This window comes from Topomyia yanbarensis, chromosome 3 (assembly GCF_030247195.1).
Source record: "Topomyia yanbarensis strain Yona2022 chromosome 3, ASM3024719v1, whole genome shotgun sequence".
Taxonomy (NCBI): Eukaryota; Metazoa; Arthropoda; class Insecta; order Diptera; family Culicidae; genus Topomyia; species Topomyia yanbarensis.
The window spans coordinates 316,432,621-316,552,376 of record NC_080672.1 but is presented as its reverse complement, the minus strand read 5'-3'; the positions used below and the strand labels follow the sequence as shown (position 1 = coordinate 316,552,376).

Genomic DNA, 119,756 nt, shown 5'->3' with positions numbered 1-119,756 from the left:
ACCCCTCAGTGACTCGGTAACTGTAACTGTCAAATTCGGAATTTGGTAAAAAAAATCATCAAACTAGCAGCACCGATAGGTATGTTATTTTTTTCTAACAAAATTTATGTAGTTACCGGTGCATCTGGTTACTCAAAGAAAAAACAAAACAAACGGATCGGCGATTATTATAATATACATACGCAACATCAGACAGACCACCACTGTCAATTTAGGCTTCTGGGTAAGCAATATTCTTTACTTATGATTGATTCAATAAATTGCATTTTGCCGTTATGTTTTATTCCTGCTGCTGAGCCCGTCCATCAACTGGGAACAAGAAATTTCGGATTGCCATTCGGCTACCCGCGTTTCAAATAAAATGTGAAAATTTCAGTTCATTTTATTTAATATATTCAAGAATTTCCAACCTAAACACATCCGGACGTGGTTATGGAAAAAAGACCCTAGTTCACCCCTCGAGGTACCAGTTTGATCGCTTCAATTATCACGGATGGCAACTTACCCTATCCAGTAAATAAACGTACATGTTCCTCTGATAGAGGAAACTCAGATGTGATCTCGGAACAAATTGACGAATGGTCCCAGTAAATGAACTGATTATTCAATTTCTAGGGAAACGCTGGAATTGTATAACTCACGGTAGTTCGGATCGGTTTATGCATCTCTTCATGTTAGTGTGGCCACAATCCTTCGAATGACGGACTGATCTAACGGCAAAACATTTCCAATACAAGCAATGCCATAATGAGTCCGGCAAAAAGTGCGATGATACGACGTACGACTACTAACCATAGTAATATTAGCCTGGGTAATGCAATCAATTTTCAACCTGCACGTGCAGATGGTGTACAACATGCAAACGTTCTGAAAGATTATTGAAAATAAATACGTTACTGCTATATACTAGCTACACCTACAATGCCACTTAACACTACTGGCCGAATATACTGCCTATTGTCGCATGACCACCCCCCGCCCTGGGGATAGAAATTCCCACAGAATATCGGACAAGCATACGATTATGGGCAATATATCTCATAAAATATCCCCTGCCACGAAAAACTGATTTTATGTCATTTGATACAGCGGAAATATATTCATTACGTTTCATAATTACAATAACACACACATCAAAACACACATAGTCTAATTTTATTTAGTTCCGAATCTGTGTGATTGCAACTGTCGTGATCGGAGCTGATTATGTTGCAAATAGTGTTCACTTAATTTTTATTTCGTATAGCATCATATCTATTTAATCCTATGGACCTATCAGTCAACTATATCACGCGTAACTTGTTTCATCTTTATACATCGGTTCACAGATGTCACGTCCAAAACGACTCCCTAACCCCAACATCCCAAAAACCGTAGAATAATTCACTACAATGGTCACTAATAATTTGGTGTAATTTTTTATTGGTCTGTTCGCCAAGTTCTTAGCACTAATACATTTTAAAAAGAACAATGTAGTTTCCAAATTGCTTTGTGGGCCAGCAGTTATAACCAGGATATACATGGATTCAGATTTTCTTCATTTCAGTATAAGTAACAAGACACATATTTCTGACCCACCATCTTACGTTGGACAACGAATTTCACATAGTAGGGACCAATGTTTAGGCCGCAGGATTATATACTAACGTACGACGACATGCGGGGTCTCTTTTTGTGTTGCGTTCGCTTGCGGACCGCAAACTTTCATCATTCTCTTTAGAACCAGTGTTGCATTCAGGGATTGAAATGCCAAGAGTTCCTATCAAATGCTTGTCTACCATCACCGAAGAAATTCCAAAGCTGTTCGACTATTAGCGTTATTTCGAAGCTCTTCATGAACTGATTTCTTAGTGGTGTTTAATGCTTGTTGAACAGTAACCCAAAGAATAAATTGTTCTCGAGGTTTTCGACTGAGTACGTGGCCGTTCAAATTAACCTGCCATTCCTAGTGTACTCACTGTAGTCTAGCGTATATTCCACGAATACAGTACGACAGTTGTGCACAAAACACTTGACCAACCCCAACAAATCTCTTAGGCTTTTCACCGAATTGTTTTTTTACGAAATGGATTGACTATCAATTTCACAAGCGTAAAGGTCTAGATAGCCGTAAGTGTCGGAAACCACGCCAGACTACTCAATAAACTATCTGGGGCAACCACTTGGAACTATTCCACCAGAATACTCTGGCCTTGCTACTCTTCCACAAGGCAATTTCCTTCAATATTTCCGTAAAATTGCAGTCCATGCTTGGCGTAGTAATGTTTGGTGATCTATCAAAACCAGCTGCGTCGAAACCTAAAAAATACTTTCAAATTACACCAGAAAGATAGTATAACAGAAAAAAACTTACTGATCTGTTTGCCACATTTCCCAATCCGTTGCTGTAAATTTTTCAGAATCACTATGATGTATAAACATGGTTGCTTACAGCAACAGAAAAAAGTAAATAAAGAAGGGTTGCTGGAAAAATAACTTTTTGGACCGCATTGAGGGGTCACTCAATACACCGGTAACTGGCGGTAAATGTTTCGCACACTTTTTCTTAGGGATGTTTCACTGAGTTTCAGGTCGTGTCGTTGGTAACCCTGGTGCTCAAATCTGTCGTACGAGACGCTATAGGCACGATGTGACTTGTCTGGCAAAAGAGCAACAACTGATTCAAACAGGCACGCGGCACATTTATTTATAACTTTTCGTATTCGAGTCACTAAGATGCTCCCTATTGACGGCTCTGCCGGGGATAGATTGACTTATGTATGGGAGTTTTCACGTTTTCCGAGATCTATTCATTTTTGTTTGTTTTTCAATAGTGTACTATTGAAATACAAAAACACTATAGCAATAAAACATAATTTCAGTTAGTTCCCAATTGTATGGTGATTATAAGACGGAAATCCGTTCATAAATAACAAAGTTATCAGCGTTCAAAATAGTGACGCAAAAACGTGACTTTTGATTTTACAATGATACTCTGTCCCAGATAGCGCAGGGCATTTTCAATGTCAAAAAAAACGGATACACAACTTGTGTTTCTGAGCAAATCCCTAGTCAAGCATAATCTTTCTGGATATCACGCCTCTATTTTGAAAACAGCCTCTATTTTGTTTTTGCTCTTTTCCATTCAGTTGTCAAAATGGCATCGAAGTTGTAGGAACAAATCATCAAAGGCCACGGTGCAATCGTCGTGTTTCCGACATGATTAGCACTGGTTCGTGCGAAGGCTGAAAATATAAAAACGGCAAGCCCAACGATATTTTCAACGTGATGATAGAGGAGGCAGGAGTTGTCCATCAAAAAGTCGCCCATTTGATGGGAGAAGAGAAATTCGTACGGAGATTTCACGCCAAAAATCAATAAATAAAAACCCTGTATTTATGCGACCACTCTCGTCAAACATGTGCGCCAGAAAGATGGCTGCGTGGCTGGTGGCTGAAATAGTACCCCGTTACAGATGTAGATAGTATAAAACAGCATAACGTGGTGGAGAAACTGTTAGGGTTTTAGGTAACACGAGGGGAAATTCTGGTATCGTTTGAGATGTGATGGCCTTATTCCCAAACGTACCAGTGGCAGACGTTTTAGATAGTCTTGAACGGAGTCACGTATCGCTCTATCAGGTCAAAGCTTATCTTTCAGTGGCAAAATCTTGGGCTCTATTCTCACAGTCACGTCACCTAGTGACTAGAAGAAAATTTCCTTCTAGTCAACAAGTGACGTGACTGTGAGAATAGGGCCCCTTATATAAACCCCGACTTTTCACATTTAGAGGGAAGTTCTACAAACAAATATTTGGCTTCAACATTGGTAGCAAACTTGCATCTCTCCTGGCAGATATTTCAATATTCTGTATTCAGCTTTGCCGAAGTTGCAAGTGATTATATCAAGCGTTTCTGGTTATAAATCAGGTTGTATGTGAATTTTAGTAAAATTTTGATAATTAACAACCGCAGAACACATAAAATTTTCAATAATTTAATTGACTATTTACATGCCTACTAGTTCAGTTTCTTAATTAAGGCAGGTTTTTAAAATGCAATCGCACCACGGTAGCGCTCACAACCGGCTGTCCATTATAGTTCCCGGACTGGCAAGGGCCTCTTTTCGTTCCTGAATTGCGTTGCATAATCTTCTGTGTGGACCGATCGGCAATCCCAGGGATTTTATATCACCTTCAGTCAGCAGCATTAATGTTTCCATATCAATTTCATTTTTCTGAAATCTGCATACGAAAATTAATGCCATTGTTGTCGGGAATGAATTGAAAACTTACATTGGGTAGTGGTCTTCGAGTTTGAACGCAAACAGGAACCGCAGCACTGCCAACGATTCGTTTTCTTCGTTATCCGAGCTATCATGCTCACTTTCCGAGTCCGAGATGACTAACTGCGAGCGTGGTTTGATCGGACCTAGTTTGGCTTTTGTTTTCATGGATCCATCTGGCGATTCGTTGGCCGAATTTTCATTGGCCAGATTTGCAAGCACTGTTGATACTGATCGGCTAAAAATATTTCATTTTTAATAATTACCCATGATCAAATATTGTGGATACTCACGTCATAGCTAAATTCCCAGACGGTCTATTGAAAATGCTGGGTCGGCTTTGCAATAAAACGTCGTTCGTAAGATCGTCGTTTAGGTTAGCCAAAAAATCTGGTTGACTCACAGACCTTGAAATAGTGTTAAACTTGTTGACATTGGAACAACCGTTTTCACTATCATCGTCATCCACTTCTTCGTAACCATTCGAGTCGACATCGAACACATCTTTAAGCTGTCCTCTTTTACTGTTATCATCTGAGCTGTAAGTACCCACGTACAAAATCTCCGAATCCCTCTGCAGTCCTTGGATGGATCTTACACTGCGTTTTCCCGTTGGTTCCACTTCACCAATTTTGAATCCTTCAAATCAACAATTATTTTGGTTTTGCCTATACAATACTCTGGGATTCAAGCAGTTACCTCCATTTCCTAACTGTTGCTTAAGTTTGGTAGCTTCCGCTCGTTTCTTTACTGCACCTTTAGCTCCAGTCACCGTTCCACCGACTAGTGCACTGAATTTGGTCGAATTCTGATTGGCTTCTTTTTGTGTATTTTTTAAATTACCCTGGCTCCCAGACCATATTTTGTGCTTTAGCAACTGAAGCACGTTAGATGGCCGATGCGGTCGAACTCGGCTGCCATCCTCGATTGCTTGATCAATTTTCTGTTGCCGTATGGCAAATTCACGTGCTTGCTTTTCAGACTTCTTTTTCGCTTGTTCTTTTAGGTTTCGAACTTTTTTCCTAAAATTATAGTGATTCAATGGATAGTTTAGGTTCAAAGTTGTGTTGTATACTTATCAATCACTTCCAGATTGCCTGCAGCCGCATCCAGATAGCGCAGGATATTATCACGATTGTTGATGGCTGCTAAGTCTTTTGCACTGTGCTTATCAATATCAAGCGCATATAAGTTTGCACCAAATTGGACCAGGAAATCCACGCACTGCATGTGCCCTTTGGCGGAAGCTAAATGCAAAGCCGTGTTGCCAAATTGATCTGATTTATCGGGATCCCCTCTGAAATTATCGATATGCTGAAACAATACTGCATAAAATAATAGCAATAATTACCCCCGTCCGACTAGTAGTTTGAGGGCTTCTAAACGTCCTTCGAAAGCTGCCCATAGCACCGGGGTCATACCATCCACATCTTTGGAGTTTGCTTCCGAACGAGTGGCTTCTTTGAGTACATCAAGCAAACCGTCCTTGGCCGCTCTGAAAATAAATCATCGGAGTATTCGGTTAAATCGCAATTGCATTACTTCTCACTTTTACAGACACTTTCATAAGCTCCTTCCGATAACTTTAAGAAGTACGCGACATTAGAAACAATGTAGAGCTTGATAAGAACCAAAATATACGAATATTGGCGCCGGTCCTTCGACGAGTTATCGAGTGAAAAATCGACGAATACACTTTGGGGCACTGTCGCAAGTGTACCAACGAACACGTGGACTATTCCAACAGCTGGATATTTAAAACCTACACCTATAGCGTTCCGTCCCTACAGGATACTGCGAACAAATCACCGTTTTCGATTGTAGAGTTCTCACTTGCTCTCCTGTCATGCAACAGTAATGCCACAGTATTACTTAGACAGAATCAAATTCAGCTTGCTGAAGAATCCATGGTGTATATTTTTTGTGGCGTTTGTCCTGTCGCCTCGTGAGCGAATAGCTTAAGAATGAAAATTTTCAAGCTCACTTAAAATTGCAAAAGGTTTACTTTTCGATAGTTTCCGGTTGAATGAAGTATATCATACGAAAGACCAGTTCTTGCTTGTTGTATTAGTGAAATAAAATCTGCCGAATTTTAAATTCAACAGAATAGATGGAATATTTAAGGTCATTGATCCTTTCTGGTTTGCAGAAAAGGTAGACAACCAGTTATAAGAAGGAATATTTCCTTAATATGCAAAAGGGTTTACAAAATATTTCAATTCGACTTCTTGGACTCTAAAAAATTGGTCGACCTTCTCAAATTTTTCAAAAATTTTAAGTGTAAGTTTCGCCAAACTCGAAATTCCATTGGTGAACTAACTTTCGTTTCTCAAAAGATCTAATGGCGATAACGGGTTCCTAAGAATGCTGTTGCCTCGTGTTTGACCAAGAAAGTCACAAAAAGTGCATCTAAAGCGCTAAAAATTTTGAACAATTTTTCTTCCAGAACTCTTCAATACACTTTTTATTTAGTTGTATGCGTTTTGTTAAAAAAACCTTCCAAATAATTTTCATCAGGTTTGGTGTATTTGGACAATTTTAGACCTACGCCCACTTCGCTTGAAGTTTTTGAAATTGGTATTATGAGAAAATATGAGGGAAAAATATATTAAATGCTACAACTTTTGAAGTAGCACTCAGAAAATAACAATTCATACCTATCAATCTTAGTATTTGATTGAAAATATTTCCGTTTCAAGAAAATTACGGGAAAGGGTGGTACTGGGTCATTTTGTCCCCAAAACCCCCTATTTTTAAGAATTTTTTTCATACAAATTATACAGTTTTTTCTAATGTGAAAAAATCTCAGAAATCGAACGGAATCTTTGCGACCTTTTACTGAATACGATAAGTTGGGATTATAGGGCCACTTGTTATTCATATTAAATTTTATGATTTTCTCGTGCATATACTTCTATTATTCTTCAATCAATTTTAATAAGATGTAGCGTGTTGAACGTTGCAAATCCTTAGAAATAAAATAATAATAGTTTCGTTACCAGTTAAATTCGGAAACATCAGAATTTTTGACATTTAAAGGGCGAACACGAAATTATTGCGACACCGAAAATATCATGCCAATTTTCTTATAATGTTTAAAATCAAACCATAATTTTAGGGTAGTTTTATACAAATATTTACTTCAAAAATCAAAAGAAAAGTTAATCGATGGAGCCTTGAGTGTAAAATTGAAAACATTTTCGCTTGATGCCCTCCATCAAAGTCTTTATAATGTCATCCGGTACCAGTTTCTCAGTTTTTTTTTCCATTTTCTTAACATGTCCTTCTCGTCTTTGACTGTCTTCTTGCTCTTCCGAAGTTACCGCTTCATCATTGCCCAGTACTGCTCCACCGGGCGCAGCTCCAGACAGTTTGGCGGATTCATGTCCTTTGGAACAAAATGGACAGAATTGGCCTCATACCAGTCCAGGACACTTTTAGAATAGTGGCATGATGCCAAATCTGGCCAAAATAGCGGAGCTTCGTCGTGCTGCTGCAAGAACGGCAAAAGGCGATTCTCGAGGAACTCAGATTTGTAGATCTCGCCATTTACTGTGCCCTTTGTCACGAAAGGCTCACTCCTCAGTCCGCGAGAGCAGATGGCCTGCCAAATGATATTTGGAGGCGAACTTCGACACTTTCTTCTTCTTAAATTTGTCGTCCACATAGAACTTGCTCTTGCCGGTGAAAAACTCCAACCCCGGAATTTGCTTAAAATCGGCTTTTATATACGTTTCGTCGTCCATCACACAGCAGCCAGTGCCCGAGTTTTAGCCGTCGATTGTTGCCGCTCATCGCGGTTTGGGAAGTTGTGTACCTTGTATGTATGTAGTCCAGCTCTCTTCTTTGCATTCTGGACGTAGCTCTGCGACATGCCGATCTTTTTAGCCAAATCACGGCTTGAGACGTTGGGATTTGCTTTAATCATTCGCTTCACCTTTCCCTCCGTCTTTTTGTTCTCCGGTCCCGGTTTTCTTCCAGCTCCTTTGCCGTGGTCCAACGTCAACCGCTCCTGGAACCGCTTCAACAGTCTAGACGGTTGAATGGTTAATGTTCAACATTTTTCCCAACTGCCGGTGCGACAGGTCAGGAAATTCCAGGTGTTTGGAAAGAATTTGTTCTCTCGACTCGCGTTGATTCACCTCCATTTTCGTTGAATCGAAAAACACGACTTCGAGTTTGACAGCATGTAAACAATACACATCAATGAGAAAGTGTGCAAAATTTGGTTGATTTTTACCCAATGGTAAAAAATTTATGCCCTGTTGAATGTGTCGCAATAATTTCGTGTTCGCCCTTTAGTGTTATCAGCTCCATTTAACTATAAATTTTTATATAAATTACTATTTCTAGTGTAAAATACGTTTAAGGATCACATGAGAAAAGTTTCATTTCAGGAAAAACACGGGAAGTTTGGGTATTAGAATATTTAATAAAAAAACATGGTTTGCAGAGTTAATATCAAAAAAATTTATGCTTCTGAATTTTACCGGTAACGAATCTATTTTTATTTTGTTTCTAAGATTTTTTTTGCGTTCAGCAAAGTACATTTTTTTTTAAATAGATTGAAAATTAATAGAGATACATGCACCAGAAAATAATAAAATTTCATATGAACGACAAAAGGCCCTATAGTCCCAACTTCTCGTATTCGGACAAATGTCGCGAAAGTTGCATTCGATATCTGAAATTTTTTTACAAGGAGTTTTGAGGACAATATGACCCAGTACCCCACTTTCCCGTATTTTGCGAGAAACAAAAATATCTCAGTGCTTCTTCAAAATTTATAGCATTTAATATATTTTTCCTCCGTATTTTCCTATAGCACTAATTTCAAAAACTTCAAGCGAAGTGGGAGTTGGTCTAAAATTGCTAAAAAGGTGTGAAATTTGGCATCTGAGCTTACTTCGACATTTGTCGCAACATGAAAGGGGGGGGACTTTTAGATTTCAAAATTGAAAGATTTTTACAATGCCCTAATATTCATTTTTTTTTTTTCAAATTTCAATAAAATATATCAAGGGGTGGGGCGAAGGGTGGTTAGTCTCCAACCCCCCTACTACTCCACTGTAGATGGGCATCGAATTATCTGCGGAAAAAGTTTGGGTGATTACACAAAACATGTAACTTTAGGATTTTAGTGTAGTGCTGGCGCCAATTTGGTGCTAGTTTGGACTAATTTAACTAACTCCAATTTGGTGTTAGTTATTACGATGAAAATTTCGAAAAACTATGTTTGTGTATTGCTTTGGGTTGCATGCAGTGGATGCGATAGATTGATTTGCTTGAAGATAACTTAATAAATTTAAATTACAGATTCGAATTTTTCAACAGAAAACTTTTCATTTAATGTATGATGCCCGGTCTGAAGGAAGTCGGACATTAATATAGAAAGAATACACTAAGAATCGTCGGCGTAGGCTATCAAAATATAAGGTCAAGTTTCGCAATGCAATATGCTAAGTATAATCGTATAATATAATGTAACTTCTACCAAGATCTTTCAGGCGGTCGACTCATTTTGTTTCAGTTACAGAAATACTCCAGACTCTTTCCAAGTTTCCATGAGTCTTAAACTTACTAATATTCCAAACTTTAAAACTCACCTGTGTATTCTATCCGATGACATCGTTCCGTTATCTGCTATCTTGCCGTTCCAGAATTCATTGATTCTCAGGGTTCAGTTCTCCACCCGTACACGCTCAGCTATTCATTTCACACTCAGCATTCCGGACCGGACATCACGAGCGGTTTCACGCATTCAGCTTTATCGCCCGCGCAGAATCTTTGTAGGAAAGTAAAAATTGTGATTAAACATTAGTTGTTGTAATAACATCATTGAAGGTGCTTGAGCGCTCTCCAACGTCGAAACAACAGGGTTCCTTCCGATATAACTTTCTTCGCTCTCATGCTTTGGCGCACTCTAACATTCGATGGTTCAGTAATTCACAAACTTGACGATAGGCGGGCGTGTATTCGCAGCTGCGCACGTGTGAAAAAAGCTGGAACGTAACCATAGGCAAATTGAATGCACCGCTAGACGATGTAGGTTTCACTTCGCGAAAATACAGAAAAAGGCGAGGCCGAGAAAAATCAAACAAAAGCCAGCTTTGGTGTTACTGTAAAAAGATTTGTTTGGATACTTGGGAAGTCGTGTACACCTTTCGTAGCTCTTGGATTTAGATGGAAAATCGCATCAGATTTGCCGGTGAAAAAAAACAAATGCAACAAGTTTAATTGTAAGCTATCACGAGACAAAGCTAACAGCTACATTGAGGATTGTCAGGGAATTCATCGGCATCTCTGTGGAGGTCTTTGTTAAAAGATATTATTTGTTTTTTGTTTCTGAAAGGCTTTTTTATTAATTACGAGTAATGTGATTTATGTTAATGATCGGGAACAGGAACTTTGTCATGATTTTCGTGATTTCTATTTACGTTGTCGTGATATTTTAGTCACGAGTAGAGATTTATGTTTTGCATGTTCTTGATTTCAGGATCTTAGTTACGATTTTTGACATTTTTGTCACGAATAGTGTGGTTTATGTTCAAGATTTCAAGATCTTGGTCACAATTTTCGTAATTTCTGTTCACGTTATCCTGATATTTTATTATAGAGCTTATTTCTCAATTTGACAGGTTGCGTAATGGGACTCATGGTCAAGATATCAGCAGTTTTATTCTGTGAACTATATCACCAACTCGATTTGTGGTGCGCAACGCAGGATTTGTTTTCTGGTAAGACATCACACTCGTGAACTATTTCACGAGCATGAATGGTAAGTCGTGACTATTATATGAGGATTCACGAACCGGTTCACGTATACATGAAAAATATTTTATAATTTTGAGATTTATTTCACGGGCACACATGGTCCGTCGTGACCATTATACTAGGAATCATGATTTTGTGAACTATTTCACGAGCACGGATATTAAATCGTGACTAATATATTGGGAATCATGAATTAGTTCACGAGGATTGAAGGGATTCATGAACAAAATTCCGAGTTTCGTGAACTAGTTCACGAGAAAATGTTCAGAATGTTTTGATTTTGTGAACTAACGTTCCTAATTCTATGAACAACATCATGAGTTAACCTTTGTTTTTATGAATAATATTCATAAAGTTGTGAACTAGTTCACATACAGAAAATCGATTTGGTAGTGACATGGTAACTGGAGTTTTCTAAACAAAATCAAATATTTTGTCTACACGTTATAGGCTACACAATGCAGAGAAAACTTGAAGAACACATACTAACGTCTCCATGCTGTCCCGCGTGTGATCTCTTCTACAATGGTAAGAAGTTTATATAGCTCATTCGAACAGCTACCCATCATGTGTCTCTATGGCCTATGGTGTAAGTAGGCGTTCTAACGAGTAGATGTTTGTCGGTTCGGGTTCAGATGCTACCCGTTAGCTTTTTTTTCTAGTAAGGCTTAGTTCCCAGCACAAAAAAAACAAACAGAATAAAACAGCGGGAAAGTGGTACGAAGCAAAAGGCGTCAATGTCGATACTGAAATACCGGCGCAGCGGCGGGGAGCCAAACGATATTATCTTGCTCATCATTAGTGTGAAGCGTATATATGCCATTTTACTACTCAGCGAGTACATGTCGTCATGGTACGGGTTGTAAAGAGGTGTTTTAGCGAATAAATGCTTGTCGGCTTTAATCTAGGAATCTGACGGTCGGATTTTTTTTACTGGAAGTTTCAGGTCATGAGCTATTTAGAGCAGCGGAGAAAAGAATTGCACAAAACAAAATTCAGTGCAGCACAGCAGCACCGACTAGATCGCGTTTGATGAATGGGTGGGTGGGGGGAATGTAAGGTGTAAGGAGGTTAAGAAAGGGAATCTTTTGTGAGATTCGTAAGCGGAAATTTGATGCGAAACCAAATACTAACAAAGTCTCGTTGTGTGTGAGTGTGTTATCGATTTTTTTCATCCCGAACTAGTTCACGAATCCATGAATAATATTTCATAATTTTGTGAACTATTTGACGAGCACGAATTGTCAGACGTATACTAGGAATCATGAACCAATTCACGAATACATGAACAATATTTTATGATTATCCATCCATATTTTATGATTTCGTGAACTATTTCACGATCACGAATGGTAAGTTGTGACTATTATGTTAGGTATCATGAATCAGTTTACGAATACATGAACAATATTTCATGATTTTGTGAACTATTTCACGAGCATGAATGGTAAATCGTGACTATTATACTAGGATTCATGAACCAGTTCACGAATGTATAAAAAATATTTCATAATTTTGTGAACTATTTCACGAGCACGGATATTGGATCGTGACTAATATATTAGGAATAATAAATTAGTTCACGAGGATTGAAAGGATTCATGAATAAAATTCCGAGTTTCGTGAACTAGTTCACGAGAAAATATCCAGAATGTTTTGATTTTGTGAACTAAAGTTCCTTAATCTATGAACAACATCGTGAGTTAACCTTTGGTTTTATGAATAATATTCATAAAGTTGTGAGCTAGTTCACGTACAGAAAATCGATTTAGTAGTGACATGGCGGAAACCGTAACTGAAGTTCACAAAACAAAAACAAATGTTTCCACTAATGAAAGCGTTATGCGGGCGTCACTGAAGGGAAATTGAACATAATTATAAAACACATGATTTTTGTTCATAGTCCTGTTTTCGTAACGTAAAAACGTGATTGTTCCAGAATTCATGGCACATTATTCACGATTTTGGGAACAATTTTTTTCCATATACTTCTCAAGCAGGCATAGAAGCTCTATCATCAAATAGCTAACTCGAAAAATATAATTATGCAAAATTCATATTTTTCATATTCAAGAATACAGCAAGAAAAAATAAAAAAAGATGGGTGGGTAATGTCTGCGACATAACCGGAGAGATGTAGAATACATAAGGAACACGTTCTTCAAATATGTTGATACTCATTAGGATTTTCGGACAAAAGCTGATTTGGGCGAGGAATATTTCAAATTATTCTTTACAAAAATGACGGTGGTCCTGAAAAGGACCGGTTTTGTTGGCGTTGTTGGCCTTGGTGAGGGAGATGGCTAACGATGAAATTAATTGTTAGCATGAGGAAGTCGCGTAGTACTGGCCAATGGAAGAACAGATAATAATTGATTCCTGAAAATCAATTTTTCTTTATTCATGTAAATTATACATACTTACAAATCTAACAGAAGATTCCTGATCATATTTCTGAATCATTAGTGCGAACATTGTGTAATTTGGTTAAGTACAATGAAAGTTACAAACTTTCCAAACTCGACCTTCTGTTCCTTCAGAAATATTGAAATGGGGTGTCTATATTAAACCGTTAGTCGTGGTCACAATAAAAAAAGATGGGTGGGTAATGTCTGTCACATAACCGGAGCGTCGTGATTTCAATTCGAGACGTTAATTTAAATCTAATAATATTCAACAGAATCACGTTTGAATGGGAAATTTTCAAATAATTCTCTATGGTAATAATGGTGGTTCTGAAAAGAACCTTTGGTATCGGCGTTGGTGTTGATGGTGATGCGCTGGATCGTTGGATATTTTTGGCATGATAGTTACGTGCCTGGCGAACTGTTTTGTAGCCTCGAACAAAACGACAAGACTGGCTTCTTCGGGTACCATTACGGCTGAACTTTATAAGCTTAGCTCGACTTTGAAATCCTGCACAATCTCACGAATCAGACACTGGTAGGGCCATTTTGTTTGCTACTAGCACGGAGCTGCACAAAAAAATCATTTAATGCAGTTAGTTCACGGGGGCTGCCAAAAAGCTTGAATAGAAGCATGCGACTTCAACGTTTCTCTTAAACACATGCAACAACACATTCGTTTTGGTAATACTGATAATAACAGTAGAAAGGAATGGAAAAGCAGTGCACGAAACGAGCGAGAGGATAATATAAATTTTTGTTCCGTGTGCAAGCTACTTCTTTCCACCCAACGTATTATGTTGCTTGTTGAAAATTTGCTACACACCTTAAAATGAAAGTTTCAGTTTAACTCTCACTAGAACACAATTGATTGGTCCTGAAAAGAACCGTTGCTTTTATTGTAATTTACGCCCACTCCCACAAACCGACCAAGTAGGCATCACTGGCTTCATTACGGCTGAGTTTTGTAAGCGTAGCTCGACTTTGAAGTAATACACAACCTTACAAACCAGACGCTGGAATGTTAGCCAGCGGATTAGTTGCTCCGTTACCCTTTAGTTGGGGCGAAATACTAGCATGGCGACAGTTCCTGATCGGTAGCTGGTTGCGATGGGCCACCAGCAGCTGGGGCACTTTTGCGGACCGTCATCATCGCCAACTGTTTTCCTCCGGTGGACTGGCTGCTTGCTAGTGCTTGAACGAATACGAATGATGAGAAAAACCGACCGACCAATATTCATATATGAAAACACGAGAAAGCACTACTATCGCTCTCCCGCTCGTTTTCGTGCCATTCCTGTGCCTTTCCTTTCCGTTCGGCTACCGATACTAGCATAACCAAAACGAATATTCTGTCTTTCCATCGCCTTCAATCTAGTGGCCAGTGCTAGCAAACTTGCATGTTCAGTTTTTCAATAACAACATTCCAACAATATTTTCAAAGAATGTTGCAGATTTGAAAAGAAGGAAGGAGAAGATTTTCACAAATTTAAATTCTTTTGTCTTATTTGTTAGCGCTGATAAAGGCTATTTAGTTTGCTACTAGCAAGGAGCTGCACAAACAAATCGATTTATGCAGTTAATCAACGGAGGCTGCCAAAAAGTTCGAATAAAAGCATGCGACTAGTGTACTTTGCATGTTCTATATTTTATCAATACTAGAGAGGATCAATAAAATAATTCAAATTGTTATAGCGACATGCATTTGTGGCAACACTGGCCATGAGATGGTGGGGGAACACGCACATTCGTTTTAGTTATGACGGTAGTAGCAGCAGAAAGGAATGGAAAAGCAGTGCACGAAAACGAGCGAGAGAGGATAATTTAAATTCTCTTTCTTTCTTTCCACACATCGTATTTCTTATATTGCTTTCTGAAAATTATTTGTTATACACCATAAAATGTAAATTTCAGTTTAACTCTTATTAGAACACAATTAATTGGTCCTGTAAAGAACCGTTTATTGTTTTATTGCGGGAGCATAATTCAGACGCACTCCCCGCGGACACGGTGAGCTAGAAAGCACTATTTTGCATTCTCGAACAAACCGACCAAGTAGGCATCGTTGGCTTCTCGGGGCATCATTACGACTGAGCTTTGTAAGCGTAGCTCGACTTTGCAGTCCTGCACAATCTCACGACCCAGACGCTGGAACGATAGCCTACTCTGTTGCCCTTTAGTTGGGGCGAAATTCTTGCAGGGCGAAATTCTTGCAGGGCGACAGTTCCTGATCGGGTTGCGATGAGTCACCAGTAGCTGGGGCACTTTTTCCGCCGTCGTCATTGCCAACTGCTTTTCTTCGATGGACTGGCTGCTTGCTAGTGCTTGAACGAATACGAATGATGAGAAAAACCGACCGACAGATATTTATATAATCGCGCTAATATGCACTACTATCGCTTTCTCGCTCGTTCTCGTGCCGTGCATGAGCCTTTCCTTTCCGTCCGGCTTCTAATGGCCTAACCAAAGGAATATGCCGTCTTTCCCCCACCAAGTGCTCTCGCCAAGCAACCCAATGCGAATAACCATACGAACAAACATGTAGTGGACCTATATATAAACTTTTCATTATTTTATTGTTCGGTTGGTCTACCATAACGACGGCTCTGTGCGGGATGGGCTGAAAATTTTCACTTTTCCGAGTCGTTTTCGAAAGATTTTTCAAAACACTTTTTTTTGTTATTAGTACATGTTATACATACTTCAAATTTTAATACACCATAGAGGAACATATTTGCAACAAATTGGCCTAAAAATCAAATCATTCTGTTAAGTATGATAAAAGTTATTAACGTTCAAAATCTGACGCGGCGCCGCAGCCGATATTTTGAAACGGGACCCCTATATTGAAACCTTAAATGTATTCTACATTAAAAGAAATAGTTAAGTTGATTAAATCTAGATGATGAACATTTGAATTCAAACTACCTCAGCAAATCAGGACAACCAACTTGACCAACGCTAACGAATAACGAATCATCTAGACAGATTACTATTTTAACAAACAAAACCAGTTCGCCCATATTCCATTTACACAAAAATTAAATTAAACCATTTGCAAGGTTGCAGTTTTGCCCACAATGATGTTAATAAATGCTAAAGAGTAAACCATAATAAACATGGGAAACACCTCAACGTGAGCATTCCTACATATCTACAACGGAAAATATGATTAAATCGTGTATAAACGGCGAACCCAATTCCCCTTCCGTAATTTTACATGTTATGCCTTTAGGTGTGAGTGATCCCGCAGAATGCTTTCTCATAGACGGATAGAACAATTAGTTGGTACCGTAAAATAGACTATCTTTGATCAGCGACGTTATTTCGATTTTATGCGACTCGTTTAGAGGGTGTTCCACTATTATTTGTCTGATAATTTTGACATTGAAATGTCCTACTCTACTATCTGGGGCTGGGTGTCATTCTATATTTTGAAAAATTTCCTATAGAACGAAACTATGTAAGAATTGCTCGGTTGTAACTTCGCAATTAGTTGATGGATTTCAATTATTTGTATACCAATCGATTCAGAAACACCTGACTTGAATATTAGTACTAATTAGTTTTATGTACTATATAAGTATTCTAGTGAAAATCGGTTGAATAGAAAAAAGTTACAAAGTAGGAGGAAATGTGCATATACGAGGTAGTTATTCCGGGCAGAGCCATCAATACAGGGAATTTAAGAGGTCAATCAAACAAGGAAAAATTATAAATATATGTGCCGAATTTACTTTTTGTCCTATAATTCGATGCTTAATGATCGACGAGTACTGTACGGAGTGTAGTATGTGTCTAAATGATTCGCATGCAACAAACGGATAATAATTGTAGCTGTTTGGAAATATTCATCACAATTGTGTAACAGATTCCGTAGAAGATACGATTATCGTACATTACGATAGAAATGATATTTTTCCATTTTTATTAACGACTAAGAGGGAGATGATTTTCCTTTTTTTTATGTTTTAACGACTTGTAATTAACAAGGGACTGGAAGGTGTGAAATATTTTTCAATATTAAGAGCTATAGTACTCAAGGGAGAGCAAGGAGTTGAAGGAAGAAAATTTAGAAAAGCGTGCAGTAGGGTCATATGAGCAAGCTTAGAGTTTCCCGTCGACTTAACCATTTGTCTGCTACCGCAGGGATCCGGATATTTTGGCATTTGAAATGCGAATCACCTGAGTCTGCGGCATGTCCTAGACGAGCGTAAAGTAACTTTGAATTGCACACTCTTAAGAAATAAAAAAGAGGTTGAATAAATCAATACATATTTTAAACCTTTCTGGAAACTTTCTAACATTCTTAAGCGTCCTCCCTGGTTTAGCACAACCTCGTAAACATAGAAACATTAAAAATTATGACGAACAGTATTATAAGCAACTACCGCCAAAAATCACCAATTGCAAAGATTATTTCTCTTTATAGTTTTAAGGTTAGTTTATAAGATTTGTATAGTTGTTTATTCACAGTAGGTTTAAAACTTTCTACTTCAAAAATCATTTAACTGCGAAAGCATATTTAATTGAGTCATGTAAATAATAGGAATGAAAAGTCACCACTTGTAACTGAACACCCAATATACTAAATTAGAAATGTAATGCAACCAAAACAATATAATCAAATAACATAAAAATAAAAAAATTGTAAGATTTCATCAGAAAAACCATGCGTTGAATCATAGAAATTGCGAAACAGTGCGTATGACCACAAAACAACATTTTTCAATCAATCCCTCCGCTAATAACTACTACAGCTATTCTCCAAAAGTAGTAGGAAAAAATATGCTCCACCAGATAATAGTAATCTCACAGAAGCATATGTTAAATTGCTCTTTTGGTGGTATTGCATCAATGCACGGTTTACGTTTCACCGCTTCACACTTTAAAAGGTTTACCGATTTTTTTTACTACAGAATACACGCTCGTCCATCATATTCATGTACAGAGTGGCAGAAATTTGATCACTAACTATGTTCTGTCCATTACAACCGTTGTTTTAGCTCATTAAACCAATAATATGTCAAACAAGAATTTCAATTAAACGACTTGTCCGATTTTCGATTACGCTCACTTATTTGTCACTAAAAGCTCCTCAGCCGGTCCAGTTGATGGTATAAATTAATAATTCACGTATTGCCCCTTATCTTGGTTATAGTACACTGATAAGATACCTGTTGAACAATTGATGATTTCACCAATGGAGCCAATAAATATCTTATATCAACAGCCTAAAGAAAGCGATAAATGGCAATTCTAGCAAACAAGGGCTTTTTCTTCGTCAGCAAACCACTTACTATTGGCCTTCGTTTGCTACTTGATTTCCTGTTTGTAGTCCGCGATTTTGGCGCAAGATATTCGAATTACAATCTATGGAATGATCTGTCTTCGCAGCAGGCACTGATTCGGCATACACTCTCCAAATGACCTACAGAAAATTATGTTTTCGCAAGCTGACTTCTACACGCTGCACCTCGAAGAAAATATTTAGCACCAACACCACAACTTTATTAGACCAACAATACAGCAAGACAGACAGACAATTGTTGTAGGTACCGCAAAAGGCAGGTTTAATTCACCACAGCACAAGCGATACCGATAGAAATGAAGAAACACGTCAAAAGTCTGCAATTCCGTGTCTTTATTCCACGCGTCCCGATCTACCACTGAAGCGAGAACCAAACCGCGAAGGGGTGTTTCATATCTACCTTAGCTGTTAGCGCAGTTGTATTGCATGTAGGCGCTCAGGTGTTATAACAATACCAACGTGAAGGCGATCATTAATTGATAGTGGTGCGCGAGAATGTTTAATAGGGAACCAAAAAACGACCGGTGCGGTGCTCACTATCGGGACAAGGTGCAGTACAAATACATGCTTACAGACAAGCTTTTGAATTAAAAAGTCTTCGCAATGCATTGCAAAGCTATAAAGCTCCAACGAATTGTGCTTTATGGCGGCAGTGGGTACATTTATTACCATGAGGTACAGTTAGAACCTGGTCGCGTAAATAAGGCTCTTTTGAGATTCCATGCAATTACGCACAGGCTCGAAGACCGGTTCGAAAGGCCTCTTTCGATTTCTACACAATATCGTGTATTAGTTGGCTACCCAAAATGCCATTTTCATCATCATGTTTTTACATTCTCCGAGTATGTAGGGTAAACAGGTCTAATACGCCCCCTTAAGCAAAAATAGTTATATTTCAACGTATTTCTCCGCACCAACTATTGTATATAAGTTAGAAATTAGTTACTGTTTCATTTTTTATTAAAAATATCCCAATACAAGGATTATTACACATTTTTCAAAGACCTTTTAATTCTAGTATCTTTTTTTCATCCAGGGCAAAATGTTCCAGTTATAGTGTAATATATCTCACAACAAAAGAATTGCATGCCCCACAATGGGATTATATACCACAATCGAAAAATTGAAATTTGTATCATTCTGTAAAAAGATCACACATTCTATGAAACCTCGATTTACCTAAAAAAAGCAATCTAGCATTGCCACACCTTAGAATCCAATACATTGATTGGAACAGCGATTGAAAAGACGACACATAGTGAGGAAAGGTCCGTTATAACCATAATTTATTCTACGACGACGAATGTAGATGTCCGTCCATACGTTGTAGAAGTTCGGAGCTATCGATTCGAGATTGCAGTAAATCGAAAATGAAAACCGAATTTGAAACATCCTGGCGTACATACAGGATCTTGGTGGCTAGGTTCAGTGGGTCTCTCCATGGAAGTCGACGAAGTGCGAAACGAAAAAAATTGCGCTGAATAGCTTCAATGCGTTGGATATCTTTTTGGTTATAAGGTGCCCAGACTACCAAAGCACAATAGAGTGCTTTCAAACAATGTATATTGGCAAAGACTCCATATTAAGAAGACTGATATCTCTTTCCTTCCTCCATACAAACGAAGAGCGACAGAGGTTCCAGCGCCTCTACTGGAGGAAGGTAGGAAGCTTAATGTAAAAGTGTATATGTGTGTGTGCATCACTATGGAAAGTACCACCTTTACCCGCAAGTGGCGTTACTGTTACTGTCTCCAGATTCTGGACAGAGTTGCCAGTCTTCTTGATATGCAGTCTTCGATATTGGTAAGGTTCTTAGTAACTCTAAAAATGCATCCTAACAGCTTAGTACTCAATGTGCTGCTTGAAGTTTAGTTCGGGATCTAAGTAGAAATTGCTTAAGGGATCATCCATAAATGACGTAGCATTTTTTGAGTGATTTTTAACACCCCCTCCTCCTGGTTACGTAGATTGACAGTAATCTTCCCTCCCCCTTGACCACGCAAAAAATTTAAAAAAAAATGAAAAACGATGTTAGATGAAACGGGTAAGGTTGTCCCGACATCCTATACCTCTTTAAAAAAAGCTTCGTAGCATGACATGATCCTCTACCCCCTGTCGTCACACATCATCACAAAATACAAAGCTCCCCCCTCCCCCATATAACGCTACGTCATTTATGGATGGTCCCTAACAGACGATTCCCTTTTGAGAATGATTTAATATGGTAGTCGAAATTAACTTTCGAGTGTTTGCAAATAAAAAATATAACAAAAGACTTGGATGCATACAAAGCTCTACGGAAGGTAAGTACAGCCTTTAATCCCGGATCTTGTGTTGATGTGGCCCCCCTTTTTTTCATAACTTATTTAATCTTTATACATTTATTGGGGGGGAAGGGGAGGAGTTGCTTCTCTAATCTTCCGGTCATCACATCGCATGCTTTGGTATTCTTAATATGTATAACAAACATGAAGATGTGACACAAGGCGCCAAGAGCGCACTAAAATCCTGTCAATCCTTTTTTCATTGGATTGTCTGCTCTAAATATATCACCAGGGGACCATTCATAAATGATGATGGATATTGACAATAGGGGACGAGCGTCACGTTACGAGATAAAAACTAAAAATGAATTTTAGACGTATCAGCGGATCAGGGATAAAAAAGTACAACATTGTTTATGAATGGCCCCCAAACAAAGAATATTCCATAACGAATATCACGTAACATCGGTGACAGAGCATTGGGATCAAGGCCAAGTCCCCCCTTGGTCGTGCAAAACTGAGAAGCAACATCAATTTAGGCACTGATAGCAGACGTCCATTTATTTTCATTTTGTTTTGTTTTGTCTTTTTATTTGTTTCTCCTGCCATGATATGTGCGGATTGATGCGGATCGAGCGTGACGGCCAAGGAAACGGAAAGCCAGTGGTCCAAACAGATCAGGAACAGGAGGGAGGACTACGAACAAGGGAACGGACAACAGAGGAGAAATCGTTTACTTATTTATTATAACTACGACACTAATCACAATTATTTTGCTTTTCTTGTTTCGTTTCAGCAAACCAAAATCTAAACGGACTAGCACATACGAACAGTCAGGCTTTGTAGGTTCTCATCTTGACAGAGTCTAGATGGGCGGATGAACGTCTGCCAGAGGGTGGGCTGAGAAATGACAATGACACTGTACGAGATGGCGCTGGGCCTGTGGCCTTCGACTGGCATGGTCCATTCTCATTGATTCGGAAGTCTTCTTGGCTGGTTGGTAGATATGTGCTCCTACTTGCAAGTTGATCAATTCGCTTGGGTGGGGGACATGTAGATCCTACTAGTTCTCGACTCTTTTGATCGTGAGTATGAGGCTAGTTCAGGAAAGGAGTGTAGGACTGGCACCTAAGAGATAGTTAATTATTCAGGATTTGTTCTTATGATTATTAAACTCGATCAAGCACACCGGCTCTCAGAAATGATAAGCAACCCTTTCGGGTCGGTGTGGTCTGTTCGAGTCGAACCAGGCGGACATTCGTTTCGAGCAAACTTTATGTGGATAAATATTGCTTACGCCTTTATTGGCAGAGATTCTTTTTAACGAAATCCTAAAATACCTTCACTGGTATAGCTACTCAGGATAATAATAATAGAAAAATTAAGGGTTTGCCTGGTCCATAATGTAATGAATATGTATATTGACTAGAACAGGGATAATCGAGTTATGTTATAAGATAGAGAAGAAACAGCACAGTTGTAGGAAAAGTATTCGCGAGTAAGGACTAATAATACTGCTAGTATGTTTACCGTTTCAATTGATAGTCGATTGATCCGCTTCGGACCTAGGAGACAAAAAGGAGATTAGGAAGAGACAGAAGTGGATTCAATGTGAAATTTGCCAATATGATGTTGACCTCAAGGCGATGGTAGGATGATTTTCCATAGGATGACAGACTAGATGACACAACGTTACACGCTCTAAACTTGCGCCAAATAGTTTGTATGTATGTATGAATGAAACCCCGTATGTATGCCTGTATGCATGGTTGTGTATAGGACCAATGTATCCCTGAGCAACATGGAAGGACACCTCTGAGCCGCCAAAACGCTCATGGGAAGCCGGGTGCGCGGTCATAGGTGTGACCATAAAGCACTGCACACACTGTCAAGTGCAATGGATAGACGGTAGGTGTACAGTTAATGCACATAGGTTGCAGAAATAGGTTGTTGAGACAGCCCGATTGCACACTGATAAATAACAATAACAACTTATTTCATCTTTATACATTTATTGTATCTTCTATTGAGAGATAATAGTCTCTTTTAATAAAAAAAATATATTCCATATGTTCGTATTGTATTTATTGTTATTATGAATTGTTTTTTATAACTTTTTTTAAATGGTACGAGTTTTCTAGACGAAATGCGAAAAATTGCAGAAAATTTCACGTTTATTATAATTTATTTATTTATCGCGCACATCAACAGGCCGCACTCGGCCCCAATGATGAAAAATTAAACTAATTACATCTAAAAACTGCAGGAATCGATTTCTTAATGATATCCGAGACAAAGTCGAACAGGTGTGACACACGATTGAAGAGGCGTTGTAGTCCCGTGATAGTGGCATTAGCTGTTTGAATAGTTCGTCGAAACGGCAATCTCAGAAGAACGTTTCCGCGTAACGTTCTGGACCTTGCTTGGATGTTGACTCGCTGTAGTAAATCTGGAGAATCAATGCGTCCTGACAGAAGATCAGAGATGAATAAGGCTTTTGCAGTTTCTCTACGACGCTGAAGGGTATCGAGCTGGATGAGTTGACACCGACTCTCGTAGCTTGGTAGACGAACAGGATCGCGCTAAGGCAGGCGTCGAAGAGATACGTTATGCTTTTCGTTGAACGCCTTCAATTCGATCGCTGCTGTTCATGTAATTCCAGACTGCCGAACAATACTCCAGCGTAGAGCGCACTAAAGAGCAGTAGAGGATTTTGAGACAATAAATGTCTGTAAAGGATTTAGCCGTACGGAAAATGAAGCGCAGGCTTCGCGATGCTTTACCAACAACATACGAAATGTGATTCTTAAATGTATGTTTTGAATCTAACAGCACTCCAAGATCCTTAACGCAGCTCACCCGGGAAACAAAAGCTCCAGACAAGTTATATTCAAACTCAATGGGATCTTTTTTTCTGGAGAACGATATCACAGAACATTTCGCCGGATTCAGAATCATTCGGTTGTTTTCACACCATCTGCTGAAAGTGTCAAATTGCTGCTGCAAATATAGTGCGTCCGTTCGGCTCCTAATTCAATAAGAGGCGTATGATTGTAATTGCACTTAATGATTATTAATTTTGATGAAAGATTTGTTGAATCGAAAGAAAAACCTACCTAATTCACCTTATAGTGATATGAGATATTTCCTGCACATATCACTATCTAATCATTCATTAGTTTTCAGAACTCATGCGAAATAGACACTCAACTCGAGGTTGGATGACGATAGTTTAAGGTCTCATAAAACCTCGAATAAACTGAATAAGTTATAGAAAAACAATAAAACAAATGAAATTAAAAAAGATGGGTGGGTAATGTCAGAGACATCACCGAAGTAAAGCAGAATACATTTATACTATGTTCACACTACAGAGTTAAAACACGTTATAATAATTAGCAACAAGAAAAATGTCATCAAGATAGCTTTAAAATATGTTTTAACTCGTAGTTTGAACGTAGTACTAGGCCGTTATTTCAAATGCTGACGCGTGACATGCATAAATAAAGCAAATGAAGGGTCAAATCGGATATCAAATTCTTTTTGAACCCATTGTAAGTTAAACCCTCTCCACACCAGTTAAGGGGCATTTGCACGTGAAATGTTAGCATAAGAGAGTTAAAGCGAATGTCCTATAAGTAATAACATGGTCAAACCTTAACTAAGCAGGTTTCTTAGAGTGGATTTTTCGCAAGAACTCGTCAGGACATTGTTTTTAATGGAACATTTCAATTGTTGAAACTCGTAAACAAAATAAGTAAAATGAACATTGAGTCATTTAGTCGATCACAAAATAAGCCGGTCTTGATGTGCATGTACAAATTCCGTCATACATCTACCTTTATTACACTTAATCTGGTTCTACGAATCGTTATAAAACTGTTTTATAGCAGCTTATGCGATGATACGTAAAATGTTTTCTTAGTTTTCTCCGAGGATCGAGTAGTTTAAGTTTCCCGGGTAGAGTAACAATACTCTATAAACCTGTAAGCTTTATGAGGTAATTCGTATTAAATCATCAGCATAAACTTATAATATCTGTATCGAATAAGCCAACATAATCTGCTTCACACAACGCAACACCCAGTGCTAATCAAGTCGTCAATCGGACACGTGCTACCGTTTGCCAGAAGAAAACGAACTAAACTGCACACGCCAGTGCACACTCCAACGCATACACCGCGCCGCAGCGCATTCTGGAGAACGCGCTGGTAAATTATCTGAACACGCCCCACATATTTTAAAGATCAAGAGCGAGGTGCTCTCGCTTCAAACCACCTCATCGCTAGCGCATACTTGAAAGCCGTTTATTCAACTCTAAAAGGAAGAGTGATCTGCATTTTCTGTGGTGCGTGTGATCATTGCATTTTCTGTATACGCATGAAACTGGTACGCATCATTGCCACCGAAGCATGGCGCAGATAATTGATGCTTTCACAAAATCCATTACATTCTACGGAATTAGTTACTGCAGATACGTTCAAATCGGGTACAATTCCGGCCGAAAATTTTGAAACCGGAACCCGAAATTGAAACATTAGCAGTATTCTACTTCAGGGTTTCAGCGTAAAAAAACTTTTATTTTTCGAATTTGTTTTAGAAATTTGGGTGAAGAGAATTGATCAAACTTTTGTACATTATAATGTACCATCTCGATAACAATCTGTAATTTTTCCATGCAAAAATTTCGACAAGCGGCTAGGTGACGAAGCTTTTTGTAGAACGTCTCGAATTTATTTATTATTTCAAATAAAAATTGCTATTTTCATGAAACATTCCGCCATTTTATGAGTAAAAACCTGTTTTAATCCGCCTAGAGGTGCAATTGTGCCTTTCTCATTTCTCCAAACTATGATTTAATAGCTGGTTCGTACAATATAACATTATGGAAATGTCTTTCATTCTTATTACACTTGGTAAGTATATATAAGAGCACCTTTTTGCATTCATCGCGGTATCGGTTTGAATCGGAGTTTTCTATGTGATCGCCGTAACTCCGGAGCCGGAATTCGGATGGAGATGGAATTTAATATCAGTTTCCGGGGACGCAACACCTTTCATTTGAGACTAAGTTGATCAAATCGGTCTAGTCATTTTCGAGAAACCAATATAACCGTTATTCTGAATTTGGAGGCTTCCGGATCCATCTATGGTGGCCAGTGTGGCCAAAGAGACTTTGAATGACTGTTGGTGACCTAGATCTACAAATTCATCAGTTGTGTTTACATTTTGGAAAAAATTTCGCCTTTTTACATTCATCATTACATTCAGAATTCGTTAGAATCGGGATTTGCTGCGTGATCGTACGTATCATCCTGTAATTCAGGAACCAGAACTCGGATCCACACAAAATTCAACAGCAGCTAATGGACCTTTCATTTAAAATCATGTTTGTCAAAATCGGTTCAGAAAATTCCGAGAAACCGATGTGATTGTTTTGTAACCATACTCTTCAACTCGTAATTCGAAACAAGATGTCGGTTGAAAATGAAATTCAGTAGCAACCTATGGGAATATTATACCTTTCATTTGAATTTTAGTATGTAAAAATCAGTTCAGACATCTCCGAGAAACCGATGTGGACATTTTGTTAACAAATCCGCACATACACACATACATGCATACATACATACATACATACATACATACATACATACATACATACATACATACATACATACATACATACATACATACATACATACATACATACATACATACATACATACATACATACATACATACATACACCACCGGAATCGCCGAACTGACCTCGACATCTGGTTGGTTGGCTCGGTTTCGGGAGAACTTCTCTCGCCGGGGAATTCTCCGTCGGAGTAGGCTAGGTCCTTCGTCGGGGACTAGACCGAGTAGTTCGCGAACAAGTCTGGTGCTCAAAGAGTAAACGGCGTTGAATGGTGCGAGAAGGGAGTTGCGGTGCTAACCGGCACAAGCGAGCCGCAGGGCTCGGTGAAATAGACAGTCAGAAGTTTGCCGCTCAGACTGTACTCGTAGGGGAGGAGTACTAAGCCTCGACTCACAGCCAGCTTTCCGACTGCCATGCAGAGCTTGCCAGTCTGTGTGGATGGTAGAGAATTGGTGGTGTGTAGAGGAGTGGGGCTGTCACCCTACGGAAGAAACGAACTAGTAAGTAGTTGAATTAGAGTGCGTGCTATGCACATAAAAACCCCTCCCCGAAGTAATGCCGTAAGGTAGTGCCGGGGAGGAATCAGGTTCTGGGCAAGAGCAGTGGTTTTTAGCGGGTCGGGTGATGGCAGCCCAAACCCGTTCCCTGACAATGGGGTTTTTGTACATTTTTCCTCACTCAGGGTTTTTCTGAAATTTTTTTTACTGCTCTCAAAAAAAAAAAAAAAAAAAACATACATACATACATACATACATACATACATACATACATACATACATACATACACACATACATACACACATACATACACGCAGATATCTCGGCGAACTGAGTCGAATGTTATATGAGACTCAGCCCTCCGGGCCTCGGTTAGAAAGTCGGTTTTTGGAGCAATTGCATAACCTTTCTATATGAGAAAGGCAAAAGAATAATATTTAATTAGCTTAATCAGCCTGAGTTCAATGTTATCTTCATGTGATTATATTTTGAAATGTTGGTGGAATGGGTTTGAAAGTGGAGGGAATGGGGGGTTAGTAGAGTGGGAGTGGGGGATACGTCAGAAATCCTTCATCTTATTTCGGTATACGGGGTGGATGAAGGAAATGCGGGCGTGAGGGTGGTCCAAGGGGAGGGGAGTGATGAAGGAGGGAGATGTAAGGGCAAGGGGGGGGGGCGACACAATATAGTACTGCATATTTTGCCTTCCATTTGAGACTTGGTTTGCGAAAATCGGTTCAGTCATCACCGAAGAACCGATGTGACTTTAATTGTAGAATATGCCCGGGATTCCGGACTTCCGGAATCGTCGATAGTGGACAATATATTCAAAGAATGTTTGATTGGCAATCAGTGATCTAGATCTGCGATTAGAAGTAATTTGGTGACCATTTCAATAGTTTTTAGCCTCTGAGGTATTACGATTGTACCGATTTATATGGGAAATTCCAGTGTATCCTTACTAACACCCCTGTAACTCCGGAAGCAAGAGTCAGAACCGAATGAAATTCAGCAGCAGTCAATGGCATTACTGTATCTTTCATTTGAAATTAAGTTTGTAAAAATCGGTAGAGAATTCGTTGGGGAATGGGTGTGATATTAGCTTAGGAACTTGGCGAGTTCCCCGGGGGCGTCATGAATCGTCATAGGTGGCCAATGTGGTCAAAGCTGCTTTGATTGATCATTAGTGATCCAGACCCGCAAACTAGAGTAATGTTACATCAATTTTAATATGTTTTACATCATTTGAACATCATGGTGCTACCAGTTTATATGGGAATTTGCTGTGTGACCGCACTCTTCAACCCGTAACTCCGGAACCGGAAGTCGGATCAACTAAAAATTCAATAGCAGCTTATAGGAGCGTTATACCTTTCAGATGAAACAAAGTTTGCGAAAATCGGTACAGCCATCTCTGAGAAAATTGTGTGAGTTTAAATGACACACACATACACACACATACATACACACAGACATTTGCCGATCTTGACGAACTGAATCGAATGGTGTATGATACTCGGCCCTCCGGGCCTCGGTTAAAAAGTCGATTTTTACAGTGATTGCATAGCCTTTCTTTATATGAGAAAGGCAAAAACCCCGTTTTATGAATAAATATCTAAAAACTCAATGTAGGCGTTGTTTACATAGAATGTGTATGCAAAGTTTGAAATAAATCGGTTAAGTAGTTTTTGAATGGCAGTTAACACGGTAAATTGTGTTTTTTCCAGAGACGTTCTACAAAAATCTTCGTCACCGAGTCGCTTGTCGAAATTTTTGCATGGAGAAATTGCAGAGTGTTATTGAAACGATACGTTATAATGTAGAAAAATTTTGATCAATTCGCTTCACCCAAATTTCGTCGATAATGCTGCCATTCTTGCAACAAATTCAACGTTGTAAGCATCTCGTTCCCCGGGCCTAGATGAGGTTCCCACCAAAAGTGCATCAGCGGGCTTCTTGAACCACTTCCGCGAGTCTTCGTGCTATCACTCACTACTGGAACATTCCCTTCCTGCTGCAAAGCAGCGCACATGTTTTCCGTTCATAAAATCGAACATTGATAATTATCGGGGAATCTCGTGTTTATGTACCGTGTATCAAAACTTTTTGAGCTGGTTGTTTTAGATCCTATCTTCCTTCACTGCAAACACTACATTGCAGACGACCAACACAGTTTTATGCCTAAACGACAATGATCAACCCCTGCTCTCGTTCACAACATATGAACTCGACGGATTTGTTGACGGATTGCAAACCGATACCATGATATCGCAATAGTGAAGCTGAACAAACTCGGTATACATGCATGGTTTTTTTTCTTCGCTCTACATCCGTCATCCCACAAGGAAGCCATTTCGGCCCAGTAATATTCCTCCTCTACTTTAAAGACGTCAGTATCAAATTTCAAAGACCCCGCCTTTTTGCGCTGACGATATGAAAGTTTTTCGACACATGCGAGATAAAACCGATGCCGAGTTTCTTCAGAGCAACCTGCAGAGCTTTAGCAAGTGATGTGATCCAAACGATAAATGCTCAATCGTTACGTTCACGCGGAAACGCTATCCGACTCAGTTTAACTACCATTCGACTTTCGACTCTCACGTCAAGCATCTCTGAATTATCATGGATTCGGCCCTTACGTTCAAGCCACATACTCGTAGATAAGGGATCAAGACAGTTTGGGTTCATGTTCGAATGGCGAAAAAATTTTAGGGACGTACACTGCTTAAAATCACGTCTTGCGCGTTAGTACGCTCAACATTAGAATATTGTTCTGTTGTTTGGAATCCGTACTACCAGAACGGCGTGACAGAATCGAGGCCGTCCAACGCCGCTTTATGCGCTTACACTCCGACATCTTCATTGGCAAAACAGATTTCAGCTGCCAAGCTATGAAAACCCTTTGTCAGTTAATACGGCTCGTCACTCCAGGCACCCGGAGGGACTGCTCTCGAGCCCTGTTCGTCTCAGACTTACTGTCTGCCAGGGTGGATTGCCCTAAAATCCTCGGACGTCTGGATCTTGAAGCCCGCGTTCGAGCTCTACACAATAACTCTCTTTTGCGATTACCGTTCAGGAGAACCAACTATGGTCGCCAGAGCGCTGTTACCGAATTTCAGAGTATTTTCAACAGTGTGGCGACGACTTTTGACCTCAACCTGACGAGGAAATCGATAAAATCTAAAATATTATCTATACTGAAATTTAATTAGTTTAAGCAACCACCATTGAGGCCAAGAGGTCTGTTGGTGAAGATACAACAAATAAACAAATAAACAAATGCATACTAGGATCTACCAGTTGTCATTTACTTTGCTCGTTTGTAGCTATGATTTGGCAGAAATAGAAAGTAGACTGAACGGTTTTCTTTGGTCTTCAGTCAATGCATACAAAATAAAAGTGATTTTTTGTCGTTCACTTTGCGCTGACTCGAGCAATGCATAGTAAAAAGCCCAATGAGTTTTCTGACCGATGCCTTTGGTGGTTGGAATTGGATTGTAATATAAGAAATAATAATAAATATAATAAATTTCATAATTTATATTTAATTGTTTGAAGTGTAAAACTAATCTATTAATTTTTCTCATTACCTACATATTGTTGAAGACAAAACATAATGGGGATTTTCTAAATACCAAATTAAACATGCAAACATTTTCCTTGAAATCAAGCTGAACGGAAGACTCTATTGCTAAAAATCATAAAATGAATTGAGTTGAATGTACATTAGAATATTTTGAATAATCTGATAATATTGCGCAAGTGTGCACCCTCCTTCAAAATTTGATAAAAGTACACATTTGTGTCGAAGCATCTGAGAGACTTCGGTGCCCTTATTTATTCTAAATTGAGGAAGAAATGAACCGAAGACTAAGCAATTCGACGTGGACGAGCCCATTTATAACACTTTCAATATTACATGGGTGATTGGCAATATTTCTTTATACAACGTATGCAGTATATTCATTAATTTTGAACGTTTTCATTATACATAAGTGGTATCTATAACTTGAAGTATTAGTTAATTTAGTAAATTATCATAGCATTTCAACAAATTGTATTGAGGTTTTTGCTTGACGCGAAAATGAGCCAGGTTCTAAGCCAAACTGCTGTCAAAAAGTATCAACTGATAGTGTCTTGGGATTAGAAACTGGGATTAGCGGCATGAAAAGCTATGCTATTATTCAGTTATGCATATATAATGATTGCACTTACAGAAATTATGAATCTATATGAGACTAAAATGTAAATATCACAAACAACCTATGAAAGGCAGTAGTTTTAATCGGATTTCTTCTTGTTACTATTTTTACTTCTCGGCGGTTTGCCAAATAACGTCAAAATTCTTCTTAGCGCCAAAATCATACCACCCAAGGCCAAAACAGCTATTAATACCATCACACCGTACACGTCGAATAGGTTATACTCAATATACGATAGCTCAACTGCAGCCGATCGCAATTGTGGAGCGCCACGATGTCTAATAACGTATTCCACCCAATAGGCTGCAGTCTGTGATGGGCTCATTGGTTTGTCACGATACCGTTCGGAAATCAACTTTGCATTTTCAGTAAAGGTAGGATCGTCCAAAACATTTCTGATACCCTGTCGAATCAATTCTTCGCTTAGATTTTCGAACTCAAGGTGAGTTCCATATCCAGCCTTCTTGGCGCGAGCCATGTTCATCCGTTGGTCTCCGTAAATCGGTACTCCAAGCATAGGTTTTCCATGGTACAAAGCCTCGGTGGATCCGAGCAGACCACCGTGTGTGATAAACAGTTTGACATTTGGATGTGCGAGTATGTCATTTTGAGGCAACCATTTCTTGACTAGAACGTTTTTCGGTTTATTGGGTAAACTAGTGTTTTCGTACTTCCACAGGATATTTTCTTTCAAGCTAGCGAAAGCTTTTATGAATGCATTACGTTTTTCTTCCGGAAAGTTACACCCTTTCAACATTGATCCCATGCTGAAGTAGATAACGCCGTGCTTTGAATTATCGATGAATTTTTGAATATCCTGAGGAAAAATGATTTTTTTTAGAGGAAAATAATTATAAAATAACTGATTACCTCAGGGAGCTTCGTAGGCTCACTGATTTGTATTCCTCCCACTTCAATCATATTTGGTGCATAGGGATGCGGAAAACTCAAGCTAAAATGTTGATTCAGCAGTACCAAACTAGTGTTTTTCATAACCTGGTGTAGAGATAATGTTGCATTTGGAAAATTACGCTTGTACATCGCCTCTTGTCGAGGAAGAAAGACGTTTCGATAGTAAAGTCGATCCACGTTCCACAGCAGCGCATTCACGAATCTTTCTCCGAAGGACATCCGATCGGTGTAGCTTAAAAACGTATGCGGAATTTGTGAAAAAGGATATGGCGTGCCAACAAGGTCATTGGCCCACATAGATGCCCCGAATGGAGAAAATACTATCAACGGTGCATTGAAGTGCTGCGCGAACCCATACAATGCTTCACTTACGAAGCACTCAACAATAACCGCGTCAAACGATTCATTAGATTTCATCAAATCTTTCACTTTTGGATGTGTTAAAATTACTTCTGATAAGCCCGGTCCGATTTCTGTATACAACTGATAAAGCACTTTAACGTATGGGTCGTTGCGATACTGGAAGAGATCAGGTTCAGCACCTAAGCAATATTTTTCTGAATTAGTGGCTGTGCACGAGTTCAAACCATGCTTTAGAATTACCTCCTTTATCAAAAACCAGCTCCTTCAGTAAGATAGTCCGATAATTACTAGGCGCCTGCTTCCATTGATGTGCACCGACCACAGTTACTTCGTGTCCTGCTCGACTTAGCGCTTTCATCAGTCCCTCTCCAATTGCGTAATGAGACCATCCTGCCGAAGGAAGAATTCCCAGAATTTTGGCGCCTTCGATTGGCCCACAAAACGCGAAAATCCCGCTTAGCAGAACAGCAGCACTTAGTCGTCCGTACATTATCACTGCCAAAAATGTACTGAATTATTCAATCAATCTCAAATCATTGCTACTATCTCTGCTAACTGTAGTACACAGAGCAAATAATAAAACACACTTGAACTCGTGCCGTCTGTGCACGGGTTCTCACGTTTGACGACTGTTCGCATCAATTCGACCACGAGGACGTTACTATTGCTGTTGTTATTATTTACTTTCCTTCCTCGTTGGTTTATAAACTCAAGTGGCAGCTTGCTGTCTCAATTTCTGGTTGGTGTGGCTTTTTAGATAAGGTATTAAACCGTAGTGTAGAGATATCAATCGGTACAGTATATTTCAAGTTATGCGGTTTTTCATAACCACATAAAACAACTTCATAGTAATTTAAAGTGACATTAAATGTACGCTCAAGTGTTAAAAGAACTTGTCCTATCCTGCAATTCAACCCGAAATGAACCTTAGCTATAGGTTCCCATAATTGGCTGACTATTAAAGTATAGAACTTATCAGGTAAAAATATATTATTGAACATACCTTGTCATATATCTAATTTCATAGGCTTATCATAGAAATCACGTACGATTGTGAGTTCAGAAATGCTGATGACGCTCACTACGTACAAGTCACACATTCATCGTAGGTAACTCAAAAGTGTAGACCGGCTTTTCCTCACCGAATCTAAGCACTACCCGGCATTTGCGCAAGACACAAGAATGACCACAAGCACTGTTTTTAAATTTATTAAAAGCTACTACACTAGTACAAATTGGCTCAACTCATTCATAACAACAAGTCGATTAATGCTTCAAACTTTCCATAAACATTATCTTTAAAATAGATTCGTATTTCACTGTAGCGTTTGCTATCTATGTTTAAATCATGACTCCGACGATTCCAGTAACGTGAAACCCTAACAATTCCTACCAAATCTTAGGCGCTATTTAAATAAATTGTTATTTACTTCACAGCATGGGTCACATTAGAAACAATCAAACACTTCGTTAAGCGAGCAAAGCCGTGATATAACAATCCTGTTGCGACAGTTTGTTTTTTAAACTCGTCACCGATTCACTGTTTGTTTATTAGAGAGCTTTAACCTCGATGGGTCATTCGCCCTGCACTGTTTGTCTATTTGCTCTCAGTCAGGAAAATCGTGGCTTGAACATATGTCGGCTCATTTGGTGTTTAACGCATTTCCTCGATACAACCCAAAACGTTAGGATACGAGTATAGTTTTATATCATGTAATAAATCCATTTGCGAAACCTGATCAATTATGCGAATTTTAAATCGGATGAAATTCGAAATAAATAGCCATCATCAAAGCATTTAGTATTCTACTTAAACCCGATATTCTACCACAAACCCTATTTAACAAATCGAATTATAGCCTCAACGATAACTACACCGTATATTCGCACATTCTATCATGTCTCTCAATTCTCCGCAATGTAAACAATATTCGCGTCTAGCATAGCATCCAGCCATGCAACGTTAGATTCAATCTACTGCAAGCCGAATAAAGTGTAATCAGTACTGCACCGGTACTCGGCAATGATAAAGCCGATCCAGCTGGACTGGCGACATTTGTTTTGAAAGCTTCTCGAGTGAAAAGCTAGCGAGACGTGTATGTTTACTTGCGTATTTAAAGGTAATCAAACAATGCATTACAACGGGCTGTAAGCACGTGGTATGTGATTGCGAAGGGTTTTGTGTTCGTTATCATCACTCGAAACAGTGTGCGACTGAACATGATTAGCAGAAAGTTATAGCAGACAGCGAGATAACACCGTGCACATTTAAATCCAGCTCTTACCACCAACGCCTGCTATCTGCTGGCTTAAATAGGAGCAAGGGAATCGCCACACCCTACCCACGATAGATTGGAACATTGCATAACATATGTATATAAGTCTAATGTCAAAGTCATCCAATCAGAAGGTCGTGTCCACTTGTGTTACGACGAAGGGTTCAAAAAGCTTTAAATAGTGATGTCCGATTCTTTCAAAGATCGATTACCTGCGAATCGAGTATTTTTCGAGAGCTTAATTAATAATATCGACTAATCAACCAAGTTACTAATCGAATAGTTAGTAAAATTTATTTCGATGAGCAAAAAAGAAAGAGGTCGCTTAGCATTTTTAGTCTTGATTAACGATTTACCTTTCAATATAGAGGCCCTTCAAGATTTAGGAAGAAAAAGCTTTGGGATATTTATATCTTTTGAGGTACTGCATGGAATTTGCATTACAATTTGGAGTATGAATGCCATGGATTAATGACGAAAATAAATTATGCTTTGAAAAATCTTTCGAAAACTACTCGGAAAAGGTGAAAATTTTCAGCTCATCTTGATCAGAGCCACACTATGGTGCCCCAACCAAGCACTAAAAGGATAAAAAGTTGTAAATATAGGTCCGCTACAGATTTGTTTCTCTTATCATTCGCATTGAGCTTTTTGAAGTGAATTGAGTATCTTTTCGGAATGATGTACAATACCGAGAAGGAAATATTTGTAAGCTGTACTAGGCTGGTGGATGAATCAGTTTGTATCGTTACGTGTTACTAGTATAGGCCTTTAGGGATCATTCATAAATTACTTAACGGCAAAATTGCTCAAAGTTGACTCCCCCGCCTCCCATGTAACAAGTGTCACAAATTTCTCTATACATCCTCCCCTATACGTAACAAATTCCTTAAAAAAAATCCTTCAGTAAAAACATGCTACGTAACGTTCTAGATTACTCAATATTTCACAACATGTCACAATTGATCGTACTCCATCCCACTTGAAAGCGTTACGTAATTTGTGAATGGTCCATTATTGTCATATCCGATGATTGGAAACAGAAAAACGAATTTTAAAACACCCGACCGAAGTTAGTTTGTGATGTATTCCCGCTAATTTCATGCACCGAGCCGCAAATCTTGAACAGAAAGTATTGTGATTTCAGTCGGTTCCTACTAGTCAACTTTGCGAATGTCCGGAGAGTATATATAATCACCCGGAGAGAAGTTGATTATTAATATTTAGCCTGCTCCGTAGGCTGACTGCAATAATTAGTGTGCACAGCTCCGTGCTAGTAACCAGGCCTAATTGGAACAGATATATCCCACTCGGAGTAGATTTTCTTTGGCAAGCAAATTAGCCCTTATCAGCGCTATCAAACCAGTCAAAAGAATTAGATTTGCAGAATCTTTACCTTCACCAACTATTACTTTTAATTCCGATGGGTGAAAAGTAGCGTACACTTGGAAAAAGTCGAGAACAACAATTGGTTTATGTTTGACAGTCGCGAGTCACATTAATGAATGTGACAACCCGTATTGTTTAGCTGAGAACAGAGCTAGAATGTTTATGAAATCATCAGTTACCGGCGATTAGTTGCGTATTACTGAATTTCATTGAAAAGGTAGACATTTTAAGCCATCAGGGAAACTTGGTTCAACTATTGTCCTGCTGTGAATATAACACTAGTTTACAGCATTTATGAACTAAATAAGCCAGTGGTCATTTTCAATGTAAAATCGTGTGCTGAATCCGAAAATGAGGTCCAAAAAATTTACAGTAGAACTACATTTTTGATGTTGATCTTCTGATAGGTTGTGTTAAAACTAGTTATTTCGTTATTTCTAATGGAAACACCAACATATCGGTACACGTATATCGAAATCTAAAATATTCGAACATATGTATCCTCATATTGTATCCCTGAAAAGATCATTTAATGAGAGGGAAAAAATTCATTTTGCAACAACAGAAAATCAGATATATGTGCACCATTATTTTGCTTCGGTTATGTCTCTGACATTACCTACCCATCTTTTTAATCTAAAATAGAAAAATTGTTCTGAAAACCTAATAATTGCATAACCTAAGGCGATTTGAAGCTACACTTTTGTGAAATCCCGACAGAAAACAAAATTACGTATTTGTCCAACGAGCTTTCTGTCCCGTTGTTGTAGTGAATTATACCACTTGTTGTGGTGAAGTTTACCCCCGCACAAGTGCGTTTTACCCTGCCCATTTTTTTGGAATTTTCGCAATCACCCTGTAATTGTCACGTATGATAATCGACAACGAATGCAGTACCAGAACATTACTTTTAATCGAACTTTTCACTTGTTGAGGCGCGATATTCGCAAACAAAATAAGTAAAATGTACATTGCGTCATTTAGACGCATAAATAAGCCGGCCCTAATGTGGATGTAAACATCCCGTCATATCTGTTATACAATTATTCTGATTTTGCGTATAACTTTCCCAGTTGGCCCCGAGTATTTTAAGTTTCCCAGGGGAGTGTAAAAATGCTTTATAAACACCTCTAAAGAAGCTTCACGACGTAACTCATCAAATCATCAACAGAAAATCATAATATCAGCATCCAATAAACCACCACCGTCTCCTTTACACAACGAAACAACCAGTGCTTATCATAAAATCCATTATTTCTGTTATTTTTAGTAATTGTGGATTCTACGGATCTGAATACAAAATTGTTGCGCATTATTCCATTCAGGTAGCGCAATAATCTTATTTTTTCAATCAGTACAACGGCAGATATTCACGTACAAAAAATCGAGTAAAACACCTGTAGAAAATTTTGAAACGGGACCCCTAAATTGAAACGTTAGAAGTATTTAACTTCAAAAATTAGATTAAAAACACCCATTGTTTTACATCAAAACCTGAATTTCACCACAAAACCCATCGATATGCATGTTCATATTGGAGGTCAAGATTTTAGGATTAAGGTCTCCTCCATTAAGATCCGTTGAGGTCCTTTGGAGTATTTGAAATAAATAAACAAATAAATAAATAAATAGTCATATTCAGGAAGATAAAGTTATTTATGCCGAAACCAATACCTTTAGATATATTGTGTTGCATTGTTACGATGGTTTTGACGTATTGCATACTGACTTCATCATGATTGATTGATTATCTAATAAGATTTGCTTAAGAAATGTTAAGCAGGAATTCATATCAATCCGACTCATAATAAAAGGTTAACAGCACGATAGTCACTATTGCCGGGCGCCCCCATGCCCATCGTTTGCGGGGAAGGATAAAGGATAAGGTAGACGGGCAGTGTTGATGCTTAATCTACTTAACGAAAGAACGACGACTCACCAGACTCTTCCATAGGCATCTCCGAGTTGGAGGTTTAGAAGGCCTATAATTTGGTTTAGAAGGTCTATAATTTGCTCAAAGCAAGCGATGTGACCTGTAAAGCTTAGTTTATTATGTAGTAGTTTAATACGATCATCCTAAAAGGCCAAGTTTTTTTTTTTTTCTACGAAACGTAAACAGAAAACGTATTGATAATCGCTTTGCTTTTCTTTAGAGAGTGCTGTATATTCCTTAACATCGGTTGTGATGGGTTTATTTATATGTATATTATTTAGAAACATTGCTGATTGCGGATACCAATACGTATTCATTAGCATTGTATGTATCATTCGGAACATTAAGATGCACAAGCCGTATGTCATAAAATCAAATATTGAGTGTGTGTCATAATATCCGAAAAATTAAAGTTTCAACCCAAATTGTTTCCAATTTTTACAACGTACCCCTAGTGCGTCATAAGGTCTCTCTGGCACAACGACGCATATTCGTTATCAGTTTTAATATTAGCAAGCGCCTCAAAACATTTCGTCATAAAATTTCTTTACGAGTACAAGTGGAACCTCCCTTTAAGTACTTAATGCCCTCACGCTTCACGAATCTTCTGATGATTTTCCTAGTCCATTTAACGAGCCAGTTTCTTCCGATCTCGGTGGAATTGCATGATTTAAATATGTTTAGCCACGATCGTAGAAACGAACTTAGCAACGAACAACAAACAATTGCTACCAACTTAACGAGCCTGATGGAAAGTTCGATCATCAAATTTGTTTGTCAAGGTCGCCAAAACTGAAGGAACCGTTTTTTCTTCTTTACTTCAAAAGATCTAGTATACGATGTACCATGGAATTTGGAGTACTTCTTCGTGAGTTGGTAGTCTCGATTAATCTCTGATCGTTAGCTAGTTAGTCTCCGCAGCGCTGTCTTCCTATGTCCCCTCCGTAGTTTCGATATCTGTATATTCCAATGTAGTGAATTGCCGAGAACAACAAACCAGATCGAATCGTGGCATAGCCAGCTGTTGAGACTTGTTGGAGCACTGAATGTGGGAACATGGAAAACGATTGACGAATTTCGTTTGGAACAGAAAGCTAGTAGTGTGTGAGCGAATGTGTTCCTTGTTGGAGGAAGAGCCGCACAGAGGAATTAATACGTTCAGAAAGAATGAACGACTCCGCAAAGTCGTTAAAAATTTTAATACCTATGCAATTAATGATTATATTATTGCTTTTGTAGCAATCATTCCCGAAATAAAATATACGATGTTAACTGCAATCAGATGGAATCCAACGTGGTTCTATAAGTTTTAACTAAACATTCCCTAGAAAATATAATGTCGAAAAGTTTTCCCTAGAAAATACAATTATCAAACAAAACCATTCTGATTATAATATCAATATCCGGAAATAATTTCTCAGAATGTACCATTCACCAGAAAATCAACTCCAAAGTATATCCGGAAGCGGCGGCCTCTCGCAAGCAAACCTGTGATCCACTCGTTTGTCTGGATTACTCAAACATAGGGGTTTAAATTAGTTTAAGTCCGACGGAGCGGAGCGATGTCGGACAGTACTTGACATAAAGCGATGTGGCGTAGCCACATTAGGCGTCGCCTTTATTTATTAGTTCCATTACAGCAACGAGAAAGGTGATGTAAATATTCTAAATATTATTATTGTAAGTTTTTAAAAAAATCGTGAAAAATCACCCTTCATTGAAAGTTTTCAGTGACAACCGTTATACATATTTATCATTCTCCTTGGTCCATTCGGCCTAATGACTCATTCGGCCTAATGACCCGTTCGGCCAAATGGCCTTCGGCCTAATGACCCTTTCGGCCTAATGGCAATCGGCCTAACGGCATTCGGCCGAACGACATTCGGCCTACCGGCTTTCGGCCTAATGACCCAGCACCGGTTTTTTTAACTCTGGGTAACCGGCTACCGAGAGTATCCTATGATTTCTAAATAAAGGCAATTCGAAACCTAAACAGCCAACTGTGGGTGTATTGCCTGGAAAAGCTAAGCTTATCTGCGCAATTGATCGGATCACTATTCATTGAAACAGTATTTAGAGACATTTCGTTATTTCTTTTCAACGTTATATTTATTAGGTTGAAAACTACCGAGTGATCACAAGTAATGCGTTGCGTTGCGTAAGCACGGTATACTTCGTAGATTGCAGACTGATGACTATCATTTCCAGCCAGACTACTTGAGGAGCATTGTTTGGGAATAACAATTGATCCAGTCCAAGTAAGAATTTCGCCTGAGAACCACTATTACGAGCCATGACCATATTTACCGTAGCTTGGGATATGAGAAAGGGAGTGTTGATGTGGTACTTACTTAACGGATGGCCCCGACTCAGTGACACTGCCATAAGTACCACGGATTGCATAGTTGGTGTGTTGTCAGTCAGGATTAGCCTCAAGCAAGCGATGCGACTGAAAATATATTTTCGTACATAAGAAGTTTCAATAGTTTATTAACTGTAGGATACGTAAATATACTACCGAGTGATAATAAGTAATGTAGACAAATAGTGCGAAATGTTATAGATCAAGGGAAATATTTCCTATTCTTCATATCGGATTGATTGCAAAATACGCGTATACGAGCGATAATAACGACCATTGAAGGGAAATACAAGATATATGTATCGACTAATCATCAATAATACTAGTCAGATTAAAGTCGTATTATGACTGATCTCCTATCAACAATCCATTTTTACTGTAGTTTTTTCACACCTAGATCCGTTCGCACTCTCTGATTCTGCTACTATCGGCAGAAGTCTGATAGCATGCAGTCGACGCCGATCTAAGGACCAAATGTCATGAATAGACTTAAATTCGCGCGGAGGAGATTTGTAATTCAGTAAACATACCGTTATGTTTTACTGTGACAAATGATTTATTTTGCAAATTGCAAAATTTAGGGAGCGATTTGTCTTTCTTTTTTTATTTTCACGTCTCTTTTTGACACATTAGAATCTATAAAAATGGATCAAAATGAAATTTGCGAATAGTACACAGGAAAACATAGTGGTATGTTCACTGAATAATTAAAAAAGTTATTGAAATCGGACCAATACTTTAATGAAAAGTCTTTCTCGGCAGCAGTTTCAACCTCAATGTAATCAATGATGTTACAAGGTTGCCAATGTTTTTTCTAGTCTTCAAAATCTAAATTTAAAATTTAAAACATGTAGCTTCAAGATAAAAAATTTGAAATCTATTCAATAGATACTTTGCAATTTATTTTCCAAAAAACAACTCAATTTAAAGCCTCGAGAGTAGATGAAATGCATTCGGTTTCCCTTTGGCAACATACCGAATTTTGTGACATGAAGACTCAACAAGCGGTAAATATCGTATCCATACCGAAAAATGAGTACCAATCCAAAATGAGTTTCATGCATTTAAGGGTTAAGTATTGGCACAGATATCAGCTAGAACAATTTTTTTTCAAAAACCTGCATAAACTTTCAAATTGATAAACGTTGGAAATCCGTGTTTCACTATTGCCATCTGCGCAACTGTTTGCTATACGTGTTTGACAGCTGCACTCTAACTGCATTGTATCGATCACTGCGCCATCTACAAACGTTTGCCAAACGTGTTTCAGACGTCTGATTTATTCGGAATCTCAGTAGCGGGTATTTACACACGATTCAAATCGAGCCTAAACGTCTGTTATCTGTGGTATTGGTGAAATCCAAACACATGGACCATTAGAATTACACATTTTGTTTGTTAAACAAAGTTTCTTCACTGCTGACGGTTTGGGCGTAAACAGTTTAATCTTCTTAAATACGATTTTGGAACCATAGTTGACAATTATATATATCACCGCGAACGACATCTTTGAGCTGTTTGCCGGCCAAATTCCAAAGCAATGTTACGATGATTGTCCGCTTCAGTCTTATGTAGTGCTTTCTGTGCAAAGTAACCCGTCACGATGGTATATAAGCTATATTTACTAACAGTCTAGATTACTAATAGATAAAATGGCCATGAACATTTCTTTCGCCGCTCGCACATGCTTAAAGTAGAAATTGCACACTATGAAACCATTTACCAAAATTTGTCGGTCATGTTAGCATATCTAAAAAATTGCATCGAACTGATTGGACGAATCTATATAATATAAGGAACAGTTATCGCACAGAGGTTACGCCAGTCTGCCGTTCAGTGAAATAGATCCCAAAGAATACGTATACTATTGATCAATAGAAATGAGAATATTTCAATTTGCTTTTTTTCTTGTTACTGTGGTAATTGCTCGATATCCTAATGTTGAAGCAGCAAAAATCTTGGGAGTTTTCCCTACTACTTCCGTATCACATTATATTGTAGGATCAACGTTAATGAAAGAGCTTGCGAAGAAGGGCCACGAGGTAAGTTGTGAAAAAACACATCGTATCAAATCATTACAATCAATTCGTTCACTAATTTACAGGTAACTGTTATCAGCCCATTCCCACAAAAGAAACCATTGGAAAATTATCGCGATATAACAACTACCCAAATATGGAAAGCAGTAGAGCGTTAGTTGAACTGAGCTCAATTTCGTAGTATCCAATCAGCAACATTTATTCCTTCTTTTCCCCAAAGCATTCACATCGAGTTTTCTTAACCACATCGGAAAGGGACCAATCGAAACGATTTTGAGAATATACTATTTCGGGCAGTTAATTACTAACAGCACCTTGAATGATCCTGCGGTGGAAAAATTCATCAATTCCAACGAGAATTTTGATTTAGTCATATTAGAGGCCTTTATGACGGACGCCATGCTTGGTAAGTAGAAAAATACATTACGTGTATTAGAATCAGTGGCGGCGCTAAGGGGGGGCGAAGGGGGCAACCGCCCCGAGCGGCAAAATCAGGGGGCGGCATTTCCTACTCAACAAATTTCTATTTCATTTTTTAGTAATTGTTCAAGTTTTCAAGTTTCATTAATCACGATAAAAATCAAGTGCGGATGAAAAGCTTGAATTTATATTATTTTCGCATCTGTTGACAATTAAAAAGTTAGGGGATCGGGACGACGGATGCGATCGAACAAAACTATATACTTATTGATCAGTCTCAAACGATTCAACGGAGATGAGTTTCCGAATGTCCTTGTAGTAGTGTGAGTATTAGACCCGCAACAATTTTGACTTTTTTCGAAACACTGTTAAATCAAACGGTAATTGGCTTTACATATAATTTGTAAAATATGAGCTTTTTTCGAAAACTCTAGTTCACTCACAAGAATTTTCAAGTTTGTATGTGAAAATATATGAAAAATGGGCAATCGAAACAATAAATTCAGTACAAAATGCCAGCATCATCTTGTGCATCCCAAAATCTGCAGATATATAACTTAAGGTGTAAGGATCAACATTACCGAAGACTGATACGATTTTGCAGTAAAAAGATATTCTCATGTAAAGTTATGTGTTGCCTCTCTTTCTCGCACACGTTTAGAATAGGAAATTTCGAAAAAATTGGTTGGTCTTTAAAGTTAAAAAACTTTTTAGGCGAACCTCCAATCAATATGCGATCTTTACCAAAGCTGTTCGTTATAAGATAAGCTACGCGACCGCAAGTTTTGAGGTATGCAGAGTTACTGTTAATTTTTTATTGGAATTTAAATTGTTATTTCCGAATTTCCATATATATTCCATATATAAACCTCTTGTGGGTGAACTAGAGCTATCATAAAATGCTTATATTTTGCATATGATTACCATTATCAATTACCGTTCGAATTAGCAGTGTTCCGAAAAAATTCAAAATTGTTGCCGGTCTAGCGAGTATGCAGACTAATTTACTGGAATTAAACCAGGCAGCTCTACCATACACAGGGTGTATCAAATCAACTGTTACAAAGTTATTGAACTTTTCTTGTAAACAACTTGTTTGTCTTTAAATGTCTCTACCTCAAAAAGTATATAAATAGAGTGTTTTCAATCTTTTAATTCCATTGGAAAAGTGCTTCCTTTCCTGTTACGTGTAACGGCTGCGTTGGTCCAGCATAGTCGATAAGACAACCGGTCTAAAAAGTGTTCTATCGAAGGTTAGTTTCGTGCGCTAGCGTATGTTATTTGACCGAATATTTTTTTTAGGAATGGGTGGATCCGAGAGTTTAAAAACTATAAGGCTGTTGAGAAGGGCGGAATCCCGGGTGAACTTCTAAAAGTCTAAAAAGTGACCGGCTGTGAGAAGCAATCCACTCCGTGATCGGGATGATCTGCGTGGTAGAAAGAATGCCTTCGGATTGGTTAAATGGCATCATATGTCCTATCTTCAAGAAGGACTACAAACTCGAACATAATGTCTTCCGAGACATAACGATCATCAATGCCGCCTACAAGGTAGTCTCTCATGTTCTTTTGAGGAGACTGTGTCTGTTGGCTGAATCCTTTGTCGATGAATATCAAAGCGGGTTTCGGGAAGCACGATCGACGACGGACCAACTGCGACAAATTCTGGATATATTAAGGGAATACAACTTGCGGACTTACCATCTGTTTGTGGATTTCAAGGCGGCACACGATTCAGCAAAACGAAATGAACGGTGGCAGAAAATCGATTAGCATTGTTTCCCGACAAAACTAATTAAGCTGATTCGGATGATGCTGGATGGGATAAAATGAAGCGATACGAAGATCTGATGTGCAAAGGAACGGAACCATCATCACGAGATCTCACATGCTTCTGGCTTTGCGATCAACATCGACATCATTGGCGTTGATCGCAGAGCAGTGTAAGAGGCATTGATGGGAAGCTGCATGAATCAAGCTGACTAGAAACTCTGACAAGGCAAAGTACATGGCAGCTGGCAGAGAACGTCACAGCCGTGTTGGGTTTGAGGTGGAAAACGATGGGGTACGGTAAACCAATTTATATATCTTAGAGCACTAGTGACATATGATAACGATGTCAGCCGCGAAGGACAAAAGGCATGTTGCTGCTGCGAATATGGTTTACGTAGTCAGCTAGAGTCCCATAGCCTGAGGATGCGCGCAAAACTTGCTCTATTCAATTCGCTAATACTCCTTGTTGCTCTGTACGGCCATGGATGTTGAAGGAAGCAGGGTATCGAGTGGCTCGGCTTGTTTGGGGAACTATACAACCATGCTGACATTGAAAGGCTGATAAAACACGGCAGACTACAGTGAGCTGAGCTTGTAGTGCAGAAAGACGAAAGAGATACCAATTAAAGTTATGACAACATAACAGAGAACCTGGAAGAAGTCGTCAATTGCGAGGCAAACCCCGCTCTCGCTGGCTGTGCACAATTGAGGAAGATGCGCATGCGGTGGGCGTCTATGGAACTGGCGGTCCAAGATCGAGTAACCTGGAAATCTAAAATACATTCAGATATGATTTGAATTATCCGGTCACTAGGTCACTAAGATAATGATGACGATTGATAGTTTGTTAAGGCAAATTTGATATTATGATAGCTGCATTTGGCCCGTACTTTCACCTAGGGACGTTTGACAAGCAATTACATACAAAGCTTAGGCACGAGCTGGAAGCTGGCGAACACGGTGAAGTATTCTCCATTCGGCGACCTTGTTATTAGTATTAAAAAAAACTACAAATACTATTAAGAAATTGTCAACTCTTGTACCATAATAAATAATTACAAAGTGCCGCAAAATAAATAAAAGAATGTACTTTTCAAGTGATCCAGAAAAGGTTACAGGTGTGGTCAAATACAATACAAACCAACGTTCGATTTAAATTAATAGACCCTTAAGAACTTGATTTAGAGCATAGAACTATTTCTCGGCTCTAAAAAATTAGTAGCGTGGTCATTTGTAATGTTCTTTTGTTAAAAGTATTACGCGCTATTTTTCATAACAATCGGTTAATAAATGGCAGTATTATTAATTTTTTCTCTAAATTAGAAACTTGCTCGCATGAACTTTTAAGGGGACGGTTTCACAATTTTTTTTTTCAAAAAATCGAATGGATGGTAACAAATTGAACTCTTTAGAAAATTCATTATAAAAGGGGCGGCAACTTTAATTTTTGGCCCCTAGCGGCAAATCATCTCGCGCCGCCACTGATTAGAATATATGGTGAGACTAGTTGTGTGCTACGCTACCGTATCGAAAAATATCTTGCTCACGATTTAGAAAACTAAATTTCGTCTTTTAGAAATACATTCCCATGCACTGTTCATGTGGCGGGTGGCGAAGAATTAAACAAATCATACCACCTTTGTTAAAAGTAACTATGTTTAGATCTTCATTTAGAGATTTGATTTCGACTTTGATTCTTTTAGCCACAAATACAGTGTGGTGAACGTAACACAAGCAAGTTATAATTTGACATCAAGCACGTAGCTACAAAAATGTTTTGGGAGGGGCCCACGCAGTTGTCAAAACATGCTGGAAATATAATGTTTCGATACACAGTGATTTTTTTTGCATTTTTATGCGACGTTTTATGATGATTTTTCAAGAAATGCTTTTTTATGTGGAACCATGTTTCGATATATGCTATTACAATCATTTGTAGCTATCTGTTTGGGTGTAACAGAATTGTTTCCTCGGGGCTATACAACAAGACCGTTATACTGGGAAGACAGTATTGTGAGCTGTGCCCTGGTTCTATTGTGTCCATACGAGTAGCAGACTGCATTTGTAGGTACATATCGTAGCGTGGTCTTCTGGCACCCTAGGCTGAGTTTCAATTTTGCGCCCCTTTGGCGTTTATTTTTTCAATTCCACCTTCCAAAAATAATTTGTGTACCTGGAGATAGCACACCTACTCCCTATTTAATTCATGTTTGATTGTCTTTCATGTTACGTAAATTCCAACTTAATTAGAGATCAAACGCAACTGATTTGGTCCATTGCACGCATCTGTGGTTAATGTTACGGGGGTTTGAGTACACGGAGTATTCCTGTATAAGGCAAAAAGCGATTCCCAGGGGTACTTAATTAGTCGCCACGGGATTCCTCCCAAAAATTTAATATCAAAAGTGGCGGAATTTGATAAGAAATCAAACGCAACTGGTTTGGTCTACTGCATGCAGTCGTGGTCAGCGTTACGGGGGTTTGAGTACCCGGAGTAATCCTTGTATTAATAATACTTTACAGTTGTAAAACTGCTACAATATCCGCCTTTGTTGGTTCTCATCTCAGTTTCTAGGTGTTAACAATCACGATAGGATAAAGATTTTGCTCGAGAATGCTATTTATGCTCAGTTAGGGGAGTGTGGCAATAGGGGGGTGTAGCGTGTTTGGGTATCTTCGTGGGGAACAAACAAAATTTGGAATAATTTCTTTTCCGATAATGACACTTTGGAAGAACTATACATTCATGCCGGATTGTTACTAGCTTGGCATAAGAGTAAAAACTGATTGAAACAGACACACGGCACCTCTATTTGTAACTTTTCGTGTTTGATTGAGCCACTTCAGTGCTTCGTATTGACGGCTCTGCCCGACATAGTTGCCTCGTTTTCCCTTTTTCGTAAACTGTTCAATTTAGCTATTTTCAATAGACCAACTATTTTTTTTCGAGAGTTGTCCTACCGGAGCTGTAGATCTAGGTTCTCGGAAGGGCTCACCGTCAGAACCACACTAAAACACTACTCAAGCCCAATTGCAGTGGGCCGTGATTCTAAATATGTGCGGGAGTAAGGACTTCGCGATCGCGTATATCATCGTGCAGGACTCGAGCGTTTGTACGTTAATGTGTTCGGTCGCGTGTCCGTATGTATGTCGCGTGTGCTAACGTGTACGTAACTTCGCGTGTATGAATTTTATTTTATAACCGTATGTCTTTCACCTACTCGCGTGTGTTCTTGGAAGATCGCGCGCGTACCTGAATCTAATAATTAATTTTCGGTGTATGTTTCAGATGTTAGAATAAAGTGAGATCTTCCATATCACAAGAGTTCCCGGTAATGTCACCATGAAACGTGTTGTCTAATAGAAATGAGCTTTATTTTTTGATTGGTCCAAGTGAATGTATGGAGCTAAGTTGCTAGGACGGAGGGTAATGATTTCCGGACGCGATCGATTCATGATTCATGTGACACAAACATTGAAGCGGTCAGGCCAACTGTGCAGCGTACAAAATGAAGATGATTCAAAACAATACGGCAATCAAATTATTCATTTAATGAAGAATTTGATCAACGAATCATTTTGAACCTCGGAAAAGGAAGAAACGTGGACAACCGTTTCAACTTGGTAGGGGTTTGATAAATCGTTGGGAGTGACTTGGCTAAGAGGGTTAATGTCACTCCTTTGGCCCAAAGTTCCTGGGATGGGGCAGAGGTTATTATACCTGTCCTGCCTATAGAGCCAGGCAATCAGTTGATTAGTAATATAAAAATGAAAAAAACCTCAAACAGCTTGGAGGCACCTGAACAAATCTGCTAAAAATATTTAAACGCGGCCGTGCGTTCAGCTGAAACAGTGTGTGAAAAAATCGCGAAGTATTCTTAATATTTTGACATCATGTCGAAAAAAAACAATTTAAAACACGTATAGAGACAAAAATCGTAAGCTGTACACAATGTAGGTTGAACTCTCGTTAACCCTCCGGAAGTCACGCTTATACCCTACTGAACGAGCAGCCGCTGATGCCCTAAGACGATTTCGCTAGATTTTCAGAGCAGCGTGCACTCAGTGCACTAGCGCGACTGCCGGAAGGTTAATAATAGCTTCCACTAATAGAAATCATCATGCTACTCCCTGTATGGATAAAAACGGAACAGGCTCACCGGGAAATCCGTGGTGTCTGCATATCCTCCGGTGGAACGCATATCATGCTATTTTGTCCATCAAAACAACAAAAGCCGCTTTCACACGCTTCTATCTTAATGTCCAGCAAGTCTTCGGTAAATCTTCCACTCTCAATAATAAGCTCCATCCCTCCCATGCTGACACTCCCCTACTTCTCCAGGCAGCTGCAGTTTAGTACCAGTACCTGTGCATTTCCTGGCTCCATGTTCCGGTTACAATCACTGACTTCGCGGCGTATTACAGCTTCATATTCCATACGTTATGTTTAATTTCATACTTCAAATTTCGAAATCAATTTAGTAGAAAACTGACGGCAGTGAAAAATTTTCACTTTCATCATCGATGCAGACCGCGTTTGAAACTTCGTAAGTGCTAAAACGTTCACCTTATTACCGGGGTGTTATCAAGTTTGCGCGATCGCGGGCGTAGGTATGCGTTGTTGATCGCGAAGGACTTAAGCGTTTGTATGTTAACGTGTTTGTCGCGAGTGCTCGCGAGGATGCTTGATTCCGCGTTTGTAAGTTTATAGGTGCTACAACGTTAACCTAACAACCGGGGAGTTTTAATGTTGGCAAAATCTCGGACGTAATTATATGTAATGATTGCAATTACATGGTCGCGTTTGTGACCAGGTTTTTGTTATCGCGAAGGCCACGAGCGTTTGTACGTTTGTGCCTATATGAGTATCATAAAGAAAAGAAGATTCAAAGAGATTGATTAGAAGTGTATAAATTGACCGATACTATCTTGGTATACATGAGTAATGGAAAAGCAAACTAATAGAAGTACAAAAGAAACAGACTAATGAAGTAGAATAGAAAACACATGTAACATGCAATAAAACTACATTAACTTGTTTGAATGCAGCAAATGTTGTTTATTTACCATTAACCTTCCGGCAGTCGCGTTAGTGCACTCAGTGCGCGCTGCTCTGAAAATCTAGCGAAATCGTCTTAGAGCACCAGCCACTGCTCGTTCAGTGGGCCATAAGCGCAACATCCGAAAGGTTAACGACAATTGCATTCTGTTAGAATATCATCATGGTATGCTGACCGGGGATGGTTGATTCACGTGCGTCGGTAAATTAATTGTACTTTAATTTATCCAATCCGACTTTCCCGAATGAATAGAATCGAATACACAAACTGAACACCGGAAGTATTAGCCACTTTTCTATCACATACGCCAGTTCTGCATCCATTCCCTGACCCCACTGCACAGTGGTCGGAAACGCCAAAAACGTGAACTTAATTCACTAGAGGCCAAACTATCGAATATATTCACAGGGTGTCTTCGAAGGAATTGTTCGTTCCCCACAATCTGACAACAATTGAAATTAGGCATGGCTTACTATGATCGAACTAAAAAAAATTTTAAACTGGCGAGGTAGAAAGTTGGTGTCTTCGACAAAGTTTTAGAAATGCTCATAGTGAAGAATTTTGTTGAAGAACTTAATCTTGTAGGACGAAACGTTCTCGATTTATAAGGCGATTTCTACGGTAACCCTCTTAAATCTAGTTTTTTTTAATATAACTTTTTTCATTGTGATTTCTCGTGCAAACAATATTCAATACAAATATTTAGGTATCAAAACTACATAATATTGTCGAAGACTGTATGTAAGAATACTCCCTCGTTTCAAAGTTATTTATGATTTTTTCATTTTTTAGACCAACTTCTACTACGTATAAGAAAGAAAGGTGCAAACCAAAATGCACGAGCAGACACTTTTTTCACTGTCTAAACTTTGCACAATAAAGCTAAGAAGGTTTGGTGCGTGGCACTGTAGAACCCTATGAATATGAATATGTTTTTTGACCTTTTCCATACAAAAACAGCAACAAAAAATTTTTTGCCCCTATTTTTGAAATTTTTGGTTTGATATTCAATTACAAGTAGTATTTTCACTTATACCTGAATATTTCAGATTTTCTAAACGTGGGAGCAAAAATGTTTTTAATATCATTAGAGATCCCTAACTAATATATACTCAAATAGACATCTCATAATGAATTTAACGCTTACAAAAGAGTGTCATACCATTAATTACTAAACTTTACGGAACAAATTTTTTTTGTTGATTTTTGAATGAAAAATATAAAAAATATGATAAAGTAAGATTACCCTATTCATAGGGTTCTACAGTGCCACGCAGCAAACCTTCTTAGCTTTATCGTGCATTGTTTAGACAGTGAAAAAAGTGCCTGTTCGTGCATTTTGGTTTGCACCTTTCTTTCTTACACGTAGTTGAAGTTGGCGTAAAAAATGTAAAAATCTTCAATAACTTTGAAACGAATGAGTAATTTTACATACATGCTTCGACAATATTACGTAGTTTTGATACCTACATATTTGTCTTGAATGTAGTTTGCACGAGAAGTCACAATGAAAAAAGTTATATTAAAAAACTTGATTTAAGGGGATTGCCGTAGAAAACGCCTTATAAATCGATAACCTTTAGTCCTACAAGCTCAAGTTCTCACCCTGGATTCTCCCCTGACTGCTTCTTAAAATTAATTAGTATCCTCTATTTGAACTATTCTCTGTTTCTCTCATACCTACACATAATTCATACATACATACATTCATAAATGCTACAGAATTAGGCAAAAAGTGCCAGAGCGCGAGAGATAATGTTCCAGTTCTATTCAAAAACAAGAAATAACCAAATAATCAGTCAACAAGAATTGATCGCCTGCGCTGGACTCAGTTAGTGCTGAAAACTCGAAGAAACATCTCGTGCATCGTTCTCCCGCGGTACCGAAATTTAAAACGTGATTTTACGACCGGTTAAAAAAAATTCAAGGTCAACTATGCGGGTTGCGTGTCTTTTTATATTGGTTTCATTTCTAACGGCATTCAATGATCGTGCTGCAGAGGGTGCCAGAATTCTAGGATCTAAATCGCACTATATAGTAGGATCAGCATTGATGAAAGCCCTAGCAAAAAGGGGCCATGAGGTTAGAAATTGCGTATCTCATGCAGGAAATAACAACTGTTAAACATATCCAATTTACAGGTGACCGTTATAAGTCCGTTTCCCATGAAGAAGCCACTTCCGAACTATCGTGATATCACTACTGATATCTGGGATGCTACGGAACGTAAGAGCATACATAGCCCAAAAGATGAAACATTTTCTGTACTTCGAAGATCATGTTTCGTTCGGGCTAATCGAATTGAAATTTAAAGAACTAATCGGCGGTACTCCGTCATCGTTCTTCTTCCTTTGATTATTATTGTTCAGAACAGCAATCACGTCTAACATGTTGAGTTTTGCCGAGAAGGGAATCTTCGAAAGCATTAAGGAAACGTATAGATATGGACACACGGTCACCAACGAGACGCTGAAACAGCCAGCGGTAGTAAAGCTTCTCACTTCGAACGAAAAGTTCGATCTGATAGTTATGGAAGCGTTTATGAATGATGCAATGTTAGGTAAGCTGTTAGTGATATGAGCAGTTTGATATTAAATGTTTTTAAATAAGAACTACAACATTAATTGTAATCAATATTCCTTATGATTCAAACAACAAACAATATTTTATAACATACAGAAGTATTTTAAAACTTAAATAAATATTATATTTTCTTATTCCACTGTAACTCACTTGATACTATTTTGTAGGTTTTGCCCACCATTTCAACGCACCATGCATCGGCATGTCAACTTTTGGAGCATCTAAATGGACAACTGATTTGGTAGGAACTCCCGCTCCTCCATCCTACGTTCCAAACCCATTCCTAGCATTCACTGATCATATGAGCTTCAAGGAACGGCTGATCAACACTGTTATGGGTGTAACGGAAGCGCTGGTCGTCAGATTCATAGATCAACCGGTCCAAAGCGAGATCTATCAAAAAGCATTCCCAGACCCAAAACCACCACTGAGCGAGTTGAAGAAAACTGCCGTTTCTGCAGTGTTACTAAATAATCACTTCTCAACCAGCTATCCAAGACCATATGTAACCGGAATGATTGAAGTTGGTGGGATGCACATCAACAGGAATCCAAAATCTTTACCAGCTGATATTCAGAGTTTTATGGACAACGCTACAGATGGCGTAATCTACTTCTCAATGGGATCAAATATCAAGAGTAAAGATCTACCGCCAGCCAAACGCGACGCCTTCCTGAATGTGTTTTCAAAGTTGAAACAAAAGGTGTTATGGAAGTGGGAGGACGAAAATCTACCGTCGAAACCAGACAATGTTCGCATTCAAAGTTGGTGGCCTCAGGATGACATCCTGGCCCATCCGAACATGCGTGTCTTTATAACACACGGAGGTCTCCTGAGTACGACCGAAGCACTTTACCATGGAGTGCCAGTCATTGGAATTCCAGTGTTTGGTGATCAATATCTGAACATGGCCAAAGCTGAACGCGGTGGATATGGACTATCGGTGCCCTATTTGGAAATTTCGGAGGAACATCTCTTCACAGCCATCAATGCGATGCTTGGCGACATAAAGTACAAACAAAATGCACAGGTGATCTCGCAACGATATCGGGACCAGCCACAAGCTCCATTGGATTTAGCCGTTTTCTGGGTCGAATACGTCATTCGTCACAATGGGGCGAAGCATATTCGAACCGCTTCGATGGATCTTAGTTTCGTGCAGTACCACAACTTGGATGTACTAGCGATACTGTTGGGCGTGCCTCTTCTGGTCTTTCATCTGTCTGCTCGGTTTCTGTGTAGAAAAAAATCAATCAAACCAAGTCGCAATGATGATCGGAAAAAACGTAACTAAGCTACGCCACAGCAAGGTTCTAGTGTTAATTTTGAAATGGTGTATTGATCATGCAACGTACGTATTGCTCAAATAAAATTTTGACTACTAGTATTTAGGCTCAGGTATCCAGATATTTATATTTTTTATAAGAAAGAATCTTTCCTATATACCAGAAGCATGCAATACCAAATATCTGTTCCTGGAAGCAGAATATTATGGCTTAGAGCTATCCAATATTTTTCGGAGATTTACGATTACGGGACTTTTCGCTCCCGACATATTTAAATTATTATCCTGCCGTTGGAATTATAAGAAAATTTGAGAAGTATAGTTAACGCTTGAAAAATTTTCCTCAAAAATCGCAAATGAACAGATTCGGAATAGAATCGTGAGTAGCCTGTGCCATCGGAAGTTATCGTTTACACCAGCAACAGCAAGAATTCGCCAAATCCAAGAAAATAAAACCTGTTAAACCGTAAGCAAATGCGTGTGTCTTTTGATTACGCTAAACGATAATATTTTATTTAGACACCCGTTTTCGCACCGGTCGTTGGTAAATAGGTTGCCAAAATAATAATCTGTTTTTACACCGGTAGTTGTTATTATAGTTACGTTACACTTTCTTGCAATCTTGCAATAAAATAATCGTTTTTTCAATGATATGGACTTTATTCAGTGAAAAAATATTGCTAGAAAGAAAATACATTTATTTATTGAATTTAATAAAACCATTTCAGTAACAAACATCGTTCTCTTTTCTAAAAATATTTTATTGCAATGATTGTAAAATTATTCAAACTGGAAATGTTTATTGAGATTAAAAGTTAATTATTGTTTCAATGAAAAAAATGCTCATACCATCAATTTTGCCGTTTGGAGCAATAAACATTGTATTATTGAATTGAATAAGACATTTTTTTGTTCAAATATGCTAAAATTCTCTATGTAATAAAAATTCTAAGAAATGTTATGGGTTCGGAACGGACAATGAATTCTAATAACTAATGTTTACCCAGAAGTTATTGTCTGAAACACATACTACGGCCGCTCTGAATCAGGAGTGTAATGAAAAGGATCTCATGCTAGATATTACAAACAAACTTGCGGAGAAGGAACCTTTACGACCATTCAACGATTGTTTTGCGGAAACAGTTTATACGAACGATCAGTTTCGAATACGCTTTTGTTTTTATGTATTTCGAAGCCTTTGAAGAGGAGCTAATACTATATTGAAAAGCCAGAGAAAGTTGGGTTTTACCAAATTATACGGAAGCCATCTGACGTACGTCCTTCAGACGCTGCAGTCAAATATATTCGGATGGGAGAAAAATTGCGCGTTAATGTATGTGAGAATACTGCCATACCCCAGGTAATAGACGTTTACACTGATTTTGACATAAATTTTGTAGCCCAAATGTCCATCAGCTGTGGTCATATTGTAGACAGCATAGCCGGGTAAACATATCTGGGTTTTAAGTAAATTCAAAGGCAATTTTGAATCGCAGAATAGTGGGCTTATTCATGAATACTTGGTACGCTGGACTGTAACCATTCGAAATGAAAACATTACTGTACAACTTGGGCAGAACAGTATACAGTAAAACAAAAATAATTAAGTGATAGTATTTTATGTGTGGCTTCAATAATAGTATTAACTTGCGTAAAATACGTTGTTTTCCTAGGTTGATACACGGAGCACGTTGTTATAGTAATCATATCTCATCTAACTAACCTAAAACTAGAATCAGGAATCAGTAGCGACTGGTTCAAATAGCACGTTCCCCTTGTTGATCGGAGATTTGTGCTTAAAAGACAATTATCAAAATTCACGTTGAGAGGAAGTTCCAAATCAATATTCACCAAACACATCTAGTGCTCGTGACCAAAAGGAGTATCGTCAACTCTTTCGTGACTGCTGTGAATTGCGCTGAACCAACAATAGTTTGTTTTGTTTACTTTGCACGATAGGTAGCCATCTGACTGTTCGATAGGTAGATTTGGGTTCACTCTGTGCGAGCCTTTATAACATAAACAAGGCCTTTGACAACAAGTAGCCGCTAGCTGGCGCTACTATCGGCCAATAGGCTTCCAGTAATCGATATATGAACTTTGCGTGCACCTATGGATAAAGTAAAGTTCAATCGGAAATTCTGGTTGGTTCTAATTCGTATTCATAATTCGTATTCCGGCAGATTTCTCGAAAAAGCTTAACTGTGCAGTATTCCGGCGCCAATAACACAACTAATTCTAATTACAATCGGTTGTATCGCTGGAGCTGAAATACTAACTACATCTATTTCAAGAAATAAACATTAAGTGCGTACCGTGGAGCAAATTGGTACACACGAATTTGTGGCAAGTTAATACAGATATATATTAACTGAATTCAACATTTTGTCGTCGATACGGTAATTCCAAAGATGGAATCAAATAATGAGTTATTGCTCAAAAATTATAAATTTGATTCCAATTTATCAGTATGGCAAATGACATAACACGGAATCTTGCTTTCAAACAACGGTCCTGCGGGGTAGTGCCAAATTTCGCTGCTTACCAAATTGGTCATCAAATCCACATCCATGCATCCACAGTTTGCATAAAATTGTCGGAGTAAGTCAAAAACTATTGCAACGAATTAACAAAAGTGGCTATCCTAGAATTATAGGACATTTCCACATTGTTCGACGCGGAATACTTCTAGCACAGAGAACAGACGTCCATCTTAAGCATTCAACTTGTGTAAAATCTCTAACGGTTTCGAAGGTAGTTTGGATATTTAAACCAGGTGCGCTACTGTCGTCATGTTTTTTTTGTGGTTGAGTGCGACAGAATTGACAGTGGTTATTCCTCTACCCAGTCAAACTAGTCCGGAACCGATTCGGACTTCCAGCATGAATTCCAGCTTAAATGCAACCGATAGAGTCGGAATCGGTTGTTTTCTTTGAGCTAGATTCCATGCTGAATCCATCCAGGATTTCGAACCGGTTCTGGAATCGATTTGACGGATAGTTGGGATAGGTTGGAGTGGCGGCGCTAGTGTTTTTCGTAAATTAATTCAAATGTTTAAACACGTTTTTAAAATATTTTTGTTCGATCATGGATGTCTGTTCTCTGTGCTTCTAGTAAATTTATAATAAACGTCTTGAAACAAGCAATTTCATTGTCCAACAATAAATTATAAAGTTAATTAACATTTCGTGTTACTGTTTCTAAGAACAATATTAGAAATGTTAAAATGTATTAAAAATATCATTTTTATAAGTTAAGTACAATCACCCAACCCCGTCTACTCCCGCCCTCCCCTTATTTACAGACTAAGTGAATTGAATTCCAAGTGCATTCACGTTCATGCATTTCACTATACTGCCTATGATCGCAAGTCAGTCCCATGAAGATAGGAAATCCCATAGAAAACGGGGCAAATAAGCGATCTTGGGTAGTATACAGTCGTGATTCGCTGGTTGGGCCACAGCGTTGTCCAACTAACGAATTTGATTCGCTAGTTGGACCGACTGACAAATGTCAAAAACTCTCCACAGAAGATATTGGCAGTGTAAATGCATCTGTTCTTATCTCTAAATATTGTCAGATTGATTGTCAAAGTAAATTTGGCACGAGATTTTGACGTTCAGATGCTTTTTAGTTGGACAATGGTCCAACTAGCGGAGGTCCAACTAAAAAGCGGTCCAGTTAAAAAGTGTCCAACCAGCGAATCACGACTGTACACCACAACACAATATTATCCCTCGAAAATATGATGAACCACCGGATGAAATGAGATGGTGATGATGTAACAGGTGTGATCTGTGTCCTGCCATGCGTACCTATTAGCAATTAAATCCAGCGTTTTTGAACTAAGCGCTGCAGAGTGTGTGATAAACCATTATCGTTGTGATCTTCTTTTTACTACTGGTCCTGAATTAAAAACTTGGCGCGAGAAAAATACACGCATTTTCTTTCTTCTCGAATCTTAGTTTCCACAGTCCCCACAATCATCACCATTTGTTCGTAGCGATTTTCGATTTTCATTGGACACTATCATTAGCTTTCGTATTGGCCTCCACATATAAAATTTTTCGGGCTTTTACAAGTTTCAAAGCCAATGAAATTCCGCTTCTTGCTAGCATCCCATCAATCGGATCCTGGGACACATCATGCCCAGCTTGACATAATGCTACATCTTCCAGTTCAATCCAAGCTGCTTAGATGCACTAATTTTTACTTCCACGCAGAAAACATACAGCATAATCAAAACTGTGGGTAATTGAATACAAACAAATACTGTTCATTGTATCAAACGACAAAATAATTGGTGTGAATCGAGGTTTGAAAGTATATTTTCATTAAAGTTACAATAAACTTTTAATTTCAATAATTGTTTTAATTTCTGTAAACTTTAAAAAAATGTTATTGAATTCAATCAAATAATTTATTGTCTCACAACCGATAGTTTTATTTATTGAGCTCAATCCATAATTTTATTTAAAATAAAAATCTTTCACGAGTCGAATCAAAATTCACGCAGAACACTTCTGCATAACATTTATCGCGAGATCCTATTTTTTATATTTTCCTTTGTTTTGCCTCCTTTCTGCGAATAGCAACGTTGGCGTCAGTTGGAAGAAGTTACCAAATATAGACACTCGCTGTAAACCGAAACGATAAGTTTCCATTTCCCAACCTGTTTACCAACCGCCGGTGCGGTGTCGTGTTATGATGACGGTTAGTAAATAGCTTATACCCACGCCCGGTGCTGATAGTCTAAGGAGACTGCTGGTACATCTTGCGTTGGTTTGCTAAATCAAACCAAAAATTCCGATTTCATTAGTTCTCATCAGCTTGAAAAAAACTCCTTGTCTTGTGGGACATCACACACAACTAGGAGTTTGCCCAGAAACACAAATTGTGTTTTCGTTTTTAGAGCTAGCGTCAATCCGGCGCTAGCTTAGTCCTGTCACTAAGTTAGTGTCGGATTCTGATGAGACGAAATAGAAACACAGATTCCATAATTAATGAGAATATGAACACCCCTGAAGATTGTAGTCGCTGATATGAAGTTTGCCCTCGTACATCTACTCATCGAAATACTACATTTTCGTGCCAACGAAATTAGTTTGCTGTAGAATCTTTATTGATAAAAGAAAAAATATCGAAAGTTTTTTTGTAGGTTTGAGCGAATTCGATACATTTCTTACATAAGAAATATAAAATATTGAGCTTAGCAATATGCACACTGACGCATATGGCTACTACGATTCAACCCCAAAGGATACTCACGTTTTTCGATCCGATCAAAAGTGTTTCAGAACAGGGGATAAACCTCTACCTTTGTCGGTACATGTTCAAATATATCATTTTGTTCGCAAATCGCTCTATGCAAACCGCCGAGTTTAGTATATAGAAAAAAATGATACGCCATCAAGAAACTGCTTCGAGATACAATTTTCAATTATTTTTCCAGTATATTTTTTATTTTAACAATCTCGCCCTTTCCCTTTTTCTGTCTTATAGTTGATAAGCGTGCCCATATTCTTATGGCGAAACATCCTGCGATATTTGTTTTCTTTAAGTATATATGATTCGTCTTATAAGAGTTTGTGATACAGGAAAATTCAGTAGAATTTCTGGAGTGTTCTATATCTAGCTTCTCATACAATCAAACATGACTTTTTACTAGGGGAGAATGGACCCTCTGGACCCTCTCTTTGAATTTAACGTATACTTCAGAACAAATCAAAGCAAATTTAGGATTTTTTTTGAGAAATCATTAGCAGTCAAAATATCTCAAACAAGACACTTAATTTAGGCGAAAATAAATGTATTTTAATGGTAGATTTATTTTTCGGTAGTATTTGTGATTTCAAATTCAAATCCAGATGGATCCTGTGAAAAAATTAACAAAACAGATTACCGTTTAAAGTATTTAGTCCGTTTGGTTTCAAAAATTTGCTGCGGACGTATTTCTTACTGTGTTAGAAATACTTTTTTGGAATGAAAATCCCAGTTTTGGCGTAGTTTGAACTGTGAGCAATCCACCAATAAGTCAGATTCCAAAATTATTTGTACTACCTGTCGAGAAAATTGCTGAATATAAAAACTCTCCAAAACGTAATGGTGCTGATTAAAGAGACTAGAATAACAAAGAGACGCCATGTTCCGTTTGGAATTCCAATTTTACTGACAATGTCATTCCAAATGAACAAGAGAGTTGTCAATCGTAAATGTGTAGCGTTATGTGGCATTGTTTTTAAGGAAGTATTGTTATGCAATTCATTAAAATTACTAAAGATTTTAACGATAAAAATTATATCCACAAACCAAATTTGTTACAATACCGTCGTGTTTAGAAACGCTAAAGAGAAAAGGGCTTGGTTTGATGGGAGCACGAAATTCAGCATGAGGGTAACGAATACCAAATTATGCAAATAATAAATTTTGGCCTAATATGGTTTTGCTGCTGCAAAATACGATTCCTGCGGATATAACTATTTTTAAGCTGGTCGAGGAACTCAGCAGACCAGAAGTCGCATCGGATTTTTATATTGGTTAGAAGAAACAAACGGAATAACAACAAACAAGTTTGGTGAGGCTTGCACATTTGCAGTGTTGCCTGTGACCTGTAGCCTGGTTGCTAGTTGAATTGTTTTCACTGAATTAAGATGGCGTCTCTTTGTTATTTTAGTCTCTTTAGTGCAGATATATCGTTTTTCATCTCAATGTTTTCCTGTGATTTTTTTCAAATGATTTGGGAAGTCGTTAGAATAAAATAGAAATTTTTGTTGAAGATGTCAACATTTGTTACTTTGAAACTTAGAATTAGTTAAAAATCCCACCATTTTGAACGCCGATAACTAAAAGTTGTGGAAATATGTGGCAGACATTTCGACTCTATGTGAAAGATAGTGAAGAATATTTCAAGAGAAAATTCTAGTTTCAACAGGCTTGTATGGGTTACTACTTTCCGGCAAGGTAAGTTTTGTATTTTGTGGAAAAGATTTTGACTATATATGCAAGAGTAAGAACCACAACAAAAATTATTAGATGCCATTTTCATGAAGCGATTATGTTGATTGTGAGGTGCCATTTATTATTTCTACAACTTTGTTTGTGATATCATGACTCTATCTAACCCAACACTGTACAGCAGGCCAGATCGGTTCAATATTTGCGACATTTGAAAGTATGACAAGAAAAACACTACAAAATAACTGCAGTGTTTTCCAAGATGCTTTTCAATACTGGTTGTGTAAGAGCTAGAATAGAATAGAAATGATATCATGACGCTATCTCAAAATCACAAAGAATTTTTTTTCAGTCTCACTTTTATGTGGATTAATCGCAATTCAAACAAAACCAAAAGAAGAAGATTTCCATTTCAAAAACCTGCTAAGTATTCCTAACCAATTATCAATATTTTTATGGAATGGAAATCACTACAATGAACTCCTAAAGCAGAATTTAAAGAAGGCATTTTATTTACTAATTTATGTACTGAAAACATCACACGCTCCAAACAATGTATAGGAACTTTAGGGAATATATATATACAAATGCTACCATAAACTAAACTTACATATAAACGAAAGAGTATAGTAACACATACCCGATGAAAATCAGCTGTGGATCTTATGTTTCCAGTGTCCCCTACCGTCCATATACCTATTGAGTTGAGTTGAGATATTATTACTGATAGGCGTAGAATAAACGATACCGGTATTAAAAGTTTCGTTGCATATATATTCTGTGTAGCGAGCTTCGAACGGATCAGTCACCCTTATTTGTCCGATTCGAAAACAACGGTGGTTCTCCGGTTATTTGAATAAGTGAAGATAGTGATTACGGTGAGGTGAGCGTTGCATGGGTTGCATACCATTTTGATATAGAAAAAGCTTTCTCAAAGATCTTAGAAGAAACAGCAGAATCAATATGTTTTAGATTCGACGACTGTGCGGATGGCGTTCACCGTCGATATCCCTTTCCGGAACCCAAACTGCCTTTGCGATAGTCCGTTCTGACTTTTAGCGTTGTTTGACAACATATTGTGGATGACCCTTTCCAGAAGTTTACCAAGAATATCCAGCAGGCGCATATAGGCCGATACAATGCTGGATCTCCTGGTGGTATTGGCAGCAAAACCAGCTTCCGGATCTTCCATCTATCAGGAAGTAGCCATCGTCCAGACGTTTCTGTAGGACTATCCTGGTTATGTCCAGAAAAGCCAGGATCGCGGTCTTCAGTGCCACGTTAAGGATACCATTCAGTCCGGGAGCTTTCCTCGTTTTCAGCCCTTCTGCCACTATAAGGAGCTCGGCGTTGGAGACTCGATTGTCACCAACATTTCTATCGTCTACATTGACGTACGATGTAGACGGACATGCAATTGGTTCGTGCTTAGAGAAAAGACCGATAATCTTCATTTCGTCAGCGCACATTACGACTGGTGTCGATGGACCCGATGGGTTGGTGTTTACTTTTCTGCATAGCTCCTTGTAGCAGGTGGCTTGCTTAGCACTATCCAGAAATACTAAATTTCGTAGCACTATCCACTGCTACGAAATTTAGTGCGTCCAGCATCCGATTGTACTGCTCTGGTGTCCATCTTGCGGAAGCATAGCAGCTACAGACGAATACGCCGTTGATCCTGGCGATCACGAAGCCTTCGTGTGTGTGTGTGTGTGTGTGTGTGTGTGTGTGTGTGTGTGTGTGTGCGTGTGTGTGTGTGTTATCCGCCTTACTTGGATTGCCGCCGACAGCTCTGCAATAATTACTACGTCGCACTTCGTTTCTATTAGCGACTGCCACAACAGTTCCTGTGCAATGTCGCAATGATTGAGATTAAGCTGAGTTATCTACATCATTGTTGGGCTGCCTTCGTCTTTATGTACGTAGGGCAATTGAAGCCGCCCGTCGTGTGGTCGTTTCCGTCCTCCAAGTTTGCAGTTCATGTACCTTGGTTGCTTCCAAGATGTCCGAGGCCCATCCAGCTAAAGTGTCACTCTATCTGCTTGGTAACTGGCGGAGCGACTCTCAGCGAATACACCGACCATTCGACTTTTATCTTGTTGGTCTCCGCCAGCTTGTTGGCAACGGCCACCGGCAGTTCAATCGCCGCCGTTTGAGTGCCTCCATACGATTCTCAAATCCGGATAGTTACCGGTACGTCCAGTTTGCACTGTTCGGTCAGTGTACCCTTCAGTTCTTCTACGGTTATTATCTCGTCTAGGCCCTTGCACTCGACTACGGCTTTCTGTTACAGGGCCCTCACATTCGCTTCGCTGCCCAAATAATTAGCAACGAGCTCGCGGTAAGTCAAGCTCTTGACGGAAGGATCCTTCAACTCGAGGATCATCTCGCCTTTCTGAGTGTGCCTCGTTTTAACAGCGTTCGCTGCTTCCTCTTCCACACTTTCTTGAGAAGAGCGGCGTAGGACGTCTTATCGTTGGTTCCAATGGTTCAGTGCATCGTCATTGTACCTTTCCCGAGAAGAATTACATTTCTCTTTCTTCTCTTACTTTTTTTCTTTTCTTCTTTTTAATTTCGTTCCCTCCGTTTCGCCTGCTGTCTTCGCATGATGCACCAACCAAGTGCTCCTTCAGCGTGTGTCTTACTCTTTTCCCCAAACGAATATTGTTGTGACTCTGCGGTTTTCATCAGAGCTTTTCGACTGATTCAGCTCTCATCAAAAGCACCTTCTGCTCGCGTTCTGCAGCTGTTGCGGCCTAAATGGGCCAAATGCTCGTCACTAGCTGCTTCAACTTTGTGTGCACCTTGTGCTTGTCCTTTACGAACTCCTAGAGTTCTTCGACCTTTACCCTCACCTCCGTAAAATACTAGCTCCCAAGATGTAAGTCATTCTGGGTAGTGTAGCTACCTGAGTTCCGGGTGAACACTAGATTCAGTAACCCCATCTCACGTTGGTTTCCTCGTGGTTCACTCTGTGGATACCGGAGGCGTAACTGGTGATCTCTGCAGCTTACCGCTCCTTGCAAACTTGCCTCTCCAATCTCATTGGTTTTTGGATGTCTACATGCTGGTGGGTCCCAACACCGGGCCGCTATCTCCACTCATTGTACGTACTCGCCTTTTGTAATATGGTTATCTATGCGAGCAGTGAGGCCATGCTATGGTTGACACTATCCAAAAATGTTCTCTAGGTGGGAGATTTTTGTTCCAATTGGCCCTCGTTACTAGGACGGAGCTGTGTAAACTAATAATCCCAATCAGTCCGCGGAGCCGGTTGTATCCTATAAATCACCCCTCTCTCCCGATGTTGAAATGTAGTCTGGCCATCTTACAAAAATAAGCTCCATTCACGCTTAAAAGCAAAACGAATGATAATGAAGCAAATCTGTAGCGGAACTTAAAACTTTTCATCATTTAAATGCTCGGTTGGTACCGCGTATATACAGCTTGAGCTTGTGCGACTACCCCCGGCTGCTACTCCGTTATCGATCTGGACAGCGATGCCAACCTTCCAGTTTAAACTGGATTCTTCCAGACTCATGGACCGGGGACCAACGGATTTACTTCCCTTCCGAAGGAAGACGTGACCACAGATTTTTTCACCTCAGAAAAATGTCAACGGCTGGGATTGAACCCAGACCAACTGGGATGGGTGGCCTTCACGCTTGCCACTCAACCACTGGCACCGTCGCACAGTGGTCCCAAATTGAAAAAAGACGGTCATAACTATTTTCTGGCTCCCAGTTACGTTTTTGTGCTTCGGTGTCTTCAGAAAAGTTTCATAAAATTTGTTTGCGCATATTTTGAGATAGGCACCTTAATTCTCGTTAAGGTGGTATAACAAGTTTTGAGTATCTTTTTTTTTATTAAATAATCAAAAAAAAATTTTCTTCTTTTAACTTATACAGTAATTCATTTGGAGTAACTTTGCTGAAGAAATTGTTTATCGATATATTTTTCAATGCAAGATATAACTGTGTGATTAAAATTGTACTCTAAAATCAAGTTTTTTAAGTTTTCTTCACAGGATCAGATTTAATCACTTAGGTATGTTCTAGAAAGTTTTAGATATCATCAAAACACACAACTTTTGTGAACACACCAATGGTCTTTGGCGTAAAATTTAGGATTTAAAAACATATTTCAGTTAAAAAATAGGGTTTTTCTGCATCATTTTGTGTTTGAACCGGCAACTTCCGGCAGCCAATTTTTGGATATGTTTTACAATATAGTACAATCTTACATTTGAAAAAAAAACTGGAGTCCTATCTTGAAAGATTTGTATCTGAGCTCAATCAACATTCACACGAAAAACGCATTGTCTTCTATCTCGCCATCTTAGATTAATCCCTGAAACAGAGAAAACGCGTACACTAAGTCGATAGCATGCAAATCAATGCATACCCCCAGCACCATGTCGACAATTAGCTTAAATTTAAATGGTTTTTTCTTTTGATTATGTATTCCTGTTAAAAATTGGAAAAAAATACACGAATGTTTGAAAGTTTCATAAGGAACATTATATTATTAGTACCGCAAATTATTCTACACAGCAGAAATAATAAGTCAATTACTCTCATAATCGTCACTGCACTCCACTTCATCTATCGATAAATCTGGTTCGTTACTGATCTCCAACGCAGTTTCTTTCAATAACTCCTTTGCTTCAGCAGGTAACGCTTTTATTTTTTTTGAAGACGCTTTACGCATGCTAGAAATAAGGGGGTCGGACGAAACTAGCAATCTAAAAAAAACGTCTTCCATTGTTTTGGACCTGCTACATTTTCGGCTAAAATCTCGACGGAACTTCTTGATATATTTGTTGCAAGCCTCCTGGGCCTCTTCAGACATTTGTCCTATCGGCAACAAGGAAGACTCTATGATTTGGGCTCCATGTATCAAGATTTTGTGTACACTAGTGGGCATGTAGTACCATGGATAAAGTTCGACAAATCTTCGTGCAGTTTCCAGAGCATACGCCTCAAACTTCACAATGTGTATATCCAAACCACATGCAATTACCCGCAGAATCACATAAAACCTGTCGATTAAATTCTGGTCTATTCCCGTGATGGATGCAGAAACGCAGTTTTCGAAAAATCGGCGCGCTGTGTTACCGTCATTTGTGCTTCCATACCCCTGCTTTGGTATATCCACTAGAAGTCCCAATTGCTGCTTAAAATGAAATTGAATTTCCTTTTTGCGTTTCTCCATTCTAGCTTTTTCGTCCTTGCAGCGACATTGCCATTTCTTGACATCTAGTCTATAAGAAATATGCAATAAGCACTCAAAGAACCGAATCCAGGCATGTACCGACGAAATTCCAAATTCTAAGTTTTCGGAGACTACAGGCTTTTTCAACATTTGATCAATTCGATTAAACTGACTAGAAGTTGAACCACAGAGAAAACAACGTTGAGAAGAATTTGTGTTAGTCAATGAATTACAAACCTTGCCGTTTATCATTGTTAATGAAATTTTAAATGAAACGTTTATTCGTTTGCCATTTACAATCGTTTGAAAAGGCATCAATTTTTTCTCTTGATCTTTTATATCATCGACTTCTGTTCTTGTTGCTTCAGCTGTTTCATGCAAAAATTGTAATCTTATCGGCCTGCAGAATCGAGGAGATGAAGGGCTAGGATTTTTCCACAGTACTGTGTTCTTGCTAACAGATTTATCTGCGTAAATGAGCTGCAAAGGCACCAAGCTAGTGACAAACATGTTGGCATCAGTTTTAGATCCGTCATCGTCAGAAAATTTTTGTTTAAATGTACTTTGTCCAGAAGTACCATCACAACCCCATTTGCAGAGTAATTCAAGATTATTTACGCTATCTGATTGGAGACATTCGATAAAATTTACTCGCACTAACAACAAGCGTTCGACTGTATGATCCAGTAATGGTTGTAATTTAACTTCGGCGCTCGACTCATTGACAATAATTCCCGAAGGTGAAGGATAACATTTTTTTTTAGCTTCTAGGACTTGTTTATAAGGTGGATACAAAACACAATTTTTTCCAAGACTGACAGATCGTATGCTATTGTACTGGTTTTTGGAAAAATTATTGTCAATCATGAGGGCAACAGCTTCGTTACCAGAAAGAGTTGATTCAGGCTTCTGTTTGAGGTATTCTTTGTACTTAAGGACTTTTGATGGACTCCCGGTTGCAATATCTTTTATCAAATTGGCTGCATCCACCTTATTTTCGGCTCTTAGACTCATTTGCGCGGCATAACATAACTCTTCAGAATCGTAATGTTTCCGAAGACTTTCAGTCCGTCTCCGCTTAGTTCGATCACTCAATTCTTGGAAAGAAGATCCTGATAAGGGACGACCAGTACTTCCTGCCGAAGACCTTGCACAGGAGTCGTTAGTGCGCAAGTCGTCGTAGTTGGCGACACTGTCACTAGTAAAAACAACTTCTGATTTGAGCCATTCAGCATTTTGATTGAAGAAATTGCGTTCCGTTCTGTGACTATCATTCCACTTCTTTTTAAGATCAGAAATTAAAATTCGTAGATTTTTTTTAAACTCTGCGGATAATGTGTATGGAATGCCGCCGAGCTGTTCGGAAAGCGAACGCTCGATAACCACAAAACAGCTATCAGTACCTTTACCGATACATTTTTTAATGAGCTGGAAAAATTCTTTCCGAGTGAAAAGATCTCGTTGTCTGGTACCATGCTTAGCATCTGAAAATAAAGTTACCGGTATCTATCTTGTCGAGAAAAACTGATGTATGTTAAACAAAGCAAAAAATTCACAACATAATCCTTATAATAACAATCACTGTACCATGAGCATTTTTGAATGTGTTTACACATTACAAACAAAAATATCTCTCATTTTCCAATTGGCGGCAATTGGTGACTAGTTTTCAGATATGTTTTACATATTATAATTTTGTATGAGAAACCGAAAACCGGGCTAATGCATCAATTCATGTCAAACTTAATATGATTCGACAATTAAAAAAAACTGTTAATTGTCAATCAATATGATATACGTTTCGTATTTCATTCATACAATATATGAAAGTACTCACATTCGCTGGAATAATCCATATTCTTTCCGGTAGAAAAAAAAGCAAAATCCTTTCGGTAAACTTTTTCTATTTTTTCGCAACGCGCTCACGTTTCGACCTGTTCGACGTTTGTGACTCTGGCAGGGTTGCGGGGTGGCATGCACATATGTCATATTTATATTACACTGAGAAATAAATATATGCAGAGTTAGCGTTCCTTTTATTCCCGTCTCTTTTATTCTGCTGTGATTTTTATGCATCTTCTAGAATATACTTTTAGTAAGCATTCAATAAGAGGATAGACCGAATATGCACAATGCTTAAAATTTACAGCATAAGAAACGAAAAGCAGATATAAAAGTATGCTATCGTTGAATGAAAAAGTTCTGCATGTAAGTTAGCATGCTGGTGCCAGTATTCCACATGCTAGCAGCACCGTGTAAACCCTTTCCTAATACTAAAAAAATATGAAGTAGCCGAATTTTATATTGACAATAAGTGGTGGCTGATAAATCCAAGATGACGAGATAGAAGACAATGCGTTTTTCGTGTGAATGTTGATTGAGCTCAGATACAAATCTTTCAAGATAGGACTCCAGTTTTTTTTTCAAATGCAAGGTTGTACTATATTGCAAAACATATACAAAAATTGGCTGCCGGAAGTTGCCGGTTCAAACACAAAATGATGCAGAAAAACCCTCTTTTTTAACTGAAATATGTTTTTATATCCTAAATTTTACGCCAAAAACCATTGGTGGTTTCACAAAAGTTATGTGTTTTGATGATATCTAAAACTTTCTAGAACATACCTAAGTGATTAAATCTGATCCTGTGAAGAAAACTTAAAAAACTTGATTTTAGAGTACAATTTTAATCACACAGTTATATCTTGCATTGAAAAATATATCGATAAACAATTTCTTCAGCAAAGTTACTCCAAATGAATTACTGTATAAGTTAAAAGAAGAAAATTTTTTTTTGATTATTTAATAAAAAAAAAGATACTCAAAACTTGTTATACCACCTTAATGAGAATTAAGGTGCCTATCTCAAAATATGCGCAAACAAATTTTATGAAACTTTTCTGAAGACACCGAAGCACAAAAACGTAACTGGGAGCCAGAAAATAGTTATGACCGTCTTTTTTCAATTTGGGACCACTGTGCGTCGGTGGGCGCAGCATATGTACAGTACAGTAACAAAACCATAATTTTTACTGTGACAGTACAGTAATTTTACAATGATTTACAGTAAATTCTAGTGCTATGCTGCAAAACTAAATCAATAAAATTTAACTTTTCTACAGTAAATTTCAATGTAAAATCGAATTTTACAGTGAAGAAGGGAGGTGGCTCTGTATCTAAATATTAAAAAAAAAACAGTTTTTTCCATTCATTTTTTTCTCGGAAGCAGTCAAGTTTAATATGAATTTTTTGTACCAGTTTTCTGCTGAACAGTAAAATTGATTGTTACATGAAATATTATTGTAAATCTACTGCGAGAACTCTGCGTCGCACAATGTTTAAACAGTAATAGCTAGGGTGGTCAGCCTATTTTAGCTTTGTTTCTATTATCACCTTACCTATTTGAAGCCATTGGTTAGAGCAGCGTCTGCCATATTTGTTCAACGCATTGCACAGTGGGACGGGCCCGGACTTAAGTCCATATATGAATGTTATGCGATATTCTCGCTAGTATTTTTCTCCTATCGTTTGGGCCTTCAGAGACATTTTTGCGAGATTTTAAGTGATTTGAACGTAAAATGAATTTTTGGCAGCTTTTTAAGGGCGTAATTCAAGTGTTTTTTTGCATAATTTGACCATAGGAACTACGTCCGGTTATTTTCGTTTTTCAAAGAAATGGTTGATTTTATGCATTGCATTACTTCGCCAAAATTATCGGTGTGATAAAATTACATCATAAAATCGCCAGAAATAAGTCACTAGTTACTTTTGTTAGTGTTTAGATAACAGTTTGTCATGAATTTTTATTGAATTCAAACTTCAAATGCGATAACAACAACGACACCCGTGAATGCCCGCGATCACACTATACTCATTCGAAAGCTTTTAATTTTCTCTTTCAAATGAGTATATGCTAGTTTTGCGAAAACTTGCGATAAGCAGTCAAAATTTAAAAAAAACTGAATGGAGACGCATGGTTATTAGTGATATTGAATTTGAATAATCACTTTATAGCTAGAATAATGCATAACTTGCATAACTTTCAAATAGCATTGAGAGCATGATCTATAAGGGTTTTACTACTGATCAGGACTAAGGAGTCGAGTGGGAAGTATGCTTTTAGATGGTAGAGGTATTAAGACTGATTGAAAATCAGCAAATATTTTCAACCATCTGAAATAGGGTATCAAATATTTCTGGAACTATTTCTTGCTAACTTGCGCAATAACTGTCAAATAGAGTGAACACAGTTGAGTTATAGTCATTTGGTGCGACTATTTTGATCCGAATTTGCATAGCACTGATATAGCTTAAGGGTATGCGATATTATCCAAATAAAATAAGACCATTTTTAAATGAACCATATACACGAAAAAAAGGGTTTTGGATTTATTTTCATTTATGATATGAAATAAGCAATCTAAGTAACTTAAAATACACCTACGAAAAAAAAATCGTTAATAATCTTGTTGATTAGTGAATGTAATTAAACATTCCACTAAGATGGTCAAAATGTTTGTTTTGAAAATGATAGAAAATGCAGCTTTCATATCAAGTAACTCACAAACGAAAAAAATATTCCAAAATTAGTCGAACACATCTTATTTGATTCGTAAAAACAAAATTACCATTAAAAAAAATTTATAAAGGACAGAATACTTACTTTTGAGCCACTCCAATAAGTAGTAAAGCTAATTTCCATTTTTATAATTAAAATAGAAATTTAGCACACAAAAACTTTTTTAAAAAAAAAATTGTATCTTCACTACAACATAATTCTTTGAACCACCCTAACGTATAATGAATTTTTTTTTACATGTGTTAATATCAAAAACGATTTAGTACACGAAAATTAGTACAGTAAGATTCCGTTTTTGGCACGTTCCGTTTTTGGCATGCTCCCATTTTGGCACACTCCGATTTTGGCAACAAATGGGTTCCGTTTTTGGCAACAATCTTGTTGTACATAATAAGTCTTTTAAAACTGTGCAATAAATATTTTTTTACATCAATTGACATCACATTTGACTTTATTTCCAAACATGGAAGTCATATTAACCCTCAAAGGAGCAAATCATTTTTTTTTTTAAATTTCGTTAAAATTGTCTCATAGTTTCAATTCATGACTGCGATAAATTTGAGATGTTTTTCGCAATGTTGTTTTGAAACAGCGTTATGCATTTAAGAGTTAACTATACTGTACACTATGCGTATTGTGTTTAATGATCACAATAAGTATAGAAATGTATTATTTATGTATAATATAACTGGTAACAGTGTAATTAGTGTCTGACGGAATCAATTTTTATAGTAAGACCCAGAGCACTTTAAGAGTAAAGTAAAGAGGAATGCACTACACTGCATAATAAGACTAGCTCTGGAGAAAATTTTCAATAGAACCTTAGTAACATTGCGAGCCTCTTTCTCTTTGGATTATTACGACGTCAATACAAAATTTGGCACTAAATTTTCAGTACATATCGAAAGCTGACCATGGTGCGTCCCAAAGACGTATTTGGGAATACAAAACTGATGGCTCCCAAATAGTTTGGTTTAGCTTTGGAACATTTGTTAGTTTTTTTGCGATTTTTTTTTCAAATGAATGGAATTAGGGTGGTCCTTGTGGTTGAGGTGTTCAAAGTATCGACTGTTTAGATGTGTGAATTTTACCTGCGAAATGCCCTACAATATAATTACACAAATGAATTGAAGCAAGTTTGCTAAATAAACAAGGCTATCTATAATGGTTAATCTGTTATGATTTTGTTTAAAGATTTAAGGTAGGGTGGCTCTTGAAAAATAGGGTTGCTTATATTATCTTTTGTTGTGTTAATTTCTCGCAAATGCATTTTTTTGAGCACATTTTCACAGTAGCACTGATGTTTCAATCCCTTTTGTTTGGATAGTTGCAAGTGATTTATACCGGTTTTCTTTAAACCTAACTATCTTCAAACATTGCAATTTGATTTTCAATCTATCAATTCCAATTGGAAGATCGACGATTGGTTAGTTATAGAGAACAAAATTTATGTATTTTTTAAAAAAGCTATGTTTTTTAACAAAATTGTTAATTAATATTCACGAAAGAAAAGATAACAATCCCAGGAGCGATTGTCACGATAACATTTATCGCACTTCGAAGCTCTTTTATTATTGCATTTTTTGCGAAGATTTAGGAATAAAACATTTATTTCTAGATATATGCTTCATAAAAAAATGTTAAAATTCATTTTCTCAAGTATTTTTTTAAATGTCATGTAGCGTCATCTACATAAGTTATAAAGTATAAGTGTCTTCACATGTGTTAAAAATATCAAACAAACAACTTTGCCGAAGAAAGTTTTTTGATAGAACACCTCTGTCAAAAGATAGAACTGATCTAGATAAGTTTCTACTTATCTGGATCAAAACTAAAGTTGTCAAAATAATTATCATTTCCATCTAAGATACTTTTCTACAGACACTAATCCTCCAGGATATATACCCAAGGTGCTAGAGGTTTTGAGCGTCGAAAGTAGCATTCTACCCCACCGTACGACGTCTGAATTTGATAAAAACACGAATAAAATTGAATTTGCTTATTTTTTCTTTCATCTCATTCCATTTAACATATGATTAAAAATCTTTGAAACATTTTTGAAATCGTAAATTGAAAATCTAAAGTTTAAAAAAAGTTTCAATTTTTGGCACGGTTCCGGTTTTGGCAACTGAAAAAAATAAAATTGTTGCCAAAAGGGGAATCCTACTGTACACACAAATTTTAAGAACGAATTCGAAAAAAATATTTTTGAGACACCCTAATGAATAGTAAACGCTAATTTTTGAAATGGTTTAATATTAAAAAACGAATTCAGCGTACCAAGATTACATGAAATCGTCCAATTTAAACCGATAAGGCAAAGTTTGGACTTTAGTCCACCTTTTGGTAGCGCAACAATAGAGGTACTCGATTCGAGTATTCGTTGCGGTTAAATACGAGAATTGCACCGTTTTCAGGGCATTTCTGTGGTTCTTAAAAACGAAGCAAAGCTCTTGAAGCCAATTTGTACCATTGATTGTAGACCGAGTAATTAATGAATTAGTGAAGCAGCCTCCTGCACAAGTCGTAGATGGAGTTGCTGAATTGAGCATATCCATTGTCATATCAGACTTCGCAACGATCTACAATGACGTAGACTCGCTCAACTCCACACACCTGGCCACGTCCTTGCAAGCGTTTTTAGTTAGTCTTATCATCTACTTACGGAAAACGCTCGGAACCGAAACAGTTTTCATAGATGACGGAGATATCAAAAGGCGAAAAAAAATGTGAACTGGGGATTAAATATATAGAAGCGCTGTTAAAAAAGAAAATTTTAGAAACGTAACGTGTATTCAAAATGTGAAATTTGTTCCTGCTTAATAGCTTTTGATGCCACTTCTTAGGGATGATCGTTGTCGAATCTTCATGAAATCCGGTCGCTTGAGTCAATATTTGCTGTAAGATGATCCTAGAGGTTTAAAAAATACTACAGAGATATTTATACTTTTATCATGGCGCCATCGCTTTCTGAAATAAAGAAATCGTATGCAAGGTAATAACACAGACTAACAGCCATTACACACGAAAATAATGCTTCGACTGCTTTAACTATCATTTTAAATATATTTTAGTTGAAACGGTGGTCGCATTTCGCATTTGCGCCACTGACATATGATCAGGCATACGGGAGGTAACCTGCGGGATAACACACTAGCAAATGAGTGTTTGGGACCGTATATAAGAGGTGGAACTAGTGTTCGGGGGACATTGATGAATCGATAATTTCCTCATAGTGTTATGTCTGTTGGTCTGTGATAATAGTGAACAACACGATAACAATAAATCTCATATTTTCTCATAACATTTTCCACGCATTTCTTTCATTTTTTCCTTCTGTTCATTTAGATAGTGAGTGTCCATCAAAAATTAACAATATCAAGCCAAATCAATATCATGCACTATTTATTTTTTCCGATAGAACAATTGGGTGAACCTGATCAAAAGTTATGAAATGTTTACAGGATCGAAAAAATAAAATGAAAAATCACATGCTACACGAAATTAAAACCAACTTCGGCATAAATCAGAACATGAAAATTTGGGACAAAGATTAATGGCCTTCGGTCAAACATGAAACATGATTATTTCATATGGACGACTAGAACCGCCCAATATGATATTCGAAAATCCAGATGATACAAGAAAAAATTATACTTTCATCATCTCCCACGGCACTGAAGCACGAATCCGGAGAATCAATTCCTGGTTCTAGTATACCGATGCCACTATACGGCAACTAGGCTAACTCTATCCGGAGAAAGACAACTGTTATCAATCTAGTGGAGATTTCAATGAAATTTAAACAATAAAGTTTGAAGAACATTTGCCGAAAGGAAGATAAAAATATATCCAGAATGGGCTCACCGGTAATAAATGTGGGGTCGAAAATTATACGAATTAACTGACTTCATTCTATACTTCACTCCACCATCCCTAGACTGTTCTCGAGCAGAAGAAAATATCTTCAGAATACCAAATTCAGGTATATTGTACCCAATACTTGAATCCCACAATAAGGTATTGAGGAGCCTTGCATAAGAGGTAATATACCTGAAATAATAATTGAGACATGTACTACGAATAACTAGTTAATAATGAAACGAGTTATTATAATACCTGAATAATAACAAAACCTTTTCAACCTTCCAATAACAAAATTCACTGTATGGAGGTATTTAATAAGGTATTGATTTGGTATTCGTAAAGATGACTGGAATACATAAATAATACTAAAATAAAGTGTTATACCTCGTTGAGGTATTAAGCAGGTATTGAAGAATGTTTTTGAATACCTGCTTAGTACCTCAATGAGGTATTAATAATCAATTAATAAAAAGTTTTTGGTATGATACCAGAAAATAGTGTTATCGGGTTATTGGCCACTTATTTTCTCCTGATCGGGTTCCGTTCCATTTTCTTTTTTCCATGAATTTACGGAAAGTAAATTGACGACAGCGAACACTTTTCGTATCTTACGCGCATGGTTACTTTGATCCATGAATTAGTGAAGCACCCTCCTTAGCACTTTACCTTATAATATTGTCTATCTCGAAATAATCTAGCATTTCGTCGAGTTCTTGCTATATGGGATACACACGAGTGCGATCGAAACAAAAACAAACATCAAAACGTTTTCTCACTCGCACTGATGCAAACTAGATGGGCGCGTAACTCAACGCACGGCCCGGTGGCGCATGGCTGAAAAGTCGCAATGTGGATTTAAGAAAAGATTCGCAATATGTATTGTTTGATGATTGTTTGGTAAATGCTATTGTAAAATTCTATTCGGGTGAACATATTTTCGACAAAATGGCGAATAAATAGATTGAATTCATGCAGTACGGCAAAAGATACAAGCGTTCCAAATCTTGCACGACTTTTCTTCCTCGATTTTATAAAAGAGCCCCTATATTGAAAGGTAAGTCTTTAGTCACGACAAAACATGGTCTTGGCATTTTACGTACTGCATTTTCTCCGAACTAGTCATATTAGCACACCGTGATGGCATTGACTTGCATTGGAAATTAAAACGTGTATATTTGGTGTATATCGTGTTCGATTGCCGTAGCTTTTTAATTACACCAAAAAATTTCTATTGCAGGCTCAACAAACTAAATACGATATTACCGATCCCCTTTACGTTGGAGGACAGTTAACATGGAGGAAGTAACGATGGCCGAACCTAGAGAAGCACTGGACATACAACGTATCATTTCGGCATGCAAAACAGATGATTTTGAGTTCTTGCAAAATTTACAACGATCTGGAATATTCCAAAACTTTGAACCAACCGAGGTTGACGAGGAATGTCACAATGCGTTTTACTACGCCATGCGATCTGGAAATGTAGAACTGCTTAAAACATTAATTGACAAGTGGCCGGGCCATAATTTTAACGGACCGGAGCATGCACAACTGCTGGACGATCTACTTTCGGATGCATATGAAGAGTTAAAGTTAAAGAACATGGTACTCAACAAAAATGTTGAGATATTTGTGGAGGAGAAACTTATACACCTACGTTTCTATATTGAAAAAATCGACGCTCCACCAGATGACGCCAATGATCGAATCGATATGGTCATCGAAGAAATGGATCTGTTAATTCAGGATTATTCTCCTGACGACGTGGAAGTGGATGACAAATTTTTATTCCTATGCAGAATTATTACGCAAAATCTTCACGTCCTGAAAGGACGGCTTAAGTCAACGTACAACATGCTGCCTTGGGAAGAGATGGAATTTTGTTTGGTCGCCTTTGTGTCGTCTCATATCAAACAACAAGAAATCAACTTTTTCTACAATGCGGTGCTAGACAAAGCTAGGGTATTGCAGCACATAACACATTTCCGACGGGTCATAGAAAGTCTGAGACCATTCGCAAATCCCTCGAAATGTGCAAAGAGAACTCGTCGAAGTCGCGCTGAAAACATCCAAGATATTCTGGCCAGAAATAAGGACTTTGAAGGGTTGTATTCTGATTACGGTCAACTGAAAGATATTTACTCGTTGGAGCGAATTAAGTATTATATCGAACTAGCCCTAACCGAGGTAGTGGACAATAACTTGCACTGTATAGCTGCCGAGAGAGCACTGCAGGTCATGGGAGAATACTTGAAAAATACTCCGGAATCCCCGCATCTATCGGAAATAGTAAGTGACATGTTGTTTCTTAGTTTCCATAGTGACCAACGGAACGCTATGATCGACTTACGCAATCTTTTGTCGCACGCAATAGTAGAAGATAATTATTTATTCGAAAAGCGCACGGCAGCTCGACAGTTGAAACCGAATTTTAGAGAGGGGTTGATGCAACTTATTAATGTCATTCAAGATGTCATCATCGATAGGAAACATCAAATGGTATTTATGACACTTAAGCAACTGACTGATAATGGGCCGTCTTCTTCCAAACAGACGAAATTGGTTCGAATTTTAAAGAACGTTGATTTGGAGAGTGTTGATTTACAACAACAGAGTTCAAAAATAGATAAACTAACAAAAGAGTTTATAGCTGATGTATTGAATTACGTGCCCGATTTGACGGGTTACCAGCAAGAGTTGGTTATCAAAATAAATAAATTGTTAGAAAAGAATACTGTTGATACTCATACGAGATACGTTTCATCATTAAAATATTTGATACGAAACATGAACATTGTTTCTGCTTTGTATGTAAAAGATTTGTTTAGGATGGCCGAGGGAGATACTAAATTTTTTGCTTCAGGTCATTTGTTTAGCTATATAAATAAACTGTTTTACAGTATCGAATCGAAACTTTCGTCATCCGCACGACGAGAAATATTTGGCATCTATTGTAAACTTTATAGTATTGCAGTCCTAAAAACTAATAGAATTGACTGTGTTGACAAATACAAGAATTCACTCAAACTGAAAACTGATCAATCATACTTCGACGATACCATAAATTCTCTTTTACATCGGATCAAAGAAATCGCCAGCTTAAGCGATAAAGAGAAATTAGTTTTTAAGAAACATGTAGTCAAATTAAAGAATGACTACGAAAATAGTGCTGGTCAACGATCAACGTATGGAGATTTTCTGAAAGTTGCGCAAAAATGCTTCAACTCAGCAGATTTGAATACATTTTATGAACTTGTTCAAAAATTATTTTCGAAAATAAATAAACCTATACAGAAAAAGATTGAAACGGTTCTGATCTATATTAGGGAACAAGAAGAATCGAAGTACAAACAACATTTTCATGATCGATTAGCAATATTGCAAAACTTGGTTTCAATAAACAGTAAACTAGCAGAAAATATGAGGAACTCTGCAGTCGAAATGCTGTTGCTTGATATTTTGGCATATTTGGAGGAAAAGTTGTCCCTGTTAGATGCAGGTGTACGAAGTACCTCATCTTGCTTCGACAAGAATATTCCTATCCTGACCGGAAAGCAGTTGCGCAATTTTTTGGCACATGGTAATGCCTTATCGCACATTTTATCTTCCGATCCAGCAATAGCAGTTATTTGCAATGCTCGTGAAATACTGAAGAGACAAAGTGCCTTACTAGATTGTTACGAAGATCGGAAAATTGCTCAACCTCATTCGGTATTCGAAAAATGGGAACAAAGTGTTCGCCAAAAAGTTGAGTCAATATCCAATCAACAATTAATGTTTGCCGCTGCAGAGGAAAACATTGTTGAAAAGGTGCTTCAATATATAAAGGTCGGAGCAGATCAAAGCGCAAAAGATTTTAAACATTGGAACATTCTTCACTACGCTGCCAAAGGCGATAGTTTAAACATATTCCAATATTTTGATAATAAAGACCTGCATGAATGCGAATACCAGGAAGGTAACAAGCCGATACATATTGCGGCTGATTTTGGAAGTTTAAAAGTTATAGATTATTTGATACAGGTTACAAAACTTGACAGAAATGAAATGATCAATGCAACACAAAAGAATGGTTGGACGCCATTGCACTTTGCAGCACGAAATGGTCACATACACGTCGTTGAAGCTTTACTGAAAAAGAATGCTTCTGTCGATGCAACGGATACGGAAAATTGGACACCGATGCACTTTGCAGCACAAAATGGTCACATAGAAATAGTTAACACTTTACTGGCTAAAGGTGCGTCGATAGATGGCACAAAAAATAAGCGGTTCACGCCATTGCACATCGCAGCGCAGTATGGTCGCACAGATATTGTTATCACTTTACTGTGTAAAGGTGCTAATGTTGATTCTACGGGAATTGACGGTTGGACACCATTGCACATTGCTGCACAAAATGGCCACACAGAAACGGTTAACGCTTTACTGACTAAAGGTGCTAAAGTTGACGGTACAGAGATTGACAATTGGACACCACTGCACTTTGCAACACAACAGGGTCACACGAGTGTTGTTAAAGCTTTACTGGCTAAAGATGCTAACACTGATGCTAAGGAAAGTGACGGTTGGACACCTTTACATTTTGCAGCACAACATGACAACATAAAAGTCGTTAACGCTTTACTGACTAAAGGTGCTACAGTAGATGCTACGGATATTGACAGCTGGACACCATTGCATTTGGCAGCACGGCATGGGAACACAGCTATCGGCAACACTTTACTGGCTAAAGGAGCATCAATTGATAGTACGAATAATAGGAATTTAACGCCATTGCACTTAGCAGCACGAAATGGTCACACATGTTTCGTTAACGCTTTACTGACTAAAGGTGCTGACGTCGACGCTATAGACTTTGAAAGTTGGACACCATTGCACTTCGCAGCACAAGGTGGCCACACAAAGATAGTTGAGGCTTTGCTAGCTAAAGGTGCTAAAATTGATGCGATGGAAGATAATTGCGGGACACCATTGCACATCGCAGCACAAAATGGTCACGCAGAAGTGGTAATCGCATTACTATCTAAAGGTGCAAAAGTTGATGCAAACGAAAATCAAAGTTGGACAGCATTGCACTTTGCCGCACAAAATGGTCACGAAAATGTGATTCAAGCTTTGTTGGCTAAAGATGCCCCAATCGATGCTACAAACAATAAAGATTTTACGCCATTGCACATCGCAGCACAAAATGGTCACACGATGTGCCTTGACACTTTACTAGCTAGAGGAGCTAAGCTTGATGCAACGGGAATTGAAAATTGGACACCTTTGCACATTGCAGCACAAAATGGTCACACAGAGGTAGTTGTCGCTTTACTAGCTAAAGGTGCTAAAGCTAATGCTACAGATATTAACAATGAAACACCATTGCATATTGCAGTACAAAACGGTCATGCAGAAGTGATTAACGCTTTACTGATTAAAGGTGCTAAAGTGGACGCTACGGCAAATGACAACTGGACTCCCTTACACTTTGCAGCCCAGAATGGTGAAATAGAACTGATGAACACTTTGCTAACTAAAGGTGCCACCATTGATTCTATAAATAAATATGGTTGGACGCCATTGCACATTGCAGCAAAACAAGGTCACACAGATTGCGTTAAATCTTTACTGATTAAGGGCGCCAAAGCTGACGGTACGGGAATGAAAGGTTGGACACCATTGCACATTGCAGCACGAAATGGTCACACCGGTGTGGTTAATGCTTTACTGACCAAAGGTGCTCAAGTCAATGCTAGGGAAATTGATAATCGGACATCATTGCACATTGCAGCACAATTTAGTCACACGGAGGTGATTAACACTTTACTGACCAAAGGTGCTAAAGTTGATGCAACGGACGTCAACAATTGGACACCATTGCACTTTGCTGCACAAAACGGGCACATAGAAATTGTAAACGCTTTGCTAACTGAAGATACTTCAATCGATGCTACAAATGATAAGGGTTTTACTCCACTGCACATCGCAGCACATAATGGCCACAAAGCCATCGTTAACGCTTTACTGACCAAAGGTGCTAAAGTTGACGGTACGGGAATGAAAGGTTGGACACCATTGCACATTGCCGCATTAAATGATCATATCGATGTCGTCAACGCTCTACTCACTAAAGGTGCAAAAGTTGATGCTACGGAAATTGACTGTCGAACACCACTGTTCATCGCAGCACAACAAGGGCACATACAAGCAGTTCACGCTTTGCTGGCAAAAGATGCACAAATTAATGCTACGAATAGTAAGGGTTGGACGTCATTGCATATCGCAGCACTAAATGGTCACACCGGTGTCGTTAACGCTTTATTGACCAAAGGTGCAAAGGTTGATGCTAGGGAAATTGATAATTGGACACCATTGCACTTTGCAGCACAAAACGGCCACACAGAGGTGGTTAACGCTTTACTAGCAAAATGTGCTACAGTTGATGCTATGGGAATCAACAATGAGACACCGTTGCACATTGCAACTCAAAATGGTTACACGGAAGTTATTAGAGCTTTACTGGCCAAAGGTGCTAAAGTTGACGCAACGGATATTAACAATCGGACACCATTACACTTTGCAGCACAAAACAGGCACATAGATGTTATCAACACTTTGCTAGCAAACGATTCTTCAATCGATGCTGCAAATGATAAGGGGTTTACCTCATTGCACATCGCAGCACAGAATGGTCATACAGATGTCGTTCGGGTTCTACTAACAAAAAATGCTAAAGTTGATGCTACGGAAATTAACGGTTGGACACCATTACACATTGCTGCACAAGATGGTTATCCAGAAGTGGTAAACGCTTTACTGACTAAAGGGGCTAATGTTGATGCTACAGAAGCTGACAATTGGACACCATTGCAGCACAAAATGGTCACATAGAGGTTGTTAACGCTTTACTGACTAAAGAGGCTAATGTTAATGCTACGGAAATTAAATGTTGGACACCATTACATATGGCAGCGAAAAATGGTCACGTAGTTGTGGTTAATGCTTTGCTGACCAAAGATGCCTCAATCGATGCTACAAATAATGAAAATTTTACGGCATTACATATCGCAGCAGAAAAAGGTCACATCGAAGTAGTAAACGCTTTACTTACTAAAGAGGCTAAAGTTGATGCTACGGGTATTGACTGGAGAACACCATTATTCATCGCAGCACAACACGGTCACAAAGAAGTGGTTCATGCTTTGCTGGCTAGAGGTGCATCAATTGATGCTACGAATAATAATGGTTGGACGCCATTGCACATCGCAGTACTAAAAGGTCACGCGGATGTGGTTAACACTTTACTGACTAACGGTGCTAAAATTGACGCTACGGAGAATGACAACTGGACTCCTTTACACGTTGCCGGTCAGTATGGTCAAGTAGAACTATTTAACGTTTTGCTGTCTAAAGGCGCATCAATGAATTCTATGACTAATAAGGGTTGCACGCCATTGCACCTCGCTGCATGTAATGGGCACACCGATTTGGTTAAAGCTTTGGTATCTAAAGATGCTCTAGTAGATGCTACAGAAAATGACAGTTAGGTACCATAGCACATCGCAGCACAAAATGCTCACACATATGTCGTTGATGTTTTACTGACTGATGGTGCTAAAGTTGCAGAGATGCCAGGTACTTTTTTTCAATGTCTGCAATGAAAATTGAAATGGTCTGTGAAGTACCAAAAAGGTCATGAAAAATATTTTTTGTCAAAGATGGCCTATTAGTGATGTGTAATATTAATAGTGCATTTATACCTCAGGATAAGTAGAGAGAAAGCGCTTATGGAGGAAAAACCTAAAGTATTAAAGCTGAGCTTTAAAGCTAGTGTGTGTGTTAACCATCCTATCTCCCTCTAGCTGGCAGTGATTTACAGAAAAAAGATGTTTGCATGTATTTAAATATATTCATGCAAATAACTTAGTTGATGGATTTAGGTAGGTGTTAGCTCAATTGACTTTCCGATGACCCATTTCGTGTACAGCGACATGTTCCGAGGTCATCGTTCCATCAACCAGTCCCGCAATAATGTAATTTTTGTATCAATTGGATTTTAACATTACAGTAAAACTTTCGATTCCTTTCCGGAAGGAAGGAATCGACACGTGTTTAGTGTATTTAAATATATGTTAATGATAACATTCACTTACTCAAAGGATCTTCCATACTTAACCTTCCGCCGAATGCGCTGTATTGTATGCCATTAGTAGTACACATTTAGAAACTTATTTCTCAGCTTTGTTGAATCGAATATTGTGTAGTAAGTGTCTCATTCTCTCTTGTAAAACTCGCTTCCCGCTGCTCATCTCTTTCGGAATTTCGACGCCCTCAGTCGACCATCTCATAGAAGAGATTTCTTTCATCGAATCCTCAATTTCCGTTGGAACTCGTATATGAGACACTAAAGGGATTCTACAAGCTCGAATATCATCTACCTGAAGCAAAAATAATATATAAAATAAATAATTTTATAAAAAAATCCCTAATTCTATAATCAACTAAGGCTGATTGCGTGCCTTATCAAATAAACGAATTGAATAACAAAACTAAGGCTGTCTGACGATTCTAATGCAGAAGCTAATGATGTGACCATCAAGAATACGTCAGACACCCAACCTTAATTGACCCCCCTCGTTTGGCCCAGTTTGGCCTTACCAAGCCGTAACATGGGTGGCGTTGTGAGAGCTGTCGAATAGGGGTTGAGAACAGTTTGAAACATCATCTGATGTTTCTCTTGTATATAGAATCTTATTTCTAGTCTTAAGATAGTTGTAAACTTTTTTTTCTTTTGTAAAAACAAATATTTCAACACTGTAACCTCCTAGTTTTAAGATATCCAAAATGTAAAAACAAAAGAATTTGGCACCGCCAAGCTAACGCATTTGTGCCTATCAAATAAACGAAATGAATAAAAAAAATCTGATGTTGTTTCAAATGTATATGATCGAGACAATATGTCTTGGATCCGCCATCGAGCCTAGTTTGCATACCGTACATAACTAGACTCACTGTTCTCCGTTCACCTCTTAAAGCTGAGCTTTAAAACTAGTGTAACCAAAAGCCATTATTTTTAAAAATCTTTAAATACCTGGAACCTAAATAAGAAATCTGCAAATATCTGTTTAATCAAAAAAGTCTGCATCTAAAATTAAAAGTCTGCCCATTTGCAGACATGTCTGCTAATCTGGCATCTTTGTAAAGTTGTGGCTACGAAAAATTAACTGCTGTGAGCGATCAAGTTCGCGCGCGTCCTCTACGAAACAATATCTCAATATGACACATGCCAAAATGTGGGTAAAATTCCAGAAGTTGATCGTGACTTTGTGAGATAGTTAACCACATGTATCTCAATTGCTTAATTCCCATCATCTTAGGCTATACTTAATTCTATGTTTACCAGGGTTGTTAATCGATAATTAATCGTCATCGTCGATAACGTTAACCACCCGTCAATGTCATCGGAAACTCCGTTAACGATAATGTATCGTCGGATTCATCTTCATCGTCGATAATTCATCGGTGGTTATCGCGATACATTTTGCGTTACTTTCCCGTTCATTGGAGTTGAAGTTGATGCGGTTAACTTTCAATTGTTTAGAAATAAATAACTATAGAAGGACATGTTGGCCATCAATTTATCGACAAAGAATGAAATTGAAGTTTTGTTATTACAAGCATCAGCTTGTCAAGAGCGTTGGATGGTAAGTGAGCCACTTGTGAACAATACCGTCGCTTTCACGAGAATGGCACAAAATCAAAAGTTATTTGTGATTTATAGACAGTGAAAATCTGCTGTTGTATTGAATGAAAACCTTCGATTTTTGCGCTGATTGGAAGTAGTTGTGACTAATTCTGTAGAATGTACAATTACTGAAAATAACGGATTTTGTGAAAGCAGTGGTCGGTCCGTACAATTCGATTCCAAGCGAGCAGACTAGTTTTCGTTGGAAGGTCCACCTCTGACAATAGAAGAAAACTATTTTATTTTGAATTCAACTACAACTTCCTTGAAAACAGCACAGCTAAAAAACTTTTGGGAAAAACGCGCAAACCTAAATTTTCCACTATAATGGAAACTGCCTGTGTCCCGCCGCACAGCATCATCAAGATTGATAGTAATTCAAGCCGGGAAGAAAGAGGTTGTAAGGCTATGGAAAACGAAAATTTCATTTATATCTTACTGGAATATAATTGGCTGGTCCTGAAAAGAACTTGTTGGTTTGTGGTTTATTTTGGGTCACAATTTAGGCCTGCTCGATTGCTGATAGCTGTGAATTTCTCGCAGGGCGACAGTTTCTGTTCAGTAGTGATGAGGCTTTCTAACGCCAACCGTGACTGGGGCACTTTTACACGGCCTTCGTTGCTTACTGCTTGCGGGGAGGCTTTCCTTGAATTGAAATTTTGTTATTACAAGCATCCGAAAGTACCTTGCCAAGAGCGTTCGATGGCAAGTGAGCTACTTGTGAACAATATCGTAGATTTCACGTAGAATGACACAAAATAAAAAGTTATTATTTGTGTGTTTGTTTACAGTTTCGTGTTTACTAGGCGCATTCAAAAATGGTTTCAATTCTCAAACATTTTACCAAGGTGCCGTATTACATTACTCTTTTTACCCTGAGTGTTCGATAACCTCCGTATTGGAAACACAATTTCAATTTTGTTCTTCATCAAAAATATGTGGTCGACCAACGCAGGGGTGGAGCTACGAAGAACACATATTGAGGACAACACAAAAAAGGACGAGCTTACATTGTGCTGTAGTCAGGTATAAAAACTCAGCATGCTGTTGTTCACGATCAGTTCGTTTGCAGCATCAGCATGCAGCAGTTCGTTTGCAACATCAAATTCAAACCGCCGTCCGTTTGCTGCTGTCAGAAGAGTTGGCCAAGCACGCCGTCTCAGATGGCACCAAAACTGTTACCATATACACCAGCTCCAAGTAAATTCCGAACACTGTCCAAACAAAAGGACCTTTTCAGGGCCATCAATTTATCGACAAAGAATCGAATTGAAATTTTATTACAAGCATCAGAAAGTGGCTTGCCAAGAGCGTTGGATGGCAAGTGAGCCACTTGTGAACAATATCGTCGCTTTCAAGTAGAATGGCACAAAATAAAAAAGTTATTTGTGTGATTTGTAGACAGGTTAGTGTAATGATTCAATTTACAAAAATCGAACGTTTTCTAACGTTTCGATATAGGTGCTCCGTTTCAAAATTTTCGGCCAGAATGTTGCCTGTTTTTCTAAAAGTGAAAATCTGCTATTGTACTGAATGAAAATCTTCGATTTTTGCGCTGATTGGAAATAGTTGAGACTAGTTGTGTAGAATGTTCAATTACTGAAAATAACAGATTTTGTGAAAGCAGTGGTTGGTCCATGCAATTCGATTCCAAGCGACCCAGACTAGTTTTCGTAGGAAGGTCCATCTCTGACAATAGAAGTAAACTATTTTATTTTGAATTCAACTACAACTTCCTTGAAAACAGCACAGCTAAAAAACTTTTGGGAAAAACGCGCAAACCTAAATTTTCCACTATAATAAAAACTAGTGCCCCCGCCGCACAGCATCATCAAGATTGATAGTTATTCAAGCCGGGTGGAAAGGAGGAGGGAGGTTGTAAGGCAATGGAAAATTTCATATATAATAATAATACTTTATAATTGGCTGGTCCTGAAAACAACTTGTTGGTTTGTGGTTTATTTTGGGTCACAATTTAGGCCCGCTCGATTTCTGATAGCTGTGAATTTTTCGCAGGGCGACTGTTTCTGTTCGGTAGCGATGAGGCTTCTTAACGCCAACCGTGACTGGGGCACTTTTACACGGCCTTCGTTGCCAACCAGCCCCCTGTCAAGGACGACGTCTCTGTACAGCCAACATCACTGCCATGAAAGGCAAAACATTGATTTTGAACCGAATGATTAGAAGCTGTATTTAGTTACAAAATGTCGATTAAATTAAATTATTAAATCATCCCACAAGATGCAAAACGTCGTGTGGAATGCTTGAATATCGAGCATAGTGCCGAACATAATTCATTGTTTGGGGCTTTATAGCTATAACGCCCCATATATGTCGGTCGCTGTCAAACTCCATATGATGGTATAGGGTTGCCAGGGGGCTGTTGCCAACTGCTTGCGGGGAACCTTTCCTCCGGTGGACTTACGAGCGGTTTGTTTGGTACAGGCCATGTAGCGAAAAATGCTGATCAGCTACTTCTCTGATGCTAGTAGTAGGACGACGGTCAAACGCTCGCTAGCGTGCCTTCATTCCTAAAAGTTCAACAATATTTTCAAAAAATGTTGCAAATTGTCAACTTGATAATTCCAAAAATACTCCAAATAAACTATGAATGTGCTTAAGTCGACAAAATCGCATAGAAATTGCTTATTCCAGAGCAGAATTTACCGGTCTAAAGGCTAGTTTACAGTTCGGAAAACGTGTCACGGGATTTGGGTCCCTGTGTATTTTAAATGGAGCTCGGGATTTCAAATCCCGTGACGGGAAATGAGTCTACACAAAAATGACAGTTTTCCTGAAGTGTAAACCCAACCGCGGGAAACATCACGGGATTTTAAAACTCTCCACACAGAAATTCGGCCGGGAACAATTCAACACAAATTGTTTCCGACGGGGAAAATAGTATTTTTAGAAGGTTTGCGATTTACTGCAAGTTGGATACTGTTTGTATTTTTAAGAAGCAGCAGAGTTTTTGGTTTGACAGTTTGGAGAGATCTCGGCGGGAAATTTTCCCTGATCAAATCCCGACGCAAATCCCGTGCGAAATCCCGTGATCCATTTCCCAAACTGTAAACTAGCCTTAAAGTGTATTCTACTTCACTCCGGTTATGTCTCTGACATTACCCACCCATCTTTTTAGGTACCATTTCGGTCCAAGAACAACTATGCAAATTATTAGCTCGATATCTGAAACTATATTTTTTGCCCACTGTTTAAAGTTTACATGGGATTTTGTATGGGGAAGTTAACTTTCACAAAACAATTCTCCCAGAAGTTGCCAACTGCTTCCGAAAAATAAATCAATAAATGGCTTTTACAGGAAATTTAACAAAGAAACAATCTCTCAAAGACCACGAAACGATCTGACGCTCGAGAAAAAAGTTATTAAGCAGAAACCGATTGATGATCTGACGATTGATTGAACATTCATTGTTTCTAGCACCACTACTGTTTGTTGTCCAATTATATACAATTTTGTTTTGATCTTCTCTTAATGTATCTAAATCAATTATCTGTACCGTTTGGTCACTTCACAAGAGTTTTGAAGGATAAATTGAGGCTTCTTTTGTACATAATAAGTGAAAGTTGAAAATTTTGTATATAATTTGACCGTCAGTTTTCAATAATATTCAGAGCATCAGTCAGTAATTGCTTAATAACTTTTTTCACAAGCGTCAAATCGTTTCGCAGTCTTCGAGACTTTATTTCCTTGACAAATTTCCTACAAAGACATCTGTTTATTTTTAGGAGGTAACGGGCAACTCTTGGAAGAATTATTTTGCAAAAGACGATTTCCCCATACGATATCTCAAGTAAACTTTAAACCGTGGGCGCAAAAATTTAGTTCGACCGATCGAGCTCAAAATTTGCAGAGTTGTTCTGGGAGCTAAATGGGACCCAAAAAGTTACTCGGAGCAAAATTTTATCTTTTTTAATATAACCGTGTCCCACTCTAGTGGACATATTCGGCCGGATTTTTAAAACGTTCTGACGCACTGTATACCAAAAAACGAGTTAATAAAACCAGAACCGTCATAGTAGACGAACTCTCGTCTGTGACAGATCGCTCTCTTTTCGCTTTCTGTTTTCTCCCGTACGTTACGTTCTAACAGAAAAAAGTGCGTTTTCACATACGATAATATTACTTTGTCAGCTAAACGTAGGCTGATCGTCGACGATCCATTGCTCCTGGACTATTTTGTTTAGGTGTGGGGAATTCTCGAAAAAGTTTTTACCGGTAGTTGCAGAAGAGAAAAAGACAACAAGTGGAAGTTTTACGACGAAAAGGTGGGTTGCTTCGATTGATTTTTCCGGCTTTGGTGTTTCCCTATCTGCTGCTGCTGCTACTGTGTGAAGTACGAACGGCACATTTGACTGAAGTACCGCTATTATATTTCATGTTCCATTCTATTATCCTACACTGGGCCTTTTCCAAAGGAGTACAGAGTATATGTACCAACCAACCGGGTTGAAGTACACGGGATCGTTTCGACACGAGTTCGAATTGCACTGATGTGACACACGGGGTTGCCTTTTCGATGGTGGAGACTTCACTTGCTCTCTTATCATGTAACAATAAAACCCCAGGACCCGACAAAATCAAATTCAAATTGTTGGAAAATACGACGCTTGCTGAATAAATAAATAAGTTTCTAAAGAGTGACATTGTATCTCATGACTGGAGGCAAATGAAGGTCATCGCCACCCAAAAACCAAGAAAGCCAGCCTCCGATCACAACTCGCATCGATCGATTGCAATAATGTCCTGTATAGGAAAGTTGTTCGAGGACATGATCCTATTTCGCTTCAACAATCCGGTCGAAGTAAATGGCTTACTGTCATATACATAATATGACTTCAATATTCTTTCTGAGAAGCTACACCAGTAAAGTCTTTCGCCGATTTTTAAACAACTTTTTGCTAAACTTGCTGTCTAAAAAAACATGCTATATGTGTCTTCCCCAGGTTTCACGTCTTAACCCCTTAATCTATAACTATTACGTGAATACTATTGATGAGTGTCTTGTCAATTATTGCGCGCTAAGGCTGCTTGCTGATGACAGTGTGATCTCTTTTACAGGTCTCAAAGCTGTCGATCTGCAAGGACCATTACAAGATATTTTGAACAATTTATCTGCATGGTCCAACCAGCTAGGCATCGAAATTTCCACGGATAAAAGTGAGCTATTCGTATTTCCAACCAGCGCAACTACAGCTACAAAACGGATTTACGTATTTTTTAAACAAAGAATTAGATAATTAGAGTTAAATTAACGAAATGCGAAAAAGAAACCACGAACAAAAAAATTGTTTTACACAATAAACCTAATTAGAAACTTGGAAACTATAACCGCACGAAGACGAACCACTGATTTTCAAGTTATGCTAAAACTTTACACGTTTGACTGTCTTTAAGGCCTACTCAGAGTTTCATAATTCAAAGTTATCCATAATGATGGGGTACACATATAATTCATTTAAATTTTATATTTTTCATGCCGATAACAACTGTCCGCCTTACTCACAGCACAGCTCCCCTACGTAAGTTTAAAGAAGGCAAATCCGTTTGCTTTTTTATTGCATTTTTTTCAAGAGTTGTCTAACTGCAGCTGTAGAGCTAGGGTCTCGGAAAACCCACTAAAACACTGCTTAAGGCCAATTGCAGTGGGTCGTGCGATATTCATTGTACGGTTCAGATATGCTCACGATTCACGATCGTGTGTATCATCGCGAAGGGCTCGAGCGCTTGTGTGTTCGATCTCGTGGGCGTCTATAAGTCGCGTGTGCTAGCGTATACGCAACTTCACGTATATAAATTCGTTTTTATAACCGTGTGTCGATACGCATATTCGCGTGTGTTCTTGGATGATCGCGGGCGGACCGTGAATCTGATGCTTAATTTTTAGTGTATGGTACAGAAGGTAGAAGAGAGTAAGTTTCTCCATACCACTAGAGTTCCCGGTCATGCCGCCATCGAATTTGGTGTCTAGTGTATATGAGCGTCATGTTTTTATTGGTCCAACTGAATGCATGGACCTAGGCTGCTTAGAGCGAAGGAAGAGATTTCCGAATGTGACCGATGCATTATCGCGCGAACATGGCCGTTTGTAAGTTCCCGCTTGAGACCGCGTTTATAAGCTTATTAGTGCTAAAACATTCACCTAATCCCCGGGATGTTTTCATGTTTGCGAGGCCGCGGGCTTTGGTGTATGTGGATGATGGTGAAGGTTTTAAGCGTTTGTATGTTAACGTGCTGTTAAATGATAGAAGAAAGTAAGATTTCCCATTTGGGATCGGTGGTAAATTAGGTGCCAAAACGTTCACTTGATTACCGGAGTGTTTTAATGTTGGCGAGATCGCGAGCGTAAGTATGTATGGATGATTGCTATTGCATCTTCGCGTTTGTGACCAGGTTTGTATCATCGTAAAGACCACGAGCGTCTATACGTTTGGAATGGGAGAGATTGTGAATATATATGAGAGAATATGGAATTGATTGTGTTAGTGAGTGTTAGTATGAATCTAATTTATGCTATAGTAATAAAAGAAAAAATAACATTACAAATAAAGAACAAAGATTACAAGAAGTTAAGTAAAAGCATATTACTATGGCTATATAAATTGGCCGATAATATTGTTGGTAAACATGAGTAGTGGACAAGCAAAGTACTAGAAGTACAGCAAAAATGGACTAATGAAATATAAGAAAAGCACACATGTAATATGCTATCAAACTACTTGAACACGTCTAAATGCCAGCAAGTTATATTGATTTACCATTAACAACAATTGCATTCTGTTAGAATCTTTTCAACGGAATGGAAGATACACGTGCGTCGGTAAACTAATCGTACCTTAACTTATTCAATCTGATCTTCCCGATTGAATCAAGTCAAATGCACGAATAAAATGCCTGGTAAAAAGAGACCAACGTATCCACGGAAGGATTACTCATTATTCTTCCATATACGCTAGTTCTGCATCCATTTCCTGACCCAGCTGTCACGAATAGTCAGACGAATACATACACGGATAGACATATTGCGAATCTTTTCTTAAATCCACATTGCGACTTTTCAGCCATGCGCCACCGGGCCATGCGTGTTCCAGGACTGAGATTTAGTTTGATTTTAGAACGTCATCGTCGTGACCAGTCCAGAAAAAACAGATCATTCATTAGATAATCATGATTTGCAAAGGTATATTGACCCGTTGTTTTAAGTTACCCAGTATTTTAATACAGTATTATTTTTTAATTTTGACGGTATATTTAATAACTTGTAATTTGACGTACACGATATTCTATACAAAATAATTAAAAACATTTGGGAATAAAACGCTCAGAGATATACAGAAAACATTTCTCGAATGGGGGCTTTGATATTGACTTTTTTCAACAATTTTTTATCGAGTATAAAGAAGTGCAATTCGAAACTATCTTCACAATGCAGAGTTATATCTGCATGCATTAATTGTAACATACCTGTATACCAATCCTTACCCTAAGTATGGGATGATAAGCTATGAGTGAATTATGATTTTCTCACTATTAAATATAGCTATACTATCGTGTTTCGTGTGTATATCAACATATAAAAACTTATCTCACATAATTTGCTCATTCACCTATTTCACATAATTTACTCATTAGTTTGTAGACCATGTGACTTACAGTTGGACGTGGTGACAATTTTCCGGTAAATAAAGTTTAGTGTTTCACACAACTTCTTGTATATAAGCAGTAGCAAACTATTGATATGTTTCACCTCTCCAAAAAACATTTCAATTCAAACTTTTGGACTTTACTAAAGCTTCTCAATAATTTTGTTATATTTACATTCTCGTTAAATTCACCAAGCTCAATTTTGTCACAAAGGCTGTATGTTTTATTTTTTCATTTTAATTGTGATATATTCCTTTCATGAATATTATTCTATACATATATTATACATATAAGTTCGATGCATTTCATTCGCTGTATTTTTCCATACTATCTTCTTTTTAAGTAAAGGCGCTTTAACCTAGGTTTAGTAGCCAGGGCAAGGAGTAAATACCTCTGCCCCATCCCCAAGGACCAAAGGAGTGACATTAACCTTCTTAGCCAAGACACTCCCAACGATATATCCTAATCCCCTATAAACTGAAACGGTCGGTACGGTTGTCCTCGTTTCTTCCTCATTCAAGATTCAAAACGATTCGCTGGTTAAATTATTCATTAAATGAATAAATTAATTGCCGTATAGTTTTGAAACACCTTTTAACCCAACTCTGCACAGTAGGCCTGGCCGTTTTAATATTTGCGACATATTACAAATAATATGCTTCAAATATTAATGTTGACAAGAAAAACACTAAAGAATTACTGAGGTGTTTTCCAGGATGCTTTTCAATACTGGCTGTGTAAGGGTTAGAATAGAATAGAATAGAATGCGCCACCGGGCCGTGCGTTGAGTTACGCGCCCATCTAGTTTGCATCAGTGCGAGTAAGAAAACGTTTCGATGTTTGTTTTTGTTTCGATCGCACTCGTGTGTATCCCATATAGCAAGAACTCGACGATATGCTAGATTATCTCGAGAAAAACAATACTACTAGCACATAACAAATTTACACTAGTATTAAAACTACAATTATTACTGCACTAACACTATGAGGCTTCTAGTTTTTCACTTTTTTAAATTAATTAGCCTGTGCACGATAACGAAGTCAACCCATAAATCGACACACAATGACCTCTATTGCGAGCCGTGTCCACCAACACTGCCATTAACTATCCAGCTGTGTTAAAACTTTTGGTATTTATACAATACTTCGTGAACCGTCATATTATGCCCAAATAAGTGTGGAAAAAACAAAATAACCACTTTGGAACGTTTTGTTGCAAAAAAATAAAGTATGAAATGTCATACGCTGGGCTTACGCAAACATTCTGGTTAGAACCAGACACAATTTGCAACATAATAAGCATGCACTGATTCAACGTTAAAATCAGCGAGAAAGATGTAAATCTCTTCCGTGACCTATAGAGGAAATAATTTCGCCTCAGCAAAAATAGAAATCGCCCAGCGTATGAAATTTCATACCTTGACTTGAACTACCAGCAGAGGTTATATACCATTCCCCAGAAAGCCAATCCCCAGAATTTCATCCCCCAGAATGTACCGTTCCCCAGAAAGACATTGCCCAGAATATACCATTCCCTAGAAAGCCATTATCCAGAATGCTCCCCAGAATGCCCTATTCCCCAGAAAAGTTAATGTTTTTAATGATTTTTTTTTTGCGGTGGAGTCTAAGGTTTGCGCATTACCAAATTCAAGAAACTGGTGCGGTGTAAAGCTGCTGAGGACATGCCGCCGAATGTGACCGCCCCTCGCAAGCAAACCTGTTATCCACTCGTATAACCGGTTTACTCGATCATAGGGATTGGTTCCTTCTTTCAATCATGAGCAGTTTTTTGATTTTGTATGCCAAAAAATTCTTGCACGCAAATTTATGATATTTTCCTCTGACCGGGTTATTCAATCATAGGTGTTGATTCCTTCTTTTGAACTTTCTTTGAATCTGTATTAAAGTCGAAATGAATGCTCATTTTGACAAATGGTTTGGTGTGTTTTTAGAGCATTTCTCGACAAACATACGATTACGGCATAAAATCCAACTGTCAAAATTCTCTTTGAAAGAAAATTCCTGACAAACCGTTATAGGCCACACACAGTTCACAACTTTAAATGAAAGAGAAAACCTTTCTCTTTTGTTTACTACCAACATCTTTGGTTGGAGAGTAATGGTTTGTCCAGAATTTCCGCTAAAAATGTATTTTGACAGTTGGCTTTAACGCCGTAATCGTATGTTTGTCGAGGTTTATCTTTCATTTGAATTGGAAATGTTTCCTATGCAAATGTACGATCTACCCGAAATACATTCGAAAATATTTTCGTAGCTTATGCCAAATGGTACTTATACCACAGACTAACAGATATCATACTCAACAACAATTCTTCGCCAATGTTAGCGGTCATTTTGAATATATTTTTAGTTGGGACAGTGATCGCATTTACGATTATAATCCATATATGGCGCCACTGATATATGCGCAAATATACGGGATAGACCACTAGTAAAAAAGGTTCCGGGGTCTGAGGGTTAACTAATTTGTAAATGAGTGGTTGTAACCGTGTATAGTGTTTGGCGGAAACACCCCAACCTTCGATCGATATTTTTAAGGAATTAATCATAGTGTTATGTCTGTTTGTCTGTGCTTATGCTACACGACTGTTAGGTCAAATGGCCAACTACTATATAATGTCTTATGTCAGATGTTATGCCAAAAGATTTTATGCCGAACAGGATAATCTTGCTCAAAAGTTGATCACAAGTTTGCGAGCAAGAGTCATTTGGCATGAAAATTCAATGAACTACTCTTATTTGAAAGAAGGAATCAATTCCTATGTTTGAGTAAATTGGGTAAGCGAATGGATAACTGGCTTACTTGCGAGGAGCCACCGCTTTCGGTAGCTCATACTCAGCAGCCTAACACCACATCATTTCACCATATAACCTTACTTACATAAGTTTCATTTTTTTGAATCCTAGCAAGGGGCCCTACCGCTTACTATGATTGTTACCAAATGTCTCTCAAAACACACCTATATTAGATTCTGAAATTTGTTCTACATGTTTCCGGGACAATAGTTCTTTCTGGGGAAAACACTTCAGTGTTTTATTTTGTCTTCATCGCAATATTCAACACAACATGAATTAGCAAATATGTCATCCTACCTTCAGTTTCAACACAATGCAAATCATTTCAAATGTGCACGAATCGAAAGCGAAGAATGTCGTTTGATGGAAGTGGGAATGAATACAGTAGTGATTCGTTGGTTGGGCCACAGTCTATGTCCAACTAAAGAATTTGATTCGTTAGTTGGACCGACCAGCGAATCACGACTGTAGCACGTTAAAAAGATCAAATCAATAAAAAAATAAAACTTCTGGGGAATGACTTTCTGGGCAATGGTGCATTCTGGGGGATGGAATTCTGGGGAATGGTACAATCTGGGAAACGACTTTCTGGGGAATACTATATTCTGGGGGATGGAATTCTGGGGAATGGCTTTCTGGGGAATGATTTTCGGGAGAATAGTATACAATCGCTGTTTGTTCTCAAGCCGAAACAAGAATTAGTGATTTATAAGAGATATTTAGAAATATATGGTCGGTGTTAAGTCAGACCGGACTAAGTCGCAAAACATCAAAAAATGAGATAAAGATAACACTGGATTTCTTCAGCTACCCCGGTAAAAAAAAATGCGGACGAACATATTTTATTTTTGCCAGACTTGAAATATGTAACCATAAAAAAGAATTATGGCAACAAATATAACGTAGAGGATGCTGCGATTCAAACTTTAAACCCATTTTTCTCGAAATCAATATTTTGTCACTTAGTCCGGTCTGACTTAACACTGACCGTATATTGCTCATATTTTGGTTTCCATTTTAACCAACTTGGACATTCGAAAACACAATCTAATTTTATAATAAAAGATGATTCAGCATTCACATTATAAATTATTGGGTATTAATTAACGTTCAACGAAGACCTCCAGTTTGAAGACGTCTTTATTGTATAACAAGTATGGTACGGAAATGTGTTTTTGCTTATGAAATTTCATACGCTGGATCATAACGGATTAAGCTGCGAAACAATGTTTGCAAAAACTGCCCACAGCAAAAGTCAATCCACGTCAACCCGCCAGTAGGCCATGCAGGGCGAGTTGATCGCTAGTTTGGGCAGATGCAGAGTATGAAGAAACACAAAACATAAACGAGGCCCATAAGCCCTCTCGGTCTTCTCGATGCACTACTAGCGAGGCATAATGCAATACCCATCGTAAAGAAATTATCTGTCAGAGGTTCTTTAACACTGATGCACGAAATATGTTTGATGATGTTACCGTCAAACTCATCAACCTAGGTAAGGGAAAAATGCTGCATATCTTTCTTAGCCGAAACGCTAATGATTTTAGCTTGGCCATATTGCAAGAGGCGTCGTGAAAACAGTCAGCTGACGGCATCTTAAAGCAACATCTAATGTTGTTCCAGATGTGTATGATTTCAGGTAACATTTGTAGGTTCACTGTTCCCATTGACTCACAAATTGCGCACATTCCTTCGATCGTAGTTCTAGTAATTAACGAAACAACATACGCACAAATGTAAAGTCATTCAAACCAATACAGTAAATTCAAAGGCAGATCTTTCGTTTTATCAGGATTGTAATTTCAGATTTTTCAACTTTTCAAGTACACTTTCCTCTGGTTGATAATGAATCACTTCGTCATCACTGGTTGTTGTGCCACTGTAGTCAGATTCGGTTTCATCAGACTCGCCTGAACTAACCGTATCGTCGGAGTCAGTAGATTCATCTTCTTCTTCCATTATTGATTTAACCATTTTGAACGCGATTGACATTTTTTCCAGTCCCAAATAACCGTCACAGATTGATGATGATAGCTAAAATTTAAGAAAAATAGTTTTTAAAAAACACATATGCTATATGATGTTAAACAAGTAGCTACCATCTCAATGTCTTTTCCAATTTCTCGTAAAGGATCACAGACGGAACACGACTGAACGAGTTTCACGTAATCTTTGATGTAGTAATAGTTAAGTACAACAGTGTCGTGAGTTTTGAAGGCTTCGTAGCAATACATGAGTTTTTCCAAGATCCAGTTGTTGAAATCTTCCTGCATCAAAGCATCTTGCAATAAGGCGGCACAGGTCTGAGCTAGATTTTTACTTCTGTACAGAGGATAAATGCAGCATCTCCGGTAAAAAGCAAGCAATACTTCTTGAATTGAATCGAATTTTTCGAAATACGACAAAGTAGCTGATATTCGATGAATGTTGAAATGTGAAATTGCTTCGTTAAGTTCGTTGTGATTGATCAGTTTGTCATAAAGTACTGCTAATAGGATGTCTACTAGGCCGGCAAGGGTGGAAAAATTTTGACGTAAATTAAGGTATTCCTCTAATTTGTGAGTCTTATCCTCCGTGATCAGTCTGATACGATACTTTTGATCTTCTGTTAGTTGTACTTCCGAAGGAATAATAGACGATTCCAATCCAAACCCATCAATTACGTATTGGACATAGTCCATGCCGTAATGTTCTGGGTTAAAATCTGTCTGCTCATCGTTGAGCCGTTTAGCTCTTCTTTCATCGTTTGAACTTTTTTCAGGATTTGTTAAGGTTTTGAAATCCTGATTGTTTTGCTGTAATTGCTTGATTGAGTTAAGTTTATAGAAAAAATGTGATTGTAGATTGAAACTTACGATGTTCAGTACAGAACTGTAAAAATCACCAAATCCATATTTGAAACAGTGTTGGGCTGATTCTGCGTCTCCGTTTTTGTCCGTCTGCAGTGGGACATGATAAATGATTGAAGCTTTATCATATTCTATTTTTTCTGGATAGACGTTTGTTTGTTGGAGATGTTTATCCGACGGTATTCTATAATAAAGGGAAAATGTTGCATTTTGTTAACTATCGATTAGCTTTTACCACAGCGGATTTGAGTTACAATCTGGATGGTATAGCAAAATATGATACCTTAAATGATATGGTGGCGCGGTAAACACAAGCTCTTTATCATGCACTTCGAGATTGATTGAATCTTCATGTTCCACATCAATATTTGGTGTAGTAATCGTCAAAATTGCATACGTTTCGGTATATCTGAGATTATAGGAAGCTTCTTCGCACATTTTACTATTTCTCATCAGAGAGTTCACCATACGTTGTTTAGCTATTTTTATTCACACGTTTTTACGGAACCATACACACAAAGTCAATTAAATCGTGTAAAAATGAGCTTACTATTTAAACTAATGCTGTATTTTGATAACATGCAACCAACAACTAAAGAACAGCTGTTCAGCAATAATAAACCAAATGCGCTCAGCACGTGTCATTCCGGGCTCCGGTCGAGCTGGGACAGTAACGCAATGTAAGATAACGTGTTTTGCCTCATAACGCGTTACGATGCGAGACGCATTGCGACAAGTGCACAGAGGAATATTTGAGCCAAAAAGCTGTCCAAAAGCGAAAACTCCAAACTCGTGCAATAACTTCTAATCTAACATGACTGATTTCCTCGACAGTTACTACACAATTTGGAAGCCTTGTTTGATTTATTTATTTCATTTACAACCAACACGAGCCGTCAGAATTAGAATAAAATAAAGACGATGAATTCTCGTCAAAAAAGTCTCATGTATCTCAGAACGAGTATTATCTAGCGGCTAAGAACCTTTATTATCTAGCAACTAAACGTAAAGTATCTGCTAAATCCATTGGTATGCATATTCGAAAATCAAAATTAACCACATATTTTTCAATGAATATGACAGTTATAGCTGAATATATTTGTACAACATTGCCCAAATATTTTGGTGTTTATCAGTGTCCCAGTAAGTGAATCAAGAGTAAAATTGCTGCCACTTTCTGCCATTTCGCGTTTATTAGGCATGTTACAAAATGATGTATTATTCAGTTTATAACATTTATATACGCGATTTTAGAATTGACTGCTTTTCCAATATATTTAATCGATTAGTTTACTTTCAGAGAATAGTTGTGCAAAAGTTGAGCGGTTTATTCCAAATATTGTAAGAGATACAGCATTTGGGACGAAATAGACGGGACACGAATCACGCGCAGCAAAAAGGTCTCCTTTGCTCAGAACAACGCTTTCGGATCACTCGGGCACTAATACAGAAAGCTACAACCGGACTTTAACCCTTAAGCGCATACTATTGCCATTTGGTAACATACCGAATTCTGTTATATAAAGCCTCAACCAGAGGTAAGTATTGCATCCATCACGAAAAATGAGTTCCAAGGAAAAATGGGTTTGATTCATTTAAGGGTTAGGATGCATACAAACATGATTACAATATAATGCCATATAAAAACTACTTAGCACATCTTATTACACTGGTTTACATATATTATCGTATCTTTTTTCGTGGAGCAAATTTTATGCTTTTGGCCAGCTTTTTGATACGAATACTATTCTGTCTACTGGCGGAAGCGATAACAATTATTGTTCTTGGTCATATCAATCTTGGTGATATCAACCATGCTCTCCATCGACAACAAGGAAAGTCTCCCGATAGTGAGGAGAATATTCTAACCTACGTCGTAAGTTGCAGACTTCATTTTACTCATCTTTGCAACGAAGAGATAGAGAAATATTTTACCCGCATATAACATGAGTTTTATTTTGGTGCGCATTTTTTGCCCAGTAACTAGGAGAGCAGAGAGAAACCACATGCTTTCATTACTGAATCCTCTTGCTTGTGACAGAGCAAACCTTTATTAGATGCTCTGCTTTTACCTTATCATAGTCTGGTGGAGCAACGGAGATAAATTGCTCAGTTGGCAGATGAGAATAAAATAGTTTTCTCTTTACCCCCAAGAGAACCAAATTTAGTTCGCTTCACATCAGTGTACGAATATTTAACTCCGCTTTTATAATAAGCATCCATGTTTTACCTTCTGGGAATAGTAAAGATGTTTGAATTGGCAGCTTCCAGTTCAAAATCGGTGAACAACATTAAGGGGTTACACCACTGTAGAGCTCGAACAAATGGGCATATTTCGGATTTTTTTTCTTAGCACAATAAAAGGGATGAGTTGAAATGTTGTTAAAAGGAATTTATAACATATGTATTGGATCAGAAAAATAATTTTTCTAGTAATTTTTTCGCATGATGGCAACTGTGCAGCATTTCCCCCCATGCGATTTTTTTAGGTAGAGGTCCACGGCCTGAAAACTATCTCCCGTAATTTTAAACCTAGAGCCAAAAAAAAAAATAGTTTTTCTGAGTCCTTATGGCAGCGACAAGCGATTTACGTAGGATTTTTCTCGATTTTTTTTGCTTTTTCGTGAAATGGTGTACTATTAAGTGAAAAAATTCCGAAAATACCATTAAAATCGAAACAAATTCTTAATTTAATAAAAATTAAGAAATAAGAAATTAAAATCCTACATACGTTGCTGGAGAAATCAATTTCGAATATGCTGTGAAAATTTCAAAACAATCAAAAGCCATTTGTTCGACTTGTATTTCCGGCCAACTCAAAAAAGTGGGTTTGAGTTTTACACAGAAGGCATTGTGGAAGAATTGATAATTTGAACATTTATATGTCGTATTCGTCTTCCATTTTTTGGGATATAATTTTTAACATCCTAAAACACATTTCAGACTAATAAGTATAAATTTGACTTTTTAAAAATTCTACTGTGGTGTAACCACTTAAATGCCTATTAGACTGATAGGATGTTGAAACTATTTTCATCCTAATTATATTAAAACCCTCCTCTTTTGAAGCCTTTGGTTAAAGCAGCGTCTGCCATCTTTCTTCATCTCATTGCCGTAAATAGCAGGGTGAAAATTAGGGCACTCGAATTAAGTTTTCGTTGCGCGTTTTACCATTTTCCGCCTTAAGCCTTCATCAGGGTGGCCAGATAGAATTGCTTAATATCGGTAGGGTCACTAAAAGTTTATCGGTAGTTATCGGTAGGCCGGGTTGTTGTCCCAAAAACGTAGTATTGACATAGAATTGTAAAATACTGACAACACAGATCTCAGACCAAATCCAACCCAAAAAATGAAAGTTGAGTAGGATATGTCCAAAATCAATAAAAAAATCGGTAGCTTTCGGTAGGAATAACGAAATATCGGTAGTTTTGCCTTGGTCGTCTGTGAATCGGTAGGGAAGACCAAAATCGGTAGGACTACCGATAAATCGGTAGGTCTGGCCACCCTGGCCTTCATTCCCTTTTTATCCAAACGTCATAAATACTCAGCGAATTTTTAGATGAGGATTGCTGACTTGTTCAGTGATTTGATCATTAAATTTGGTAGTGGAAAACAATTTACCAGCTTTTAAAGGTTGTACAGAAAATTAAAATTCGAACGAAAGTAATCTTACATTTTCTGAATTTGATTACGAATTTTATCCCTGAATTTCTGAACACAAAACATTCTCATTATCAAAAAATTGCTTATTCGCAAAAATCTTCAATAATTATCAATAAAACCGAATTATTTCCACTTTTTCGCGATTGAATCTACACTTCCTTGCACTATCACGCTTCTAATTCTTATACTTGCGAGTCAAATCCTTTATCCAAAATCGTCATGTGTAAAATTGCCCTAGTCAAGGAATAAATACACCTTAAACATAATGACAACCACAAAAATCTCACTATTACTGCTTTCACTGGGTTCTGTTGAAAATTCATGGTTTTACGAAAGACTAAGAAGTATTCGCAATGTGCAAACACGTCGTGTTAAGGGGTTATATACACCGTGTCCAATAAATTCTCATACAAAATGAAACCCAAATTATTCTGTATTGGTAAGTCAAATTTTATTGAAATTTTTTATACTGTGATGCTATATAATACTGATCATTTACAGCATATGTTTTGGAATGACACCGCCTTTTAGTTTCTTCACCAGCTTCAGACGTTTCTCAAAACCATCACAAGCGGCACGCACGGCTTCCATCGGTATTTCGTCCCAAATCCGTTGAATTATGGTTTTGAATTGGGTTATATTGGACACTCTGTATTCGTTGATCATCGACAACATGTATGACCACACAAAATAGTCCAAGGGATTAAGATCCGGAGAGCTGGGAGGCCATTCGTCCTTCGCCAAAAAGTCGTTCAAATTGTTCCGACACCAGCTCTGAACGACATTCGCTGTGTGGGAAGGCGCTCCGTCCTGCTGAAACACATAATGGTCATTTCCAAACATTGTTTGCACACTTGGCTTTACGATTTTCTCTAAAACTTCAGTTTTATAATACACAGCGTTAATTTTAACGCCTCTGTCGATGAAAACAAGCGGAAATTTGCCACGCTTGCAAATTGCTCCCCAAACCATCACTGCACCGGCGCTTTGGAATCGAGGAATATTCCTGTCACTATCTGACACATTCCTGGAAGTGACAGCCCACAATCGGTCATTTTGGACATTGTGAGATTGCTGCAGGACAAATAATTTTTCATCAGAAAATAGAAATTCTTCCCCAGCGTGCCGTGATAGGATAGCACTTGCTCTTTCAAGTCTTTTTTCCTTGGAAGCTTCCGAAACTCCGTGTACTTTACGTTTCTTGAAAGCTTGCAGTCCCAGGTCGAGTTTTAAAATATTGTGCATCGATGATTTCGACATATTCAGATCAGCAGCCATTTTCCGAACAGAGCGCTGAGATTTTCGCCTAATCCGTTCCTTCACGACTTTAACCACTTGTCCAGTCCTTACCGAACGAGGGCGGCCGGATCTTTTTCTGTCATCCAATGAGCAAGTGTCACGGTACCTTTGGATGGTCCGGTAAACATAATCGCGCTTTACTCCAACACTCTTTAAAATTTTGAAAATAGCGCCCGGGCGCTCACCAGCCAAAAATTTTTTTATCACCACGGCACGGAATTCCTTCATCGTCGGTAGAAAATGTAAACTGAATGAAAGAATGTATGTTATCATGTCAGTAATAGTGCAAACATAGTACAACATGTCACCAATACATAGCTAATATATGTGTTGTGCGTACACGACAACAATGCCTTTGAAGAAGTGTATGAGAATTTATTGGACACGGTGTATGTTGAGGTCGACCAAAAAATCGAAATTTTTTATTCTTCTATCGTAAAGCTCAGGTTCTTAAGAATGTTACCTCAAATTTTTATAGAGATCAGAGCAAAGTTATAGCGTTTTTCATCTTGCCCCTTATGGAGGTGTTGCTTATACTTGAAACTTTTAACGCGATTATCTCGAAATCATGTTTCCCAAAAGCGTCTTTGCGGTGACTACGATTGCCGGAAAAGTTTTCAACCGATCTCAAAACTTTTTTTGACTTGTTCGTAATTTAACTGCCGTGTTCTGGAACGATTCCATTTTTTCGTAAGAATTTTCATATTATTGTTATAAATTTTATAATAATTTTTTTCAGGTGAAAATAGTGATTTTTTTTGGAAAAATCGTCACCGTTTCCAAAAAGAATTTTTTTTAATCGATCGTTCAAGGACACTACTGGTACATACACTAATGATTTTTTTTTAGTTTGAAGGTTTCTGTTGAGCTGTTGGACTGGAATCGTAGTCACGGCTAACCTCTTTAAAAAAACGCATTTTGCGGAAATTGCTATGCTTCGACAATTATTAATATTTTTTTATTTTCTCAAGTGGATTTTGCAAATTGGACATTGTATTACGCTAAACGTATAACAAATATTTCATAAAAATGTGGCTACACACCTTCATAAACATTCAAACTTTTCCCTTTTTTCCGCATCTCAACATATAAAACTCCTTAATGTTTTTCTCCGAAAATGGCGATTTAACAGATGGTTTGTTGTGCGTGTTTTGTACGTTTTTGACGAGATTCGATAATGTTTAACTGTTTGCCGAACAAGTTAGTATTTTACTGAATGGTGGATAATTTACCGAAAAAAGCAAAAGTAATAATAAATTCAATTTAAAATATTCCAGGTTTTAGCAGAAAATTATTCGTAAATCTACCGAAGTCGCTGAAAAATGAAAACGCTTTCGCAATTTTTAAAATTAATTGCTGATCTCCGTTAAATATTACTGTGCAAATCGTCAAATGAAATTACTTAACAACTTTGGGTTGACTTAGTGTGTACATACAAATTGCTGGTTTGAATATACAAAGCCTAAATAAAGTACTCATTTGATATAAAATATCGACATTCTGTTGTTTTCGAAACCATCTTATTTTATTGGCATTTTCTTTCTGTAACTGAGCATCTGATAAGGAACACTCCCTCTTGAATTGGGCGAAAATTAATACTTTCGCATCCCCCTGCGTGGTAGAGAGATATGCATGAACGCAAAAAAATCTCTTGATTCACGAGAGCGTGTTCTCTCGCTTTCGGTGGGAGCTAGTAAACAGCCCTACTGCGTTTAACTGCTTGCAAACGAGAAAATGAGCTAATATCGAGAGCAGTAAGGAAGCCTGGTAAGTTGTTTTAGAAATAATCTAGGCACAAAAAATCAATATTAAATTGAAGTTAGGTTTTGTGTCCCTAATGCGCAAATTGGTTTAATCCAATATTTCCTTTTGGGAATGGAAAATAAAAGCCAGGCGAAACTCCCCAGCCAAAAGTCAATAGGTCGTTTTCGCTTTCTCGTCAGTAAACCATAGCTTCTGCATTTGCTTCCCGGGACATCACTCGGGACAAGTCAGTTGCTTTTGACGTTCACATATGTCGTATGAACTGTTTGGAATTTTTGTATGTCGAACTACTGCTAATTTGGATACTAGTTTAGATAAAAGAGATTATAACTACTAGAGGGATTAAAGCGCTACTGTCTCCATGTATTCACGGACTGAAACATAGGGTCTCGCTCTAGCATATTGTATCCCATTACTTTGACAGGTGTAAACCCGGGCAATATGTGACAGACTAATTGGCCTAGCATATGTAAGAGCGAGATGAGTTCTAATAGTTATAATCTCTTTTGTTTAGATACATCGTCTAACTAGACACCCAGATTGTGCTAGTTATTGACGAGATGAATTCGAAACACAAAAAAAACAATGCAAATATCCATATTTGGGAAGCTAAACATAAGAATTTAAAACACGTTCTGTATAAGTGTTGGCCTTTCATGTGAAATTAATTTCAAATTGGTTCAGATTGCGGAAACTATCGGTTCAGCTATTGCTGAGAAACGCGAATGAGTTTGCCACATATATACACACACATATACAGACATTGTCCCAAATCATTGAGCTGAGTCAATTGGTATATAATATGTGGTCCACCGGGACTCGGAAAAAATCTTGATAGTTTGAGTGAATTCTATACATTAAGTTAAATTTTCTTTTGTATTTATATTATATAAGAAAATTTCTACATTGTACATTCAATGTACAAAATGGAATGATTTCACCGTTTCGGATTAAAAATTTGACTAACATTTTGTCACACTGTGCGATGGCGTTACCACAAAAATGTCAATCCTTCAAGTCAATGAACCAGTACACGGTGCGTTACATAGCGGTACTTTCCGAGCCCCTGCTCGACCGAAATGACATTTGGTGCGCACTTTGTTTACTTGGCTGATCAGCTGTTCACAGGCTTTCTAAAGAACAGCTGATCAGCCAAGTAAACGAAGAGAGCGCAGCAAATGTCATTCCGGTCGAGCTGAGGCTCGGAACGTAACGTTTGTAACACAGCGTATTTTGATTAATGAAGCAGCAGTAGTACACGCTGCGTTACATAGCGGTACTTTCCGAGCCCCAGTTCGACCGGAATGACGTTTGCTGCGCTCTTTGTTTACTTGGCTGATCAGCTGTTCACAGGTTCTCTAAAGAACAGCTGATCAGACAGGTAAACAAAGAGCGCACAAAATGTCATTCCGGTCGAGCTGGGGCTCGCAAAGTACCGCTATGTAACACAGCGTATTTCAATCAGTTACCACTGACATTTAAAAAAATAGGCATACTGATTTTTACATCTATCCATTTCATTAAAATTTTGTCTATCTATTTGTGAAAAGCCGAATATTATACATATTCAAACCGAAAGACCTTTAGTTTATTGATAATTCTTATACAATATCTAAACATCTATTTTATTCGATAGAGAAAATAGTTTTCTTATATGCTAATCAATTACACTGTAATTTGTTCAATAATCACAAAGGCTACGTTTCGCAGATCGTATTTATCAGTGAAACATTTTGCCTGATAACAGAAGACTTGTGAGATTAGTGCATCAGAGGCAGCTTACACAAAAGTTGACCTCTGCTACTCAGCTGCTGTGCTAGTCATTTCCCAACATTAATCTCTCGGTGGAAATCAATATGAGCGAAGGCGAAGAAACTCCACCCGCGGCACTAATTACGGAACCGGTAGCTCCACCAATAGTGCCACCTAGGGAGCATTTAGTAAGTGTTAGATTGTTCCGATTGAGAAAATTTGTTACGATTAACCTCTTTCACGCGTCGTAGATTACCACAGCAATAAAGTTCCTCAATAATCCGAATGTAATGCGTAGTGCCATCAATCAGAAGCAGGCGTTTCTACGGTCCAAAGGTTTCACTGAAGATGAAATACAACTTGCCTGCGAACGGGCCGGAGTTTTCACCAACGATCCGAATGTGCAAAACCACAAGACGGTGATCAATATGGGTGTAGGATCGAATGGTTACACTAAAGCACAATATGCCATCCAACCGCATCAGACGTGGTTCGGCAAGATCAAGGAAGTGCTTAGCTCGGTAGCGCTCATTGGTGGACTAATGTATGGCGTGTACTTGTTCTACAAGGTATCTAGGAATACTTATTTTTCACAGAGATTGCACGTATGGTGGTGGTTGTTTCGGGGGTGAAGTAGTCTGAGATTTATTCAAGTATGTCAAAATAAATATTTACATTTATGTATTCCAAGAAATTTTTGGCTTATGCATGATTTTTATCTAGATATTGTAGTGTAAGTGTATTGTTGAACTATGACCAATTTTTAGTAATATAAAGGTTAATTGTTCCTGTTAACGATGGATTAATTGATAATGCCAACCATATTTGTTCAAAAAAGTAATCCGTCGTATTTGAGCATACAGCAGCATATGTATACAACTTTTTCATAATATAGTGTCTGTTCCATTTTGTATAACTAAGTTCTAGGGAAATCCTATTAATACATAGCAATGACAAATCAAAAGTCTGTCCAAACTGTACAAGACACAGCTACTATATATATTTAAGTTTCTTTATCTTTTGTTTACATCAACAGAAATTCGTAGAGCCGCTGATTTTCCGAAATAAAAAGAAGAAACCAGTAGACGAACAAATAGCTGACCTCAACAAAAATGTCGAAGTAAAAATAGACAAACTTAATTCTGAGTTGATAAAAATCAAGGACGAATTGAGTCGAGTAAATCAGTCCCAGTCTGCCACCAAAGAGCTTACCAATTTTAAGACGGATCTAGACTCCATTAAAGGACTCCTTCTAAATAGGTATGCTCTTAAGAACCCACCCAATTGACAATCTCTTATTCAAAATAATGTCTGCTTTTTGTACCGTAGGAAACAATTTGCCTCGCCAAATCTTCCAGTGTTACCTCCGTCTATCCCGGCCTGGCAACTTCAGTCCCAATCTCAGGAACAAACTCCCAACAGCGAAGGCGAGCCGGATAAGATTGACGATAACGATACTGGCTCCGGATCTGGTTCCAGTGAGCATGATGCGGTTCTGAAAAACAGCGATAGTAGCCTAGAGATAATGTAATACTTTGCTCCGACAGTACTGTTACTGCTCTGGGGCACGCGCAGGAATGAATGCTTTTCTTTCTTTCTTCACAGATCATAAATTTAAAACGGAGAAATGTTGGCTGGCACAGGATAATGCAACGGAGGTGGAAGATATATTATCTGGTATTTTAGAAGAACTAGTTCTGTTAGTTAGTGCAAGTGTGTGATTTCTCTAATACATAGTTGGATATGCATTTCATACCACATTCAGGTATAAGTTTTGCAGTATGAATAGCTTTCTTTTTGTTAGGTTGTTTCTTTAATGTTGAGCATGAACAGGAGTGGTACGGAAAATTAGATTTAGAAAGAAAAGTTCTGTAAACGGATTAACTTTTAACTATGAATAAAAGCCATAGCAGTTGAATGACAAGGAAAATAAACCCTTACCTGTCTTGATAAGCTACGCAGTTTGCAGTGCAATTTTTTTGAACTTCCTAAAGCGAAAACATGAATGGACCAATTTTTGCATTATCCTAAATTAGAAAAATTGAATTTGTTTATTGGCCTTCATATTTCGTATTCTACTTCCTTAATAAATACCGTATGATTTAAGAGCTAAAGCAGTGGTTTTCAACCGGGAGTGAATTCACCTCCAGGGGTAAATTAGACTATTGTAGGGGGTGAATTATGCGGGATTGTTTTAAGCAGTTAACATTTCCGTCGGATATTTATCCTCATATATTGTTTCAGTGTGTCAAGAATCGACTTGTTTACTGAGACTGCTCAGGAACAGGTTTGGAAAATTATGGTTTTCATTCAATTGAAAAGCATTTGTTTCTGACAAGGTGGGTAATTATGGCATGTATTTTTCAGGAAGGGGTACATCATGGGGATCTATATTCGGAAAGGGGTACATGGAACGAAAAAGGTTGAAAACCACTGGGCTAAAGGGCTTACACTACTGTAGATTTTTTTTATAAATCTAAACTTTTTTATAGGCCTAAAACATGCGTTAGGGTCCTGAAAATGATATGTCAAAATATATAAATGTTCAAATTTTCAATTCGGCCGCAAAGCCTCTTATGTGCCCTGAGCGTACTGAAAACATTGACCGATTTGATACCATCTCAGCCATTCCCCAGAATTCGATCTCCCAGAATGAACCATTCCCCAGAATGCCCCATTGTACCGTGGGAAAAAATGGACCCAGAACGTGACTTTTTTTGAAAAGGCTGGATGACGTTTACGAGGAAAGTTGATGTTTATGTAAAAAGCTCTGAAAAATCTATTACTAGTATTTACAACGACCACATGCCACGCATCATACCCGTTTTACCCCAATTCCCCTTTTCGTTCAAGTTCTTTTCCGAAACTGAATATATAACTCGGAAAAAGTTGAATACAGCTGACCAAAATCAGTATTTCTTATATAAAAACCTGTTTTAATCCACATACTGGTGCAATAGCGCCTTTCTCATTTATCCAAACTAAGATTCATTAGCTGGTTTTGCTCAATAAAATTGTGGAATTATTGCACCTAGCACGTAGCCCACGACTACCACTAAAGTAGACGCAGACTAACTTTAAACAAAAAAGTATGAGAGACCGGGGGTAGTTTGCGGTGTTTCAGTTCCCATTTTTTACTGCTTTGATGTAGATCGATCTTGCAAAATAGAACATGTGGCTGTTGTCAATATCCCTGAATTTTATGAAAGTGTTTGTTGCATTGTCTTTGTTTTTTATAGACAATAATATGTGACACGGAAAACCCGCCAATTTACCCCGGCCCCGGGGTAAGTTGGCGGTATGTATGAAAACGCCAGATAATGGAGATTCAATTACATCAAAGGTTCGTGCAGAATGTCTTTTCAATAAAATTGTATATTGACCAACAATTACCAATATATTTCAGTCTCAATACCCCGGGATTTAACTTTGACGCGTATTCCATATTCAAAAGCATATTTTCGAAATTCTTCAGGCGATTAGCCGAAGTAAATATCCCATGCATTGACGAGATACACAAAGTTTTATTGTGGAGTGAATTCCAAAAATAAAAATATTTGATGACTATTTGCCCTGTAAATAGTAGCGCCAACGTGCCCCGCGTGCGTCACCGCCTAGTTACCCTAGCCGTATATTTTACAAAAAACTAGTTAAAAAATAACTTCATGGATTCAATAATTCATGGATTTAATATCTATACGGATACTGAAAGCTCTTTTCACGCACTATCGAAAAATAAAATCAATTGGGAAGTAGATTTAAAAACACCCTAAATAACACAAAGTATTAAAAATTAAAAAAAAACTTGGTATGCTCGAAAACACAATATCGCCCACAACTTCTTCAAAACAAAATGTTTTTTAACAAAAACGCATTGGATAATGGATTTTACATAACTTGAGATACACAATAAGAGGCAGTGCTATATGTCTAAACCACCAACTAGCCCCGGGCTCCCCTAATATTTAATAATTTTATATTTTGAAATGTTGGTGGAATGGGTTTAGAAGAGGAGCAGGTGGGGGTTTAGTAGAGTGGGAGTGGAGGATGCGTCAGAAATCTTTCATCTTATTTCGGTATACGGGGTGGATGAAGAAAATGTGGATGCGAGGGTGTTCCAAAGGGAGAAGTGTGATGAAGGAGCGAGGTGTGAGGGCAAGGGCTGTGCTGAGTGGCGACACAATACTCAACCGCAAATGTTACCTTTCATTTGAGACTTGGTTGGAGAACATCGGTTCAGTCATCACCGAAGAACCGATGTGACTTAAATTGTGGAATATGCCCGGAATCCGAGACTTCTGGAATCGTCGATAATGGACCATATATCCAAAGAATGTTTGATTGGCAATCAGTGATCTAGACGTGCGAATCGAAGATCATTTCAATAGTTTTTAGCCTCTGCGTTGTAACGTTTTATATGGGAAATTCCCGTGTAACCTTACTAACCAACCTGTAACTCCAGAACCAAGAGTCAGAACCGAATGATATTCAACAGCAGTCAATGGCATTACTGTATCTTTCATTTGAAATTAAGTTTGTAAAAATCGGTAGAGAATTCGCTGGGTAATAGGTGTGATATTAGCTTAGGAACTTGGCGAGTTCCCCTGAGGCATCATGAACCGTCGTAGGTGGCCAAAGCTGCTTTGACTGATCATTAGTGATCCAGACCAGCAAAATAGAGTAATGTTGAACCAATTTTAATATGTTTTAAGTCATTTGGAAATCATGATTGTACCAGTTTATATGGGAATTTGCTGTGTCATCGCACTCTTCAACCCGTAACTCCGAAACAGGAAGTCGAATCAACTAAAAATCATCAACTAAAAATCAATAGCGTGTGTACCCGTTTCATCCCAATTCCTCCAATAACTCAAGTATAAAGTTAAACCGTGCTCTACATTTTAGACAGAGGCTGAATGCGGTTAATCAAAAGCAGTATTTCTTATGCAAAAAATTCTGGGGAATCGAATGAAGATACTTAGAATGGCCGCACGAAACGTATATACCCGTTTTACCCCAACTCTTCCCATATCTCAAGTGGGAAGTTAAACCTGGTTGTGCTTCTCGGTGAGAGGCTGAATGTGGTTGATGAAAAGTAGTTATAAATATAGCGCATTGCGCACATAATAAGTGCGACTGAAAGTGCGGAAACGCCAATAGAACTGCGCTTTTACATTGAATCGTCTTGGTGTCTATTACGCACTTATGTATTATCCAACGAGGAATAAGTGCGCCTCATACATGAAAACGATTCAATGTAAAAACGCACTTTTATAAGAAAAATCGCACTTTCATAGAGTCCAGTTTTAAATGCCACGAATAATATGTAGAAAAATCCGGGGAATCGATTGAATTTTTAAATTCGAATCACCACACGAAACGTTTGTATCCGTTTTATCCCAATTTTTCACTGTAGATATACTTTAATTAACATTTCAGAAAGAAGCTGAAAGCGGCTGATCAAAAGTATTTTTTATGTTAAATAGTTCAGAGAATCGATTGAAGATAGTTACAATGACCGGACGAAACATGTGTACCCGTTTCACCCCAAGTCATCCCATAGCTGAATTATCCCGGTCAAAAAAAAAAAATGCGGACGAGCATGGTCAGGCGATTCCCGGTCGAAAAAAATGCGGACGAACATGGTCAGGCGATTTAAAAAGTTTGACGTTTGACTCAACTCGCCTGTGCTAATTGCCCTTAGGAACAAATACAATTTGCGAATGCGATTTAAAGGCAATTTCAATACTTAGACAAATTTACTGGCGGCTGAAATGAACTTGGTTGTTTTTCGCGTTTTTCAAACATGGCGTTTCATGTTTGGCTTAACCTTAAAATTGTTTTTTTTAACAATTGGCATGTTCTCGCATGAATTTTGTTTGTTTCGTGCACTTCATTAAGCCAACGAATGTGGGAAATTGTGGAATCATGTGTAAGTATAGTAGAACAAGATCTTTGATCTAAATTCGTAATGAACTTCAGATTGTGGTAAGTCTTGGTGTGCAATATCATATTCGCCATTAATTCTTCATATAATTCGGTGGTGTTTATGTGAGTAGATAATGTATCCGAAAATAAGTATTATTTGTAATTTTCAAATAAGGCAACTAAAAGCGATTAAAAAGCGCGTTCCGTGGGCGATTGGGGGCGATTTAAAGGCGAGTAGGGCGGCAGAAAAATGACGGCGGCAAATCGCCCAAATGTTGCATTTGAAATAGCCCCCAAATTGCCACCAATTTGCTGGCAAATTGAATGGCAATTTGCGCATCCGAGTTGGCAAATAGCCCCCCGTTAGCCAGCAACTTGCCCTTTTTGACTTGGATGCAGTTAAACCTGGCTGTGCTTGTCGGAAAGAGGCTGATTGCGGCTGATGAAAAGTAGTAATTTTAATGTAGAAATATCTGAGGAATCGATTAAAGATAGTTAGAATAACCGTACGAAACGTGTGTACCCGTTTTACCCCAATTCTTCGCCTAACTCAAGTGGGAAGGTAAACCTGGCTGTGCTTCTCGGAAAGATGAAAAATAGCAATACTTATGTAAAAAATTCCGGGAAATCGATGGAAGATAGTTAGAATGGCCGCACGAAACGTGTATACTCCTTTTACCCCAATTCTTCACACAATGTATGTGTGAAGTTATACCTGACTCATCATTTCAGAAAGAGCCTGAAAGCGGCTAGCCGAAGTAGTTTTTTTATACTTAGAATGACCGCACGAAAAGTGTTTACCCGTTTTACCAAAATTATTTACCTTATAAATGTGCGAAGTTATACTTACATCACATTTCAGAAAGAAACGAAACATGAGTATCCATTTTACCCTAAGTTCCTCTCATAACTCAAGTGTGAAGTTAAACGTGGCTGTACTTCTCGGGAAGAGGATGAATGCAGCTGATGAAAAGTAGTGTTTCTTATGTACAACAAAATCGCGTTCAGTCTGTTTCCGAAATATAGTCCGGTTTAACTAGAAACACGAGATTTGAGAAGAAGTGGGGTCAAAACGGGTCACACGTTTCGTATGGTTATTCTATCCGAAATCAACTTCTCAGGTTTTCAATAATAAGAAATATTATTTTTGATATGCCGTACTCAGCCTTTTTTCTTAAATGTGGAGTAAGAAATAACGTCAAACTTGAGATCTGGGAACTGGGATAAAACGATTACACATGTTTCGTGCAGTCGTTTTATTTATCTACAAACTATTCTTCTTACTTCTTTATAAATTAATATATCTGATCAGGCGTAACTTGTTTCTGAAATAAAGGGCCAGATCTAACTTTACACTTGAGTTGTGAGAAAAATTGAGGAAAAACGGATACACAAGTTTCGTGCGGTCCTTTTAATTATCTTCAATTGATTCCCCGGGCTTTTTGGCATAAAAATAACTACTTTGGATGAGCCGTATTCGTCCTCTTCCGCAAATGTAAAACTTAGTTTAAATTCAATTTTTAATTAGAGGAAGAATACGGGGTAAAACGGGTTCACACATCTCATGCGGACATTCTGGCTATCTGCAATCGATTCCCCGGGCCTTTTTTCATAAGCAATACCACTATTGATCAACTGCATTCAAACTCCGTCCTAAATATATTGCTATGTTTATTTTCTCTCTTGAGTTTGGGAAAAATTGGGGTAAAACGGGTTCGCACGTTTCGTGCGGTCATTCTGCCTACCTTCACTTCTTTCCATGGACACTACTTTTGATCAGCGCATTAAGACTTCTTCCGAGATGTGAAGTAAAGGATAACTAGAAACACAATATTTGGTGAGATTTGGGGCTTAAAACGGATTGAAAAGTTTTATGTAGACACTCATACTATCTTCCTTAGAAGCTTTGGTCTTTTTGCATAAGAAACACAAACTATGGTACCCCGCATTCAGTGTTCTTCCATGATAAATAGCTAGTAATAAAAATAGACACTAGCTAAAAGGGGAATTAGGTCATTAGATATATAGGACGTATAGTATAGCAAATGGTTTTGCAAATTTCCCCCGAAAATTAATCCCCAGAAACTTAAACACCAATGTTTTTTTCCGTATCGTGTGTGTGCGAGCGTATGTGTGTAAATGGCAAAAATGTCACCTGTATTTCTCCGAGATGGCTGGACCGATTTGCACAAACATAGTCTCAAAATATGAAAGGTGCATACTTCCCATCGGCTGCTATTGAATTCTTTTTAATAGTGGGACTTCCGGTTCCGGAGTTACGGGTCGAAGTGTGCCGTCACACAAAAAATTCCTGTATAAACTGGTGCCACAATGATGTCCAAATGATGCAATACATACATATAAAAATGTATGCAACCTTACTTGGATTTGCGGGACCGGATCACTAATGATAAATTGAATTAGCTTTGTCCGCGTTGGCCGCCTATTACGGTTCTTGATGCCCCGGGGAACTTGCCAAATTCCTATTTGGGACGATTCATAAATTACGTAACGCATTTAGGGGGGAGGGGTACAAGTTGTGACATGTTGTGACATAGAGGGGAGGGGGAGTAAGCTAGATCGTAACATGTTTTCACCGAAGAAAAAAATTTTTTTCAAGGAATTTGTTACGTAATAGAGGAGGACGGATGGAGACATTTGTGACAATTTGTTACATGGGGGGAGGGGGAGTCAATTTCGGGAAATTTTTGCGTTACGTAAGTTATGGAGTGTCCCTTTTAATGTCCCATATATTTTTCAAATCCTTGATTGATTTTTACAAACTTGATTTCAAATGAAAAATATGACACTCCCATTAACTGCTGTTGAATTTCATTCAGATCTGACTTTTGGTTCCGGAGTTATATTTTATTTAGTGCGGTCACACATGAATTTCCCATATATACCGTAGCAATCGTATTATCTAAGAGGTGAAAAATCTTTTGAAATGGACATCAGTCCCGGGCTTCGGGCATATTCCAGATTTAAAGTTATATCGGTTATTTGGTGATGACTGAATCGATTTTCACAAACCAAGTATCAAATGGAAGGTGTAAAATGTGGATGTTTACACCTCCAATCCCCTTCTACCGCATAACGAGTCATCTCCTTCTGATGATTTCAAAATGAATGAAGTGAATGCTCATCACATCATTTGGGGCAGCTCAGACATCAATCTGAGAGGCTCTGAACTGATGGAGTACGTAAGTAGTACAAATCTCTATATTCTGAATATGGGAAACCGACCAACTTTTGCGAGGTCTGGGAGGGAGAAGGTGTTAGATATAACGCTTTGCTCTGGTAGAATTTCGCAAGATCTGGGAAATTGGCAGATTTCAAATGAAACTGAACCGTCTCTATCCGATAATAAATATATATTTTTCGATCATTTTGATGTCATCTTCAATGTGGTAACATATCTTAATCCTAAATCTACAAACTGAGACCACTGTTTGGAAAACTTGGCGACTAAATTTCATGAATGTTTTCCAACAACTATTCAACTAGACAACTTGGATGACGTCGTGGTTACGACGAACTCGTTCGTAGTAGCATCCTACGAAGAAGCTTGTCCACTTCGTACTTCGACTAGGGGAACCCCTTGGTGGACGGCTGAGCATGACAGAATGAAGAAGGCTACGAGAGGAGCTTGGAACCAGCGTCTACTCGATGACTCCAGGGTTTTCAGCTCAGCTCGTAGTGCATATTAGAAATATCTTAGATCTGCAGAGTGGGCTGGCTGGCAAAACCTGTACACTATTGTCTAGTTTGAACGAGGCTAGCAGGTTAAATAAAATTCTCCCGAAATCAAAATAAAATTCTCTGGAAATCGAAAGATTTTCAGATGAACTCCTTAAAAACCAGAGATGGTGTTTATGTGACGGACGAAAAAGATGTTCTTAATTGTCTCTTCGACACACACTTTCCAGGTTGTATCGATCCGGAGCTGAACAATGTTCACAGATCTCATTCTGGTGATTCGGACTCGTGGGCGTTAGCACGCACATTGGTTACCACTGAATCGGTCAAGTGGGCAGCCAAGAGTTTAGTTAATAGTTTCGCTTAGGAAAGTAAGTTTAGTTGAATATCCACTGCACAAAATGCAACATGCATATCAGTGTGGGAAATCCACGATCACTCTGCTTCACGACAACATTGAGAATGTCTTCTCGCTCAAGCAATCTAGCTTAGGCGTATTCCTAGATATTGAGGGTGCTTTTGACAATGTGTCCTTCCAGTCTATTCTGGAAGCGACGTGCGGTCATGGGGTATCTGCATGTATCTCGGGTTGGATAAACGCAATGCTTAGTAACCGCATTCTTTGCACGTCACTGTGACAGGCTGTTATGGAACTTAGTTGCCGACGGCTTATTGAAGAAACTCAATGAGCTTGTCTCTGCAACCTACGGGTTTGCTGACGATTACCCAATACTAATTACTGGACTTTGCATCGGAACAATCTTTAACTTGATGCAACAAGAATTAAGAGCTGTCGAACAGTGGTGTCGACAATTTAAATTATCAGTTAACCCAAGCAAAACTTCTATGGCTCTTTTCACGAGGAAGCGAATAACAACCGGGGTTCGTCCCTTGCAGTTCTTTGATTCTGAGCTACTGTGTGCAGATCAAGTCAAATATGTTGGAGTTATATTGGATTCCAAACTGAATTGGTCTGCTCACATTGAGTTCAGAGTCAAGAAAGCGTGCATGGCCTTCGGGCAGCGCCGACGAACTTTTGGAAAGACCTGGGGTCTCAAACCCAAATACATCTATGGATTTACACGACAAATGTACGTCCAATACTGTCATACGGATGCCTTGTGTGGTGCAGAGGGGAGAGGTGATGACAGTCCAGTCAAAGCTAAACCATCTGCAAAGAATGGTGCTCATAGCGTTGACTGGTGCTTTCACCAAAACGCCGACTGCTACTCTTGAGGCACTTCTAAATATCAAACCATTACACATACACCTCAAGAAAGAAGCACTATCATGTGCATACAGACTGCAGGTTACTGGGCTTTGGAACAGTAACCATGTTGATCTTGCTACCAGTCATACACAATTGTCGTCACAAATGGTTACATGGGGTGAAGATTTTCTTGCTCCCAGCGATATTACACTCACATGTAGTTTTCCTTACAGGACATTGCATGTGAAGATTCCCTCTCGAGAGGAGTGGTTGTCTGGCTATATGGAAGGACAACAACAAACGCAAGTGGTCTGTTACACTGACGGTTCTCTGATGGAGGGACGTGCTGGTGTCTATTGTCGTGAAATGAGATTGGAACAATCTCACTCACTAGGTAGATACTGTATTGTATTCCAAGCATAAATCTTTGCGATTATGTTCGGGGCACAATTGGCCCTTCAACTGATTTTGTCCGGCAGAGTTCTTCTGCTCCGATAGTCAGGCTGCAATCAAGGCCCTTAGCTCAGACAAATCACGGTCCAAGCTGGTTGCCCGAACATTCCGTTATTACTGGAAATGAATGGGCTGACGAATTGGCCAGGACAGGTTCAGCGATTGACTTCGTTGGTCCTGTGTCTGTCCTGCCAATGTCGACAAATTGGATAAGGGAAAAAATACGGCCCTGGGCTTCATTCGAGCACCGAAATTATTGGAGAAATCTACAAACGTGTCGCCAAACAAAGGCGTTCCTAGAACAACCGTGCCCAGTGATTTCGGTAGCATCACGTGGCAGCTATTCAGCGCACTGAGTTTTTTTATGTGATCTTTGTGAATTCGACTACGGAACCTCATATCATCTAATAAGCAACTGTACAGTAGCGCGATTGCGATTTTGAGTTTTCGGCCGTCCTTACATAGACGACACCATGTTTGGACAACTGAAATTTAGAGACATACTAAAGTTTCTTATCCCATGTGGTAAAGAGCTTTAGGCTTACTCGCAGGCACTACTTGTGAGGTTAACTTACCTGCTGTTTGTTTTTGTGCTGTTATTTTGCCCACCCTTCCAATTCTACTTCCCCACACCTCCTTCTCCTTTCCTTCCGTTCAGGAAATGATGAAAACACACGGCAAGGCCCGAATCACCGACTACATACGGAGAACGTGCCATTTAAGCCAATATATCTCAGAGGTTAAAAATCTACTGAAATGGACATCAAATTACTTCGAATTGCAGATCTAGATCACTGATGGCCAAACAAAGATTCCTTAAAGTTATTGTTCACTATCGACAAATCCCGGGCTTTGGGCATATTCCAGATTCAAAGTTATATCGGTTATTTGTTGATGACTGAATCGATTTTCACAAACCAAGTATTAAATGGAAGGTGTAAAATGTGGTTGTTTGCACCTCCTATAACCTTTTTTCGGTTTTTGGCTCTAAGTCAAAAATTACGGAAGATACGTATCCGTCCGTGGACCATTTCCAATAAGGATCATGTTAAACGGCTACCATCTTGTGATGAAATTACTTGAAAACAATTTTTTTTGTACATCACAGCTACTACTATAAATTTCATTTCAGACGATCTCGATTCATTTCTTCATTTAGGCAAGCAAAATTTCCGAAATGCTCCTATTTTTTCATGCTCTTCAGTGATGTCACACGTAACGACGTGTTCAGTGTATCATCCGAACAACATGTAGAATGGTTTCAAGTACGTCTGTATTTTTGTTTATAACGATTGTCAGTAACTGAAACCTAGGTCCTCTAGTCTAGTCTAGTCTACACATGCACAGCCAATACATGTAGGGATCCTGGAAAATTGTAGACGTTCACCTACATTTTTTGTCAATATTACATATGGTATGTGACACAATCATTAAAGCGTACAGGCCAACTGTGCAGCGTACAAAATGAAGATGATTCAAAATTATGCGGCAATTAAACTAATCATTTAATGAAAAATTTAATCAACGAATCATTTTGAGTCTTGAATAAGGAAGAAACGTGGACAACCGTACCGACCGTTTCAATTTGATGCGGATTTGATAAATCGTTGGAAGTGACTGGGCTAAGAGAGTTAATGTCACTCCTTTGGTCCCATGCTCCTGAGATGGGACAGAGGTGTTTAGTCATCAGTAACTGAAACCTAGGTTCCCATACCCAAAAAACGGTTTCGGTTCAAAATCCTCATCAGCAAAACAGAACTTCCAAGCTTACTACCAACACATCACTCGGTATCTGCCAGCGTTTTCAGGCGTTCATACAAAACGTGTGACCTTTTGGATTTTAGTGTCAAGCTAGCGCCAAATCAGAGCTAGTTTGGACTTATTTAACCCTTAAAGGCGCAAAGCAATTTTTTTCAAATTTTCTGAAAATTGTCTCTCAGCATTAATACGTTACTCTGATAATTTTAAGATGGTTTTCGCAATGTTGTTTTAAAACAACATTGCGCATTTAAGGGTTAACTCGCATTAAGTTCTTGTTAGTTACTGACGACCAAACTGGTTTGCCTATTTGATGTTATTTTAGATTTACCGTTTCATGTATCTCCACAAATGTGTGAGCTGAGTGATTTATTTAGACGATAATTCATATTTTGACTCCTGACGCATGACCAAGACATCGGTACTACCACCTGCTAAGGTGGGAAGTGACGAACCTTGTGACAGTGCAGAGTCCAGTCGATTTCTATCATCCACATCAGACCCCTTTATTGAACGTTGCCTACCCCTAACCCAAGGCAATCAAGAGGTATTCCTATCCTAGAATTTCCCCTAGATGGATGGTCAGTGGCAAATTCCATTAATTTCTTATGGGCATGCAAATATAGGTACATTTGCTCCTTCGTACTTGTAAGGAAGCTCAAAGTTTAAAGAATTTAATTATTTTGATTGTTTTTTGATCGCACTTCTAGGATAAAACTTTAGTCGACGTGCGATTTTATTGTGGTCTACTAAGCCAAATATAGTTGGTGAAGGTTAGTATCTTAATTGGGTGTA

General features: G+C 38.2%; 7 protein-coding genes across 15 annotated transcripts; 4 read left to right on the top strand and 3 right to left on the bottom strand.

Annotated features, from left to right (window-relative positions):
* Positions 1 to 3,959: 3,959 nt before the first annotated feature.
* On the bottom strand, positions 3,960 to 19,174 carry LOC131690738 (pre-mRNA splicing regulator USH1G). 6 transcript variants are annotated; one of them, XM_058976698.1, is made up of 9 exons: positions 19,002 to 19,091; positions 18,743 to 18,912; positions 9,870 to 10,048; positions 5,615 to 5,758; positions 5,339 to 5,560; positions 4,963 to 5,285; positions 4,557 to 4,902; positions 4,274 to 4,501; positions 3,960 to 4,222 (listed from the first exon to the last, which is right to left on the bottom strand). In XM_058976698.1, exons 3-9 carry the CDS (start codon positions 9,890 to 9,892, stop codon positions 4,057 to 4,059), a joined length of 1,452 nt encoding a protein of 483 aa, XP_058832681.1. In that variant the 5' UTR covers positions 9,893 to 10,048; positions 18,743 to 18,912; positions 19,002 to 19,091; the 3' UTR covers positions 3,960 to 4,056. The 6 variants fall into 6 exon arrangements, with proteins under 6 accessions (XP_058832681.1, XP_058832686.1, XP_058832682.1 ...); XM_058976703.1 differs by lacking the exons at positions 18,743 to 18,912; positions 19,002 to 19,091 and adding an exon at positions 19,154 to 19,174; XM_058976699.1 differs by lacking the exon at positions 18,743 to 18,912 and having other exon boundaries at positions 19,002 to 19,136.
* An 11,513-nt stretch (positions 19,175 to 30,687) lies between these two features.
* On the bottom strand, positions 30,688 to 40,637 carry LOC131690281 (UDP-glycosyltransferase UGT5-like). 2 transcript variants are annotated; one of them, XM_058975932.1, is made up of 4 exons: positions 40,589 to 40,637; positions 32,880 to 33,134; positions 32,235 to 32,818; positions 30,688 to 32,181 (listed from the first exon to the last, which is right to left on the bottom strand). In XM_058975932.1, the coding sequence occupies exons 1-4, from the start codon at positions 40,620 to 40,622 to the stop codon at positions 31,444 to 31,446; spliced, it is 1,611 nt and encodes a 536-aa protein (XP_058831915.1). In that variant the 5' UTR covers positions 40,623 to 40,637; the 3' UTR covers positions 30,688 to 31,443. The 2 variants fall into 2 exon arrangements, with proteins under 2 accessions (XP_058831915.1, XP_058831916.1); XM_058975933.1 differs by lacking the exon at positions 40,589 to 40,637 and adding an exon at positions 33,643 to 33,808.
* Positions 40,638 to 42,360: 1,723 nt separating this feature from the next.
* Positions 42,361 to 53,875, top strand: LOC131690785 (UDP-glycosyltransferase UGT5-like). Of its 2 annotated transcripts, none has more exons than XM_058976793.1 (4): positions 42,361 to 42,641; positions 42,704 to 42,791; positions 42,859 to 43,044; positions 52,642 to 53,875. In XM_058976793.1, exons 1-4 carry the CDS (start codon positions 42,480 to 42,482, stop codon positions 53,766 to 53,768), a joined length of 1,563 nt encoding a protein of 520 aa, XP_058832776.1. In that variant the 5' UTR covers positions 42,361 to 42,479; the 3' UTR covers positions 53,769 to 53,875. The 2 variants fall into 2 exon arrangements, with proteins under 2 accessions (XP_058832776.1, XP_058832777.1); XM_058976794.1 differs by lacking the exons at positions 42,361 to 42,641; positions 42,704 to 42,791; positions 42,859 to 43,044 and adding exons at positions 51,696 to 51,973; positions 52,033 to 52,117; positions 52,266 to 52,451.
* Positions 53,876 to 61,510: 7,635 nt separating this feature from the next.
* Positions 61,511 to 89,317, top strand: LOC131689985 (uncharacterized). Its single transcript, XM_058975411.1, has 3 exons — positions 61,511 to 61,596; positions 75,611 to 76,662; positions 89,187 to 89,317. The coding sequence occupies exons 2-3, from the start codon at positions 75,667 to 75,669 to the stop codon at positions 89,229 to 89,231; spliced, it is 1,041 nt and encodes a 346-aa protein (XP_058831394.1). The 5' UTR covers positions 61,511 to 61,596; positions 75,611 to 75,666; the 3' UTR covers positions 89,232 to 89,317.
* LOC131689983 (ankyrin-1-like) lies at positions 78,063 to 81,337 on the top strand. The gene has a single exon (XM_058975409.1). The coding sequence runs from the start codon at positions 78,148 to 78,150 to the stop codon at positions 81,250 to 81,252; it is 3,105 nt and encodes a 1,034-aa protein (XP_058831392.1). The 5' UTR covers positions 78,063 to 78,147; the 3' UTR covers positions 81,253 to 81,337.
* Positions 89,318 to 96,364: 7,047 nt separating the features above from the next.
* LOC131689984 (protein SHQ1 homolog) lies at positions 96,365 to 98,078 on the bottom strand. Its single transcript, XM_058975410.1, has 4 exons — positions 97,719 to 98,078; positions 97,442 to 97,619; positions 96,686 to 97,381; positions 96,365 to 96,620 (listed from the first exon to the last, which is right to left on the bottom strand). Exons 1-4 carry the CDS (start codon positions 97,901 to 97,903, stop codon positions 96,375 to 96,377), a joined length of 1,305 nt encoding a protein of 434 aa, XP_058831393.1. The 5' UTR covers positions 97,904 to 98,078; the 3' UTR covers positions 96,365 to 96,374.
* Positions 98,079 to 105,683: 7,605 nt separating this feature from the next.
* On the top strand, positions 105,684 to 107,874 carry LOC131691587 (peroxisomal membrane protein PEX14). Of its 2 annotated transcripts, XM_058978108.1 has the most exons (5): positions 105,686 to 106,101; positions 106,165 to 106,482; positions 106,950 to 107,173; positions 107,243 to 107,440; positions 107,519 to 107,874. In XM_058978108.1, the coding sequence occupies exons 1-5, from the start codon at positions 106,018 to 106,020 to the stop codon at positions 107,523 to 107,525; spliced, it is 831 nt and encodes a 276-aa protein (XP_058834091.1). In that variant the 5' UTR covers positions 105,686 to 106,017; the 3' UTR covers positions 107,526 to 107,874. The 2 variants fall into 2 exon arrangements, with proteins under 2 accessions (XP_058834092.1, XP_058834091.1); XM_058978109.1 differs by having other exon boundaries at positions 105,684 to 106,101; positions 107,243 to 107,874.
* The last annotated feature ends 11,882 nt before the right edge of the window (positions 107,875 to 119,756 follow it).

What these genes read in the sequence shown, in the direction of transcription:
- LOC131689984 (XM_058975410.1), bottom strand. Translation starts at nt 97,903, where the DNA reads ATGGTGAACTCTCTGATGAGAAATAGTAAAATGTGCGAAGAAGCTTCC. An exon ending in GCGCCACCATATCATTTAAG is followed by an intron (nt 97,620 to 97,718) that starts GTATCATATTTT and finishes CCTTTATTATAG; the next exon opens with AATACCGTCGGATAAACATC. An exon ending in TTGGAAAAGACATTGAGATG is followed by an intron (nt 96,621 to 96,685) that starts GTAGCTACTTGT and finishes CTTAAATTTTAG; the next exon opens with CTATCATCATCAATCTGTGA.
- LOC131689983 (XM_058975409.1), top strand. Translation starts at nt 78,148, where the DNA reads ATGTTTGCCGCTGCAGAGGAAAACATTGTTGAAAAGGTGCTTCAATAT.
- LOC131690281 (XM_058975932.1), bottom strand. Translation starts at nt 40,622, where the DNA reads ATGGCAGTGTCACTGAGTCGGGGCCATCCGTTAA. An exon ending in GAGTCGGGGCCATCCGTTAA is followed by an intron (nt 33,135 to 40,588) that starts GTAAGTACCACA and finishes CATTTTTGGCAG; the next exon opens with TGATAATGTACGGACGACTA. An exon ending in GCTGGTTTTTGATAAAGGAG is followed by an intron (nt 32,819 to 32,879) that starts GTAATTCTAAAG and finishes AATATTGCTTAG; the next exon opens with GTGCTGAACCTGATCTCTTC.
- LOC131690785 (XM_058976793.1), top strand. Translation starts at nt 42,480, where the DNA reads ATGAGAATATTTCAATTTGCTTTTTTTCTTGTTACTGTGGTAATTGCT. An exon ending in TTGCGAAGAAGGGCCACGAG is followed by an intron (nt 42,642 to 42,703) that starts GTAAGTTGTGAA and finishes ACTAATTTACAG; the next exon opens with GTAACTGTTATCAGCCCATT. An exon ending in AATATGGAAAGCAGTAGAGC is followed by an intron (nt 42,792 to 42,858) that starts GTTAGTTGAACT and finishes TTTTCCCCAAAG; the next exon opens with CATTCACATCGAGTTTTCTT.
- LOC131690738 (XM_058976703.1), bottom strand. Translation starts at nt 9,892, where the DNA reads ATGTCATCGGATAGAATACACAG. An exon ending in AAACTACTAGTCGGACGGGG is followed by an intron (nt 5,561 to 5,614) that starts GTAATTATTGCT and finishes CGATAATTTCAG; the next exon opens with AGGGGATCCCGATAAATCAG. An exon ending in TCTGGGAATTTAGCTATGAC is followed by an intron (nt 4,502 to 4,556) that starts GTGAGTATCCAC and finishes AAATATTTTTAG; the next exon opens with CCGATCAGTATCAACAGTGC.
- LOC131691587 (XM_058978108.1), top strand. Translation starts at nt 106,018, where the DNA reads ATGAGCGAAGGCGAAGAAACTCCACCCGCGGCACTAATTACGGAACCG. An exon ending in TGCCACCTAGGGAGCATTTA is followed by an intron (nt 106,102 to 106,164) that starts GTAAGTGTTAGA and finishes CACGCGTCGTAG; the next exon opens with ATTACCACAGCAATAAAGTT. An exon ending in GCGTGTACTTGTTCTACAAG is followed by an intron (nt 106,483 to 106,949) that starts GTATCTAGGAAT and finishes TTACATCAACAG; the next exon opens with AAATTCGTAGAGCCGCTGAT.
- LOC131689985 (XM_058975411.1), top strand. Translation starts at nt 75,667, where the DNA reads ATGGAGGAAGTAACGATGGCCGAACCTAGAGAAGCACTGGACATACAA. An exon ending in CCCCGCATCTATCGGAAATA is followed by an intron (nt 76,663 to 89,186) that starts GTAAGTGACATG and finishes TCTCTTTTACAG; the next exon opens with GTCTCAAAGCTGTCGATCTG.